Genomic DNA, 107,621 nt, shown 5'->3' with positions numbered 1-107,621 from the left:
GTTTGCTGGCTGGGACTCATAGTACAGAAAAGGTGTGCTTCTAGAGTCTAATAGGAGACATTGTTTAGTTGAAGGAATCTGGAATGCATCCACTCTGCCTAATCTTATGTGTAGGAAAAAATTATTGGAAATGGGAAGTCCCTCAAATAACAGGCCTTATGCCATCAAGGGCTTTGTAAGTGATAACCAAAACCTTGAAATGCACCTGGAAGCCAAATGGTAACTAGCTTATTTTACAAAACAGTGCTGGCTCATGGGCATATTGTGGCATGTCACTGATGTTTTGCTGTATTCCGAATCACTAATTTTCAAGGATTGCCCAATGTAGAGGCCATTGCAGAAATCTGGGTTTAAGTAACTAAAGATGCTCCTACTTTAAGAATGAGTGCAATTGGCATGTTAGATGGGTCTTTGCCAAGGCCTCTTGGCCACAACAGAGTTCAAAGTCCAGTATGGTCCTTGGATTTTCAAGTGATAAATGATTTGCTGGCAAATGAAGTCACCTTACCTCTGCCTTAATCATTCTTAGTTCAACAACAGACTTTTCTAAATCCTAATATTCCAAATTTATTTTCAAGTTTCATTCATGCATGACAAGCTACCTTGTCATTTTCAGTCATGTTCTCCTTGTCACTGCTACTAGGTTTTTTTAGATTTTGCTAGAAAAATAGAGTTCTAATATTTTATGTACCATTGTACAAATGTATAGGATTAATAGTTTGCTTTCCTAAACACCTGCCCAAAGAAATATGAGAGTTGAACAACTAATTTCAATATTTCAGACATGAATAATTCATAATGAAGTCTAAGCAAACTAATTTACATAGTGTTCTTTTGAAGTCATCTAATTTCGTTTTCAATTCTTAATCAGCTGATAGATACCGTGTTTCTCCAAAAGACGACCCACCTTGAAAAGCCCTATCAGGTTTTTGAGCGCATGCAATCAAATTAAGTCCCACCTACAAAATTAGCACTAATTAAGATCCCGCCCACCCGGGGGTGCGGCAAAGCACACAAGTAAAAAAATAAGCTAGGGTGGTGATGGGGGTGTGGAACTGCCCTACATACCAGGCCTCACACACCCCGACACCTGACTCGCCTTCTGTGGCCACTTGCCGCCATTCGCACGCATTGCCCTGCCCTCTGTTTCGCTTTCAGATCAGAGGTGGTATTCAGCAGGTTCTGACCAGTTCTGGAGAACCGGTAGTGGAAATTTTGAGTAGTTCGGAGAACTACTCAAATACCACCACTGACTGGTCCCACCCTCATCTATTTTCTGCCTCCCAAGTCCCAGCTGATTGGGAGGAAATGGGGATTTTGCAATAACCTTCCCCTGGAGTGGAGAGGGAATAGAGATTTTACAGTATCCTTCCCCTACCACGGCAACCTAGCCACACCACGCCCACCAAGCCACACCCACAGAACCGGTAGTAAAAAAATTTGAATCCCACCACTGCTTCAGATGCCTACTGGCATCCGTTATCTGCAGCCGATAACAGAACTCCGGATCAGTCTGGAGCTCGGTTGCAGAGGGCTTTCCGGAAGGCACCGGAAGGCAAAATGGAGGCTGGGGTGATGCGTGCGAGTGGCAGCAAGTGACCGCAGAAGTGGGCCAGCAGTGGGTTCCTGCTGGGCAAGGCTGTTGGTGCCACCGCCGTGAGGTGAGTCAATAATTAGAACTTTCCAAAAAGAAGACCTAACTGTTTTTTCGGGGGTCAAAAGAAAATAAGACCCGGCCGCCTTTTTGGAGAAACACGGTAGGTAGGTAGATAAGATACTGTAGATAGACAGATACTGTAGAAAGAGATATATAGATATAATATCTTAGAAATGGAAAAAAGAAAACTGCCTGGTATTACCTGACCAACATATTGCAGAACAGTATTCAAAGCTGAAGACATTTTTGTCTTCAAATATAAATCATCTGTTGCAAAACACTATAAAACAGATTCAGAATTATTATATAAAGCATGTATTAACTGTTCGCTACAACTGTCCACTTGTCACATAATTTCAATAGGAGAATTGTGAATTCTTTTATACCCACTCTTTGTTTAGTTATTATCTTGGTTAGTGACCACAAATTTAATGGTAATAAAAAAATTCTGACAATACACATTTAGAATCCAATTTTATATACCTGACAATACATGCTGTGGAGTAACACTGAAATGGCTATGCAAAAACATCTGAACGAAATGGCACGAAACAATAATTTTTGCAGGGTCTGTCTGTCTGTCTGTCTCTCTCTCTCTCACACACACACACACACACACAAATACACAAGCAATCATTTTGCATAACGATCTGATCAATGGAATGAAACTTGAACTCTAAACGAGTGAGTATATACCATCCTTTTCTAGTTTTATTTATTTATTTAAAAGATCCGTATGGCTGCCTTATTACAATACAACTCTGGGTGACTCACACCAGCAATACAACTAAAACAGCAAAACCATAAAAGCTAGAACCCAGTGCCTTTCCTATCCACAATTGACTTTTTCTGTTTTCTAATATGTCAGAAATTAAGAACTGCATGTTTCTAACTATGTATCCTTTTAAACAGAAAGCACTGGTAGCCTAAAATCCATGCTAAAAATATTAATATTCACCTTCAATATAGCATATTAGGATTATTTTCACAGGCAGCATTTACAGTTAAGGCTAAATTAGTGACACTAGACTAGACATTGGTAATAATGATGGATTTTTCAACTACATTTTCTGGGTGAACAAGAAATAAAATCGGAGATAGCCAGGATGGCCTTCTCCAAATTGCTGTCTTCTAAATGTTAATGAATATGCTGAATTGAGGATTATGGAAAATGAAATCCCAGACATCTGGAATGTGGTAGGCTGGGAAGTACTGATTTTAGTGATAAATGCTATCTTCATGAATGCTTATTTTGGATAATCATGTTTTCAGGAGGCTTTAAATCTTTTAACAATTACTGTACTTTTACTTTCTATATGTGCATGTGTGTGCTAATTAAACAAAATTCTTTCAGGACCACATTTAAATAATTAAAAATTCTCAGGTTCAAGGATAAAAAGAGTGTTAGTGGCGTCTGCTTAAAGGAAAACTAACTTTATAGAAACGTAACATGGAAATGTAATGGATGAATTAATTACTGTAATCTAAACAACTTTGCTAAAATAGTAGACTGCCTGCATAACTGAAAAGACATCGACATCTGTGGGCTTGTTATATGGGCCTCAAAAAAGAAACAATTATATGTAACTAGAAATTAAGTTTATATGGGGAAATTAATGTTTCTTCATCAATATCTGTATAAAAAATGTAACAAAATGTGTATATATGTTCTGGTACAACTCCATGAAGCTGCCCAGATATGCCAGTTTTTAAAATGTGCATCTGTTCATATTTTACCTATGTAAGTGTAATAGGAAATATTATTGTATTAAAGAAGACCATAAGAATTTCTTAAATGGAGTCACTTGTAGAGTGCTTATTAATTTTCACTTTCTCTTTATAATAGGGTCCTAAAATAGCAGCATTCTAGATGATACAAAAAACCATCCTGAAATTAAGACTGCTACATGCAACATACTTGCAAAAAAATGGAATACAGTGAATTAACTACTTAAATGAGAAATGTGATAACAAAGGAGGTACGGAAACTGCAAGAATGCATTCACTGAAGGCCAAAATACAGTAATGGATACAAATTAGATACAAATTTGGAAGGTTGACTAGTAATCTTGCCAGGAAGTAAAGCACAATCTTATGAACCAGTTTTTGCAATCTTTAGTTTTTCACATACCGATTGAAAGATATTAGCCATTTACCTTGAAAGCAATTATTTAAGTTTATCTAAACAAATCTTGATAGTTAGCAAATTAATAGTTGGCACTGAGCATAAGAAAGAGTTGAAATTATATTTGCTTCATGTATCTGGATTACAAAGAAAGCAAAAAATAAAGATGGACATCCCTATTGATATAACAGTTACACTCCAACTTCCACTCTGTAGTGGTTCCCAGGGTGAAAGCATTAATGTGTCTGGCTAGAGACTTATTTCAGGCAGAAAAGCAGAGATGCAAAGCTGAAGTAGATAAACAGCACCTGCTCCCTTATTAGAAAGACAGATGATGAAGTGGAGTCTGGTGTCTTCCCTTAATGCCACAGCAAGGGATTTCGGAAGCAGAGTAGGACAGTGGAGTGCACCTGTTTTCCTCGTCCTCCGTACAGTAAAATAGTTTGGTAATTATGAATGCATACTTTGGCAAATTCAGGATTAGTCTCTTCACCTTCAAATGAGAAGTTCCAACAATGTCTACCTCTCAAGAATTTTGTAAAATTCTTTTATGGACTATTAAAGTATTTAATAATTCTTATTTAGAGTGATGCCAAATTTCTTACAGCATACATTTCGTACATGTTCTTTTAAATCTCAAAATGAGAGGGTTAATTATATTTCTAGTATCTTTAATACTGCTAAAAATTCTCTAGCTACCAATCAATTTCAGTTTTAATTCAAAATACAGGTGTTTTAAACCCTATATAACTCAGGACTCAAGTTACTTGAATATTTTCTGCTACAGAAAATTGCATACTTACGGTAAATTATCATCCAGGTCTCCCTGCTATCCAAGGTTTGAAAGCTACAGTAACTTTAGATAATTTTGATTGTGATGTGACATGAATGGAATTTTCTGTCCAGAGAAATTACGAGACAAGATTATCTGAGAAATTAATCTGTGGAGAGTTGCCATCAACAGAAAATACTAGAGTCCTATGTCTACCCTGTTTCTTGTCAGATATGTTCCCTGCTATGCAAGTAATGTCTCTTTTCTAGAAAAAAATACTTTCAAGGGTTCCTAATATCAGGGAATGCATTAGTACTTAGTATCAGGGAGAAAATTATTCCAGGTGTATTTTTATGAACATTGATTCCTACTAGTCCTAATACTGTTTCTCTTAACTGTGAGGTTTTGTGGTAATCTCTGCTTTGTAATTTTCGTTTATAGATTAAGCTTCCCTTAATCTTCAGAGTTCATTCAATTCCTTTTAATCTCACTAATTGTAGAGTTCTCCTATTTTCTTAGTTTGCAACTTTTCCTGATCTTTTCTTGATCTCGATCCTATAAAAATAAGGTGTATGCATTTTCTCTCTTTGACTTTCTCATCAGTGAGGCCCACCTACATTAATTGCTATTTGGATCTTTGCTTCTTAGAACTGGGTTTTCTAATAACTATTGTACAAAGTAATTATGCAATCACTTATATTTCTCGCATAATTTTACTTTTTTAAAATTTACCTTTTTGAAATTATTTCAAACTGTAGAAATGTCAAGTGCTAAAAGAAAAAATTCTCTTGACTATGAACCAAATATTCTATCTAGTACATTATTCTCTTAATGGTTTGAGAAAGGATACTGCCAACAATTCTGATATATGTTTCAATGGTGCAAAGAATCAAAAATTGAAGAGGAAGAGCAAATGTAAAGGTGATAGTTCTATTCCATTCACCATCTCTGCTTTACATTTGCTGAGTTTGTATTCCATTGCAGGCTTCAGGCTTATAAAATCTAGAACCTTGATTTTAGCCTCTGCATGCGAGGTTTCTATTTAGATGTTTGCCCTATAGCGTATATCGGAGTACATATTGATGGAAAATGATATTTGGAAGGGGCAATGCTTGCCATTACATATGTTCCCCGTCTCTCCTCTATTATCATGTGAGCAAAAAATGTCCAAGTAGATGCTAATTTGTGTTTTCTTAGCAAAGGATAGATAGTTCCATCATAGTACTACTGTATGGGTTTTAAATAAACAGAGACATTTAACCAACATATGACTATAATCTCCTGTCATCTGCCATTTCTTTCTATGTACTATCTTAAATGTAGGTTGTTAATTGTTATGGAAATCTACACTAAATAGGATTCAAATATACTTTTAAAAAGGGCTTTTGAAGAACATTTAACATTTCATATATGGAATGCTATTTTTGATCAATAAATAATCCAGCTTTATAGATTTTACCTACATTTACATAAAATGTATGACCCAATGTAATATATTTTTTCAGATACATCAAGCAAACTAAAATGGCATTTTGTATAATTTGAAATGTGTGTAAATTACACTTTATCAAACAATGGAAAATTAGTAAAAGAGGTTTTAAAATATATTAGACATAGGGAGAAATCATCGACATGTGATAAAGTCTTATACTATGACAGGAGCATTTAATTTAATTTCTAATTTTCCCATGAACAATTTTTCAGTTTTCTTTTTTTCTTTTTTTTTCAGTTCTAGGACAATGTAAGTACTATTCATTCTTTTTCTTCTATTACAAAAGCTTTAAAGATTGGGCAATGAATCTCTTGTGTCTTAATTACCTAACTGCAAGATGGAGAATAAGAGCATCCTACATCAAAGAGATGCTGCAAAGAAATTCATTAGTGTTTGTATATCATAAACCTATTATGTTTTATTGTGATAAAAGCTAAAGAAGAAAATCAGTAGGGCTTTACTTTAAAAAACAATCACAAATTGTGTTATTATGTTTTACTGTATGAAAAGATTGAGCTGCATATTATTCAAAACCCGTTCAATGTTTTGGATCTTTGCAAAATGATAAGGACTAGGGAAAATCATTTTCATATAAACACATCTTCAAGCTTTTGATGTATAATATTGTATTTATCATGTATATCAACACATGGAATACTTTTATTATATTATATCATTTTTTTCTCCAGCAACATAAGCATAGAAGAGGAATTGAATCTCTTTTAAAACTAAGATTTGTAAAAGTAGCTAATCATTACTGTTAATATCATTTTTGCTAAATACTAAATAAAGACATTTGGATTGGATGATAATTACTTTATTGGTTGAAACATGCATATAACTCCAAACACTCCAACAGGTGCAGCAATAAAAATATTATGAAGAAAATTTTTCCAAACCCTCAGAAAGTAAAAGTACTCAAATTTCAGCCCAAAAGAAGAGAGAAATAACTAGATGCTTACAAGAGGCTAAAACAGTGTTAATATGAGTTAGAAAAAAACCCCCTATTTTAACATCATTACAAGTATAGACTCCTTCAAAGGTATTTTTTACATCATTGCTTCAGAAGACCACCCCAGTGTTTTAAATCTCCATTTTGATATAAAAAATTAAGTAAATGCAAAAAAGCAACAGAAAAATACTAAGGGTTAAGCTGAGACAAACTGCGAGGAGATACAAAAGTGAAATAACTTTTCTTTCAAGAAAGCATAAACTAATTTCCACTTACAATACTGTAGCATAAAACAGTGCTGAAAAAAATAATTTGTTACATAATCCATGGGCAATTTACATTTTTCTGTACAAAGTGTAAGGCTTTCAAGATGTGTGAACCATCCAGGTGTGTAAGATAGCTCATCAGAGCTCCTTAAAGACTGTAGTTTTGCATCCAGGCTTTGGGTGTTCTGGTATATTTGGCAAATAGCTCTGCAAAGGGGTGGCTGCCTCTTAAAGCTCTGCTAGTTTACTTAAAATGCATGAATTGTAAATATTATTCTTATCCGTTCCTAACCATAAAGTGAATCAATTTTTAGTATTATGTTGTAAGCTCCGCTGTTTTCTATGAACTATAATCTTGATTCTGAAATAACTGTTGTAACCAAATTTCTAAACAAGTGTGCTTAATATTTTTCTGACAAGCATTACAAGATGTACCTCTGATTTAGAAAGATACTGATAAACCACATTTGTTAGCACTGAGACTTATTTTTTTAAAATGAAAAGGATCCCATAATGGGCAGCAGGTAGCCAAATGTATACATGTTTAATTAAAAACACTTAATTCTTAATTACAAAAGCACCACAGATTATTGCTCTAGGGGGAAAATGGCAAAAAATCTCTAACACCCATAGTAAAATCATCACTATATGCACCAAGACATACACCTCTGAAAAAGCAAATATATGGAATGCTTGTTCAATTTTATAAATACTTTTGTTTTCCAAAAGTTGTGTTAATGATACTTTTTCCCCCTTAACTTGACAATGTTGGGAATTTCTAGAAGTACTGATACAGAAGGAAGAAGTGTTCATATATACTTTATCAACTTATTGTAAGTCCTAAAAAATTAGCATTTACAAAATCCTTGATAAAAATATCTTTTAAAAGTTGTCAAGAGGTACATAAAAACATCCTCAAATGTTCATGTCAGTTCATATGCACCTGTCATCTACTGATTCAATTCTGTGCCTGTAAAAGGGAAAAGGGAAAATGTTATGCCAGTCTGCCTTTTATAAAGAAAGACTAACCCTACTTCATCTTCTCTAAACAACTTTTCAGCACTCGCCATCTTTCCTTTTGCTACAAAAGTTTGAAGCAGACGAAACAGGTTATTTAACAACTATTGTATTATAGACAGGACAACTATAAATATTCTTACATTTACAGGTTCCTGGTTTGTAAAAGCCATAGAAACCTTACCTGCTAGCTTCCATTGTTCACAATGAAAAGCACCACACTACTATCTGCTCCTATTCACTGCATATGCAGAATGCTCTACTGTACCCTTAACTTTCACTGTTTCAATCTGCCCTTTTACTGACATGTGCTGGGTGGGACACTTCTGGATGTTGAAACACTAACAGTTGAGCGAGAGATGAGAATCTGTAATAACATTACGGGGGCAACAAAAAAAAGTATTATGAACATGCTTTCAACAGCTCAGAAACTGAATTGTAAAACACTGACTGAATCAGCAGGATATATAAAGTACCTCTTCAGCTTTACTTTCACCATTTTCAGATGGTGTAGTACCTTCCTTTGCAGCTTCCTGTTTTTCATTCTTCTTCCCTTTAGAACCTTTATTAGCCTTTGTTCCAGGTTCCTTCTGATAACAGATCAAATGTACAGAATGATTCATTATACACTGGAGAAAGCACCTAGGTAAAAGTCTCCAGAAATAATACAAGATACTTGCTTTTAACTCCATTTCTTTGAGAAGACATTAGTATGTTTCTGAAATTATGCAGAGCCATAATCAAAGTTACAGAGATGAGAAAATTTTGGTGAAAACCCACCCTACTTTGATGCACACCTTCAAGGATCTTTTGCTGTCATGTCACATTCGGAATGTGACTCTTATGTTATTTATAACATTATTATAGCTGTCATAGTGTAAACTTCAGTTGAATCAAGATTATGAAGGCTACAAGAAGAAACCAGCAAATAGCAACTCTTGTTACTATCTAATAACTAAATGAGAATCCCTCATCACATGAGAAATACAGAAATGATTGACAGGTGAGATAGTGAGGCTCCTTATCTTCGTAGAGGAAACACCTGGCAGAAGCAAGTAAATGGAATCAAAACTAGGCTGGCTGGCAAGAAATACTAAATGACATTTTACAGGAACAACAAATGACTAGCTTCTGAGCAGTAGTAATTGTGACCTCCCATATTTTTAGCAGGAGAATGAGATTGGTTGTATTTCCCAAGAGCTGAATATGGTAGCAGTATAATTATACCAATGTTGCAGAGAGTAGCATTAGGACAACTGGAGTTAGGTCTGACATGATATCCTGCATGACTGCAGTAAACCAGCAGTATCTCACAAAAATGCAGTTTATATTCTACTCTGTAATTTGAAAACCATTGATAGGGAATGGAATGATAGGGGTGCATGAAGAAATGAAGCCTTGCCAAAGTTTTCTCACATCTAGGATGTCCTGGACTGAGGCTCTGCCCATAGATATAGACAAAATTTATGACAAAGCACCATGTTACTTTTACAATTAAAAATAAGTGTTTAAAAACCACCAAATGTCTTTTAGATGGTTAAATTTTAGCATAGCAAATTATGTGATTTGACACTGCTATACATTTTCCTACCATTAAATCTGAAAGATATAAAAGTATACTATACTTTGCCCATGATCTTTTGTACTTTTCCCTTCTTTTGGCCCACTTTCAAGAAGAAAAGGAAAAGAGATATTTAACGAGTATTAGGCATGTTTGCTGCCTTGAGTTATTTATTAAAAGTAGTAAAAGTATTATAAATAAATAAACACGTTTCTATCGTGGGAATATGTTTCTCTCTTTTGTGTACAAGAAAGAAAATGAGATAACTCACCCTATTTTCTCCCATTTGTAAATATGAAATGTAAATATGTTATTACTGTTGTTAATATACCGATAAGTATCTAAAATATTATCCAATATTATTTTACCACATCAAATAATAAATTGGGAAGTGTTCATAGGTAGAGAAAGTAATTGAAAAGAACATGGAATATACTTTTGGATGAAATTTCAAGAAATAATCCAGAGCAACCTTCCCAGCCTGTAGGTTGTTTATATCTCAGATTAAACACACTAATACAGGATTGGATCTGGATCCTGCCTCAAACAGATGAGAGCTTTCAGACCAAAGAAAGAATTTTGCTGAAGAATGAAAAAATGTTTTTGTCAATTCCACTGCACTTTTATATCCTATTTCCTGGAGACCTTCTAAAAATAGAGAGAGAAAGTTTGACCAAAAGCTGGAAAATTGCTGAAAATCACACTAGATTATCCTTTCCATTCAGAATTATTTGTTAATGGAAAAGAAGCTGATTCCAACTGTTTGTAAATAGGGACTAAAAGAAAATGGGATTTATTGCCAGATCAGAGGGTAGAAGGTTACACCCTATCAGGGGTGAAATGCTCCCGGTTCGGCCAATCCGGTAGTGATGATGGCCAGTGGTTTGGAGAACCGGTAGCGATGGCAGCTCGAGGCTCCGCCCACCCGCCCAGTTGTCGTTACGTCCTGGTTTTACTTCTGGAGAACCGGTAGTAAAAAAATGCTTAAAAAGTTTTTAAAAAAAGTTCCAATAGTCAGCTGAGCAACGTGGGATCGTTGGAACTTTTTTTTTTTTCTTTTTTACTTTTTAAGCATTTTTTTACTACCGGTTCCGGAGAAACAAAGCGCTCAGCTGCTCCCCCTTTTCATTCACCTCGAGCTTCCTGCTGCAGATTTTCACACCTTGCTTCATGCGCCCAGGATTGTCGCTCTTCTTCTTCTTCCTCCTCCTCCTCTCCGTCTTCCAAGTGGAAAAACGCCAGGAGCAAGACAAAAAGAAGTGTGTGCTCGCTCCTGGCGTTTCTTCATTTGTAGGAAGCTTTTGTACCTGTGAAGACAAGTCTGGCTTCCTGTGCTGCTCGCTAAAAACCTCTGTGAGCGCGGCTTGTGTGCATGTGTATCTTTGCTCCTGGTCTTTTGCAGCAGCCCATGCCTGACGTCCCGTCCCCGGAGGGCTGAATCAAGTTGGGGAATTCATTCACCCCTTCTGGCCTTGCCCGGGCCAGGCTGGCCGAAACCGCCCCCAGATTGCCTTGGGGGTCGTGCGGAGTGACAGCTGATTTCCTCTGCTCTTAAAGGCCCTGGAGCGGATCCGGGCACTGCCATTCCGAGCCTGCCTGGGGCAACCACCGCCTCACCTGTTGCGCCTCCCAGGCAGGCCGGTCAGGGATCTCCGGAGCAGCCAAGGCGCCCGCTCCCCTTCCTCGGGCGGCGGGGGGCAGGGCGAGACGCCTTTAAGATCAGCGGCCGGGACGGGACGTCTGGCTTTTAACTATAAATATATTCCTTTTAAAACGTGAGGACAAAAGCAGAGTGGCGAGGGGGGGATGGTGAGTGTGAAATCGAGCCCTGTGCTGGGAGGGGTCAAACAGAAAGCCCTTCAGCCCCGGGTTTATGCGGCAAAGAAAAAGGAAGGCTGAGCATGTGCTCCCCCAAGTGCAAGGCCGTGCCCTCCCTTTCCCTACCTCAGCCCCGGATCATGTGTGCCAGGCTGATCCTGTATTCTGGGGGGCGGGAGGGGGGGCAGCGGCAGGAGAGAGGAAGAAGTGGCTATGAGCATAGGACAGAGCGGCAGGGAGAAAAAAGTGGGAGGGGGCACTTTGGTAGCCCGGGGAATTGTTCCCTCTATCAACTCGTTAATTATACATATAAACCAGTAATTGATCGCCTCTTTCCCTGTAACTAGGGCACGGTCGCTCACCTCCCATGCACACAAGTATCCCTCCTCAGAAGCTACCCACCACAATCTTCACTTTCCTTTCCTCTCACTCCCCCCATGGGTGAATTTCAGGTGATCAACTGTGGCTTTGACACATAAGCCTGCCGACAACAAACCTTGGGGCACAGCCAGGGAGGGGCCAAGCGAGGCTGCACTGAATGTTGGTGCAGAGACAGGGAGGGGGGAGAAATGACCCCTCCAATTCACCCCACCTTCATTCCTCTTTTCTTTGGAGGCCAACCAGAAGGAACCCCAAGTCGCTCTAAAGGTGTTTTAAAGCCTGTGTGTGTCTTTGCTCCTAGTCTTTCGCAGCAGCCCATGCCCGACATCCCGTCCCCGGCCACTCATCTTAAAGGCACCTCGCCCTGCCCCCACCACCCCGGGAAGGGGAGCGGGCACCTTGTCTGCTCCGACCACCCCGGGAGGCGCAACAGGTGAGGCGGTGGTTGCCCCCGGCAGGCTCAGAATGGCAGTGCCCGGATCCGCTCCTAGGCCTTTAAGAGCAACAGAAATCGGCTGTCACACCGCACGACCCTCAAAGCGATCTGGGGGCGGTTTTGGCCAGCCCGGCCTGGGCAAGGCCAGGAGTGGTGAATGAATTCCCCAACTCTGGTTCAGCCAGCCAGGGACGGGACGTCAGGCATGGGCTGCTGCGAAAGACCAGGAGCAAAGACACACACATACACATACCAGCCGTGCACACAGCGGTACTGGTAAGGTTTTTAGCAAGCAGCGCAGGAAGCCAGACTTGCCTTCATAGGATTGAAAGCTTCCTACAAATGGACTTGCACTTGCTCCTGGCGTTTTTCCACTTGGAAAACAGAGAGGAGGAGGAAGAAGAAGACGAGGGCGACAATCCTGGGCATGTGAAGCAAGGCATAAAAATCAGCAGGAATCTCGAGGTGAGTGAAAAGGGGGAGCAGCCAAGCACTTTGTTTGTCTCGCTCTCCCCCCCCGTCATCTCCCGGACTGGATGGCCGATGTGGAAAGACGGGCAAACTTTGGGGTTAGGAGGCGTTGGGTCTGGCTTGGCGAGGGGGGTCAGGCTGGTCAAGTGCTGATCATTGGAACCTTTTTTTTTTAACTTTTTAAAGCACTTTTTACTAGTTAAAAATGCTTTTAACAAGTAAAAAAAAAAAGTTGGCCACGCCCACCCAGTCACATGACCACTACCAAGCCACGCCCACCAAGCCACGCCCACAGAACCAGTGGCAAAAAAAAGTTAGATTTCACCACTGTACCCTATAGAATGTTGGAACTGTCTCACCCTGTGATACATATTTTACTGAGTTAAAAACAGGGAGACTTATTTGTTTATAAACATGCACAGGAATCCATTGTGAGTACTCTTACACCAAGAAGGCCATTCTAACCAACTGGTTAATTATATTTAACAAGTTAATTACTAATATTCCCCAATGGAAGACCTCATTAATCTATACTAGATTGGTGGATTAGAAGTCTCCTCCCTTCACTATTATTGGTGAATTGCTTCCTTTTCCATGATATTTGGATTGAAATGACTGCTATGGAGATAGTGTTCCAGGTGAACATATATCTAGAAAGAGCTTTGATGTAATATTTGAGAGAAAGGTGCAGAAGGTAGAGTAAGTGAGATGTGGGACTGAATTTAAAAAGCTGTAAGAACAAATTAGATATTGCAATAAATTATAGAGGGCAGACCTTGTAACTGTTTTATAAAATATGTGTTTCATTAATTGTAAGGTTTTTATCACCAAATTATCTCAAACCAATTACTTTGTCATGGCTGCACCCAAAACAAATGGCATTGTCAACTGTGATATTTATTATGTTTATATCCTGCCTTTGCTCCATGAGCAAAAAACTAAGTACACTTTTCTCTGTATTTTATCTCAAAAAGACCTTTTGATGATAGTAACTAGCTCATCAACACCCGATGGGCTTCCTTGGCATACTTCATATTAATACACATTGATTATCAATGTACGTGTCTTTCTAGTTGCTCAACACCTCATGAGAGCTGGCAAGCAGCTGGTTCCAACCAGTGGTGAATGCTTCCTTGCAAAAAGGAAGATTTCCACCTGCCCTAAAGGAAGTAATGGTCTGACACCTGCCCAAGAGGTCAGTTCTGCATCCAGCAGTACTGGATGATTTCTGTATAAGAATGAGGTGTGGTTGGGTTATTATAATAAAAAAAATTATAATTTGTACATTTACATCAGCAATAAAATATTATAACATCTTTACCTTGGAAAGAAAAAAATACAGCTAATCCACTTTCCATATAGTTCTCCAGACCATGTCCAATATATGTTCTACAGCTTCTTCAGTTATGATTTTATAAAACAGAATACATTTATTGCTCCACTTTTCACAATAATTACTCTTTTCTCCTTTGAGTACAGATACAAGTGGTCCTCATTTAACTACCACTTGTTCAGTGACTATTCAAACTGATGATGGTGCTGAATAAGTGGTACTATGACTGGTCCTTGTACTTACAACGGTTGCAGTGTGACAATGAATGCAAGCTGGTGGGGCTCGCAATAAGAACACAATTACAATGTCAGAACATTCCATGGTCACATAATCACCATTTTCTATCTTCTTTGCTGGCTTCCTAAACCAAAGTCAATGGGGAAGCCAGAGGAGGGTGCAAATGGTGACCACTTAATATTGTGCTTAACAAAGGCATGGGATTTCTTAATAAAGGCAACCGGAAATGCCAGAATCTCCATCACTAAGCATTGTTGTCACCTGACATCATGCTTTATGACTGCATCACTTTTTGACAGAAATTCGCTACCAATTACTCTTATTAAGTGAAGACCAGCTGTACAGTCTATGCTGATAATGGTTTCTTACAATAATTTCTGGCATAAAAACCTACAATTCACTATTATTATTTCTAGTGTTAACAATAATTGTGTTTTAAATATTGGTGGAGAAAAATCTGAAATAATGATCAGGTGACTGGAGAAATCTAATTTCTAGCCTGTATGAATGCAATGTTCACTGAGTGAATTTAGGCCAGTCTCTCTTTCTCTCCCCAAATTATCTCAGAAAATCCTTACTGTGAAAATGAAATGAGGGGTGTCCCCTACACACACCACTTTGAGCTCCTTACAGAAAGATAAAACTAGAGCAGACCAAAAAGGGTGATTAAGAAAATAAAAGTAAAAAATCATGAGTGTTTTACCTTAGTGCTTTTCCTTGGCTTGGACTCAGGTTTTGGTGGAGCAGGTTTCTAGAAAATATATTCAGAGAATGCAACCATTAGCACAGGTAATAACAAACATTAAGTTACTCCTTCTCCTTTCCTTCTTATTGTGATAAGGAACGAGCTGATGTCCATAAACACAGTTTGCCTTTGTAAAAATTAGTTCCTATACCTTCCTCAGAAACATTTCATGTTTCTTTTCCTATAAATTAGAAATATATTGCAAGAAACTCTTCCAGGTAATTGAACTAGATATATCACTTTTTCTTTCTTGTTTAAAAATACTATTCCCTGTAAAGAAAATGAAGAAAATAATCAACAAATATTTATCAGATTAGTCATCTTTGCTGTGAATTGATTGGTTATGAATGAGCCTGGACTTAAATCAAATTTAATGGGACCCAAATTTAATGGGACCATTCCATATATCCTGAAATTTGTTTCCAGTCAGATGACTTGTGGAAATGTTAATGTTCCGGTGTTATGCATATGGCCACATTATGTCCACAAGAACTCCTCATAGTACCCACAAGAGTCCTTCTTGAAGGAGATGGGTGGTCTAGAAACATGAATATATATGTCTGTGTGTCTCTTTCTGACAGTAAGAGGATTTTAATTTTTTTCTTATTTTAAACTTCTTTGAAAATTGAGCTAGCCTGTGCATTTTCTTTCTTTGGGACTATGGTATTTTCCCAATCATTTCCAGACTGGCTCAAGCACCCAGAAAAGCTTTACCTCATAAACTGGCTGCTTGCTCACTGGCTCTGTGATGTGGGGGTGAGAGCGCTTGAGCACGAGGGCTGGGAGACAGCAGTACTATAATTGAAAATAATTACTTTTATTTTTATTAAAAGGGGTGGAAGAGGAAAATAAAAATTGGTTTGGTTGATGCCACCATTTAAGGCCAAAAGACAAAGTAGGGAGCAGGAAGAAAAGAAGAAGAAAAGAAACAAGACAAAAGGAGTTTATTATGAATGGGTTTTTCATAAAATGCTGTAGCTAGCCAGACCTCTGAGGCAGTTAGATTGTGTTTTCTTATCCTGCAGCCATTGGACTGAGCTGGCCATCATATCTAAACAAACAACCAAGTGTTTCCCCAGAGCCAAAAGGGTAAGGGACCTCTGTTCTAGCCTTTGGGGAGCGATCATACATTCCATCAAAACAAAGGAAGAACACTAATTTGGAACTTAGGAAAAAAGAGGCAAAGATTTTAGTAAGAAATGCAACTTTTTGCAAATCTCAAGAAACAGTATTGATTAAATGTGCAGGAGAGTTTGTATTTGCCCAATCAGGTGTGCTCTGCATGTATATTTATAGATACAGTAAATGTTACAACAGTGTCCTAGATGTCCAGTGTTCTCAGTTTCAAAATAAACTTCAACTGTTCTAACCTGTTTTGGGACCTCCCAATATTCATGGAAGTGAAAAATGCAGCAATCCTTGGTTATTTCAGATAAGAGTTAATGTACTTTATCCTCTCTTGTGGGTAGTTAAAAAATTAATGATTTTCTTACATATGACATAACCAATGTTAACTTGTATGGATTGGATTAAGAGATATTGGGTTTTCATACTTACAAAAATAACTCTTACAAATACTTACAGCTGATAATCTTGCAGATCGTCTTGTTGGCTATAAAACAGAAATAAAATCTCTTTGTAGATTCATGGTACTAGGTAAAAGGGGATTGGGGGGGGGGGTTGTCATTCATTTGCCAATAAAATAAAATATACATCAAAAGCAGCAGAAGCCTTTCCTATCTTACGTTAAAGTATTTACAATTGTGGAATTATTTTAGAAACGTGATGTACTTAAGTAGGATAATTTAATTGTTATACTTGGAAATACTATCTTCTTTTTTTCTCTCCATTGTAATGGAAATATTTTGTGATAGAATCAGGCTAAAGATTTGATAGACTATACTCAAAAGTACACTGCAAATCAATAGTAGTTTCAATCATTATTTTGGTAGCCAAATAATATTTGCTAAGTGACTCCTGGAGCTTTCTAAAATTAAAAATGACATATTTTATTAATGTTCCAACACAAATTAATATACAGGTAAATATCTTGCATAAACCAATCTTCCCCTCCCAACCTGAAACACGCCAGATAAAATCAACCCCAGGCAGCACAGTTGTAGCTCAATGTATCTAGAAGGCATTAGATGGTGGAAGGATGAATCTAGATAGACACACAGAGACACAAATAGCTGAAATAGAATTTCTTTATATCATAGTCTAAGCCAGCCAGCCCGCTGCTCACGTGGTCCATTTCTGAACTGGTAATGGGCCATGGCCCAGGAGTTGGGGACCCCTGGTCTAAACAGCACTGGTTATTAATATTTGGTATTTGTGACAATAAACATTAATAATTTTGGTTTGATTTACTATTTCCTTTGGAGTACAGCCTATAAACTTGAAGAATTCTAACTGAATGGTATTACATGTAAACTTACATTGAAAATCTTGGGAAATCAAAATTCTCATTAAATGAAAAATGAGACAGGAGGATTTTAAAGATTTGCTTTAGGATATTGAGCTCCAAAAATAAAGGTTAAATACCATATTATAAATCTGAATCACTTGATTCTTTTTTTCTTCCATTTTAACTAAAAATATGGAGATGTACATTGGTAAAATAACACTTTTATAACATTGCTATACATGGGAGAGAAGACAAGCTCATATCCAATTGGGGAAAGTGTTACCATGTCCTGTTGCACTGTCTAAAAGACAGCTTGTTAGTGCAACAGTCAACACCTGTGCCAATGATATGGCTTACATGAAACACCAAAATGAAAACACCAAAATAATAAGATCCACAGTCTTCTACTATGCTTCTGGTTCCTGGTTGCGCTGATATTAGAAACAATATATTGCTGCAGAAGCCACTGGCCACATTTTGGAATATATTTTATGGTATACTTTTGGATATATTTTATGATATAAGAATTTGGAACTTTGGCTTTGTTGTTCCAACTTATTTGCAGCACTGAAATATTCACATGTGGAAAAATTTGCTTGTTAATATTGAAAAAGATCATTGGAGAGACCATTCTCCAGGATTTCAAATACTTTTTTTCTCAATTTGTCATTACAAAGCATTTACAGAGTAGGACTAAAAATGCAGATTGAAACTTGAAATTCAATTCTGCCAGCCATGGGTTTTAAACTTCCTTGTTATGTTAGTTGGGTGCCTTTCAGATTTGTGGGGAATTTTGAGAATTAATTTGTAGCCATCAAACAGGGATAGGCTGTTACAGATCTTACCATTAACAGTCTAAATTATGTTTCTTATTTCTAAAATTAGATTAAATGTCTTGCTGTATTGCTTGTGTATAGAGTCTTCTTTCTAGAATAGGATGTGATTTTAGTATAATTATCCTAAGTACATCATTGCAAGTATCTATTTAATACATTTTTCCTAAACATAATTACTAATTTTTATTTCCACCATTTTCATTCATTAACTGTAAAATAGACCACGGCCTTGGAAATGATTGCCTCTAACTTGCAGGAGAGACTATCTAAGGCCTACAGTGTGATGGAGGGGACTTCTATTCTTACAAACCTATTCCATTATATAGTGTTTCTAGGAAGGAGGCCTCTGCTTTTCATTCACATTAAACTAGCCCATTTTTTCCTAAGTCATTTTGGAAACTAGTTTCAAGTTTGAAGTGACAGTGTAAACAAACATTTTACAAAAGAAGGTAATCAGTTAAGTGTCCAATATGTTGTCACTTTGGCAGCTATTCCAGTACAATGTCTCAAAAATTGTACTTGTTACTCTTTCCCTTTTTGGGACTATGAGGCTGCCAGATGTGACAGCTGTTCTACCAGTGGACTGATGCTGTATCACTTTCCCCAGTTCTTAAAGTCATGCAAATGTAAAATTGCTTTGAAAATGTACTTTTCTTTCTAAATGTGCATTTAAAACTACCAGCATGCAGGGAAAAATTGTGTGCAAATTTCTCCACTGTAATGAAAGTAATTATTATAGTTAAATGGAGAGCCTATGTTTGTTTGTTTGTTTGTTTGTTTGTTTGTTTGTTTGTATGTATGTGTGTATGTATGTATATGTACGTGTGTGTGTGTGTGTGTGTGTGTGTGTGTGTGTGTGTGTGTGTGTGTGTTTACAGTGAGGATCCTTTATCAGAAAAAGGATTATTATTTAACTGCAGCAAATTAATAATTCAGCTTTTAAAAAAACAACAATTTGCTGGTTGTGGCTAACTCATAGACATTCCAAAAATAAAATAAAACCTTACATCCTTCTGGACATATTTCAAAATATATGCACATGAACAATCCAGCTTAATCCAGTTAGCATCACAAATTTTTACATTTCTAGTTTCCTAGAAGTAACAAGATTTTTTTTAAAAAAAATAATCCTTAGAGAACACTAGCTTGATTAAGAAGAGAGGCAATTCATGGGTAATTATTCAGGAAAGTTGCTTTGGTAAATTAAAATGTGCTTTCAAATTGTCAAAGTTTTAAAAAAATTAAAAGCATGCATTCAATTCAGCTGATCTGAAAACATTTTCTTAGTATATCCTGGTCAAATATGCCCAGTATCACTTTATTACTAAAGGCAACATCAATCAAATGTTCTTTAATGGAACATTAACTCAAAAATACAGTAAATCTGTTATAAAATCTACTTCTATGGAACTAAGGGAAAGTACAACCTAGAAATGAGCCCCAGTGAAACAAACAGGACCTGTACTGATTTGTTCTCAGAATGTAAGGTTATAGAAGATCTGATTAAAAAGAAAAACAATACCTAAGCAAATATTAATTAGGGCTCGTTTGATGTTCAGCCACTTGAATGGATTTCCTATAATTAGAAGTATTCTTCATGGTGAAGAAAATATTTATGTTCTGATGAAGTTCCTTGCTATCATATACAAGGTATATGAAACTTAGAAAACAATGCCAGGACTAATTTTGTTTTAACAGCTTCAGTAACAGAAGTCTTGCAAGTCTGAAAGGACTTTGTGTGAAATATTTTTTCAAGTTATTTTGAAGGCCAGGCTCAAGCCCTGCTTATCTAACTACTGCCTTTGTAAAAGTTCTTCCCCCTATCCTTCCGGGCCATACCCTATTCCCTCTATACATCTTATCTATAAGATCTTTCCCAAAATGAACTTTCTTAACTGCCAAAGCATAACATGCAATATGGGTATTTCAGGAAAAAAAGGGAACATCACACAGATGATCAAAATAGGCTGTTGTGTTACATACTATGTTGATAGCACATTCAAGCCTTTGTATTTTCCACAGAAAAGCTACTTCCAACAGATATTAGTGCAGAAGATTCTGTTTTAGAAGGTTCTAGTCAGTGTCGCCTCTTAACAGTATTGTACCCAACATCCCTGCTTGTCTTTTATTTATTTATTTGATTATTTATACGCTGCCTTTATTATTTCTACAAATAACTCAAGGTGGTAAATATATCCAACACACCTTCCTCCTAGGGGCAAGGCTAATCTTAGCTTATGTTGGCCCTGCTGCAAAGTAAATACAATTGTACTGTAATAGAAATACTTACTTCAAGACTGTCTTCTAATATTACCGCTGCTGCTATTTTTACTAAATGGAGCTTCTCTCTTATTTCCTTTAAAATCAATTGCATTTATAGTTGGAAACCATGCAAACAAATGCAGTAGATGTATTCTTGGTGGGGAGGAGGGGGGGGATTCTTTTTAAAAAAAGTGTGACAAGCAGTAAAAAACCTACTTCAAGCTATTTCCAAAAGATTCCAATATGAGGGACAATTCTAAGTCTGTGAAGCAGATTCCTCATTTCAGCTGCTTCAGTTCCCCAATGGAGTGAACTAACTTTGTACCAGATGGGAATGAGTTCCCTTGCAGAGCAGATACGTCCTTGGAGATAAGAGCATTCTATCTCTCACAGGTTTATTTGCTCATTCCTTCTGCTTTTAAAATAAGGAAGTTATAATTTCAAAGGGGAGTTTATAAATGGCAGCAGCTTACATTAAGACTTTGGAACTTGTATATTCCATGCAAATATTTAAAAAAAATGTGAACATTCAAATGATTTTTAAGTAGTTGGTATTTGATCCTGTCCACACTGACAGTTGTACTTGTATGCAAATAATCTCTATAGGAGAATATAAAGGGTTGTGGGGGTTTTTTGTTCTCACATCTCATGGTACACATGGGCATGAGGACATCCAGTCATGGTATATGAGGCTATGATTGCCCACTTCATTCAATTCCCATGGACTTAAAAAAGAAAAAATATACTCCGTCATTTCTTATACAAGTGAATATTCTTTGATATCCCACCAAACCATTTCAAAAGTGGGATAATGATACCAATCTGCTTTAGAGATAGTAAGAATGACTAAATTAATGTGTATGAAGTCCCTTGAACTCTCTGTGCATTCTCCCTGTACATCTAGAAGTGCGCAAGTTGGAGAAAACTGCTCTAAAGTTATATAATAGCACAAATATCTATATTTTGGGATTTGAGTGTAATACTCCCAAAATGCAATGAGCTAATTTGCATATGATGATTTTGGTTCATTACGAAGGAGCAAATATACCAAGACATAGCTGCTTGCTTGGTTTCCCTTGGCTCTTCCTGTTGGGAGATGTTATCTGTGAGTTCAGTATTGTCAGAAGGACAAGTCAGGAGCACCACAACCTTGCTTGATACCATTACTTTCAAACTGGGCTCATAAGTCTGCATTAAGGACTTATAACTCTGCTTCAAAATCTAACCAGAGAATACAATGTAGTATGCCCTTATAGTAATCATTACAGCAATTCTCACTTGAAACAAAATTCGGCATTGTTAGAATCTTAACACACACTCTGTCTCGCTCTCTAGTTTAAATCAAGCTTCTGACTCTTATGTGGGCAATCTTATTGAATTTCAGTCACTGGGGCAACATGGCTTGTGGAGGTTTGCACTGCCAAGGGTGTCTGCCCCAGCATGTGGAAATTATTGAAGAAGTTCTTCCTGCCTGGGAAAGAAATTACCTCTCAATGTGCCCATTAATATAGTGGAAGAACTTTAAAAGGCCACCTGGGAACAACTGTTGTAGCAACTGTAACTGACAGAACATTAAATTTATCCGTGGGCATCTACTCCTAACCAGAACGATGCCAAAATGACAAAACATGAACTTACAATGCCACATCTGACATTTCAAACTTCCCTCATAACATTGCACAGAAGTTTCTAAGGGGCATGTTTTGTCATTTGCTCACTCCTTTGCACCAGAAGACTGTCAATCATGCTTGGACAACAAACTGGTTGGCCAATTCCTGTTGCAACCAATGGATCAACATTTGTTGATCCTAAAAGAAACTGATCCTGCCCTTGCAGAATCCTGTGGGACTTCCTGATCCCCACAGACAGGCAGGTACTAGCCAATCAACCAGACATTGTGATAGTAAACAAGGACATTGTTTATCAAAATGTTACGTTTCAAGGAAGAGAATTTGCTTAAATATACAAAATATATGAAGTCTTAACCAGCTGTCACAAAAGCACCACTACACTTTATTAGATAGACTGACTATGGCCTGAGAGGAATGTAATTGTTTTTGTCTCTATTATCTTGCCATCAATAAAAGAAAGAATTGAAACAATCAGACTTGCCTCTTGTTTTGTTATTTTTGCTGCATCCTTGGCTTCAGCACCCTCTGGGGACTAAAAAGAAAATTATACAATTAAGTATATTGCATTCTCCTTAGTTAAAACAGACAATTAAAAATATAGAACCAAATGGAAATCGTATAGGTTATACTATTTCAATAAAACAGACAATCAGATTTAATTCCATCCTCATTTCTAATGAGTTAGAGATTACCTGAGCATTAGATTATTATAAACTGAAGTGATTTGAAGATGTAAACATACACCAGGAATGAGCAACTTTCTATTTTAAAGAATATTTATTTAAAAAGAGACTAAGTGGTGGTTTTAAGTAGAACCATTCAGTTACATATGTGCCAAATTTAGGTTTAGTTTTCAGGTCAAATGAAAATGAAAAGAAAATCTATAATCTAGTTTTGATGAAGATACAAAAACATAGAAGTGCAACTATTTATCTCCCATCCAGTGCTCAATAATGGAAACAGACATCATACCTTATTAGTAATACTACAAATTAAAATCTGTGGTAAGAAAATAAAATCTTATTTTTTTAAAGGAAAATTAAGTTTAATTTAGTAGGACTAACTTCAACTAGGTGTTTTTAAACCTAGATTCTTACTGGTAGAATTATGTTGCTTGGCTTGGATATTTTATAAGAAACTTTTGATGTTTAGGTGAACAATTCAAACTTCCAAAACTCTTATAAATAAATAAATATGCATAATATTGCATTAAAACCATTTCAAAGCAGCAAAAATATGAAACTAGTAAAGCCTCATCTGGACCTATGTCCCATATGTAGATGGTTCAGGAGCAAGGGTGAAATGCTACCGGTTCGCTCCGGTTCAGTTGAACCGGTAGTTTAAAAAAGCTATGATCCAACGATCACCTGTGCCACGCGGTTTAGCTTTGCTAGAAAGCAGGATTTCCTGCTTTCTAGCTAAGCTAAACCGCACGGCACAGCTGATACCCCCCTCGCGGTTCTACTTACCTTCCCAAGCCTCCTTTTGGTGTGTACTGCGCATGTGCAGGAAATCCTGCTTTCTAGCAAAGCGAAACTGCGCAGCACAGGTGATCGTCGGATCGTAGCTTTTTTAAACTACCAGTTCAACTGAAACAGTAGCTAACTACCGGTTCACCCGAACTGGTAGTTTTTAAAATGTGCAGTGCCTGCTTGGTGTGTAGTGTCATGCGCACACAGTGCATATTTTGTGTGTACTGTGCATGCAGCGCTCATTTGGTGCACCCTGCGCATGCAGCGCACGTTTGGTGTGCATGCGGGGCCAGTGAACCAGTAGCAAACCAGTTCAGGTTTCACCCCTGTACAGGAGGATCCACACAACAGTTTGGAATATAATTTCAACACAGTATCAGCTAGGCAGGAAAGGGCATCTGCAGCAATAGTAACTGGATTCCAAATGGGTGACATGGCAGGACACAGAATGTACAAGTAGTCCTCATTTAGCAATTACCATATTTAGTGACTATCCACAGTTACACAAATAACTGAAAAGTAACTTTGTGACCAGTCCTTGTATTTGTAACCTTTTCAGGTCTGTAAAGCAAAAAAGATTGTAAAATCATGAAGTTTCACTTAGTGACCACTAAATTGCCAATCCTAACTGAGGTTGTTAAATGAGGACTATCTGTATTGCACCTGCATAAAAGGGGCAGCCTATAATTACCTACTCATTTTGAAGCACTGACCATTGCTGTAGATACTTCTTGGGGCAGAAAAACATAGTTATAGGGCTTCCCGAGCAATGCCTTTATCACCTAAATATGTAATAATGTACGCAGAATTTTGTATGGAATAGAAATAAAGAAAAAAATGAAAGAAGATAATTGATTTCTACAGTTCATGTCTTAGTTGGCTTTTCCAAATTTCTTATAGTTGCTACAGACAGATTAAAACAGCCTTCAGCACATAATGCCACAGAATATATTGGAAATACAACTCCCAGAATTCAACAACTAGAGGATGTCTATAACTGCAGTACTATAATAAGGCCACACCTCATGAATTGTCCTGACCAGGACAGAGACTACTACACAAGCTGTATTCCAGCAATCTCCAACATTCCTGAAAGTAAATAATGGCAGGTATTACTCCAGTAGTTCACATAGCAACTAAATTTGTTATAAATGGAAGGCAAACTATTTGCCTGAAGACAGGTATTGCCTGTCATGCTATGGTCCATGGGGTTGCAGAGAATTGGACATGACTTAGTGACTGAACAACTAATATCCATTTCCATTTTTTAAAAAATTAAATCCCACATTGGCTGCTTGAAATCCTAAATCAACTAATGATCTGCAGAGTGAATTTTCCCCAAAATTTAGAGCAACCCACATTTTCTCCCCACAACAACCAATAAAAGATTTCTCATCCCTAATTTGTTACAAGTTGCTAATAATGAGTCTTCTGGTAGAAAATGGGTTTCAACTGGAAATGCTTTGATGACAATCCAATCTGACACTGCATTGATTAAGTTGGATCAAATCTGATGAATTCATCTACAGGTAGTCCTTGACTTAAGACTGGCCATTAGCAACTATTTGAAGTTCTAACGGACCCCCAAAAGTTCCAAAGTCCTGACAGACACGCACACCATGGTCCCATGACATTTGGGGCATTCAGAAATTCTGCCTTTACCACCGTTTGCAGCATCCTGTGGTCATGTGATTACAAGGTCATATAATCGGGTTGGTCTCATGAGTGCCATCTTACACTCAACACTATTCTCCCTGCTTTACACTTTTATCCAAAGTAAAAGTGCTAAAGAACAGAAGTTCCAGCTTTATGTCTCACTGGATGAATCATTTAGCTACAGGCAATAATGTACTCTTCAAGAAAAACCCTTCCTCTAATAAAAAATGTGCTGTGTATAATTATGCCTCTCTCTCGCTCTCTCTCTCTCTCTCTCCCCCTCTCCCTCTCTCTAAATTTTTTAAATTATCCAGTTTTAAATCATTTGTTTAAACTTTATTAAATTCATTAATCTTAATAACAATAATGGAAGAAACAGAATGTTTTAAATTAAACTCTATCAGCACATTACTGAAGCCTAAAAAATGTAAAGTCAAACAACTTTATACAAATTATAAAATAGGTGCTGAATCAATTAAGAAGCTTGCAGTACAATACACTGGGATGGCTTAGGATCTGCTATCCCTCCCCCCCCCCCCAAACAGAAGAGGCGGCCTTCTCACCACAGGAGGCATTTCAGATTCGATAAAAGAATGTCACTGTGGAATGCAAAGAGAGGGCATGGTCTTCCCATGCCTCCAACTAGTACTTGTGCTAAGTTTGGGGATTCTCTACCATCTGAGGTTCTTCCTGAGGTTTTTTTGTTTGTTTGTTTTTGTTTTGTTTTTTTGCAGGCAGCAACATCTGCAGATCAAAATCTATTCAGGGAATCCTTCAACCAGTGGAAAAGAAGCTGCAGAAGAGAATATCAAGTCCATGATAGACTGTTTTATGCAAGGATTAACAATTTAAAGCCTTGCATTGTTGCAAACGTTTGGTGCAAATGTCAAAGTTGAGGGCTGGGAACTGAAGGAGGTGAAGGGTGAAATTGGATTCTCCAAGACTATCTTATCTAATTGTAAATTATTCTTTTGTTGTATCTCCTGAATTTAAATGCAATGTTGCTATGGGCTGGTGATGAGGCAAAATGTATTGATAAGCCTTGCCTTATTAACTGCTTCAATTACCATTCCCGCTGACTGAAGAGAAAATATTCCCAAATCAGGCCAAGAGCTGAGCGAAATTGTATCTGTGAAAAAATGATTTTAAAAATGTAATTGTCATTCATCTGACCACCCTTTCATCCTCTTCAACCAGCAGGTCCAAGAGAATACTTTATTTTGTATCCCACAGTTAAAAAAAAAGTCTTAATTTATAGTTTTACTTTGTTCCTTTCATAATTGCAAAATTAAAATGGCTTGCAAGGTATCATCTGGCACAAGTATATTTTGTCAACTTGGTTTGACATATTACTTTTTCAAAAGCAGGCAGAACATCTAAAGGCAGTATAGATAACTAGGTTGTATGTGATCAAAAGATTTCCAAGGTATAGTAACTGCTTCAAAAACCTGCTCCTAACAAAGATTGTACTTTATATATATACTGTGTGTGTATGCGTATGTTACAGAACGCAGGACAAAACTGATATGATACCAATAATCTCATTCTGACATTAAAGAAAAAAAATGTTTGTTAACATGGCATGCTTGCATCATAGATGAGTGGAGTTCCGTGTAACCGAAACACCACAATTCATTCAGCATCTAAAGGATTTAGCTGAAATGACTCTAAGATATTCTGGGGTGAAACTATCCTTACTTAAGCAGCCAAGTCATACAAACTCTACAACAGGGGTGTCAAACTAAATTTTATTGAGGGCCGCATCAGGGTTGAGTTTAACCTCAGGGGCCAGGGTGCGCATGGCCAGCTTGACATCACTCATTTCGGGGACGTCTGTGATGGCCTGAGCGTTCTGCCAGCAAAAATGGGCTCCCAAGCTTCGTTTTCCTCCGCAATGGCCTCCTGCTGCCTTCTGCCAGGGAAAACAGAGCTCGGGGCTGCGCCTGTTTTCGCCAACAGAGGCACCATGGGCTGGTCTTTTGCTGTTTCTAGGGAGGCCTCACAGGACAGATTTAAGCACCCATGCGGGCCGGATCTGGCCCCTGGGCCTTGAGTTTGACACCCCTGCTCTACAAAGATTGGGACTGCCAGCCCCCAATTATCACAAGAAAAATGAATTAGAAGCATTTCAAGCACACTACAGCTCCATGATGGAAGGCTCAGAATCTGAGAATGCTCAGGATGAAAATGCTCAGAATGAAGAATGAAAATGGATGTTTCCAAAATACTGTGAAAGAACAGATAGACCTTTTTATGGTATCAAATAAGAAATTACCATACTCCCTATTAAACTAATGCTCAGTAAGAGTACCAAAGACAATATAGAAGCCATACTTTTTAGCATGTTCACTATAAAACTAAGGACTAAGATATGAATACCCCATCACCATTTTCCTTGAAATAAACGTACTGATCTGAATCTGTGAGAATCTTTTGTCAGATTTTGGCAAGTGTTATGATCAGTTCTCCTCGGGAATAGCCTGTCTGATACAATGCTATAAGTTTGGGAATTAGCTTAATGATAAAAGATTGTCAGTTGTTTGTAATAGCTACTGTTATGATCCACATTTAATTCTACAGATCTTGTGTGAGCTTCCTGGAAAGTTTAGCTAAATCATACCCACCAGAGGAAGACTTGGCACATGCCAAGGACCATGTTGTAATAAGCTTTCTGGGGAACTCAGGACTGAATTCTTCGGGTGCAAGGTTGCCAACATGGACCAATTCACTGCAGAAAACTTACATCCCAAAAGCTCTAGATGATTGCCCATTCATCCCAGCTTTAATAATACCTATTATGTAGTGCATTCAGCGCTTACACCATCTCAAAGATTTGATGGTGTGATTCACTCCTAATACACACAGTTCTATGAGAGGCATCTCAAATTTGTTAAGCCAGAATCAACCATCACTCCAATGACAAAATAGAGCATAGATTAACATCCCACTTAGCCTTGCATTCAAATGCAATATGGGCGTTGGCTTACCTGAATGCTTCATCTGGTTGCTCTGGGTCCAGTGGTCAGGAACGGGTTAATCTTACTCCAATATGCTCGATTGAGTCTACTAACTGAGAAGCTCCGCCCCTCTGCCTTGCTTCCCAGCTTTCTGAAGAAAGACGATACAGCAGACCGACACATAGAGCTGCAATAGATAGAAAGGTAGACCGACAAAGCCATCCAAACGACGAGGGCCGAAACAGGGAGGGACTGACCACTGGACCCAGAGCAACCAGATGAAGTGTTCAGGTAAGTCAACGCCCAATCTCGTTGCTTCTGGGTCCAGTGGTCAGGAACGGGACATGCCCAAGCAGAGACCCTGTCGGGAGGGACCTGCCCGAGGAGGAGAGGTCCGCCCCCCGTGAACCTGTTGCAGCACTCTGCGGCCAAAAGCCGCATCGGCTGAGGCAAAACGGTCAAGATGGTAATGCCTAATGAAAGGTGTGGGTGAAGCCCACGCAGCTGCCCTACAGACCTCCTTGATGGAAGCCTGGATGGCCCACGCAACCGAGGTCGCCGCACTGCGGGTGGAACGGGCCGTGATGTGGCGGGGAACAGGGAGAGACTGGACCTCATAGGCCCTGGCAATGGTAGCTCTGAGCCAGCGGCCCAGCGTGGCCGAGGAGGCCTTCCTCCCTAGGGTAGAAGGCTGGAAGGAAACTAGAAGTGATTCTGATTGTCTTATGGAGGAGGTTCTCCTAAGATAAATACGCAGGGCACGTCTGACATCTAGCGTGTGCCAGACTCGTTCCAAGGGATGAGAAGGATTGGGACAGAAATCAGGAAAGACAATCTCTAAGGACCGGTGGAAGGGAGAGTTGACCTTAGGTAGAAAGGTAGGGTCCAGTCTAAGAACCACTCTGTCCAGGTGGAAAATAACAGGTCAGCACGGGTAGAGATGGCAGCTAGTTCCGATACCCGTCTGGCCGAGGTGATGGCCAGAAGGAATGTCACCTTATAGGCGAGAAAACACAGTCCAACCTCCCTGAGGGGCTCAAATGGGGCTCTCGTGAGAGTGTCCAGGACCTTGGGGAGGTCCCATGTAGGGTATCGATGAATGGGTGCAGGACGGATGTTAGAAGCACCCCGTAGGAACTGCCTAACAAGAGGGCGACTGGAGAGGGAACCCCTGGACCCACAACAAAGGATGGACGAAAGGGCGGCTACTTGCCTGCGAAGCGTGTTTGGGGCCAAACCCGCATCCAGACGTTCCTGAAGGTACACTAGCACCTGCTCCGTGGAGAACTTCGTGGCTACGATGGAATTCCATTGGCACCAGGAAGAAAATGACCGCCATGTAGAGTCATAGATGCGAGTCGTCGAAGGGCGACGAGCTGCCTGGATGGTGGCGATGACCGAGGGGGGCAGCCTCCACTCACTCAGCAGTCGCCGCTCAATCTCCAGGCGGTTAGTTGTAGCCAGCCGGCGTCCGGATGCTGGAGAGAACCCTGACAAAAAACGAGCCTGTCTGGAGGTAGACGCCAAGGAGGACGGATGGAAAGGGCCTTCAGATCCGCGAACCACGGTCGGCGAGGCCAATGTGGTGAGATCAGGATCAGATCCGCCTTCTCCTGTAGCATTTTCTGAATGACTTTGGATACGAGGGGAAGCGGCGGAAAGGCATAAAGGAGACCGGGAGGCCAGTCGCTTTGCAGGGCGTCCACGCCTTCCGCTTCTGGATCTGGGAATCGGGAGAAGAATCTGCGCATCAGGCGGTTGTTCCGAGTGGCAAAGAGGTCCATGACTGGGGTCCCGAGGCGAGACGTGATCTCCAAGAACAGGTCCGGGTCCAGGGCCCATTCCCCAGGATCCACCGTGGACCGACTGAGCCAGTCCGCCTGGGTGTTCACTGTCCCTGAAATATGCAAGGCCCGTAGAGACCTTAGATGAGTCTCCGCCCAGGCTCCCAGCCTCTCGGCCTCCTCCATGAGTTGTCGAGACCAGGTCCCCCCCAGGCGGTTCACATGGGCCTTGGCAGCCACGTTGTCGGTCCTGACCAGTACGTGTCCGTCCTGAACCTTGTGGGCGAACACCCGCAGGGCCAGGTGGATGGCCCGGAGCTCTAGCCAATTTATGTTGTGTTCCAGATCGGTCCGGGTCCAACGGCCCTGGGCGAGGGATGAAGACAGATGTGCTCCCCAGCTGTGAAGGCTGGCGTCCGTGGTCAGGACCAGACAGTGAGGTTCCCTGAACTCCCTCCCCCGAAAAAGGGCTTCTGAACCCCACCATTTGAGGGACCTGAGGACCTTGGGAGGGAGACGAACCACCTGTTGAGATGTTCCAAGCTGCCATTTCTGATAGGGAAGGAGGAACCACTGCAGGTGTCTGCATTGGAGGCAGGCCCAGGGAACAATCCCGATGCAAGACACCATCCCCAGGAGTTGTGACAGTGACGCCAGGGAAGAGGTCCTCCCCGTCACCACTGACCTGACCAGAGACTGCAGGCTGAACAGGTGGTCCTGGGAAAGATAGACCCTGCTCTCCCTCGTGTCTATGATGGCCCCCAGGTGTTGTATACGGGTAGAAGGCACGAGGTGACTCTTGGCCAGGTTGACAGAAAACCCATGGTTCCTCAAGACCCTGAGAGTGGTGGACAGGTCCTGGTGCGCCAGCTGTTCTGAGGTGGACTGGATGAGGAGGTCGTCCAGATAGAACTGCATCCTTAGCGGTAGCGTTCTGATATGGCCCGCCAGGGCGGACATCAATTTTGTGAACACCCGGGGAGCCGAGGATAGACCAAAAGGAAGGGCCCTGTACTGGTAATAACTGGTTAAGAAACAGAACCTGAGGAAGCGACGGTATGCAGGATGGATGGGGGCGTGCAGGTAAGCTTCTGTCAGGTCGATGGAGGTGAGGATGTCTCCTACCCTGATCCCCTCCAAGATGGTCTGGAGGTATTGCATTTTGAATCGTTGATAGACGATCCGACGGTTCAGGGACTTGAGATCGAGAATTGCCCTCCATCCCCCTGACGATTTCTGAATGATGAATAGGCATGAATAGTAGCCTAGTCCGTGCTGCTCCTGAGGCACCGGTTCTATGGCCTGAATTTCGAGGAGATGTTGGATGGCCGATGCTAATAGGAGCTGGGATGCCCTGACCCGAGAAAGAGGGCATCTCAGAAATCGGTCTGGGGGGGTGGAGAGGAATTCCAGAGAGAGGCCATACCTGATAGTGTCTCTGACCCACACGTCTGACAAGGTAGCCTCCCATTGCTGGCGAAGGACGCCAGGCGGCTCCCAATGGGAAGCCCATCCAAGCCATCAGCGCGACCTGCGGAAGCCCCGCCCCCGGCCCCCTCGAAAGGGACATCTAGCCTGACCCCGGGAAGAAGGGGAAAACTGACGGTCCTGTGAATGGGACTGGCTAGGTGGAAAGGACCATTGTCTACGGGAACCCGTGAAACCTCCCTCTGGGTTACGAAAGGGCCGAAAGGACAACTGAGAACGAACTTCAGATCTACGGGACAAATTTGGAAGGATGCGGTGTTTATCCTTGGATTCCACTAGAAGTGGTTCCAGAGCCGCCCCAAAAAGTTTGGGTCCGCTAAAGGAAGATGTAGCCAGGCGCCATTTAGATTTGGCGTCACCTTGCCACTGGCGGAGCCAGAGCAAGCGACGGGCAGCCACTGAAGACCCGATGGCTTTGGCAGCGAAGCAAGATGAATTTAATGTGGCATCCGCTGAATATTCTAGGGCCACAATGACCTTGCTAATGTCCTGTTGGGACCGGACATCCGATATAGGAAGTCTAGCCTGTAGCTGACGCAACCAAAGAATGGAAGCTTGATTGAAAAAGGAAGTGGCCATGGTAGATTTAATTGACCAGGCCGTAGCTTGATGAGATCTAACCAAGGAATTGTCTAAATGCCTATCCTCTGGACGGAGGCTATCCTCCGGGGGTGCAGCCAAGTTAGAATTAGCCGACAATTCCGCTACCGGCTGGTCTACAGTAGGAACCTGTAAAAGAGATGTCAATTCAGGAGCTAAATTATAAATGCGCTTGTCCACTGCATTGGGGCTGGGACCTGAAGCAGGGGATGACCATTGGCGTTGTAAAACATCCCTAAAAAGCTTAGGCCTTGGTATTTCCTCTGTCTCAACTGCCGGTTCTTCAAAGAGAGGAACCGCTGTAGCAACACCCCTCCCCCGGGGTAGCTTCCATTGGGCTAGGGGTCCCCAACCCCGTGGTGGCCTTGGCCTTGTGGAGAAGTGAACGAAACAATTGAGGTTTGAAAAGACCAACAAATGCAGGTTGGTCAGGAGCTAAATCCTCATCCTCCGACATTTCCTGATCTAAAAGGTCTGCACCAGCTAGGGAACCCTGTTCAGATTGACAGGATGAGGGGGCTCTGACCTGTCCCGAACCAAGTTCAACCCCGCTCTGGATGATGGCACAGTCAGCGGAGGCAATAGAACCCTCAACAACCACCTGGGAACAGGCCTGGTCAGATACCCATGAGGATGTTCTTTGTAGCAATTCCTGTCTAACCCCCTCCCGGATAGCGTCTCAGATATACAATGCCAGGATAGGGGTAATGAGGGCCTAAGGAGCCACAGGGGCCGGATCTGAAGAAGTCCCAGGTACATCAGGGGAAACCAAACCCTCTGAAGAAGTCGGATTGGGAGGAGCCTCCGATTGAACCCCAAACAATGAGACATTGACCTCCTGTTGTACATCAGCCAAAGCTTGATCCCCATCAGGGGATAAAACTGGGATCGTGGTCTGGGGTAAAGGAGAGGTCTCCCTGGGGTGAGGGGAGGCTGCAGGAAGAACATTCACTTGAGGACTAAGTATGACCTTTTCCGGTAAGGAAGCTGCCTTGGTGGCCTTCTGAATGGCTTTCTCTATAGCCTTGTGGAGCTTCAGTTCCTCCTTAGCTAAGGCTGCTGATGATTGTGCAGTCTTAGAGGTTCCAGCAGAATGGTGTGATTTCCTGCTCCTTTTTGCAGGAACGGAGGTAGATCCCTGGGGCTCTTCGCCTTGAAGGCGTTGTTTATTAGCCCTGGAAGGCCTCTGAGAAGCCATCGTGGGTCTGGGGAATAAAGGGCAGCAATTAATAACCCCCAACGATTTAACGAAAACTATAACTGCCCAATCCAAAACCTAGCCACACTTAGCCTTGTATCTGGGGACGAAAACTGGCTGCAAGGGGTATCCAAACTAGCGGCCTGAAAAGGTAAGGCCTCAAATGGCCATGAGGTCGATTCAAAATGGCCACCGGAATGCAGGCAGAAGGACACCAACATGGCGCGCCCCAAAAAAAAACAACCCTTTCAGTACCTTAGTCAGGAAAGGTTGCAGCAAGGGAGAAGACCAGCCAAACTGGTCCACCCATTGAGTCCGAAACGAAGCCAGAAGCCGCAAGCATCGATAGAGAGCAGCCCGATAAACCGCGGCTGCAAAGGAAGCCTCTGGCGCCGCTAGCGCCACGAGGAAGCCGCCGAACGCTCCAGTGGCGAAATCTCCTGCGCAGGAAGAAGCGGCTTGCAAGTCAGGCAGAGAGGCTCGAAAGGACTCCTTCGGGAAACCCCAGCCTGGGTTTCCTCGCAACGTTAAGTTGCCAGCGGATTCGAGTGTTAGACCTTCGTGCTGATGTGAAGGCTAGGCTCAACCTACAGGGAACCTCCAGCCCCCACCAAGCCAAAAAAATGGCCCTCAGCGGATTCAGGTACAAAGCCCTTCTCGCTGGAATGCTCACCTAGAATATCTGTAAGTCAGTAGAATGGAAATTTAATTGCAAAAGAAAGCTTTTGCCAGGAGCACAGCTCAAACGTGTCTTTCTCAATCGGATTGAGTCAGAAAGCTGGGAAGCAAGGCAGGGGGCGGAGCTTCTCAGTTAGCAGACTCAATCGAGCATATTGGAGTAAGATTAACCCGTTCCTGACCACTGGACCCAGAAGCAACGAGATCTCTCTCTTCCCACATTTTCCTTCCTATAATGATAAAACTGACTTTTGGGCATATGTAAATGAGCATTCCTGCCTTAGGAAAACCTAAGCTGATAATGGGATCCATCTCATAAAGTGACTGATGGAAGGATGGTCTTTATTTGATGGATCAGTGGTGGCTGATGACTCTCTAACAGTTCCTTGTCAAGATTATCTCAAGTTATAGTAAAAATAAATGGGATACTTGAGAAGATAGATTACAGTCCTTCTATAACTTCTTCAAAAATATGTAATAGTCTCATATGACACAGTTACGTCTTGTATACTTCATAACATCTATGAAAGCCATTAAGATATGTTGCAGATCAGCCACTTGATTGATGGTCTTTAAGAGGATAGTTCTCTAAGAAGCAAACTAATACAGACTATGGTGGTGATGTGTGTGTTATTTTTGGTTCCTCTTAGTCCCCATCCCAATTTGTGCTAGATCCAAATGCAGCTTTCTTGCTGCTGATTCTCTTTCTTGTTAAAAAAATGTTTTTGGTTAAGATTGCAGAAAAAACTTCTAATAATTCTGTTTTAGGAATACTGGCTGGACAGTTTGTGTGACCGACGAATGGATAGAAAGTGTATCTTTACTGTGTTGGGCAGTTTGTCTTTTGCCCTTTATGACCATAAAGGAGGGGATAGATCCCTCAGGATTGGGGATAAGGTTATTGAAATTGAAGGCATTATAAAGTAGGCAACCTGAGGATGGTAAGGTGTCACTTGGAAGGTCAGTTCTTCCATGACTTCCTATTTTCCCCATTTTTCTTGCTCTTCTATGCCTATGGCATTGACCCATTGGGAAGGGATTGGTGATATCACAAAGCTAATACTCTCATTGTGGGATTTTATATTCCTGCAATGGCAATGGTAATTCAAAGTGGACAGAGAGCTGAAGTAACAAGCTGAAGTCAGTTGTTTGAAGGTGACTAGCAGAACATATTGCCCCTTGTTGGGGCAATCAAATTATTGACTTAAGTTCCAAGTAATGGTTCATCTTTAAATATTTCCATTGTGATAAAAAGAAAGTGTTTACATTCTATAATTCTTTCAGAATTCTCCAATCTGTCTCATATTATTCTGAGGGAGCCCTAACCCTCAGATCCAGTTTGATGGGTGGTGTAGAGGAGCTGCAAATGAAGACTTGGAATGCCTCCTTTTATGTGGAATACCACATGAGGCTCCCAAGATAAAAGCCAATGACTGCATTCACAGATAATGCTACACACCAAGACATTTTAACTATGTTTTATTTTTTAATGAATCAGACTTCATCTTATAGATGAGTAAATAGTCATGACTTATTGGGCAAACTCATATAATATTAGCTAAATGAGAACAGTCCAAAAACAATATACAACCACATTGCGAAACAACCATTGGTGGGTTGCTCCCTGTTCGGCCAGGTTCTATAGAACCATTAGTAAAACCGGTGGGAGGTTCCGCCCACCCACCACGACGTCATCATGGGTGAGTGCGGTCCCGTTGTAAATTGGTAGTAAAGGTAAGTAGAACCCTCCCCTGGAAACAACTATATATTAAATGTTCATTTTAGTCTAACTGACTGTGCAATCAACCCTAACTATAATAATAAGCAAAGGTAGTACCAATAGTAATGGGCACCTTGGATGCAATTCCAAAACAATTGGAACACTACTTGAACATCTCTGGCCTTGACAGAATCACAATTGGTCAACTGTAAAAGCAGCTTTACTTGGAACAGCTTACATCCTGCAACAATACCTTTAACACCATCAAACACCGATGCCTATCCCAGGTCTTTAGGAAAGAATCAATAAGTGGATAACAATGCCAAATCCAGTCTGAACACATAGCTGATTGTATGATGAACTATAATAATAGTTTATTGATTAGGTATCACATTTATTGAGTATGTCAAGTTAAAATGCTATCTCATATCCCGAACTGATTTAAGACATTCCAAAATTTTCCAGAAAAACAATTCTGATGCAAGATATTCCCAGAAAGTCTCCATAATAGGTATAGGGATCAGTTCCAATCAAAGGCAATAATAAATAACTATTGCCTCTACTGTGCCAAAAATTCCCATTTCTATTCCATTGCCATGTTTTACGCTATTTTCTTTTGTGGCACAAATCATGAAAAGGCCTGGTTTCAGACAAGAGCTCTTATTTTATGCAGTAATAAATCTATATTGTTCTCATTCATTTTATAACACATTATTGACATACTCATAAAAGACTTGGCAATCCACATGTCTGGCATGATACAAGAGAGATTAGCCACAATCAAAATAAATTTGAACCCTGAATAAAATCATCGGGATTATATAATTTTTTATTATGTTTTATTAACTAGTTTTAATACATTTGGAGGATATTTTTTAAAAAACACTTGAACCAAATTTGTAGGCATCAACCTGAGCTTGGCAGATTGAAAATTATACAGTTTCAGTAAACAGATTAAATATTTTTCAAAACAGACAAAACAGTGTTAGAATGGCTATGTTAGAACAGAATACTACTGTATATATTTCTAAAGCTAACAGGGTCATACCCAGTTAATTGCTCTCTTTGTTGCCTTAAATGCATTTTTCTTCAAATATGAACCCCAAAGACGAGAGTGTGTTTACAAAGTAAACAGAAGCTTTATATTTAGCACATATAGCAGTCCTGAAATATGCAGCCCATATCCTATAAGTCATATAAAACAGATAATGCTACGGTAGCATTTTTATCTGTTGGCCTTCCCCCATCTGATACCACCTCCAGATGTACACTACTGCAATCCTGACCATAACTGACCAATGCAGTATTGTATCACTGTGTTAATTTGGGATGGTAAGAGTTATAATCAAACAGTTCTGAATGGCATTAGATTAAGACATGATAATCACACATTCTGAAATATCTCTATATATCTAACAGTATCTATTTGTTAAATATCTAACAAATATATAGATACTGTTTTAGGTATAGAGAAATATTTCAGGTATTTATATGGGAAGATTCTTATGTATTAATATACATACACACATATATATATTATTTGTCTATCCATCCACCCACTTACCTACCTACCAATTTACCTATCTATAGTACCTACCTACGAGTCCTGCAGAATCGGACCATTGGCCCATCTTGTCTAACTGACTATCAAGCAAAAGTCAACTGGATTCATTTCGGAAGTTCAGAATCCTGGACAAAGAAATGGTCACCTTCCTGTGTTGCTTCCCAGCAACGAGCAGCTAAGGCATTCAGGACGTAATAATAATCAAGCCAGCATCATTAGTAGCTACTGATAGCCTGGTACTCCATGAATCTGTTGTCCAGTTCCCTTCCAAAACAATCCAAAGTGGCTTCCGCTAATATAACTGGTGGCAATGAATTCCAGTTTAAGTGAATCTGTCTTTCTATCCATCCTGAATCTCTCCATGGACCCTTCTGTTACCTAGCAGTAATCATCTTGCATCAGTTCCATAATTTTTAAAAATTACTCTTTCTCTATGTGTAACAGTAAACAATAAAAGAAAATTTGAACTAATCATTATGAACTTTTTCCAATTGTGTTTCAAAAATCCATAGGGTGTACTGCTGTGGCTTAATTTGGGGCACTCTTTTGTTTTATTTTGTTTTGTTGTTAAGAAAATCAAGTTAAAAGCCTGAAGAAAACAGAGACTAGGACAAGTAGCTCTCTAGCTATCGTGACCTACAAGAGGCAATGCACAACCAATGGTCACGGCTTACTTCTTTATGCTAACTTTGTATGCTGTGTTATTTTTCCACTCCAGAATAAGGTTATTATTAAATATTTAACGAACTATAAAGCAAAAAAAATATAAATGCATTTATGCTCTAAGAATAAATGCTGGATGAAGAATCATTGTTTTTTACTTTCAAAGACGGTAATGTCAACATCATACAATAAGACTTTCTTGAAATGAAATTAAACAAGCACTACAGTCTGGGTTGATATTAAATATTAAGAATTTAAAAATAATGCCTGTATGTATAATTAATTCACAGCTAACAGAGAATAAATTAAGTCTTCATTGTTTTCTTGGGTTCACAAGTAAAGATGGATTGTTTGCAGGAGAAATAAAAAAAAGATTAACTCTAGGAAGGAAAGCAATGACAACCTTAGACAAGATCAGGAAGGATGATGGTATTTCTGTGCAGTGCTTTATACTAAAAGCAGAAAAATGCTTCAAGGCATGCAGGGATAGGAATGTGGCTATTATTGTCTGCCATTCCTTAACCAAATGTGTCTTTTACCAGGAAAGGGCATGGCTACACAGCCCTAATCTCTATGCCAAGAAATATCAGAATAATTAAAGCAATGGTCTGGGGTGAACTGAAGATTTGCAAAACTGTGGCCAGATTTCAAGCTTCAGGATTGCTTCATCAAACAATTTCACTGCAACTACAACACAATCCGTGGAAAAGTGGAGTGTATAGGGTTACAGATAAGCTATATTAATGCTACTGCATCCCCCAACCTTTTTTTTTCCAAATCAAATCCAAACTATTTCACACACACCTCCATAAAATGTATGCACTTGGGACTAATCTCTGAACAGCAACAGTCATGGTGTCTATTTAATATCCAGAGACCACAAGGTCCAAATTCCTTCCAAGCCTATTCTCAGGATCAAGAACAGCTTTATATGACCTGACAATCTCAAAATATGGTTGCAACTGCAACTCCTAAAATTTTCATCTGACCACACGTTGGCTTGAAATTCTGAGACCTGCAGTTCCGACATAATGGGAATGAATCAAGATAGAGAAAAGTACTGTTCATGGCAAATCAGGTAGACAGTTGGAATGAGGGCAACCCTCTAGTGGTAGCTTTTAATTATACTTAATCATCAGTCAGAGTGATTGCTGCTATATGATTTTTTATTCTTGTCTTGGGCATTATACAAATTCCAATCCAATAGAACTGGAAGTGAAAACTTAAGGAAATGAATTCTAAATGATGACCAAAATAAGACTTTATTTTTTAAAAAATGCATTGATGTTACTAATGTAGATTGTATCAGGAAAGTAATACGTTTCAATTAAGGTTGCAACCCATTAAATCAGTACTGCAACACAATTAAACAAATTGTTAATCGATCACACAAAGGATGAATTATTATTCTATTAAACAAATGTGCATACAAATAAACGTAATTTGGGATTCCTTTCTATGAATGTCAAGCCTTTTCAATAGATTGAAAAGCCTTTCCTGACTTAATACAGGATACCTGTCCAGGTGGGGGAAACTAAAATACAAAACTATGTTCTGTCTCTGAAAAAATATTGCCTGGTGGTTCGTGATGTAAATTATTACAAGAATACTGCAATCTCGTATATGAACTTTTGTTTCATCTTATAATGTGCCTTTTGTTACTATTTTTATATTATTTTATGGAATAGTGCCACCATCGAATTGTTAGGATCTCAAAAAGAATTTTTTATAAAATATTGTATCAGTACATGATGGCACAGAAATCTTCAAGAATGTATAAAGACAATTCAAATGCATGTTGAGAGATTTCCAGGGATGAATGGCACACTAAGGTCAGCTTCTTGGGAATATGAGACAAAAAAAAACCTGGAAGAGGTATTAAAAATTAAAAAGGAAATAAAATGACAATCCCAGAGAGCAATTGGAATAATTTTTTGCTGGATTTGCAAAAGAAGCTGTTTAAAGTTTTAAAGAAATTTGAAACAACAATCAACAATCATCTGAATGGATTAAATATCAAGTTTTATGTAAAAAGAAGGGACACAGTGTCAATTTATTTTATCAAGATTAAAATGTTATTTTGGGTGATTCTTTTTTGGATTTTGGAGATGTGGACTGGAAAAATGTACAGTATTAGATTTGCTAACAGTTTGCATGCTGTTCAAATTCCCCCCCCTACAGTTTATGTATTCTAACGTGATAGTGTTTAAACAGATTTTGTACTTAAGTGTCTTTCCACTTAAAACATGAAATTTTGTGAGCACATTTTCTTTAAAGGAGAAATAATGCTGTGTCATGTTAAAATTTTGCTCTTTTATTTATTTATTTATTTATTATTATTATTATTATTATTATTATTATTATTATTATTATTATTATTATTATTATTATTGAGATTTATATGCCACCCTATCTCCAACCGGACTCAGGGTGGCTCACAACAGTAAAAAACATCTAATGAAAAAGTTAAAAAGAAATTAAATCCAAATCTCATAATTTAACAGTTAAAAGTGCAATTAAGACTAACAAGTTAAAAATTAAAACCCCATCAGTCCAGGCCAGCCAAACGAAACAGCCATGTTTTCAGGTCGCGACGGAAAGAGCGGAGGTCAGGGGCCACCTGGAGCTCCAGGAGCAGTTGATTCCAAAGGGTAGGTGCGTCCACAGAGAAAGCTCTCCCACTGCGGGTCGCCAGCCAACACTGTCTGGCCGACGGCACCCTGAGGAGGCCCTCTCTGTGGGAACGCACCAGGCGATGGGCAGCTGTTGCTGGCTGCAGATGGCCCCCCAAATATCCTGGGCCTAAGCCATATAGGGCCTCATAGGTAATCACCAGCACCTTGAATCTCACTCAGAGGGCAATTGGCAACCAATGCAAGTCTCGTAGGAGAGGTGTAACATGGGAGTATCGAGATACTCCCATCACAACCCGCGCAGCCGCATTCTGCACCAGCTGAAGCCTCCGAGTGGTCTTCAAGGGCAGCCCCATGTAGAGGGCATTGCAGTAATCAATACAGGAGGTGACAAGCACATGAGTAACCGTGCGTAGGGCAACTAGGTCCAAATAGGGGCACAACTGGTGCACCAGGCGAACCTGGGCGAATGCCCCCCTGGTTACGGCAGTTACATGATCTTCCAAGTTTAGCCGCGAGTCCAGGAGGACACCCAAGTTGCGCGCCCTGTCTACAGGGGGCAACACCTCATCCCCTATGACCAAAGATGTAATCTCATGATCGGACCGAGACGCCAGTACCCACAGCCACTCAGTCTTAGCAGGGTTGAACCGAAGCCTGTTCCTCCCCAATTTATATTAGGACAGTAGGATTCTTTTATGCCTCTTAAATTTTGATCTGCTCATAGTTAAGAGTTGAGATATGGAATGTTTAATTGAATGGAACATGTTATTTGGGATGGTTCTCTTTGGATTTGCTGACATCTGGAATAGGAAAATGATGTGCAGTGGGTTTGATTACAGTTACCATGTTTAAGCTTTTCTCCCTGCAGTTATTTTAAGTATTGTGATCTGATAGCATTTAAATTGGCTTTGTATGTAGTTGTCTTTCTACTTAAAGGAAGGGATATCTGTGAGCTTGTTTTCTTTAAAAGATAAATCCTCCCCAAACTTTAATCTTTTGTTTACACTAGAATATTGTGATATCCTAGGATATCTAATGCCTTTTAAATGTGGATTTGCCCACTGTTAAGAGCTGTTATCTGGAATGTTTTAGATATATATTAATTGATGTTATCATTTTAGGGCTCTGTTTGGATTTTTTGCTGACACCTAGACTGGAGAATACATTACTCACTGGATTTGCCTATAGTTAGGAGTTATGGGATGAAGAGTTTTATATTTGTTAATTACAGAGAGGTGAAAAGATAGTGAAATTGTTTATACCTGCGGATGAAGATGCTTTTTAATGGTCCCCCTCTTTTTTTCTTTTTTAGTCTGTATTATGTTTTTTTATTAGAATCAAAACTTTTAATAAAATTGTTAGTGCTAAGAAAGGATTTTTCTAAATGACCAACAGAGCATTAATATTTCCTATATTATTATAACACACTCTGATGCTAATTAGTTAGACGTTATACTCCCCCTCCCAACTTGAAAATAACTCTGGAGAGAATGGGATAGCATAGGACAGGCTTCTATGGGGCAAGCCTCATGGAGAGATGGGGCTAGAAACCCTGAGGGAGAGAAGGGGATAGGAGAGGATCTATGGTGCAAGCATGAGGGAGAGAAGAGGACAGGAGAGGCTTCTGTGGGGCCAGCCTGTGGAACAGAAGTGGAGAGGAGAGGATCTATGGGGCAAGCCTGAGGAAGAGAACGGGGTAGAGAGGAGAGACTTCTGTGGGGCTACCCTGAGGGAGAAAAGAGGCCAATCGTAACTATTCTTCTGGGTGCGATTCAAGGTGTTGGTTACCACCTTTAAAGCGCTCCATGGCATAGGACCCGGGTACCTTCGAGACCAACTTCTGCCACCAACAGCCTCCCACCGGCCAGTTCGCTCCCACAGAGGGTCTCCTCAGGGTGCCATCAGCCAAGTTATGTCAGCTGGCGACACCCAGGGGGAGGGCCTTCTCTGTGGGAGCACCTGCCCTGTGGAATGAACTGCCCCTAGAAATGCGTAAGATCTCTGACCTCCGTGTATTTCGCTGTGCCCTCAAGACCCTGCTGTTCTGCCAAGCCGGGCTATCAATGTAATGATTTTTAAATTGGGTTTTAAATTTTGGGGTTTTAAATCTGAGCCGAAATTATGTAATAATTTTAATTATTTTTTAACTGATGTTTGTCTTTGGGTTTTTAATAGGCTGTACACCACCCTGAGTCCTTCGGGAGAAGGGCGGTATAGAAATAAATTTTATTTATTTATTTAAATTATTTATTTACTCATTAATTTTCAAACTCTTAAGTGTCAATTTATCAAGCCCGATGACATAGTTTCATAACGGAGCATGGGTATTCAGCTAATATATATGATATGATATGTGATATATGATAGGATATAGGATATAATATTATATAATATTATATTATATAATATTATATTATTATATTATATTATTATATTATATTATATTAATTATATTATATATTAATATTATATTATATATTATATTAATTATATCATATCATATCATATATATTATATTATATTATATTATATTATATTATATTATATTATATTATATTAATTATATTATATTATATTATATTATAATTACATTATATTATAGCAATCATAAGACTTTGACTTTGAGAAAGATAATTCTGCTTTTTCCCTGTAAAGCTCCCCAAATCTCCCTCCCCCCAAAGATTTGGGGAGCCTCCAGAATAGTACAGAAGGTAGTCTATGAAGCTGTAGTGTAGAAAAAAAATATTGTATTTCCATTAATGGAAGTTAAAACTAGATTCAAAGTTTTTCAAATAAAATGAAGGACACCTTTACATTTCTGATAGCAGGCAATCTCTGCTAACATTTCCCTTGTGTGCAAAAAAATTGAAAGTCCCTTTTTTAAAATACAGCTTGCTGTGGCATCTAAAGAACCATTTTACCTTTGAGAGCAAACAGAAGATCAAACAGCTCAGTGAGCTACTGTCATCCAGCTCCCATAAAGGGTTCCTTTTCTACCACGGTCACCAGAAAGGTTTCTGATGGTCACCAGAAGAGTTTCTGAGGAACCATGTCATGTTAAGAGATGAAAAGAAGATGATTACGGTAAGCTTGATTTCAAGAACAGAAAGAAGAAAAGCAGAAAAATTAGAAGAGGAATAAACAGAGAACATTGGTAGATGCAAAAGAAACATGGGAAGGTGCATTTATCAACTAAAACAGCATTAAGTAAATTAGTATTATTTTGTAATAATTTTTTCTATTGTATTTTCTGTACATTGTTTTCATATAATTTTAAGCCACCCAGAGTCACAAGACTCAGCAGTATACAAATGTCAGCAATAACAAATTACAGTACCACCTTTTTATTTTATACTCCTCCTTTCTCAATGCATTTGCTTTGTTTTCATTTATTTCAGAGTGAGAACACACTAATTAGAGGAAAAGGAACTGTATATTCTGATCAAATAGAGCAGCGGAAAAGATGGAGATCAGCTAAAGACTGCATACAAGGGTTGGCTACTATCTGATATGCCTTTACTTCTTCATGCTGTATTAACTTTATGCTCATTCTCGTCTAGCAAATATCAGTATTTTTATAATAACAAGATAAACACGACAGAAGAGAAAATATAACACATAATGCTCTAATTTTCTCTAATTTTTCTGAAAATATTTAATTCCTAGCACAAGAGCAACAATTGTGCTCCATGAATAATTCTAACAATGTGATGTATAGAATTGTAGAAATATAATCCAACAAAAGAAATAGTTATTGCTTCCATATTTTTCTTGTTGGTTTATTGGAAGCATTCAGCTAAAAACAGAACAATAGTTTGATGGAATAATTTAATCCAGCAAGGCTGTTTTTCTATATTTCAATTGTAACCCATTCTAAATTCAGTTATTGAAATTGAGGTCCCTTGGAAGATTCCACAAATTCCTAATTCCTGGACTTCACCATTAAATAGAACATATGACAGAACTTTATGAGAGAAAAAATGCTATCATAATTTAAGATTAAAAAATTGCTACCATTTAGAAGTGTTTTTTTTTAATAGCAACCTTTCCTTACTTCATCTATGAGTGAAAGATTTCTGCTTACAAACATTCACGGTTAAAGACTTCCCCTGAGTTTTCCCAATTGTGATCTGAGCAATGTGATCACCATATCAGATTTCTTCATAAATTGTCCTTTTTCTCCCAACCCCCGTTTGAAAATTATTAGTGATCTCATGGCATTTTCTCTTCTCCCAGTTTGCCTTTCATTGGGTATTTGGTATGAAATACATGTTTGCTCTGTTCCTTTCATGATCATCTTGCAACTGCAGTAACTAACTGAAGTAAGAAATAGGGAATAGTTATTTTGTTCATGAGATTCTGTGGAAAGCAACTGCTTTCAATTTAAGGGCACACTCATGGATCCAGGATTAATATTTAAACTTGAAACAGGTAGATATGTAAATCTAAACAAGAGTATATAAGAAGTATGCTAAATGTATTATATCAGATCCTTTCAATAAATCAAAATGAATTTTACTTACCGTATTTTATGCAGGGAGATTTAAGCCACACATAGGGACATTGCAAAAACCTTAAGATTCAGCCAAACATTTTGCTTGGAAGCTATTTTGAATGTCATATGCTTCTTCAAAAGCCATACTAAAAGGCATTAAATGACATGTTTTCTGTATTACTTCCAGAGCCGACACTTTTATTACACACCAATCAATATCCAATCATACTAAAGCATTTACAATTGTTAATGAGAACTTAACAGCCTAAAGTTGTAATATTCTACCAGGGTGGATTTGATTTAAATCACGATTTAAATCACTAGTCAGTAAGGCTTGATTTAAATCATAGTTTTCTACATAAAGACTAATTCTTGCTGGTATAACTTTAATATGCAAGTAAATGAAGATTTTTAGAATAACAACTTTTCATATTAGTTTTTTTAATCCCCCGTTTAATAGGTTAATCATTCATATTTGGACAACTTTTCTGTTGTATTTAGGAAGGAGAAAAAATCATTACCTTAATAATAACAAGTTAAATAGATTTATTCAACTGAAACAATAACATTACAGCATATGTTATTTGCTTAAACAAACATCCATGTTTGTTAACTAATTTGGCTAAACAATATATATATATTTTAAGAAACTCAGACTGTCAGCCTAGCTTACACATGAAAAATTTAAATACTGTCCTCTATAGCTCACTCATCTTCATCTTCTTCTTTGTTCATAATCTGGAAAAGAAAAACAAGCTTTCCTGCTTTATCGGGCCCTAAACAATTTCTCAATTTAGAATGAATGAGTCCAAAGGAAGAGAATATTCTTTCAACGCCTGCAGAAGAAGCTATTGCTGTTAAAAGTGAAATCATTACTTGAACAGTCTCTAAATCCAAGTGTTAAGTGACTTCCACCAGTTCACTGGTGTGACTTTCTTTAAAATATCTTCAGCAAACATATATTTCTTGACTGGTTCCCCCTTAGCTTTGAAGTTTATTATAGTTGGCATTACAGATGGATGATTGCTGGATACCCATGTCATAGCTAACTCCTCTTCCTCAGCACTTAAGTTTTGACCCTGATACTGGATATTGACAATATTTGCCAAAAAATGAGCTGGAGACAGTACTTGTCCCATTCGTTTTTTTAATGCTTGTAATTTAATTCTGTCCATGTGTAGTTCTGTTTTTAAGTGTTCACTCAGTTCCTTCCAAATTTCAATAGCATCAGCAATAAAACAGCTATTTTTCTGTATTTTGTTTAAAGCTTCAGAGATGGGTTTCAGGATGCTCAGCATATGTTCAACATTTCTCTTAAGCCCAATGTTGAGGATTTTAGCCTTGACAGTGCCATCTATTTTATCTCGATTTTCTTTACAAACTGTCATCAGAACAGGGCAGTTCTTGATATACTGCTCAAAACAGTCCACCAGAGTTCCATCTAACATCTTGTGGGAGCGTTAGCTTGGTTCCACCCATCCTTTTCAGAGCTGCTGCAGCAAAATGATTGTTACAGAAGTATTTAGCAATTTCAGCAACATTAGTCTTTATTTCTGGAACACTTAAGTCTTTGGCTAAGAGGTGCAGCAAATGAGCACTGCAACCATATATTATTAGCGTTGTATTCCCTTCCTGCTCTTCTAAATTTCTTCTCATCTTGGATACATTTGCAGCATTGTCTGTGACCAAACTGCGTACTAGACATTTGAATTTTTGTTCACATGTTGTTATAGCTTTTACTGCCACTTCTTGTAAGTATTCTGCTGTGTGTGCATTTCCTGACGTATCAATTGTTTGTGCAAGGAAGACTTTCCCTTCTGTTGTTATACAAGCACATACAATAGGATCATTGTGGACATTACTCCACCCATCAATACTTAGGTTAACAATTCTACCCTCCAGAGCTGTTGCACATTGCTCCATTTCTCTGTCACACACTTTATCCAGCAGTTTCCCTGCAACATCTGCTCTGCTGGGTGGACTGTATCCTGGTCTCAGTGACTGAACCATATTAATTAAATGTGGGTTCTCAGTCAGACGGAAAGAAGAGTTCGTTGCATAAACAAACTGGGCAATTTTTTCATCAATTAACTCTTTTTCTAATCTGCTAGTTTTTATCACAAACTTATCTATGGTGGTTCCAGGAGGGAAGGGTGTTTTCTTTCTTTTAGGTGATAGTAATATGTGGCTGTGGGTGTCTGATGATGATGATGCTAATGAAGCACTATCCTGGATGGATAACTCTGAAACTGTAGAACAGGAGGATGGTGATCTTGAAGGTGAACTGTTTCCAGAATCCATGAATTCCCCTGAACAAAAAAGTCAATGCTGGTATTTTATTGTTTATACAATTTCTGCTTATTGTACACAGCACTGCCCCAAAAGGAATATTTGCTTTTCTTCATAACTGTAGCAAATGACAGTAACATGCAGTAATAATAAGAAGTATAATTTTACTCAAACATGACAGTTCAAGGCAGTCTTTAGAAGTATGATTCAATAAAAATGTTTACCAGCCTGTTCAAATGTGTTTCTCTGGTCATCTTCATCACAGCACTTCTCATGATGTTGCCTCATTCGGACCACCAGGCCTTGCATTTCTTTGTTGCAGTGTTTGCAGTTTGCACACATGCCTGCCTTACCGATAGGTAAAGGAACTTCATTAAAATATTGCCAAATTGGGTCTCTTTTATGGCCTGCTGCCATTATAGGTTTTTCCTCCAAGGAAAGAATGTGATAAACCTCAGGTCATACACACAAAAAGATCCAAAGACTTGTCTGTCTGTGGTTGTGCAGTATTGTGCTCAGGAAGTTTCACTTTCATTTTATACCGCTTGTCTGCTTGCCCCTTCCTCCTCACACTTAGTTTCACTTTCTTCTTGTGCAGATCTATTCCACTCCAAACAATCAGAAAAATATTGTTTCTATTCTATTCACTGAACTTCTTGAAACTTAGCACTGAAGGGGTTGATTCTGTATTCATAGGTTTGTACAACAAAAGGATTAAGGTCTTTCTCAACTCTGTTCATGTTATAACATTTTTGCTGTGAAGAAGAGGCATGTGATCTCTGCTGAGTCAAATTCAGTTTTGAGAACTGCAAAAGAAACCAAGCATCTGTGATAATATCTTGTAGGCAGAGAAACTGCCCAATAATCTTACAAAAACCTCTGGAAGAACATGACATTGTGAATGGATTAATGGAATTTATTTACCAAAAAAATTAAACATATACACCCTTATTCTACATAATTAAAAAGCTAATCTTTATTTCATGATGGAATAACCTTTGGATGGTAATATATTTTTCTCAAAAAGCATTTTATTTAAAAAAATCCGATTTAAATAAAAAAAATCTGATTTAAATAAAAAAAATCTGATTTTTTTGATTTTTTAAAAAAAATCATTGATTTTTATCCACCCTGAAATGTACACATTACCACACTTCTAGCAAAGCAGCACATCAATCCAATGTACATTAGACTCTCTACATGGGAAGGAAAATGCACAGTGGATAATTGAGAAAGCCAAAGAATGTAAGTGTATTGACAATATCAAACAGCGTATTTCCAAAAAACAGGAATCTCACAGCAATGCATTGTCCTCATACAAAACCCCATATAGATGTGTGGAAGCCACAATATAGATAAAACAGATTGGTTCCAGGAAAAAGATGTGTGATTTTAAAATTGGAGGAAGAAACATCAACAACCTGCCTTATGCTAATGATATTACTCTGCTAGCTGAAAATACAAACGATCTGCAAGCTTTGGTAATGAAAGTCAAGGAGCAAAGGGAAAAAATGGGACACTAAGGTTAAATATAAAGAGGAAACTAAAGACAATAGATACATACAGCAACCACTGTGCAATTGACACTGAAGTGGTGGATAGCCTCTGCCTTTTAGGATCAACTATCAACAGTAAAGGAACCACAAATCAGGAATCATAAAGATCAAAACGATCAGAATCAAGCTGCAATGTTCTTTCCTCTGAAGTTCTATGGAAGCTGAACTTAGAAATAGAATAAAAAGAATATTGATACTTAACTTCTTTCTTTCTCTTTCTCTTTCTCTTTCTCTTTCTCTCCCTTCCTTCCTCCCTCATTTCTTAACTACCCATCTCCCTCGGATCCTGAAATCCAACTTCTAGAATCAGAAGTAAATTGATCATGTCGAAGTTCAGCTTAAATGTATTTTTCCACACCCTGTCCTTTATAATTTGGAAATCTGCACAAGTTCTTAAAACATCCAGTAAGTAGTACATCTTAGTATCATCAATACCTTGCTGAAAATTAGCCTCAAGCCAATGTCTGACTCTGTCCAGTGGCTTAACTTACATATAGACACATGAAACAAGGCGAAATTTTGCAAAAATTCTAAGGAATCAAGTATGTGTCTCTCAGTTATCTCTTCCAATATCACCACCATCATAAAGTGGTATATTTAGGCCCCAGCTTCTTCAAGTACGGTACATCAATTTTTTGGTGATTAATGAGTTCAACACAAATGAGAAATCCAAGAATATCAATAAGGTTGCCATCCCCCTTCCCACTCTTCCAGGAGGAAGAGATAGTCAGGGGTATTTGTGTGCCAAATCTAAATCTCAATTCAGAATATAATGAATCAAGATTTCTTCTAAGAATTCTAATGCAATAAATCCATTGATCAATCCTTGAGCTATTCATATCCAATGTGTTCTAACAATGACCTGTTTCTAGTTTTCTATGGTATGATATCTCATCTATGATATCTGAGGCATTATACACATTTGCAGAATGAATGAGATTCTGGCACAGGAGAGCAGCAAACAAGGTTATCAGGGATAAAAATAAATCTAAGACAAGAATGATAATCCAAAAAAAAATCCACTAAATCCAAGTAACTCTCTGATAAATGTGTACAGTTTAGTGTAAGATTATATCTTAACGAAAGCCAAATCTTTACTCAGATCTACTCAAAAGTAAGTTTCCATTTAATTTTGAAGAAATACGTAATAGTAACAGTAGAGTTGGAAGGGACCTTGGAGGTCATCTAGTCCAACCCCATGCTCTCGCAGGAGACCTATACTAGGGATTCGAATCGCCGAACTGCCGACCTTTCTGATTAACAAGCTCAGTGTCTTAGCCACTGAGCCACCTAGTCAGACTGACATGTCACATAGTTGTAGGCCTTAAAATATTTAAATATTTCAACTTGAACTTTCAACCAGTAATAAATCAAAATTGCAACTCATTCCCCAGAGGGAAAAACAATAATAATTATGAAGGAACATGCAGTAACCATCTACATTATTTTCAGACAAAAGATAAAATTCCTTCTACAACTGTTTTTTTTTATTTGATTTATATGCCGCCCTTCTCCGGAGACTCAGGGCGGCTTACAATGTGCTCAGCAATAGCCTTCATCCTTTTGTATATTTATACAAAATCAGCTTATTCCCCCCACAACTGGGTCCTCTGTTTAAAGTCCAATAAGCACCTTACATTTTTAAAAGTAGTATTTATTTAAAGGAAGCTTAAAATACTGGATTATTAATCAAAATGACACTTATTTCACTTTTATTCCCAGTGTGGCACACAAATATATTTCCATAAGAATCATGCAGAAATGAAATACTTTTGCTGTTTCTTCAGTGACATTAGTCTGACAACATTTTTGTGTTGTATTAATTACTGTAGTAGAGAATATGTAAATATAAAACTAAAGGAAAAGCATTATGTAGATAAAATAATTAGTAGTACAAAAATTAGGTATTTTTTGACAGCTCAGCTCCTTAAAAGGCCTAAAAATCCATTAATAAGTAGCTGTACAAATTTATTTTTATTCTTTCTCTGAAGAGGCAAAACAAAGGCAGCCTCTTTCCATTATAGTCAGTTATGGTGCAATTTTGTTGCTTACTTTTTTGTTAGCGTTCTACAGAACCATCAGTGCACACACTACAGTACATTTCAGAGAGGACACCAAGAACAGCTAAGCACCTCAAGGTTTTGCATAAGGTTTGAAGGATGACTCCCACAAAGCCTTGTCTTTGGCCATGTTGGCTGGGACTGATGGGAATTAAAATCCCAAAGCTTTGGAAGACACTATATCCCTGATTACAAGCCCATCTAATCCTTACCCTTAGGAATTTATAATCTCAGTTGCAGCACATGGGATTATGGAAGCACGTCTAAATTTGAACTGAATAAACCACATCTTCAGTTACAGTCCCTGGTTTTTTTAGATGCATATCCTGCCTTTTCTCCAGGAACTCTTGTAGCATACACACAATTTCCTCCTCAGTTTTTTTCTGGCAACAAAAACTCCATGGGGCAGGTTGGACTTTGCAGGAGTGACTGATCCATCCAGTGGACTTAATTACGACCTTGTACACTTCACCCCACATTCCCAACTGCTCCCAGCACATTTGTGGGAGTCACTTAACTGCACAAAACACCTCTGATTCTTTTCAGAATCTAACACGACTCGAGGTTGAATAATCTCGGACGACTTTCAATTTCGGGTGGTAGTTAAAACTAACGTCCATATTGCCTCTCAATTTACACACCCGGAGCCAGAAAAAAAGCCATTTTTTTATCCCACTCAAATGTGACCAAGAGAGTAGAAATCCCTATCTTCGGAGCCGAGAGGAGAGACAAGAGTGCAGAAGTCGCTGAAAAATCCAGCAGCCGTTCCGCAGAGGAAGAAAAAGGCAAAAAGAAACGGTGAGGAGGAAGAGAGACGCCTCGGCTTCATGCAACTCTCTCTCTCTCTCTCTGTGTGTGTGTGTGGAGTAACCGTTGCAGCGGCTCCTTCGCGTCTCGAAAGGTGCAAAGCTCCTCCCCAATGCCTTCCTCGGGCGACCTCGGGGTTCTTTAGAAACTCTTTCCCGCCGCCTTGGCATCAGATTCCGCCTCAGCTGCGACGGTCGAAGGCCCAGCCTAATCAGCCGCCGGTCCCGAGCGACCCGGAGAGTTGGCACAGATGGGTCTGCCACACGGAAAGCAGGGAGCGGGGTAGTTAAATATGGCTCTTTACTGCCTTTACTTTCCGCCTCCTCGCGCTCTCAGGTTACCTTAGTAGCCCCCCCAACACACACACACACACAAACACAGAGTCCCCAGGGAGGCTCGAGAGGCGTGCGCGAGCCCGAGCAAAGAGTTCTTTTCCCCCCCCATCCCAAGGGGGGGTGGAGAGCAAACTCTCGGAGCGTTCCATTTGTAAATACGCGCGCAAGCACACACACAGACATACACATAACATACACAAACACTCCCCCAGCCGCGCACTTCGCCCAGAGCTTCTCGCGGGGAGGGTTTTTTTTGTTTTGTTTTTTGCAAACCCTTCGTTTCTCCTCCGGGACATAAGAAGGGCGAGCAGTCTCTGCCCTGCCCCGGGTGTGTGTGGTGTGGTGTGGTGTGTATGTATGTGTGTGGGGAGGGGGGGAAATGGAGGGGTGGCAGAGGGGGGGAGAGCCAAGCGCGCTTGACGTTCCTGGGAACGAGAAGGGCCCTGCGGAGACTGACACCGACCCGAGTGACGGGTCTCCTCCGCGCGCGCCCCGAAGCCGTGCGCACCGCTGCAATCGCATAAGAGTACGAATGGAAATGTGGCCGCGTTAAATTGCTAAAACGCGAGAACCTGGGGCCCTATTATTGCAACAGGCTGTTCAAGGGGAGGGGGGGGTTTAAAGACAGACCTAGCCGCGGCCTCCCAAAGTGAAATCAAGCCCGTGACTTGGAAAGCAGTCAGCGGGTGGCGAAAGGCTGGCGGGTGGTGGTGGTGGTGGTGGTGGTGTTTACCTTTTTTTTATTATTATTATTATTATTTTTATTATTATTTTCCTCCCCTTCCCCGAGCCTGCATCTGAAAGGGCAAACGAGGGTCTGGCGTTACCTTTCTCTTCGGCATGGTTGGTGTTCCCTCCTGCGGGCGGCTGAAAGCCCAAGCAAAGAAGAAGCCACGGGTTGTGCTCGTCGCCGCACCAGCAGCCCCCGATCGTTCTTGGCAGCGTTCGGGAAATTGCCCGCCGCCCGCGATCACCAGAGCTGGCAGGGCAGCCTTGCCGCTGGGTTGACCCCTCCCCGGGCGACAGCTGAAGCAAGGGCGGCCTCCGCCTGGCGACGCCGCTCAGCGCCCACCGCTTCGATGGGCGAGCAGGAAAGGCGAGCCGGTGGGTGGGTGGGTGGGTATGGAGAGGCGCAGCTCTCGCTTGCGATTGGCTCCCCAATTCGGTTTCTCCCCTCCCCGCCCCCGATTTGGGAATAGAACCGAAGGAGGGGAAGTCCTTGCGGTTCAGAGGCAGGACCCGCTGGGGCGAGGCGGGATCCCGTGATTGGCCAGCGGGCAGCTCTCGGATGCTGCCCAAAGGAACGCGCCGAGGTTGCAAGCGGGAGAGCTGCAGCGCGCCGGGTAGGTAGGTGGCTGGATCGATCCGAGTGCCTCCGCTCCGAGTGGCTGCGAACCTCGAGGGCTTTGCGTAAAGTTGCATTTCCCCAACCGCAGACGGAGACTACCTAGGGCCGAGTAGGCTACGATGTCGCAATCTTCCGTGTTTTGCTAAGAAGATAACCTGTTTTGTTCATTTATTTCCAAAGCCAAGATTGTGTCGTCATAGATTTGGATCTGTACAAATTTATATTTATATAAATTTCAATTGTATGAACAAATATTGGTTTTAAAACGTGGCTGGGGTGAATAACCTGTACTGTGTTCTATGAAATGAGTTTCTCAGTAAATAGGTCGGATGGATTTATTCCTTGCAGACATCTAATTCAATGTGCATTGGATTGGTTCTGTATTAAAAAAGATTGGACCACCATTTGTCCGAAATAGGGCCTCCTGCTTGAGAAAGGGGTTTGACTAGAGAACCTCCAAGGTCCCTTCTAACTCTGTTATTCTCTTAAGAGGAAGCATCGGTGTCTTTGGTATATATCCTGTCCTATTACAGATGATAGCATGTAGTTGTAAGCACAATGGTCAACCCAGGTATCTTTGCTGTCATTAACAAAATAATCTTGTTCAAGATTTAAATACTTTTGTTTAAATGTAAGTCATTAAATTCATATGTCTTTTGTCAGGCCCAGATCTGTTTATATCTTTTTGGTTCAACCACTAACAAATAAAACGAATAGTTTTATAAATATACTAGAATTTTTTGGTATACAACATCCAGCATGCTACATGACTTATTGAGAAAAAGGGGCGGAATTATTAATATTGGTTTAAAAATATCCCATTAACTTCAGGATCTCAAGTAACCATTCGCAGATTATTATTTTTTTCTAGGCAACCAAGCAACAATTACTTTTTCTTTTTTGGTAAATGCAGATTCTATAGTAACTGGCAAGAGTATAATATTGAGGTAACATCTCTCTTTGGAATTTGTCTCCAAATTTTGACTTCAGCTAACCTCAATATCTAGTATATACACATAATAGATTCCCAGTGTAATAGCCTCCAAACATGTCAAGCTACAAATTCCATTCTGGTTGGTACTGATGGGAACTGGAGACAAGCAGACTTTTTCTAGACCAATAGCATACTTGGGAGGAAGATGAAAGTTGATGTTCATCACACCTGAACAGCAAACAGGTGGAAAAAGTCTAATGTATAAATTACTATTTAAATGAAGACACTTTTAAAATATACAGCTGATGATTTTTCCCTCCCTCCAATCAAGTAGAATTAATTGAATTTTCTGAGAAACTGCAGGCAGGACTTAGTTTGGCACAAGCTGTGTAAATTGCTAAATAGAGACAGGAAGTTTGTAGGCTTTTATTAAATGATTCTTCTTTGGGGACTACCCAGCCCTGTCTATTTTTTTAATTTTATTTCCTTAATCCCTTCTCATCCTCATCCTTGAAAAAAAAATAGATTCTTGCCAAGATATTCTGTGTATTTTCAGTACTATCTGATCCAAAATAAACTTTGAAAGCTTACCCATTGAAAATCAAAAAGGAGAAACAGTATTCTGCAGAATTGCTCTGAAAAGAGAAGTAGTGCTAGATATGCAAAATCACACCTGTTTTTACCATTCTAGCAGCCTGGGAACAGCATAATTCAAGGAATTCATCCTATGCCGGAATAAACATTTGCACTTGAGATGTATCAGATATTTTAACTGCTATAATGCAGTAACAAAAAAGTTTGAAGCCCAATGAAAATGGGAAATGCCTTTGCTGTATTCAAAATTGTTTTTTCAGTTTCCAGTTCCCAAAATGGCCAATGTTGGAGATTTCTAGAAGTTGTAGTTGCAGTAAATATTGAGGTCACCAGGTTTTGAAAAGGCTGACATAAACCAAAAAATGCTGGAAATTATATGCAATAGATGCAGTAGAATGCCTATTAAAATTCCTATGTAGTTTGGCCAGAAAGGGCTTTCTTGGGAACTGTATGAGAATTTTTTAAAAGGCAGATATTTCAGTAGTTAATTATCAGCTATTAAGAACTTATATACATTGGGTAGTGTAATAATTGGATGGCGGAACTGCCAATCAGAGCATAGGATTACAAGAATCTTCCTCCTGTGCTATACTCTAAGAGTAGTAAGGAGACTGAGGAAAAATGAGTTGGTGGAATCCTTGGTGTTCCCTGAGCTTGGTTGTTTTCTTGCAGATGTTTCATTACTCAACTAGGCAACATCATCAGTGCTAGAAGGAAGTGATGTTTCCTCTCTTTTTCCATGGGAGTATTCTTGGTGGTTCCTTGATTAGGCTGTTGTTTACTGTTAGCTTGTTTGTCTGAGTTGGCAGGGCTTTAGTTGGTTTGTATGCTGTTGTGAAGCCATGTGGTAATAATAATCAGTTGGTGGTTTCTGAGATGTTTTTAATATACCAACAGCTCAACCCTGAGCTACAAATATTCTCTTCCCTCAGAGAGGGATTTAGAAGGTATGGGTTAGAGTGGAGGTTCAGAGGTCTAGCCAGGGGTGAAATGCTCCCGGTTTGGACTGGCTCGGGCAGGTAGGTAGCGATGGCGGTGGGCAGTTCGGAGAACCGGTAGCAAAAGTCTCTTTCCCCGCCCCCCCCCCCGCCTCCAGCTTTCTTACCTTCGCATGCCTGCCTTGCTTCGTTTGCTGTAATCCCTGTAATCCATTGCATCAGGAAGCAACTGAATCTCCCTGCCTGCAATCAAGCTTATTGGTGAGCAGCTCTTTCTGCCTGCCTGCCTGCCTGCCTTGGCAACTTTATGACTTGTGGACTTCAACTCCCAGCAAAGCTGGCTGAGGAATTCTGGGAGTTGAAGTCCACAAGTCTTAAAAGTTGCCAAGGTTGGAGACCCTTGTTCTATTAGGTACGTTTTTTCCCCCTTTGGGAGCTTTAAAAAAAAAAGTTAATTGGGGTTCTTTTTTTAGACCTAGCCATTTAAAGTTTAGGAAGTTTTAAATTTAGCTGCTTTATATAAAAATAAAATAATATTTGTGCAGCTTTCTGAGATTTTGTGTGTTTCTGTAGTGTTTCACTCTAACTACACAAACACACAAAATCTCACAAAGCTGTATGTGGAATTTTGTGTGTGTAAAGTGTGAAAGTTGGTTTTTTGGACTTTTTGTGGCTGTGTGAGGTTCCTGCTTGTTGCAGGGGCCATTTTGCCCCTGCTTTTAAATTGTGGGTGAGCCAGTTGTGTTGTGTGTGTGTAAAGTGTGAAAGTTGGTTTTTTGGGCTTTTTGTGCCTGTGTGAGGTTCCTGTTTGTTGCAGGGGCCATTTTGGGTCTAACACAGCCTCTTTTACATTGGGTGAGCCAGTTGTGTTGTGTTGTGTTGTGTTGTGTGTGTGTAAAGTGTGAAAGTTGGTTTTTTGGGCTTTTTGTGCCTGTGTGAGGTTCCTGCTTGTTGCAGGGGCCATTTTGGGTCTAGCACAGCTGCTTTTACATTGTGGGTGAGCCAGTTGTGTTGTGTTGTGTTTTGTAGGTTAAAAAAGGGCAAAGAAGTGACGTTGACTTGGCCACACCCATCTGACCAACAAGCCACACCCACCCAGTCACCTGACCACCAAGCCACACCCACTAATTAAGCCATGCCCACAGAACTGGTAGCGAAAATTTTTAGATTTCACCCCTGGGTCTAGCCTAGAAAGACTTTAATCTGAAAACAGGATTAGGAACCAATTTACTGTAGGCACAGACAGGTATTGACTGCCTATAGGTATATTGTAGGGTTAAGTGAACCTATTCATAAATAGTTGAGAGATATTTTTAAAAAGTCATTTTAAAAAATTTTCCAAGTGACTGCCGACATATTTCCCTCACATTCTACTTAGTCATGTTTCCTAAGAGGTAATAAAGAAATAAAGGAAAAGAATGGATGAATTTCTAAACCAAAGGGGTGGCGTAGAGATAACAACAAAGACAAATAGATTCTGTAGATATTTTCCATTGGTTATAGGATTTCATGTTATTTTAAAGAATAAAATGGTAACAAGAAAAGGACATCCACAGCCAGGAAGGTATATAGCAGTATTAATTTACATTTTATTCCAGAGTGAAATATTTTTTTAATCTTTACAGACAGTATCTTCACATTGTATTGTGTTTCTATAGTTGAACTTAAGGGTTTCAAAAATCCTTAAGCCTCATTCAGTTAGTGTCCTGTTCCAGCACAAACAACAGAAAGCAGCACAGCTAGGAAGCAAGATATAGATTATAAAATAAAATTGTTGAGCAAACTGAAGAATAAACTTTGTTGACAAAGCAGCATATCTTCTGCGAAGTTATGTCCTGTTATTTACTTGAAGACTTCTTTTTAGAGGTGAAAGAACATTCAGTAGAAGTTTTCCAATAAATATTGTGCATGTGAATTTTTAAAATGACTGTGACAAAAATCCTGACCCAAAAAATCCTGTTAAAAAAAGTTTTAACAATTGTGGAATAAATGACAGCTCTCTTACAGATGAGCAACTACTTAAAAAGAAAAAGCAGAAATCAAGAATAAACAGTAAAATGACTTTTTAAAATAGTAGAAGGAAAGTTTCCTTGAAAATTGCACAAAGAGCAATATTGCTCAAGAGAGAGGTAAACCATACGTGAAGTGGATAGAAAAAATTATTCTCCCCCTCTCACACTATAAGATTTTGTGGCCGCCCACTGACACAAAACACAGAGGTATTCAAAACCAAGAAGAGGAAATGTTTTTTCTACGTAGTACATAATTAAACTTTGGAATTTGCTGTAACATTGCAGCCAATTTGAGCATTATGAAAGAAAGAAAAACTGGTCCATGGACAAACAGGCTATCGGTGGCTGCTAATATTCCTAACTGTCTAGTCCAGAACCCTACCCTCACACCTTAAAAACTGGCTGCTGAAAAATAGAAATAGTAGAAGAGGTGCTCTGATCAAGGCATTGATTACTAGGATGTTTTCTGTAGCACTATAACCACATGTGGCCCTGGATTCCTCTCTTTACTATAATACCCAAACATTCAGAGCACGATTGTCCATTATTTCTAGTTGAAAGCTGCACAAAATCTGTACCAGAGGTAACAGAGAAACAAAAAGCAAAGACAACTCTAAATCATGGGAAAGCTCGGCTTTGATACTTCCTTGTTCTTTTCCTATCTGCTTCTCTAACTACAGTCCTTACGTAGGGGTATTCACAGCCACCTTTTATTTAGACTAGTTTTTCTCTATCTTAGCAATTTTAAGATACATGGACTTTGACTCCCATAATTCCCCAACCAGTATGCTGGCTGTGGAATTCTGAGAGCTGAAGTCCACAGATCTTAAAGTTGATAAAGTTGATAAACACTGATTTTGACACTGCAGAAAATTTTAGGATAATTTAAGCCTTAGGATAATGTGTCTCATAGCCGTGTCTAGGCTAATATAGTCAATGTCCAACCACATTCAGATTCCAGTGGATTGATGTCAGTGATAAGTATAGCACTTTATCTTTATAGATTGAAATCAGCCAGAAATGTGTTTTGAACTTTTTGTTACTTGCTAACAAGAAAGGAAAGCAGGTGTCAATCAAGATATTTTAATTTACTAGATATTTTTCTGGATTTTTATTCTGTCTTCTACATACCATACGTGCAAAAATATGCATTTCTAGGCCCTTTCCCTTCAATAACAGGAGTGTCTATATCTGAACTGGGTGAAATGACTAGCATTCTCGAGCTTTCCATTACTCATAATTTCTTTAGAGCTTCCAAGTACCATCGCTTCATTGCCAGCGTTCTTTCTAAATTCTTGATTTTGATGACTCATTTTCCTCCCAGCATCTCAAAGTTTAAACACAAAAGACGAAATTGTACATTAATTAAAATCCCTCCGTAGCAACCTACTTGTAAAGATCATTTCTACTATTCTTAGGCAGTATAAGAACCGTTTTTTCTTTTTGGTGACAGTATTGCCAAATGTGCAAGATCAACCACCCCAAAAAAATGCCCTTTTGACATCCAGTTGAAATCTTGGCTTCTACTCTTCTGGAGGACAGGAGATAGAAGCTCCTAGTAGTCCTTTGGTCTCCTTTCAGGTGGCAAAGGCCACTAATTTGCAGAACCTTCTGCCTGCCTGCCTCTCACCGTCCTGTTCGCTCACATAGGCCGCTCTCCTCAGGGTTCCGATTGCAAGCCAATGTCGTCTTGCTATGCTCAGGGGTAGGGCGTTCTCTGTGGGTGCTCCCACCCTCTGGAATGAATTACCTACAGAGCTCCGGACAGCTCCTGATCTCCATTTCTTCCGTCGGGACCTGAAGACTTGGCTATTCAAACAAATAGGCTGACTCTGATTCTGGGCTTTATTATTTACTATTAATTAGTTATTTGGTTTAAAATGGGATTTTATTGTACTTGTTTCTTAACTTGTGTTTGCCGCCCTGAGTCCTTCGGGAGAATGGCGGCATATAAATACATGTAATAAATAAATAAATAAGTGCCTTCCTTTAGCAACTGGTATTAGCAGTTTCTAGCAAGAAATAGAAAGCAGTTTCTCTAGAGCAGGGGTGGGGGACTATGGCCCTTTTATGACCTGTGGACTTCAACTTCCAGAATTCTTGAGCCAGTATAGCTGGCTCAGGAATTCTGGGAGTTGAAGTCCACAAGTCATAAAAGGGCCTTAGTTTTCTACTTCTGCTCTAGAGGAAGCAGTTCAATCATTATCTGAGGCCAGGCTAATCTTCCTTGTGTCTTGTTGATTTTTCCAAGAAGCAGGGGGCCTTACTTTTCTATGAAACCCAAAGCTGCCTTCTTTACACCAGATCTTCAGTACTATTAGAGGGAGGGAAGATGATAGCTCACTGGTACTTCATCATCTTTTAGAGTTTTAATATTACTAAGCTTATCTTTGGTTCAAGGCCTTTATTTCTGTATTCTGCTTGAGTTTTGACTTTGGGACAGCTTTTTTTCAAGATTTCAGTACCGTAATTAAAACATGTGGAAACTTCCAGGCTGAAAAAACACACACACAAGAGACAGAAGAGTAAAAGGACAATAGCCTGATCTTTATTCTGTAAATAGAGCAAATCTTCTTTTGTGGAAATCTCTACACTTGAAGTTTTTTGTTTCAGTGCTCCCTCATCGTCCTTCTCAACATTAGCTTGAGAAGCAATTCCTATTCAAAACAAAAGGGAGAAAATTATTTTTCTCAAGAGAGGAAAAGCAGCTCCAAATTATAAAATGGAATTTCTAAAAACTCACCAACTTACCAGTGGACTCCCTATGTATACTGCTAGAAAGGTTTCTAGAAGGTACATATCTGCCTTCAGTATATTGACTTTGATGAGCTAAATAAAATGGTTTATGCAGACAGTGGACAATTCTTTGCTTACTATCATATTCTGCCATAAATTGAGTTCAGAAAACAGAGTCCTAGTATGAATAGGCAGAGATTTAAAAGAAATCAACGTACATATTAATCTTTTGAATTGGATCTAGAGAAGTCTAGTTATAGAGCTAGTGTGATTAAAACATAGGAAGCTCCATGCCTGAATGTTCATTTGGCTGGTCAATTAGCACTCTAATCCAGTGAAGCTAAATCACAATTATTTGTAATAGTTTGAAGAAAATTAAAATAGTTACCTCATAAAAAGGGAGAAGTTTAGAGTTAGTGAATAAGGCAGGAGTGAAATCCAGCAGGTTCTGGAGAACCAGTAGTGGAAATTTTGAGCAGTTTGGAGAACCGGCAAATACCACCTCTGGCTGGCCCCCAGAGTGGGATAGGAATGGGGATTTTGTAGTATCCTTCCCCTGCCACGCCCACCAAGCCACACCATGCCCACCAAGCCACGCCCACAGAACCAGTAATAAAAAAAAATGGATTTCACCACTGGTATTAGGATATTAAATTTAGTAGGATAATTAAATTTAGTAGCTAGCAAAGTGTACAGGGGGCCAGAATACACAGTTGTAGTTTGAAGTTTGAGGTTTATTAGATTTCTATACCGCCCTTCTCCTGAAGGACTCAGGGCGGTGTACAGCCATATTAAAACACATAGATTTATAAAATTTAAAACCAATTAAAATCGAATATATAAAATTTGGCCCGCAAATTAAAACACACATACACCCATTATAAAATTCGTACTGGGCCAGTCTGGCTTGCTGGAACAAAAAGGTCTTAAGGGCGTGGCGAAAAGTATGCAGGTTGGGGCTAAGACGAAGCTCTAGGGGCAGCTCATTCCAGAGGGCTGGTGCCCCCACAGAGAAGGCTTTCTCCCTGGGTGTCGCCAGTCGGCATTGTTTGGGCGACAGCACCCTGAGGAGCCCCTCTCTGTGGGAGCGTATTCGCCGGTGGGAGGTTGTTGATGGCAGAAGGCGGTCTCATTTATAACCCGGTCCTAAGCCATGGAGCGCTTTAAAGATAGTAACCAACACCTTGAATCGCACCCGGAAGACCACCAGGAGCAGCTCGCGCAGGACGGGTATTACGTGGGTGCGCTGAGTCATACCCATAACCACCCGCGCAGCCACATTCTGGACCAGTTGGGGCCTCCGAGTGCTCTTCAAGGGGAGCCCCATGTAGAGAGCGTTGCAGTAGTCCAGACGTGGCGTGATGAGGGCATGAGTGACCGTGCGCAGGGCATCCCGGTCCAGAAAGGGACACAACTGGTGCATCAGGCGAACCCGATAGAAAGCTCCCCTGGCCACGGCTGTCATGTGATCTTCCAAAGACAGCCATGCATCCAGGAGAACACCCAAGTTGCGAGCCCTCTCTGAGGGGGCCAGGATCTCGCCCCCAATGGTCAGCGATGGAACCAGCTGACTATACCGGGACGCCGGAAGCCACAGCCACTTGGTCTTGGAGGGGTTGAGTTTAAGCTTGTTTCTCCCCATCCAGATCCGCACGGTCTCCAGGCACTGGGACATCACGTCAAGGGCATCCTTGGGATGGTCCGGGGTGGAGATGTACCCTGGTTGATTGATTGGAGAGTGCTGGCTCCTGCCTAAGGCAATCTAGGCTATGATTGGTTGCTGTGGGTATAAAGGAGGAGTTTCCTTTTTTCCCCTGCTTTGTTTCTTCTGTGTGCTCAGTATGATGTATGATTTATCTTATGATTTTCTTGTGTTCCTGACTACCTCATCTGCTATAAATATAAATGTAAAATATATTTATTTATACAAAACTACAAATTTGTGTCTACAGTTGCAAGAAAAAGTATGTGAACCCCTTGGGATTATGTGGAGTTTTGCATGAATTAGTCATAAAATGTGCTCTGAACTTCATCTAAGTCACAACAATAGAAAAACACAGTCTGCTTAAAATAATACTACACAAACATTAGATGTTGCCATGGTTTAATTGAACATAACATGTAAACATTCACAGTGCAGGGAGGAAAAAGTATGTGAACCTTTGGACTTAATAACTGGTTGACCCTCCTTTGGCAGCAATAACCTCAACCAAACATTTCCTGTAGTTGCAGATCAGACCTGGACAACGATCTGGAGTAATTTTGGGCCACTCCTCTTCACAAAACTGTTTCAGTGTAGCAATATTCTTGGGATGTCTGGTGTGAATCGCTCTCTTAAAGTCATGCCACAGCATTTCAATCGGGTTGAGGTCAGGACTCTGACTGGGCCACTCCAGAAGGCGTATTCTGTGCTGTTGAAGCCATTTTTTTGTTGAATTACTTGTATGCTTTGGGTCATTGTCCTGTTGCATCACCCATCCTCTGTGGAGCTTCAGTTAGCAGACAGATGGTTGTACGTTTTCCTGCAAAATGTCTTAATAAACTCTGGAATTCATTTTCCCATCAATGACAACAATCTGTCCAGGCCCTGAGGCAGCAAAGCAGCCCCAAACCATGATGCTCCCTCCACCATGTTTTACAGTGGGGATGAGGTTTTGATGTTGGTGTGCTGTGCCTTTTTCCTCCACACATAGTGTTGTGTGTTCTTCCCAAACAACTCAATTTTGGTTTCATCTGTCCACAGTATATTTTGCCAGTAGTGCTGTGGAACATCCAGGTGCTCTTTTGCAAGCTTCAAACGTGCTGCAATATTTTTTTTGGACAGAAATGGCTTCCTCCGTGGTATCCTCCCATGTACTCCATTCTTGTTTAATGTTTTTCTTATTGTAGATGTGTCAACAAAAATGTTAGCATGTGCCAGAGATTTCTGTAGATCTTTAGTTGACACTCTAGGATTCTTCTTTACCTCATGAAGCATTCTGCGCTGTGCTCTTGCAGTCATTTTTACAGGATGACCACACCTAGTGAGAGTAGCAACAGTGCTAAACTTTCTCCATTTGTAGACAGTCTGTCTTACCGTGGACACATGAACATCAAGGCTTTTGGAGATACTTTTGTAACCCTTTCCAGGTTCATGCAAGTCAACAATTCTTGATCGTAGGTCTTCTGAGAGCTCTTTTCTACGAGGCATGGTTCACATCAGACAGTGCTTCTTGAAACCAGTAAACCCAAAACAGGTGTGTGTTTTTAAAGGGCAGGATAGCTGTCAGCAACACATCCAATATCATCACACTGATTGGAGTCAAGGTTGGCTCACTCCTGGCTCCAATTAGCTCTTGGAGTAGTCATTAGGCTAGGGGCTCACATACTTTTTCCTCCCTGCACTGTGGATGTTTACATGTTATGTTCAATTAAACCATGGCAACATCTAATGTTTGTGTAGTATTATTTTAAGCAGACTGTGTTTTTCTATTGTTGTGACTTAGATGAAGTTCAGAGCACATTTTATGACCAATTCATGCAAAACTCCACATAATCCCCAGGGGTTCACATACTTTTTCTTGTAACTCTATGTCCCTGACACCATTTGGACACTTGCTGCACAATTCCTTGATATAGTGGTGCCTGTTCTATGGAAGAAATGTTTAAATACATTATAAGCAATTTGCACATAGATAGTCAAAGAGATTTTACTTGAGTGGAACAGCAAGTTGATGTCTCATCTTTCTTTCCATGAATAGAGAGTTGCTGGAATTTACAGATGACTCTACCTTCAATACCATTGGTGGGAAGATATCTTTCACAATTGCTCAGTGCAGCGGGGCATTTCCGATGATTTTGTCTAAATGTATAATACGCAGGTCTTTGTCTTCCAACGTTTTACCTTGATTTCTTGCCCACTAGCATCTGCTGCTTGAACACATCATGTGATACCTAAAATTATATGAAAATAAGCATAATGAAACCTCATTTTAAGGGACTTATTGAAGAGAGGAAAGAATGCATCATGGCAATTTTACATCACTTGAATGAATTATGTAATTATGTAAATGACATAATTCACCATAGAATTAAGTCTCTTGAATGCAAATTTTTTGTATCCATGTCTTATAAATTGAGATTCCACTGTGTAAAGTGAAATGAAAAAGATAAACTAGGATATTTTTAAACATGATTTATAGTAATTTTATATTGAGAAGCAGATCAAATGTTTACAGAGCTGCACAAAACAAAGATTAATACTGTAATAGCAATAGCAATAACACTTAGATTTATATATCACTTCACAGTGCTTTACAGCGCTCTCTAAGTGGTTTACACTACAGAGTCAGCTATAATATCACCTATAGTTTATATCTGTATTTTTTTGAGAATAAGATTTATTATGATTATTCTGCTTGTTGGACCTATTGGAAAGCATGGATTTAACACCTTTGAAATGTAGCCTAAATCTGGATCTAAATCTAAATCACCTTCCATGGTTCCTGAAATCTTAGCTTCTTTAAAAGAGGTATTAAAATGAGAAACGTAAGTCAGTTTTAGTTATATATTTGAATTGAGGAATGACAAATTGGAATATCCTGTTTTGGAAAAACAGTGGCTTGAAGTGTTTAAAAAATTAAATATACCTCTTAGCAGTAGGTATGAATTAATGGAATTAATTCGTCAGAAAATATTTTTTTGGGTTTACTGGAATCCCCCCCCCCAAAAAAAAAGAGATGGACACTAGGATAATTTTATGTAATTGGAAAGAAAATTGTTCTCTTGATTTTAAGAAATGGACCAGGAATATGAATGTATTACCTATTTTTGAAAAGTATCAGCGGTCTAGACTGAGTCTAGGCTTGAGGAGATAGCAGGTTGCTAAGTGGTTTACATATCACCTTAATTATTGAATTAACTATGTAGTTATTTTCCTGTTAATTTGAGATTTCTTGTTATGTTTTCTTTTATTCACTATAATTATATTTCTTGGTAGTATAATCACTGTCCTTTTTATTGTTGATGGTAGTGACTTAAAGCTTTGTTGTATGTCATTATTTTAAAATAAATAATATTTTTTTAAAAAATGAATTATTTTTTAAAAAAACCTACATGCTGTACAGGATGTATCATCATTACATATACAAAATGCTCCTGGATCTGCAGTTGCAGCTGGTAATTTATCAGTTAAATGGTTAGTTAATTTCCTATTAGCAGATGGCTTGCAAGTCTTAACTCCCCCAAATCATTAAACAACACCACTGATGTTTCTGCATATTTTTTTGTTGGCACTATATTATTTTGTTAAACACTAGAATTTGATTCCCAAATAATTATATTGATTTGTGACATGAGTCACAGATTTTATTTCAAAGATTCCCCTGAAAGGAATCTGAGGCATCACTTCCAGCAGCAACAACAGTGTCAAATCTGAAAAAAGATATTTCCTATGATATAATTCATAATCTTGAGCATGTAATACACTGTCAGTATGTGTGTCTGTCTCTATGTGGTTTCTCTGTATATCTGTTTTATTTTGCAAACTATGGCATGTCTGTTCTTGTTGAATTTACCACAGAAAATCATTAACTTACATTAACTTGATTTTGATCAGGTTTTAATTTCAGATGTCTATACTTACGTGGAAACTAGTGGCTGGAAAATGAAGATAGATGCAATTTCTACACCATTCTTGTTGTCAATATATTGTTCTTCAGTATTGGAAAGATAAATGTATGATCCCAATTACTCAATGAACTGAAGACCTGATATTAGTTGTTGCTTACTAATTAACAATAGTAGACTTTTGAATGAACAATTATAATGAAATGTTGTCATCCTCTGTTGAAACAATTGTTTAAAACTCTATAAACAAACAAGAGATGTGCACATATACCACACATATATACCAGTATGTACAATTTTGTGTGTGTGTGTGTGTGTGTGTGTGTGTGTGTGTGTTCTGTTCAATAAACACAATTTTTAAAGAAATGCTGGCAGCATTCATTTAAGCCTTGCTGGGTTAATATTATGTGGGGATTTAATTGATCAATGGCAATTATTTTTAGAGGGATGGAGATGGCCTGTGAACCTTTATGAACTAGAAATAATTTAATTTTATTTATTTATTTATTTATTTATTTATTTATTGGTTTGATTTATATGCCGCCCTTCTCCGGAGACTCAGGGCGGCTTACAATGCGTTAAGCAATAGCCTTCATACTTTTGTATATACCTGCTTAGTAGGGCTTTCGCTGCCCCCCCCCCAAAGCGGTGTTCTTTTTTATACAAAGTCATCTTATTGCCCCCACAATCCGGGTCCTCAATTTACCCACCTCGAAAGGATGGAAGGCTGAGTCAACCTTGAGCCTGGTGAGATTTGAACTTGCAGTAATTGCATGCAGCTGGTGCTACTTAATAGCACTTTAGTCTGCTGCGCCACCCAGGCTCTTAATCCTAGAGTTGTCTAATATTGTAAGAAATTTGAATTTGCAAAAAAACCTTTCAGACTGTAAGTAAGTTGCTGCTGAAAACCCAAACAGAATATCAACTGTGGAGAAATGACTTTATCTAGGATACAAAGTTAGCATACATTTCCTACTTCTAACATGGTTTATTTGTTCCATTCCTCTCCATTCACATTCTATAAAAATTTAAGAAGGATTTAAGCAGTATGAATGCAGCTGGAATTTAACAGATCTTCCCTTGATAATGGCTGTATTTGTAAAACACATTGATCCACAAATTAGCCAACTATATTTTAATTCAGTTAGTTGTATAGACCCAACTTTTAGTTTTTGCTTATTAATATATGAAGTTAATTTTTTTAAAAAAACTGCTACATTAAAATATGGATATTGCACAAACAAAAGAGTTGGAGTTAATAAACAGAGGATGTATAGTTAAAACATTAAGATGTTTCAGCCAAAGTTTTGGGTGAATGTTAAAATGTTCCAGAAGAAGCTTCATCATGCAAGTGACGGAACTGATTTTTTTCTCCTTGCAAAGACCAACAGCAGAGTTGGAACTAAATGAGCTGTAGCCTTTGTGGAAGTGGATGACTGAAACACAGTACAATAAAAAGACTGACAACTCTTCTTGGAATGAGTTTTCATTAGTACCTTGGCAGCTTGCCCATGTGTTTCCAAAAAACTCACATTTGGTTCACACTTTTTTTCAGCAATGCAAAGAGTTGATGATTGCAGAAACATGCCTGCTTCTCCAGCATGCAAGCTGGAGTACAGAATGGCAGATGAACTTCACAGTTTCTCCACTGAGGCAGAGAATTATTTGAAATGTTAATGTAGTTAAAATCATTATACCGGAGCCTCCATTCCTCCTAAACTATTTTGTACTCATAATATTTTGAACAATAATGCAAAATCCCTTGTTTTGAGATAACTGTGTTTCGGAGTGAACACTGAATCCAGCAGGCTCCACAGAAGCCTAGAACAAGAGTTTGACAATTAGACAACTAGATTAAAACTCTGTATGTGCCATAAATTTTAATTTCCAAGTATTAGACTAGTGGCTTTTGGGGGATATAAAACATTATTTTCCCTTTAATTTTCAAATTAAATTCCTATTTATGGATATGTATATATATATGCAAATGGAAGAATTCTTCCCTTGTCTGGAAAGTACCATGTTGGCCATGATGACACAACAAAAATGGGAGCCAATTCAGTGTAGTGATTCAGCTGTTGGACAAAAACTTGAGACACCCAGATTCAGATCTACCTTTAGCCATGGAAAGTGATTTAGGACTAAACACATGCTGTAGTCTCCCAGTCTAACCCACTCATAAGATTGTTACAGGGAAAATTGGAAAAGGCAAGTGCTATATACATCACCTTGAGCTCCTGGGGATAAGGCAGGACACAAATCTTAGGAAATAAATATGCAACATTTGATGACAAAGGGATGCGATGTGCTCAAGATACAGCGAGTCAACAGAAACCTTTAGAAAGTACAAATTGTTTACATTCATTGATTGAGACATCTCCCAGTTGATCGTCCTCCTACAGTCCAAGAAACTCATTGACTAAAAGTTTATTTGCACCTTCCCTGTATAGATCAGTTTATTCAGTGGTTTCCGGTTTGAAATTGCCCATTCCAACAAAGTATTCCCTGTGTTGGGATGCAAAGTAGGCTCATTCTTTTCCAGAACGCTGCTACTACACTCCAGCATAGGGTTAAACCCTCATTTCTGCCAGCAACTGAGAGAACCTTTATTAATTTAACTTCCTACTCTGTGCTCTCACCACGCCCCTTTTGCACTCAGCTCCCCAGTCTTTCTCTCAGTTGCTGCCAGACTGAGAGGGTTTTTCTCTGTGCTCTGAGGTAAGCGTTAGGCCTTTGTTTATTTTTGATTAGCCCCTTCTTTATTTTCGGTTTGGATTAGGTTCCCCTTTTTCCCTTTTTTCCTATTTCTTTGGAATTCTGTTGATCTCCCTGCCTGTCTGCTGTTGGTCGGGTTCGTGCCTGGGAAAACAGGTCGTCCTGACCGGGGCGTTTTCGCGCCCACAGCTGCCGGTTTCTGTCCCTGCGGGGCGGATCTGGCCAAATAGCGATCCTCAAAGCGTGTGGGGCTGAAGGCTTCGCTTCCCGCCAGCCGGATTCTTGAGGAAAGGACGGGGCGGCAGAGCGATTTGGAGCAGGCGGATAGCGGGCGCGCTACCGCCGAGGAGCCTCACCGACGACCGTCCCGTCAGGTTCCTGCAGGCGGCGTCGCGGCGATCCTCCCGATCGCCCCTCAGGCAGCCTTCTGACGCGTGAGACCGCTGGAGGAGGGTGCGGCGTGACGGATGGTCACTCGCCACCCTCAGGCTGCGGGGACATCGGTTGAAGACCCCTTCCACGTGGCGACCTAGGGAGAGGGGCCAAGGGGGTAAGGAGAAGGACAGTAGAAAGCGCGGGGGACACGCTAGCCCTCCCTGCGGCGTCATCGCACAGCCGCCATTTTGGTTCTCGGGCAGCCGCCATTTTGTCTGGCCTTGTGGAGCGCCCTACCTCAAAGGGCTGCTCAGCTATTTGGGGCCCATTTTTTTTTGACGACTCAAGAGAAGCGCGACTCGAGCATTATTAGATTCCCGCCAGCTATTCACACCCTGCTGGCTGGGGGGGGGGGGCGAGTCACCTGGCTATCCCCTCTGCAAACCTGCTTTCACTTCAGACCTAGTCCAGTGCCTTGAGGTTTCAGGCTGCCCTGTTTGATTCAGCTTGAGAATTGGCTAGTGCGTTTCCTTTCCTGAGGGGAAGACCGCCACGGCCCCAAATATTTCAACCAATATAAATATTGTAAGATTATAAATAAATAAGTATATTTAAAAAACAAAACAAAAAAAAGCCGCGCCTCCTAGTTACAAAGGTTGGGCATCAGGCTTATATGATGGCGGATTCCTCGTTCTCCTCTGCAGTCGGATAAACAATCTGCTACGGGAGGCCACAAGTCCCGGCCCTCTAAGTCCTCCACTGCGGCCAACAAGGACGAACTCCGTCATCACAAGGCCTTGGAGAAACAATGCGAGAAGGCCAGGCAGGCTTCGGCTTCCTCGTCTGGCCGGGACGCGGGACCCGCCCATCAGTCCTCTCTTGCTTCCTCGGATCCGGAGCGGAGGGTGGTCCAGCCCATTCCGTTGGCCTTGCAGAAGGGTGTGTCCCTATCGATGCCGGATGTCTCGTTAGCGGGTCAGGGACCCTCTCCACCTCCTCGATGCCAACCCTCTGCCACTTTCACCCCCACGGCAGCGGGGCACCAAGCTGTGGATCATCCCCCGCCTCCTTCACAGTATGACTTCCAGTCGATGCTTTCCACCACGTTGGCATCTATTATGGCGGTTGGCGCTCAAACTGCGGCCATGACTTCATCTGTGGGGACTTCCTCAGGAGGGTTGGGGGCTGCGGGTTCTCGCAGGACTCGCTCCCCCTCCCGTCTAGAATCTGATTCGTCTGAGGCGTCCGACCAGGAGGAGGAGGTGCCAGAGGACCTGGAGTTTTCAGAGGATGAAGGCCTCCCTCCTGACTCTCCAGCTTTCACCGGTTTGTTCCACCCTGCATTATTCAAGTCTCTACTACACAAAACTAGGCTGACAACGAATTTGGGTTCGGTGGGGGCTCAACCCCTGGTGACCCAACCCGAGTCCGGCCCGCACTATGCCTTGTTCAAACAAGTCAAGCAGGAAAAGGACTTTATTCCGTGTCCTCAGCTGTTCACGGATGTGTTGCAGGCGCCTTGGGGTCAACCGGGGTCATCTACTGCGCCCAGTAACCTGGACAAGAAGTTATTCTGTTCGGCACCTGAGTTGGAGGCGATGTTGGAATTGCCCACAGTGGATGCTCCGGTGGCTAGCCTCACTTCTCAATCGATGGTTTCATCCGATCCTCTTGAAGGGCTGAAATCTGAGGACAGGCGTACCGAACTGGCTTTCCGGAGGTCTCACCAGGCCGTGGCTTGGACGGTCAGAACAGCCACGGCCACTTTGTTCTTTAATCGAGCATCTATGATATGGCTGCGCCAACTCCAAGAACGTCTTCCGCCGGAGGAACGGCGCATGCATCATGATATCAATAAGATCATTGCGGCCACGGAATATTCAGCGGATGCCTCGCTGAACTCAGTCAAGTTTGCATCTCGGGCTCTGGCGGCTTCCATCACGTCACGACGCCTGTTCTGGCTCCGTCCGTGGAAGGCTGATGTCAAGGCCAAATGGAAGTTGGCGGCTCCGTATAATGCCTCCAACCTGTTTGGCGCTGCATTGGATCCGGTCCTTGTCGAGGACAAAGACAAACGAAAGATTATGCCTTCTTCTTCTCGCAAGCAAGACAGGCACTATACCCCTTACTCGCGTCAGCCCTTTTGTGCCTATTCAGGGCAGGGAGGCCCTTCTACCTACCGACAACTGTTCCAGCAGTCCGACCGCTTCGCTGATAGACGTTTCAGAGACCGTGGCAGACCACAACATGTGTCGAAGCGTCCCTACTGCGGGGCCAATTCTAAGCCCTTTCGCAGGGGCAAATGACTCACCGACTCCTGGTCCCATGGGCGGGCAACTCCAGGCCTTTCGTCGCCAGTGGGACCGTTCCATGTCGGACGAGTGTGTCCGGCGCACGATTTCCAAAGGCCTCTCAATAGAATTTTTGGACCGCCCTCCTCGACGCTTCCTCAGATGTCCTGTGCCCCTGTCTACAGACTGTCGCAAACAGATGACGGAGGAAATATCTCACCTCCTGGAGATAAAGGCGATAGAACTGGTTCCGTCGGATCAACAAGGAACCGGGTTCTATTCGGTCCTATTCTTGGTTCCGAAATCTTCGGGAGGCATCCGGGGGATTCTCAACCTCAAAGATTTGAATCGTACGGTGCGTTACCGGCGGTTCAAGATGCACTCGCTTTGCTCAATCCTGGCATCAATTCGTCCGGGGGACCTGATGCAGTCGGTGGATTTACGAGAGGCCTACCTGCATGTTCCAGTGCTTCCTTCGCATCATAAATTTCTGCGCTTCGAGTATGCGGGCAGTCATTACCAGTATTGTGCGATGCCGTTCGGTCTCTATTCGGCTCCCAGGATTTTCACCAAGTTGGTGGCGGTGGTGGCGGCGACGCTCAGTGCCGTGCCGGTCAGAACTCTTTGTTATCTGGATGATGTGCTGGTCCTTTCTTCGTCCAGACAGAGGGCAGTGCGAGACATGGAGCGGGTGCTCTTGGCCTTCAGGGAGCACGGTTTCACTATCAACCTGGACAAGAGCCATCTCGTCCCCTCAACCTCGATTTTACATCTCGGAACAGTAATAGACTCTGGGAGGGGGCAGGTTTTCCTGTCAGAGGACAGAGTGAGGAGCATCTCATCACTCCTGGACTTGGTCTTAGCCCGGAGGTCGGTGTCCCTGTTGACATTGTCCCAGTTATTAGGGAAGATGGTGTCGTGCTTCCGCATAGTCCCGTGGGCACGCAGACACTCTCGCCCGTTACAGTGGCTTCTGCTCCCCTTCCAATGGAAAGGCTGTTCCAATTCGGCGAAGAAGGTGCGGGTCTCTCCGCAAGTTCGACTGTCACTGCGTTGGTGGAAGTCGACTGCCATTCGGAAGGGCTGCAACTTTCTGGAACCAGACCGGGTAGTGATCACCACCGATGCCAGTCTCCACGGGTGGGGAGCCCACCTGGGTGCACAAGTGGCCCAGGGACAGTGGACTCCGACGGAGCGCGATCACAGTATCAATCTGTTGGAGCTGAGAGCAATTCGCCTCGCCCTTCTACACTTCCGGCCGCTGATTCACCGCCGTCATGTTCTGATACTCACGGACAACACGTCCGCCAAGGCGCACGTAAACCGCGAAGGGGGGACGAGGTCACGGAGTCTGATGTTTGAGTCGGAGCGTCTGTTCAGCTGGGGGTAGCGACACCTGGCGTCGATCCGTGCAGACCACATCTCTGGGACAGCCAACACGCGGGCGGACTGGCTCAGCAGGGAGGTGATCGACCAGGCCGAATGGCAGCTTCTTCCCAGTCTGTTTCGAGAGGCCTCGCTTCGTTTCGGACGGCCGGTGGTGGACCTCTTCACCAGCCCGGCCAACGCCCAACTTCCCAGGTTCATCTCTCGCTTTCCAACGCCACTCGCAGAGGACACAGACACTCTGCAATGCAGTTGGCCAGCCGGCCTTCTGTACGCCTTTCCTCCCGTGCCGTTGATTCAACAGGTGGTCTGGAAGCTGCTTGCAGAGAGGGCGGAGGTGTTGCTGGTGGCGCCTTACTGGCCGCGCAGGCCGTGGTTCGCAGACCTCGTGGAGCTTTCAGCATCGGATCCTTGGCTGATTCCTCCCCACCGGATTGTGCTGCGCCAGGGGGCCATACAACACCCCGAGCCCCAGTGGCTCCAGTTGGCCGTCTGGCATTTGAACGCGTTATCCTAAGGAAGGGCCGCTTGCCAGACGAGGTGATAGGGACGATCCAGGCGGCCCGTAGACCATCTACAACGAGAATTTACGAAGCCTCGTGGAGGGCCTTTTGTCGCTGGTGCGCAGTGGTCCATGTGGATCCAACTTCCGCAACTATACAGGATGTCCTGCGCTTTCTCCAATCGGGGTTGGACAAAGGCTTGGCTCCGGCGACCCTACGACGTCAGGTGGCGGCCCTGGCCACGATGTTGTCATTTCCCCCGTACACGTCTCTGTTGCATCACCCATGGGTGAGGGGGTTTCTACATGGCGCTACGAACCTGAGGCCGCCCACAGTTCACCGTTATCCATCTTGGGATTTGTCGCTGGTGTTACAAGCTCTTACAGTTTCACCGTTTGAGCCGCTGGGCTCTATTTCTTTGAAGTTTTTGTCATTCAAAGTTGCCTTTCTGATAGCGATCACTTCGGCTTGGCCCATATCTGAGCTCTTGGCTTTGTCCGTCCGGAAGGATTTGTGTATCTTCCACGCTAACACGGTTGTTCTTCGACTTGACCCTGCGTTTACCCCCAAGGTTAATTCTTGGTTTCACCGGTCCCAGGAACTGGTTCTCCCGGATTTCTGTCCATCACCCAGACATCACCGCGAGGTTCTTTGGCACACTCTAGATGTTCGCAGAGCTCTGCGGCGTTACATACGCCGGACGGAGTCGTTTCGCAAGATGGAGGCGCTGTTTGTATCGTTTCATCCGGCTTCTATGGGTCAGAAGGTGTCGCCGGCCACGATTGGACGTTGGATTAAGGCCTGCATTTCTTCGGCGTATGAGAGGCAGGCACGCCCTGTTCCAGCGAGAATCCAGTCTCATTCTACTCGGAGTGCGGCTACTTCGGCTGCCTGGGCGACCCAGGCGTCGGTGTTGGACATCTGCAGGGCAGCCACTTGGACTTCCTTGTCGCCGTTCATTAGACACTATCGCATTGATGCTTACGCATCTGCGGAGGCGTCATTTGGACGGAGAGTTTTGCAGACTGTGGTTTCTGGTCCCTCTGATGGGAGCTGTGTGTTGCCCGACCCTGGAATTTAGGCTTGGGTATGTCCCTATGCTGGAGTGTAGTAGCAGCGTTCTGGAAAATGGATGTTGTCTTACCTGAACGTCCTTTTTCAGAACGCTGCGTATACACTCCATTCCCCTCCCATTTGTTTTGACGTTTGTCAGTTGTTTGTTTTTTCTGGTTGGTTTTAATAAAGTTGGTTCTGGTTCACCTGCTGTGTCTTCGTTCAAGACTGGTGAGCTGAGTGCAAAAGGGGCGTGGTGAGAGCACAGAGTAGGAAGTTAAATTAATAAAGGTTCTCTCAGTTGCTGGCAGAAATGAGGGTTTAACCCTATGCTGGAGTGTATACGCAGCGTTCCGAAAAAGGACGTTCAGGTAAGACAACGTCCATTCCGGCACAAGTAAGATGGGTTTGTCCTAGCTAGCAGGATGAGACAGTTATGGACAGAATCTTGCCAAACCAAAGCTGTAATCCTGTAAACTACTAGATATATTCTGAGAGATGGTAAGTGCGGGTACCCTGAATCTCTTCACCTCTACCCATCCTATTTGCGATGATGCAGTCTTTTAATCAGAGCCTCTCTCTGGGAAAGCTCTGTGTTGCCAAAACACCCCTCACAACTGCTTCTCTAGCTACACATTATGGAGAAGGTACTTTTGGTAGGCGTTCGAGATTCTGTTACAATTCTCTAGTGGCATTAAAGTGTATTCCAAGACTTCTAGTGATTATTGTTTCCTGACCTCATCTATTTTGAAGGGGTGACAATACATTGTATTATGCCAAGATTGTTGAATAAGCCGTAATGGCTGGGTTTGCAGATAATTCATACTGAACAATAATCACACTGAACAAAGGAAAAGGAGAGAGACTTTGTGACTTAGAGCTGTCTCATGAGTATTTAAGCAGTATGGAAGTTGCAAAGAGCCATTTCACCTTATTTACCCAACAGGTTGCTATTGGTTCCATGTGCAAAATGGAATTAAAAAAAATATTCAAGGTAAAAATGTTCCAAAGCACATTAACATCACCTGGACTACAGTGATGTAAATATATGGATGGATTTGTTACTTTCATAAACACAATTGTCATGAGATCAAAGCTAGTCTGTTCCCCATTTCATATCCTTGGAATTAAGTACAGAAATATGTTAGCAAAAAATAGCAAAGTACTTGTGCTTGTTCGTGTCAGAAATACAAATACTTTAATAAAAAATCAAGCATATTTCCAGAAGTAACTTGTACATAAAATATAAATATATAAAAAACAATTAACATTTACATATCTTCAACCAGTACAGACAAAATGCTAGAGTAATTTGTGTATATAATGCAGAACTTGTAATTTCTTCTCAGTGAAAATATTTTTTAAAAAAAGAAAAAAACCCAAATCTTTATTTGTGCATTAAAAATGTAAGGATATTTAGTTATTTCCAAAGATGTACTAATAACCAAAACATAATCCTACCATCTCGGTTCTAATTGAAAGCTGGAAAATATCGATGATAAACTAAACCTCGTGTGTGTGAATTCTGGATGATTATAGAGTAGAATACTAAAACTCAGGGTGCACAAAAGCCTTTTGTTTTGCCAATGTGTCACAGGAGAATGTTTCCCTAGAGTCCACTGCACTTTTTCTCCAAATGCTCAAGTAGCCTGGAGGCTAAACTAGTAGTTTGGGAAACTTAACAAAACCTAAATGTTACTTTGATATTGGCCTGAACCCACAATTTCTGCCGGTAAACAATATTGCCTTAACATTAAGATTAACCAATAGTAATGAAAATGGGAAACATTACTATTTTCCTCTTACTTTTCAACTTAGTTCTGTGGTAACCAAGAGCCTTCCTCTTTATATTTCCATAGCTTTGAACCTTACTCTACACATGAATGTTTTTCTTGCCTTTAGCTGCAATTACTTGGGATCTTGTGCCTTAAGAGATAATCAGCATATAATAAGAACATCTGTTTAAATGGCTAGGCTATAAGCCTTAGGTTAAAGAATTCTGTACATTCATAGTAATGCATCAGCATCCTTCTCGTTCGTTCATTTTCTGTGTTCATATGGAGCCTAGAAATGATGTTTCTTAGGATAAAGCAATTGTCCGTAGCCAAAATGAAAAACAAAACAAAGTGTAGATCTAATTATGGGCTTTAGGTCTTCAGGCTCAGGCTAGCCAATCCCTTTGTTCATCTTTTTAAATGTTTTTTAATTGAATGTTTTATATTGATATAGACATTTGGTGCAGCCCTCTAGGAACATTAGCATAATCACCAAACTTACATTGCACAAATACTTCACTTTGCTAAACAGATTATAGTCATGTCAGTAATTCACAACCCAGTTATTCTATTGTAGTTTTTTAATAGAGCTGGCCAGGTACAATTAAACTAGAGGTAAATTTAATGGGCATATATTTTTTGTTTCCCAATTAAATATTATCATAGGTTTTCCAACAGAAGATATATGATAACGAATTACAACATTCTCTATATTGCCATCAATCTTTAGTCAATTTTATTCTATGACAGAGGCTGATAAACATCTATTACATTTAAAGCAAACATTTAGGTGTATTATGCAAAACTAAAACATAAACTAAGGTTACAGGGACAATCCAACTTTTTCTGCAGTGATTGTTTTGCCTGCACCCTCAATTTCAATACGTAAAATTCTTCATAAAAGAAGCACTCTCTACAAGAGATATTTAACAAAATGGTGGTGGAAAGAGGCCTTAAATGAGAAAGAATTCAAATTCAAAAAACACCCTCCTTTATTTGGATGTGCTAGTGAAATGTCAATTTGAAGTGACTGATGACAAATATGTAGAGAACACTATTTCCTTCTAAGAAGAGGGCCAAGTGATTCTATTAATAGAATTAAAATAAGAAAATAATTATTGAGTACAATCTTGTTTTATCTGTTAATTGTCATCATTTTTGCTTAGGGCATTAAATAAAAAGTTGCATTCTTGATCATTCTCAAAGCTATATAACTTAACTTCAATCACTTTGAATTTATAAACTATAAACATACTAAATATAACTATTTACATATTTTACAGAATAAAATCACTGTAATAATACTTCCTCAATATCATCTTCTAAAGAATCAAGTGCCTTAACTGCTGGTCTATTTGCTGTGTGTTGCAATCGTTGTCTTTGGGATATAAAGTTCTTTCCTTCACTAAAAAAAAGATCAGTGTCATTTTTAATGTTGAGCATGGTTCCTTTAGCCTGAAAACCATTGTTTGTATTACCATCTTGTTGAAAATCATTTCTCTTAGGTGGAGTGATTGTATTGACATTGCTACCAAACAGCTGCTCCATTAAATTAGGCTTTCTCTCTTTCTTAGTATCAAGACCTACATTTTCCTTAGTGAGTTCATCTAAGAAGTCAATTTTTTGATTAAGCAAGGTTGGCCTCCCTGACCCTTTCCCAAAGGAAGGTACATAACTACCAAATATCAAGTCGTTGCTTGTACGTGTGACATCTGTAGACTGCGGTTTCTGGGTTTCTTCTTTGACAACTGTACTAAAGCGATCTGGTTCTGGCAAACCATTAGACACTTTCTCTACTGTCTCTGACAATTGCTGCTGACAATTTTTTTCCAATGTATAAGGTACAGTGACAGTATCTGTGGTAAGTTCTTGGGAAGCTGTATTTATAATGTTTTGCATTTCCCTGTCGATTTCACGCATCTTGGCAAGCAGAATTTTTTTCCGTCTTTCCTCCTCTGTTCTGTCATGATTCTGTGTTCCTTTTTCTAAAATATATACTCCTGTCTCCATCTTCACTTTTTCATTTTCAAACAAATGACTGTTTTCTTTCTTTCTGTCTGATTCTTCTTTCTCCCATTCTGAAGGTTAAAATACAACAAATTTAGATCTACATATTGATTGTATTGACATTCACACATGATGCTAAACTATAGTTTAGTATGACATACCGGTACATAAGTTGAAGCAAGCCTATTTTTTATCCTCCAATAAGGCTGAGAAGAAATACAGAACTTTATGCTTTCCCACAATTGTATCTTGTCATCTAGGTCAAACAAATGCTACTAATACTATACAGTGGTTCTTAAAACCCTGTTGAAATTTGAAAATGTCTGTATAAATATGACCTAAACATGACCTATTCTTCATACCACTCCTAAAACTAGATAAAGAAAATGCAATTAAATAAATCAAAAATATTATCCTTGTTCATTTATTCATTGAGCCAAGGCTACATCTTCATGTGTGACAAAAGTTCATTGGAAGGAAAATTATTAAGTAACAATTAAGTGCAATTGCATAATTCAACATGTTAGTTATTATTTACAATTAGGATATACTTGATTTTTAAATAATGCAAAGAGTAGTGTTTACATATTTCTTTTAAAGACAAGCAAATATACAAAGCTGGTTTTTTAAAAAGGCTTTCTATAATTATCCCCATGCATGTGTATGAGGAGAATGGACTTGGATGTTAATATTTCTATTGACTATATAAAAGTACCGTATTGAAAGGGCAAAATCACCAATTTCCATGGAAAGGTAAATAAACACACATCTACGAAGAGGATGATATACAAAGATTACTCAGTTCTTCAATTTGTATAGTTCAGATATGTAGCAAAATATTTAAGTGAAAGTTCATGGAGTCATAGATATCTAGTTCATCTCCTACATAGTCCAAAAAACCACCACTACAGCACCCCCAACAGATGACGATCCAGACTTTGTACAGATACCTCCAGCAAAGGAGAGTCCACCATCTCCCATAATAATTCCATCTCTTGTTGAACAATTACATTAGAAAATTTGCCCAGAATTTATTCTCTTGTACTTTAAACTCTTTGTGACTTGTCTCATTTTCAGAAATATCACAGAACAATTCTGCTCCATTTTCTACATCAGAAGAGTCAAAAATATGTGGCCCACAAAAATCCTGAGTGCAGCCCGAACCAGATTAAAATAAAGTTCAGAAATATTTAACAAAATAAAATTAAAATACAATAAATCACAGAGTTCATGCTTTTTAAAATGAAATAATAATAAATTACATCACCAAGCACCATAAAACACTGGCCTTGCGAGATCCTGCACAAGTTTAACACACACACACAAACAGAATTCTTTATTGGCTAAGTGTGATCGGATGCACAAAGAATGTGTCTCCGGTGCATAAAGCTCACAGTGTACATATAAACAGTAAGTAATGTGTATGTGTATGGGTGTGTGTGTGTGTGTATATGTATATATATATTCATACAAAGACAAACACACTGTATATGTATACACACACACACACACATTTATACTATACACACAGAGATATATATTTCTTATTTCCTTAAGAATTCCACAGGCTTATACAAAAACCAAACAATGAAACGGTCTCAGTAAACTTAGTACAGTAAAACAAATTATCAAAGAAAAAACCCATTAAAATGTAGCATGTAGCAATGCAGTTAAAAAAGTAGTCTGCTTCTGAATTGCCGTCTTGAAAATGTCCAGAGAACAAGCACTTATCTTTTAATTTGAGACTAGATAACATGGGAATGGTCTGTATTTTTTCCAAGTGAGAGTACCACTTGGATTCTACAAGTGTGACATAACCTTCTTATTCCTATTTACTACACTGCCAAATCTACAGGTAGAACCATAACCAGTACCTCTACTGCTGTTCTTGACATATGAGTTGGGGTGTATTGGGGAGGCAGGTTTATCTAGTTTCTGTGGTCCTGAGCCATTTAGGTCTATGGAGACCGCCATGATTACTGCACTGAGACAGGCACTCAGAGGAGATAGCAGCATCTAACAATCATTCATTTTAAAAACAGCTAGGGAAGTCAGTCTTCATTAGTACTTGGTTAGGCAGCCACAAAAAAATCCTAGAGCTGAAGGTTTGATAAGCGAAAAACAACCAGAAGAAGGTACTGGTAAGCCATTTCCATACAGTTACCAAGGACACATCCCAGTAGTTAACCAAGAATTGTACTCAAGAGAGTTCTTATCTTTTGCCTAGAGGCCCTCAATGCAATGTCAGTGGTTTTTTAAATTGTTTCATCCAATTACGTCTTTTGCCTGTCTCTAATAATGTTATTACACCACTGTAACGACATTCACATCTATTGTTTCCACAAGTGTCTTGGCACCGGGCAGTTCCAAACTAGATCCTCAACTCACAAACAAGCAATTACAAATTGCTCCATTATCCCCAGGACATGTCCAACCTATCCCACTGGGGTAATTACCTCCAGTTTAAGAACCACCAATCTATGTGATAGGATTTCGTTTCGCTGTCCCACAACAATCACAGATATACTGTACAAAAAAAAAAATCTTGTCCATAATATTTACTTATTGCAGTGTAAAAATAAAAAGTGTTCTGTTTATCATCCGAGAAGAAATAACCATTATATAAGAAATATAGCTGATAATAATTGGAGGAAATTGTACATATATATTACATAATGACATGTTCATAGATAAATCCTGCAAATGTAAACATTTCTACTTTACCTTCTCTTAGTTTATTGGCTCTTTCTTCCAGTGCTTGGAGTTCTTGTTCATTTTTTAGTTTCTCTTCTCTTTCTCTTTCTTGGTTCTGTTCCTGCTTGAAATCCTCTCTTTGTTCATCCCAATCTTTAACTGGCTGTTCCTAAAAATATAAATGTAGAATGAAAAGTTCTTCAAAAACCATTTGGATGAAATTAGAATGAATATTGTCATTTCAGTTCATTTGCAATAAGTTCCATTAACTAAAAGTATCAGCAAATTATGATCAAAATACTCTTAGTAGAAAAAGTAGTGTATACTCCTTTCCTGCTTAAGGAAGATGCTACTACCTGATATTCAAGATCCCTTTTAGCTCAGCCACCATCTATTCCATTCACGAAGGATTTTCAATTCTTAAGAAAGGCTTTTCAGGGATATGAGAAAGACGCTCACTCAAAGAAGCAGATAAAAAGATGCTGCCTGATTCCTCTACATGACTTTTATCTGGATTCAACTCACAAAATTTTCAGATTTTAGCTATCTAAAACCTGGGCATTCCTATATTTTATCATACTAAAACTTAGATTTTCAATTTGCAATTACAGGTAGTCCTTGACTTAAAACCAAATTGGAACCAAAATTTCCATCATAAATCCTTGTGGTCGTAAATTGAGTCGGATCAATTACATGATAGTTTTACAGTGATCGTTAAGTGAATCACATGGTCACTAAGCAAACAACGCAGTCATTAAGCAAATCTAGTTTCCCCAATCAGTGGTTTTTTTCCCTTAAAAAAAGTGACAAAAAGGTCACAAATTGCAATTGTGACTGCAGGATGCTACAACTGGTTATAAATGCACAACAGTTAAATGAATGGTTGTAAGTCGAGGACTATCTACTTTCACTTCAATACAAACTTTTCCAATGACATGGAGAGAAGCTGGTGAGTAAACAGAAGACAGCAAAAATGGAAATTACAGTTTCAACTCACCAATTGGAGATGCCCATCGTCTTCCTTTTTCTCCACTATTTCATCAGAAATGAAGTCTGGTGGCAATGGAAATTCTAACGGGGAAAAGTATCCAGTAGTCTGTACTCCTTTTGTGTTCTGTACTTCTCTTACAGTGTTTTTCTCAATAACTATAATAAAATTTGTGCCACATTTTAAATAGTTTTATTTAAATAAACAGTTTCAGGAACTTCATACCTATTGGTTTTATCAGTAATATGAATGACTTAAATGCATATCAAAAGAGAGTTCCTTAGAACATCAGTAATGGAATATGGAGCTATAAGAAGTCTGGAATGTTGACAGCAATAAAGATTTAAAAACCTCTTATTAATCCAATTGCCAATCTTCACACATAACAATACCATTACATAATAATTTATTCTTTTTTAATCGAGCTAAGAGTTGCTTTGCTTTAGTTTTCAAATGCAAAAATTAGAATAAAAATAGTTTACTTTTCAAATGATTAAACTAAAAAGTACAGGCAATGGATTCAATGTGCTAGAAATACGAAAATATTGAGAAATCGCTTATCATTGAGTGATATATTATTTAAAGTAAACCTTCACTATTTTGTATATAACAGTTAATATAGTACCGGTATTTACCTTTTTTTCTTGGTGTGATATCATCATGTTTTTTGGGTGAGTGTTTTAACATACGATTAGAATATATATTTTTTGCATCTAATTCTCTCTCTTTTTCCTAATAAAAATAGAAACATACACATTGTCAGAAAACTATTATAGATCTGCAGGCTAAGGAAGACTTCTTTTGAATAACTTTATGTCTATGTTGCAGCCCTAAATATGACTAATAAGCCTAACAATTTAGACAAAGCTGGAACACAATTTTATATCACAGGGATTCTCAAACATCATAATACCTTAACTGCCTAAATCAGTAACACAAATTTGTGTAACTCTACCCAAAAATAAATTTTAATTATTTCATTATGGTTAGGGTGGATATATGTCTATTTACTTTTAATAATTACATTTTGATCTTTATATAAAATAAAACTGTGAATCTTACACATTAGTAAAATAAGTTTAGATAAAATAAAATTGGGATTTAGTTTTGCTTAATTCCAAAATTTAACGTCATGTTTTTAACAAAGATGATTCTTCTTACTTTTGCATAATTTCTGAAATCGATTATGAAAGCAGCCACTGTCAATCATTAGGTTGAATGGTGGTGGTGGGGGGAAGTACAGGTAGTCCTAAATCCTCAATTTACGACCACAAATGGGACTGGAATTTCTGTTGCTAAGCAATGCTGTCATAAAGCATGATTTCATGTGACCATATCACTTGGTGACAGCAGTCCATCATTAACCAAATTCCATGATTGTTGGCCATGGACCCAGCTTAGTCCAACCATTTTGGACATCTCCCAGCCCCAAGCCTCGATAAGGAAAAGGATTAACTCTCTCTATCCATCTGTTTCCCCACCACCATCATTTCTGCTCTTTTGGTCACCCTTTACCCTAACTTGCAGGGCAGCAAGGAGTCCCAGAATGCATGGCTCAGGGGCTGTTTGTCATTCTGCAGCTCAGGGTTTTTTAGTGCACTGCAATTCCGCAGCTGCAAGAAGCCACAGACAATTCTGAAACCTAAACCACCCAACAGTGTGGAGCAAAGCTGCCATACCCTGAGAAATCCCAGCTGCCCTTGGAGTACAGTGCAAAGCCGCAGGTAACTCAATTTGCCCTAGCAGCATGGAAAAAGCGACAGCCGTCTCAGGAAACCTAAGTAGCCTCAGCCAGTTGCCCTCACCACCCTGCACTCCAGCGTTTCCAGCTGACCTTCACCATCCTCTTGCTCCTACTGCTTAAGCAGTAGGCCCAGCCTGGCCCTTTGCAAGGTGGCTGCTAACCACATGAAACCATCTTCCCCAGATCTCATGGCTAAATCACTGTACATGACCTTAGGAAGGAAGCCTGATGTGGCCAGAAGCTACCTTGCAAAAGGCTAGGCTGGACATACTTGGTTAGCAACAGGAACAAGAAACGGCAATGGTCAGTTAGGGTGTCAGAGGCTGTGAAGGGCAAGGAGCCAAAAGGGCATAAATTGGGAGAGGAGATAGGCAGATGAGGGAAGCTGAAGTGCCCCTGTAGTTATAAGCAGGCTGCCAGGTGCCGAAATTTTATGCACCTGATTGGGGGCACTGCAACAGCTGTAACTTCTGGGACCAGTCATAAGTTTCTTCATTCAGTGCCACTGTAACTTTGAATGATTATTGAACAATTGGTTGTAAGTGGAGGACTACTTGTACATTCCCTTGCCTTAAATCAGCTTCTCTTAAAATGCTGCAGCTTGCAAAATACTGGTAGATTATACATTGCTTTTGGTGCTCACTCAGAACACAGCCATACTGAAATAACGACCATAGTATTTGCCCCTTCTTCCTTCTCTTTTGTTTTAATTCCATCTGCAGAGATAACATCAGTTCAGTGAGGACTTTTGTATAAAAACTTTTATCATTCAGGTATGCTTATTCCTCCTTTCAAAGGCAAAAAGTGGTGTCTTTAAAAAAACAAATAACATTTAGGCTTCATGCAGGATTCTGAGCCTTCATACACTTTTTACACTAAACTGGTAATCCTGCTTGGAAATAAAGCACAAGGAATGGACTCTCTAGAAACACCCTGCAACCTACATTCAATAAATGCTGTTGTATCAAAAACTGTAATTCAATTTCCCATTAATACCATGTTTTCTCAAAAATAAGACAGGGTCTTTTTTCTTTTGACACCCCCCCCCCAAAGAAGGGCTTGGCCTAATTATCGGGGGTCTTATTATTTTGGGGATGCAGGAGGCAGCGAGTATGGGACAGGATGTCCCGTCGCTGCCGTTGCCTCCCCTCCCTGTTCTTCGTCCTGGCTGAGCGGCCCAACACATCCCACCCCACCCCAATGGCAACAGCTGCTTCCCTTCTCCGCCGTCTCTTTATCGAGAGGGGTGGCAGGTGGGACGGGAGAGAAGCGAGATGTGTCAATCAAACTTCTTGAACTCGTGAGAAGGCTTTCTTTTACAGTGTGTTTCCCTAGACACAAAGGTAAGGAAAGTGACGGAGCTTGAAAGGTAAAATCTGCGTCCCGCTTCTCGCCTGTCCCACCTGCCACCCCCCAAATTGGAGGTGGGTGTCTAAGCGAGGGGCAGGAGCCCTGTCATGCCCGGCGAGGGGAGGGAAGAGAAGAGACAGCAAGGGGAGCCACGTCTCGCTCCACGTGTCTCGCTTCTCCCCTGCCCCACCTGCCACCCCTCTTGATAAAGAGACGGCGGGGAAGGGAAGCAGCTGTTGCCATTGGGGTGGGGTGGGACGTGTTGGGCCACAACACACGCGCCTTACCTTTCAAGTTCCGTCACTTTCCTCGCCGTTGTGTTCAGGGAAACACGCTGTAAAAGAAAACCTTATCGCGAGTTCGAGGTTTGATTGAACTCACGAGAAGGCTTTCTTTTAGAGCGTTTTTCCCTGGGCACAACGGCGAGGAAAGCGACAGAGCTTGAAAGGTAAGACCTGCATCCTGCTTCTCGCCCATCCCACCTGCCACCCCCCAAATTGCATCCTAAAGGGGGCAGGTGGCTGAGCAAGGGGCAAGAGCCCTGCCACTCCCAGCAAAGGGTGGGGGGGGGAGAAGAGACAGCAAGGGCAGCCACATCTCGCTCCATGTGTCTTGCTTTTCCCCGCCCCACCTGCCACCCCTCTCGATAAAGAGATGGCGGGAAAGGGAAGCAGCCAGGCTGCTGTTGCCATTGGGGTGGAGTGGGACGTGTTGGGCCGCTTGGCCGGCATGAAGAACAGGGAGGGGAGGGCATGTCCCCCCTTTTCCCCCCTCCGGCCTCACTTCCTCAACTCATTTTGGTTGCGCGGCAAGGAACCAGAGGAAATGGCAGGACCAGCTGCACATTCTTGTAAGTAGTTGGTGGTGGTGGGCTTATTTTGCAGGGGTGGCTTATATTATCGCATGCGCTGAAAAGCCCAATTGGGCTTATTATCCGGACATGTCTTATTTTCAGGGAAACATGGTAGTTATATTTAACTATGTGAGATATAAAAAAAATATTTTAGGTTAGAAAATATGTTATAAAGATATTCTATGCTAGACAATACCAATTTTTACCTTTAGTTTTTGTTTCAATCCTTGGGCTTCCTCTTGGATAATCTTTTTTTCTTCTTGGGCTTCATACAATTTCTTTTTCAGAGAGTGCAGTTGTCTTTGGAAACTATTATTGCTAAGATCAAGCTTCTTCTCAAACTCCTACAATGCAGTATAATAGTAAAATTATCATGTTTTGGTAAAAATATTTTTAAAGGGACAAAACTGAGGGTTTGTATATAATTGTTTGTATAAGAGCTGCTGTGGCACAGTGGTTAGAATGCAGTACTGCAGGCCAATGGTGAAATCCAATTTTTTTTACTACTGGTTCTGTGGGCGTGGCTTGGTGGGCATGGTGTGGCTTGGTGGGCGTGGCAAAGGAAGGATACTGCAAAATCTCCATTCCCATCCCACTCTGGGGCCAGCCAGATGTGGTATTTGCGGATTCTCCGAACTACTCAACATTTCCGCTAACAGTTCTCCAAACTGCTCAAAATTTCCGCTACCAGTTCTCCATAACCTGTCAGAACCTGCTGGATTTCACCCCTGTTGCAGGCTACTTCTGCTGACTGCCAGCTGCCTGCAATTTAGCAGTTCGAATCTCACCAAGCTCAAGGTTGACTCATCCTTCCAAGGAGGATAAAATGAGGACCCAGATTGTTGGGGGAATATGCTGACTCTGTAAACCGCTTAGAGAGGGCTGTAAAGCACCGTGAAGCAGTATATAAGTCTAAGTGCTATTGCTGTTGCTATTCAAATACTTTTCTAAAACGAAATATTTCATTTCATTTCATGGCCCTTCTCAACCCTATCAAAATAAAGCTCACGATCCTGAAGATCAGAAGTGACCAGGAATGCTTTGAAATATCTCGTTCAAGTTAAGACCGAGCCGAAACTGGGGCAGGAAAGTGAAGGCAGGAGGTGTGGCTAAAAGAAACAGACAGCTCGGTGTCAACAGGATTCAACCCATTCTTGGCCACTCCTGGGACCTTGCAAGAGAATATAAAGATGTATAAACTCATCAATGTCTCTTATAGAAAGTCTGAACTTCAACTACTCAAGAGGTACCAAAACAGATCAAAACAAAGTGCCTACTGTTTATCATAGGATTTGAACAGAGTTTCATGTTTTGTTCTACCTGGACAAATGCTCCAAGTAAAAAGGCAAAAAAAAAGTTCTATCTGCTCTCTTTTCCAGCTCTGAATTACTGAATGCTCACTTTTTTTCCCACAGTGTAAATTTCCCCTAACTTTCCATTGCAATTTAGAGAGACAGCATATGTATGACCTTAAAGAAGAAATAACTTGATGACAAGTTCTAGATGCTACATTAGCAAACGGTATTAAAAATTAATTCCTAGTCAAGTAAAGGTTTTATCATGGTGATAAGAAGGAGGCTAGAAGTAGTTGGAGACTTCTTGCCAGTTTTATTCAGTTTTATTCAGCTTTAATAAAGTTTCATGTTATCATTAAACATTCATATTATTCTACTTCTTTTTTCATTCGTTTAGACTCCTATGCTACAATTTTCAACTCATGGAGGATGGCAAAAAATAAGATCCCCACTCCCATGTTGCCTGTTCTCTTGATATTTACTTTATTTAATCTTTTTAATTTAAGTGTTTTTATTACCTTTTTAAACTTTTATATTATTCTGTAAGCCTTCCAGAGTCGCTTGAGCAGTGCAATAGGAGGCACAAATGTAATAATAAGTCAAGCAAAATTAAATCAATTTTAACAATAGCGCAAAAATATTATGTGCATAGTCCCATAAACTTAACCCTAAAACTGCATTATTAACTTGCAAACACAGAGTGACAAAGTAACCTTAGAAATTTTATCCTTGTGAGTTTGATGAATGAAGGGCCTTAAATAATGGAGGGATTACTAAGAGAAGTTTGGGGACTATTCTCACCAATAATCTGTCTCTGCATCACCTCTATATAATTCCAGAAAATTCCCATTCTCTAGGTTTTCTTAGAACATAGGAAAGCTAGTGAAAGCTACTTCATCCTTTTCTATTAGCAGGTACACAAAGCAGGCCTTCTATGAACTCAGCTCCCCTTTTACAATCTTAAGGATCCAATTAAGGATTCTAATGAATTAGTATGTCAAAAGAAAAGGTGAAGTTAAGAATTTAATTTACAGTGAAATTTTATATATATTTATTTAGAAGTATAAGGTCTGTTTAGAAGTAACACCCCCACTGTTTACTGGCTACGATTTTACATCTGTTAATTATAATGGCAATGTTAGTAAATAACATGTGATACTGGTTCTTTGTCAGATTCAAAGAATTCACACAACTAAATTGGCCTGTTACAGTTTAATTTTGTTTTTTTCTAAGTATGAGTGGCCAGTAAGTGTATAAATATGGTATGCACCATAAAATGTACAAAATAAAATGTATCTTTTAAAATGCTTTATAAAATGGCTCTTACCTTATTTTTCTTCTCACTATCTTCCAATCTATTTTCTGCAATTGCCAACTTCTTAGCCAGCTCATCACGTTCAGGGAGGTTCTTATCTTCTGCAAGTTTTTTCAGTTTTTGCAAACTATTTTTAACTTTGAATAGCTCTTCCTCTGAAGCCTTGAGTTTCTTCTCAGCTGTTTGTTCTCTTTCTTGGGTTTTTCTTAAGCGCTCCTTTAGTATTCTCATCTCATCATTATGCCGCGCCAGAAATTGAGAGATTACATTTTCTGTGTCTTCAAACTTATGAAGGGCTTTCTCATGTCTGTACTGAAGCTGCTTTAGTACCCTATTTTCTTTCTGCAACTCATCAAATTTGACATGCAGCCCAGTCAGTTCATTACGAAGCTCGTTAATTTTCAGCAGCCTAGCAGAAAGCACTCTCTTTGTAACAAGACTAATATCTTTGGCAGGAGACTCCCTGGTGAGGCTCTGGGAGTAAAAACCCCAGCGGGTTCTCTTGCTGGGTGCGTATTTAGAGTAAAATTGCATTGTGGCTGCAAAGAAATACAACAAGGTTAAGATTACAATGAAAATGTGTAAAATCATACAAGGACTGAAATTTCTTAGATGTACAATTTCTCATAGCTTGCAAACGTATTACAACAATCTCTCAAATATTCACTTTGAAATCAGCAAATATTAACTCCTGAACCATTTATTTTTTTTAATCCTGATTTTCTAAAAGTCTTTTAAAAAGAAGATACCAGTCTAACAGAGTTCAATATTTCGGCACAATAAAGGAGAACCTGAATTCTTCAATTCTACTGTTAAGTTTAAAAGCACTTATGGGTTAGGGTAGGAGAAGAGAGGCAATAGAGTTGGACAAAAGTAAACAAGGAGAAAAACTAAAAATAGATGACTCATCTCTCTAAAATAAAACTAAAATGAAACTAATACTGTATCTGGTGTGCAAAAAATCTGAATCATTTAATGGCAGTCTATCTAGTATCATCTGAGTTTTTGCAGCCCAAATACTACGGTAAACACTTTGTGACTAATGAAATATTCAGTCTGTAATTAAAAATAGACAAGAGCTTTGTCAATCTTTTAAAAGAAAAGTGAGTTATATTTTGTATTGTCTGTTCACGCAACATTATTGCTAAATGAATGTTTAAATGGTCATGATCAATTGATTTGTTAACTAAGTAAGAGACTTAATACCTACTCCCTCTACTGTCTTGTATCTAAGATGCTATATTTTGAGGTGAAGAAAGGAGATATTTATAACTGACTAAATTCGATCAATACATATAATTACAAGAATAAAAGTGTGTTCCAATTTAATTACAAAGAAAAAGCAAGCCAGGGTACTTTCTGTTGAGTAAATTGTACTTTTTTATTTTAAAACCTAAATGTTAATTTTTCTTACAAATGTCAGCTCAGCTTTGAAATATGGCATATTTCAAAGGAAATAATCTTATTTTCATATAATTCATTTAACACCATGATACACACAGACACACACATAATAAACTGTGTTTTGCCAACTACTTACCATGATAATCTGCATGGCTTTTCAAGTTCTGTATTTTATTGCTTCTATTTACAGTTTGTATAGACTGAGTGCTGATGGTTGGAGACTGATCAGAAGCATGAGTTGAATCATCATCCGAGTAATATGAATGACTGCTTTTATCACTGTCTGATTTTCTGCTATGCTCAGAATCCACACTCTTTCCTCCTTCCTCCATTACAAGAAACTTTTCCTCAAATAGTCATTTTCCAGATGAAGGCTCATTACACGGTCACTACTGGCTTCTTGTCAATTCATTACCTAAGTTTAGAAGAGTTGCTGACATCATTTTGGCAATCAATATTTCTCATGTATCTTTCAATTCGAATTCAAAGAAGAAAATGGAAGCTGATTATAATAACCATTTCAAAATGAATGTTAGTGGCCAATAATTCTTCCATTTAATGTTTAATTAAGTCTTACTTATGTACATTTGTGAAATGAACTTCTGCAGATTAGAGTTTGTTAATTATAACTGATGTTACACATTACCATTTTATCATTACTGGTAACACAACAGAGGAATTTCTTCAAAGAAAAATATTAAAAAGCGTATGCAGAAGGGCAGCACATCACTTGAAAAAAATACTTAATAATAAATAATTCCAAAGAAATAGATATATGAATAAATCATGTTCAATATGAGAAAATTCATAATTTTATCAATTATTAATTTCTAAATACATGAAAGTCCTTTGATTTGAACATAGCCAACCATTTTTAAAGTTAAGCAAATATTTAAGATGGTCTCAACTAGTTGTTTTGTTCAGTATTTTTAAGCATCATCACAGTACAGACAAATCTAATAAAAATGTGTTCTTACTAAATCAGACCAAGCTTAATCTACACGAAATATTCTTTCAAAATGACTAATTATATGACATGCTGCTGCTGCTGAATCCTTCATATTTTCAGTGATTCTAACTTTTATTTTATCTAGAACATAGACTTCATACTTTTTATCATTGGTAGACTTGTTTTCCCCAAATTTGTCTACTCAAAATCTTTAAAAAATAAATCTAATTATGAACAGGACTATTTTTATAGTAGTATATTATATAAAATAGATCATGTAAACATCTGGTACTCAGTGGAGAAAATACTGAACAATGAACCAATATTTTGATTTCCTGTATGGCAACATACAGTCTTTCATGTTCTTTCATTCTAATGAGAAAGAAGACTCTCCATATTGTTTAGCATATGGAAGTTTGCTATATTATATTTTAGTCACCAAAACTAAATGTCTCAGAGCATAAACTGTCCACCTATGGCATTTTATCTCCATCCTTTGCCGCTAATTCTAAATATCATTTGTTCATTTCATTAGTATAATGTGCAATTTCCTATCTTTAAGTGAACGGATGTGCATCTTCTCAGTTTAATGTTCCTTCTCAAGTCAGATGTAAATTTAACCATGAAATTATGAAATTAAAGTCACCTTTATAGAATCCACCATTTTTGCTATAATTCTGATCTCATTTAATCTAAAACAACTTCAATAAATCTCCACAGATGCCTTTTGGAACAAAAAAATAAATAAAAAAATAAAAAAAGGGCATGCCTACCGTCCCTGTCCTAATGTTCCCTTTAATTGTATTCTTTTTATGTATTCAATTCATGCTTATATATATTATCTAATATGTACTCAACAAAATAAATAAATAAATTCCTGCCTGTGGCATGATTATTTCAACTTTAATGTTCATTTGACAAAATAAGAAAATGGAAGCTGTAATTAAAGAGAAATTGAGTAGAATTAACAGGACTGCCTTCCACAGTAAGTATATCATATAGAGATGAAAAACAGAGACCTGAATTTTAACACATCACTGTAGATTGCAATGGAAAAAAGTGTTTTCAAATTGAGGAATTCATAGTAATTTGGAGTAGTCACAAACTGATTCATATGTATATGTCTCATTTCAATTTACAAATGCAGTTTAAGAAAAATTGCAGAGTTCTAGTAAGTATCTCTTAACAAAATTTTATGTAGGAATGTATTTTTTCCACATTTACATTTACTGAACAAACTCAGAAATAATGTTTTAACATTACTGTTGTAATTCTAGGCCAATTTTTTTTTCTGATAAGTTCTACTGAATTTAATGGGATGTACTTTTGATTATACCAACATAAAGTATCAACCACAAAGCAAAAGCCATAATTTACTAATAACTGAGGAAAGCTTTCATAAATAAAGGTAATGAGGCAAATGTTCTCAGAGAAAGGTTTTAAAAGTATAATGTTGTCCTATCTACATTTCCTTATAAAATTTAATTTGCTTTGAAGGTTGTGCTATGGATGTGTTTTCATAAGAGAGATTTTTAGCATTAACATTTTCCAGTAGAACGAAACGATCACATTATGGAAATATAGCATTAAATGTAATTAGTTGCTGTAAAAATGCCCTCAATTTGAGTTTGATTCCTAGGGACCACAGCCATGCAGTTTTCTGGGCAGTATTATAGAAGTGGTTTGTCATTATGTTCTTCCAGATATTTTTTTTCAATGTTCCAATGTAGCCTGCAACCCTAGAATTGCTAGGCAGTTTCTCATCCAATTACTTGCCAGGGCTGATCCTGCTTAGCTTCTGATATCAGCAAGGGCTGGGTAAGTGGGTAGGTGCTGCCACCTGCTGAGGCAACTATTATAAACAGAAAAAAATAATACTTATTTGAGAAAAAATCCTTAAATATGTCTAAATTCAACAATAAATTCCTAAACCAGAGATATCATGCTCTTCTGCATGTTTTGGTGGCTTGTGACTAAGGTATGCAATTATTTAAAAAGTTACTTCGTTAGTTCTTTTAAAATCATTTTATATTGCATTGAGAAATTCTTAAACAATAAGCACATATTTAGGAAAATATATTTTTCTATTCTTAATATTCCCTTCCTGTTTACTAGCGAAATTGAAATTTACTAAGAAAATGCAAATAAATATTATCAAGATGAATCTCAAAAGAAGCTTCTGGTAACTTTTTAAAAAACGAATACTAATTGTAGCCTGACTATTATTAGTCAAAGTATCCTTCTAGAACAGGGGTCTCCAAACTTGGCAACTTGAAGACTTGTGGACTTCAACTCCCAGAATTCTTCAGCCAGCCATGTTTCTATGCTGGCTAGAGAATTCGAGGAGTTGAAATCCACAGGTCTTAAATTACAGAGATTGGAGACCCCTATTCTAGAATTACTATCTTTCTACAGTTTTGAAAATTAGTTAAAGTTACAAGATAATAAATATTTAAGAGCACAGCAGGCCACCCTCAGAAGAACCTTACCACAAACTGTGATTGGCCTGCGTTCAGTAATAGTTTCTTGCTGGTTCTGCACATATCCATGTGGACACCCAAACAAAATAGTTTTTTTATTTGTTTTTCCAATAGGGAGCTGAGCACAAATATTACTCTAAACCCCCAAAGACATAGGTCTCATGGGAAAGAAAGGGAAGCAGATGTGCTGGTTTCAATATCAAATGCACATTGATATCAAAAGTTTTTAAAACACTAGCAAGGACAACTCTGGGAAGGACAAGCAGAGAAATGAAGGGAATGGCTGTCATCTGCAAAGGCTAAAATGGGCCGAGACAGCTCTAATGGCTGGTGAAGATGTGCTGCTGGTTTCAGTTCAGAAAAAAGTGTGGCTTTGGGGCCTAAAATAGATTAGGCAGGAGTTGTACTGCTGAAGGCTTATTAATACAAGTGTGATATAAAGTCCACAAAATGTTTGAGAATACAAGTGGGGAAAGACTGCTGGAGAAGAAAAGGTCTGGCATGGAAATGATATGCTTGTGACATTCAGTGCATTTGAAGATGGGGGGGGAAAGAAAACGAAAGGTCTTACTTGCAAAAGAATAATTAGCTAGATGAAGGCTGGTTGCTCCTTTGTCTGACTGAGATAAAGGGAGCGGGATAAGGATAGATAGAGGGAGAGGGAAAAGATTGCAGCTAATACTTGTGCTTCTTCAACACTTCAGGAAGTTAGGAAAAGTATTAGAATCAAGTACATATTTATTAAGCTTGTATGCTAAAATACACATATTTACATGGTTAAGAGTTGATCAGGGCTAACAACTGGAGTTCAGGAGAAAAAAATTCTCTCACATTTAATTTTGAAAAGACTGTCTTATTTACTGTAAAGGGTAAGGATAAACTGTTGACAGTAGAATGTGGAGTAAGTTAATTGAATACAAATTGTATTTGCAAATCTGGATAAAGAATTGAAACTGTTTTTGCTTTTATTGGTAGTCTGACTAAAGAAGAAAATCAAAATACTGTTTTGCACTGTCTCTTTTCAACCAGGTTCATTGAACCCGCAAATATACCCTTTAACACGAACCATATTATTACTGTGGCATTAAGAGTTTTGATCTATTTATTTAAATTTTCAAATAGTCTAAGAGCTTTCAACAATAATATTTATTGCCTAAATAATTTTTTACATTTTACATGAAATTAAGCATAGTCTATCAGGCTCTGCCCAGATTAATACTCTGCCAACTTTTAAAGTAATTTCATCAGGCTAAAGAAATGTTAGTTTTAGAGACTATTGGTTTGAAATTTGTGCTACTTCAGCAATTATAAGAACTTTTACAATTAAAAAACTTCTTTAGCTATCATGAAACACTTTCATTTAATGGTACTATCCTTTTAATTTCAACACACACACACATATATAATTCATATCATCCTGAAGGTTATCTACATTTTCTTGAGTACTGTGAGAACATTATACATACTTTCAAATAAGCTAAGAATTTTAGCTGCCAAAATAGCTTCCCCCCCCACCCCAATTGGGTTGAGATTATTCACTGATAGGTTTATTTGAGAGTATATACAAGTAGTCCTCAATTTACAAAAGTTCATTCAGTGACCGTCTGTTACAACAGTTACAACAGCACTGAAAAAAGAGACTTATGACTGTTTTTCACACTTATGACTGTTGTAGCATCCCCATGGTCACGGGATCAAAATTCAGATGCTTGGCAATTGGCCTTATATTTATGACAGTTGCAGTGTCCCGGGGTCATGTGATCACCTTTTGTGACCTTCTGACAAGCAAAGTCAATGGGGAAGCCAGATTCACTTAACAACCTTGTTACTAATTTAACAACTTCAGTGATTCATTTAACAGCAGTAGCAAAAAGAATTGTAAAATGGGGTAAAACTCACTTAACAATTGTCTCACTTAACAACAGAAATTTTGGGCTCAATAGTGGTCATAAATTGAGACCTACTTACACTTTATCTGTAAGTACGGTATATATAGTAGTCATGTTTCCCATATAAACTTGTGAATAAGCCCATTTCTGGATAAATTGACCAAAATACCATGAAAAATTTATAATATGTTGATTATCCATAGGTAAGCCAACTGTGAAAATTAAAACATACAAATATTTTAATGGTTAGCTTATCTGCGGCTGTGGATTTTTTCATGGTACTTGGATTAAAAATTTGAGGATCAGTTTATCTATGAATATATCTGTTAGTTTAAAATTCAGATAGATTTTGGCTAGATGGAGAAACTAGTAAAACAACACAGAAGAAGAAAATGGCAAATCACTCTGTATGAAAAGCTGCCAGTTGAGTTTGACTGATTGAAATTTTAATGTGCCTGGAATAAAATTAAATTTATAACAGCTACAACAGTGTAGTAGAATTTAAAACCATGAAAACCTATGTCTAACCTTTCAGAATCATAATATAATTTTTCCCTCATGGGTTTTATTTTCAATGATGTTCACAGTTATATAGAACATGATGTACTTCAATGTTTGTTTCTTCAGGAAATTGAATAATAAATATAAAAAGGGATTAAAAAAGACATGCAGCTTCACTTGTTTACTTTGATGCAATTTTCTTCCTACTTTACCATTCTGGCTATAACATTGAATTCTCAGGCTTCAGTTCAAGTACAAACTTGATTAAATTCAATGCAGTTTCAGTTTGATTTAACAGCTTGTGTACTGGACAAATAATACAACAATACATCAGTCCTCACAATGCAGCACAGAATTATTTTGCTCTCCCTAATGCTGATATAATGACTTTGAGAGTACATGATTGTCATAACAAATGCAGTGTTTATGTTTTTCATATGCATACCTATCCATGAAGAAAATATAAAAGCCTAGTAAATAACAAGAAGCAAGTTAGAAAATATATTCTTTCTTTTTAAGATGTTACTTAATTGAGCAATAATTTAGCTATTTAGCCAGCTATTTTAATATATTTATAATGTATAAATATAGTAAGTGAAGAAGGAATGTCTCTCAGCGTTGCATATTCTGTGATATTTTTAGAGAAATTTACTTGATAATAATCTTGGAAACTGATTTTAAAAATATCACTATCCCAACATTCTTATTTTAAATCCAAAATAAAAAGTAATCACCTAAATAAATAAGGATAAAAGCAAATTTAATTCAGTCCACGTTTTCCACCATGTTGCAATCTCAAAGGAATCCTTTGGGGATATTTTACCCCATGAGATATCATAATGAAAGCAAGGCCCATTTTCCTCTTCCTGCTAATGTAAAACCGAAGTACTTCATACTAAATAATATGGAATAATCCAAATCATTTATGTATTTTCTGAAGTAAATCCCAGTGCTCAGTGAAATTTATTTCCTAGAAAGTCTGCTTATGACGATAGCATTTATATTATAAATGTAATACTTTAATGATTATGTATCTGATTTCCCACCACCAATTTCAAATAGTTACATTAATCAAATAGCAACCATAAAGAAAAAAAATTGCCAATAAAAGCATAAAGCTGTTAAGAATTGTATATTCATTTGAGTGTACCTACCCAATCTGAACACACCTAGTAAAAAAAAAAAATACACCAGTATTTAGATTTTCCCCATATTATAGAAGACATTATATGTATTTTCTCATCAACCAGTTTTTGAAATATTACAGGAAGAAGAAAGGACCATCAGATAATTAGGGTAAAAAGACAATATTTTGTTCTCGTATTAACTTTCCATAGTGACCACTCCACTCCACTCCACTCCACTCATCAAGAGACTTATGTTTGGTACTTTTGAAATATTAACATATTTTGGTTGCAAATTCTGGTCTCATTAACCTCCACTGAACTCAGTTGAGATTTGACTGCACAACTAGGACTGCATTCCTTTGCAAATATTTCAGTTCCTTGAACTATTATCTTTTAATTATCCTGGGCATAGGTAAACATAAGTTATAGAAAGAAAGGGGGGGGGGGACTGAACAGCAGCTTTGACATGTAAGAAATTCCGTTTATGCCATTTCTACTCCAACTTCACTTGTAATATAAATCGTGGTATTATATTTCTATTCCATTTTCCCTCCAAGATATCCTTTCTTCCAACTTTTACTCCACAACAACCCTCCTGGGTAGGTTCGGCTGGGAGAGAAATGATTATCCCAGGATTACCCAGCGAATTAAGGGGGTAAAAAATGCATTAAGTCAGCTGGATCGGGGAGGCAACTGACCCTTTCTAGGTGCCAGCCACAACGTCCCCCCCCCCCGTTTATTACTGGCACCCCAATAAAGCTTCCAGGCTTTGGGGAGCCACCAGTCGCTTTACAGTGTATGAAAAGGAGGGCTACCAGCGAGACACCGAGACAACGCGACCGCCAAGAAACCTCGCCCCGTAATGCCAGCTCGCCCGCCCGCCACCCCGGGTTTCCGGCTTCTTCCCAGCGAGCCCCTCACCCTACCTGACTCCGGGGGCTCTACTTCCTCCCCCCCCCGACGGAGCCGGACGGTTACCGGGGCTCCCTTAATAAAGGCGTCACCGCGTCACCAAGGCGCCCCAGAATATTTACAGCAGGTTCCAAGGTAACGCGGGTGAAGAAGAAAGCAAAGGGGCGGGGATAAAAGGGGGGGAGGAGGAGAAGAAGGAGCCTCTCAAAGTCTGTCCTATTGGCTGGCCGCTTTGTCAAAAATCCTCACCTGAAAAGCCAATCCCCGCAGTCTGATTAGTCCGGAAAGGGCGGGCAAGAGAGGAAGCGTGACGTTCTTCTTCGTGTTGTTTTTTGTTTTTTTTTTTGATGGTGGGAGGCGGGGAGGCTATGCAGGGAAGCGGCTTTATTGGTTCGTGCAGCGGATGATTCTGAGAGAAAAGGAATCCGCTGGTTCCGGTTATGCAGGCGGAGTTTTTTTTATTCCAGCTGCGAAGGGCGAGTTGTCAGTCTGGCGGAGGCGTCGGTCTAGTGTTGCGTTCGCTCTCCGGTTACCTGTCTGCAACCTTGAACGCTGAAAGACCCATTTGGACCCCTTTCCCACAGAAAAGAAAACACCGGGAGCCACAAAACCCTTCTCGTGCCTGACTATTTCTTGAGCGGCCATGAAACTAGCATATATATAGTCGAATTAAACGTTCTGTTTTCTTCTGAAAGTTTTCTTTTCTTGGATTTATCCATGGTTGGCGTACCTGGGGTTGAACAGCTCAATAAATCGTGTGCCAGCGGGTGTTGCACATTGGCGGTTGTGATGCATATTTTGAGTGACAGAGCCAGAGCAGAGGGGCGAAAGAGCCACATGCGGCTTCAGAGCCGCAGGTTGCTGACCCCTGTACTAGGGTATCAATTCAAACTCCCTAAAACGCTGGAGCATGGCTAGCCTCACTTTCTTCGTAAACTTTTCAGGTGTGCTTTTCCTAAGCAAACTTAAGAAAATAAGGTATAATTGATCAATATTTATCTTAAGATAAATATTTATTAAGAGATATATTGATCAAATATTATCAATATTTTTCTTATTAAGATAAATAAATACAAGATTCTTTTTAACAATCTTTCCTGTACTCTAAAAAGGAACGACACCAAAGAGCCGTACGTTTAGTAGAGGTCCGTGGTACAGAATTTGGCGTGAAATTTTCGGGGCCAGTCATTTACAAATAACATAATGTCATCTTTGTGCAAATGACACAAATCGGTGCAGTGCTTTCTTTATATTTAATGGATATTTGTGAATAATGGAAAGCCTTTTGCCAATTAGTACATTAGAAATGAGCACAGTGTGAATATCAGTGGGCATATTAATTTAACACAGCTTAAAAATGCCATTTTTTGTTATTTTTGCTTTATATTCATTCAGTGATTCAAATGCTATACACTCCAAACTGCTTTTTATTATGAATGAAATCCCTATTCTTATTTTATCTGCATTTTTTTTGTGTATGTTTTCACCTGAAGTGGCTCATAGAAGATTTTTTGTTTTAATGTGGAATGCAGAGTTGAATTGAATTGAATTTCATTCCAAACAGTATAGGTTCTTTATTTTAAAAATACAGGTAGTTCTCGACTTACACTTTGTGACTGTTCGAAGTTACAACAGCACTGAAATTATTTATGATAATTTTTCAGACTTATGACCACAGCATCCCCATGGTATGTGATTTACATTCAGATGCTTGACAGCTGACTCACATTTATGATAGTTGTAGTGTCTCAGGGTCGTGAACATCCTTTGCCACCTTCTGAGAAGTAAAGTCAGTGGGGAAACCAGATTCACTTAATAACCAGGTTATTAATTTAACAACTGCAGTGATTCATTTAAGAAATGTGGCAAGAAAAGTCGTAAAATGTGGCAAAACTCACTTAACAAATTTCTCACTTAGCAACATAATTTTGGACTTGATTGTGGTTGTAAATCAAGGACTATCTGTATAAAGATATGCAAGACCAAATAATGTGTCCTTTCTATCTAATGATATGCTATCATTTCTCAAACTTGATTAGGAAACAACATAATTTTATAAAATCGTGAAAAGCCAAAATTTAAATTAAAAAAAATCTCCAGCTTGTAGAAAGCAAATAATAGATTGCACCTCATTTCCTAGGAGGCATTCAGCAATTTAATCCATTCTGATTTGAATAAATTATTTATAATTTCCACATCACACTGTTTCTTCCTCTTTCTTCTGTGTTTTTTATTTGTTTACTTATCTATTGTATGATTTGCTCATCCTCAAGTTAGGCTAAAAGTCAAATTATACATCATAACCGTATCTAGAAACTTAAAGCACTTATGAAATATATAAAGCTAATTAATATTTCCTTCAGATTAATTCCCACTAATTTAACCGGGCTTACTAATATCAATGAATATTAGCTTCACTGAGTTAGTTGTAACTTCCATCTAGTTAGTTTATAAGAGTACAACTTCATTTCAATGATGCATAATGTTTTTATTTGGATAACAAATTGATACATTTCACATTATGTCATTGCTGAATGTATCATTTCTGAATTGTGGATTATATAGGTAGTTCATGGTCTTGAGTTATTAATAAAGATAATAAAGGCAGGATATAAATAAATAAGTAAATAAATGCATCTAAAAATAAATTTGTTGGCTGAAAGGCATAAATTGTTCACAGAATATTCTGACTCATACATGCCTATCACATTATTTACTATGCAAAATAGAGGAAATGTGTAAGGAATAGTGGACTAAATAAAATAAGGCACACATTAAAAAAAATGAAAGGATATATAATTCATCTAGTTTAAACCAACATCATCCACCATATCTCTCTTTATACTTTTTTATCCTTGCATGCTATTTTTGCTTCTATCATGCCCATGCAAACCTTTACACTTGCTTATTCTTTAAACTTCTACAGGTAATCCCTGGGTTATGAGTGTTCCCTTAGTGAACGTTTGAGGTTATGTGAAAAGTGCCCCCTAGTGTTTGCGAACAAGGCCTGAAACTACAAATCTTGCAGCATCACAGCAGTTGTTCGCCTTTATGAACAACCACAGAGGCTCTGCAACATTCATCTGGGCCAAAATGGAGCTTCTGAGGGGTGGTTCTGCTCCTCAGAAGCCCCGTTCAGCACTCCGCAGGCCACTCCTGACCCATTGCAGGCCGAAATGGAGCGTTGGAAGGCCGGATTCGGCCTTTGGAGGCTCCATTTCAGCCTGCAATGGGCCAGGGGTGGTCTGCGGAGGCCCACATGGAACTGCAGAGGGGTACATGAGGCTGCAAAGGAGATTGCTTGCTAGATCTTCGCAAGGTAAGTGACCCGGCATGGCAGGTTGGAGGGGAAAGAAATTTGGGGAGCATGAGATATTTCAGTGGGTCGGGTGGTGACTTGAGTGGTCTTAGGCAGGTGGCCTGTTTCATCAGTAGGCCCCCCATGGCCTTCCCTACCCTGAAATACCTCATGTGCACATAACGAACCTCACATTCGATTAGTGAATGGGTGGGCAAAAGGAGGCAGTGATCTCATTCAAGGTATGAGATTCACTCCCACGAATCATCAGGTTACAAATGGAATGGGCAGGCTCCATTACATTCGTAACTCGAGGACTACCTGTATTCTCTTTTTTTTAAGGTCTCCTCAACACTGTCCTAGAATAACAAATTCGGTCTTCCCCTGCTACCCACATTTATCCTTTCATATATTAGTGGTTTGTTTTTTTGTTATTGTATTCTTATTCTCCTTGCGTGAATGAATTCCTTCAATGTACTTCTTTCATGCAATGTATTCTCGCTTATTAACTTTAATGAAGGTCAGGAACTCTGTAAGTGTAACTCTGCAAGGCATGATGTCATATGATCATATTGAGTTATGACAGCAGTTCTGGCAATTCTAGGTGCCATCAGTAAGTGAATCCAACCTTGTTGCATGTCTTATAGACAAATGATCCCCATTTGTTACTTACTGGCCTCCCCACTGACTTTGCTTGTCAGAAGCTGGCAGCAAAGCTTGTAAATGGTGTTAACATGGTCACAGGACGTTGCAACATCAGAACTGCAAACTGGTTGCCAAGTGCCCACATTGCAATCACGTGACCATGAGGACACTGTGACAGCTACATCTTAAATCCGCTGGTTCAATGCCTTCAAACAGAGGACATGAAACAAGGATTATCTGTACTACTGATTATTCTATTTTGTGTTCAGCCCATGTTCATCTATCCTCCTTTTTTGAACATATTTTTTTATTATTTCACATATATTTTTAAGTACTTCATTCTGACTGCATTCTATTTTTATGTTTCTTTTGACATATCCAGTTTTCACTTCCATATAACAAAGTATAAATATATAGAAGCAGTCTTATGCATAGCCATTTTTGTTTGTTTCAATGTTCATTTTTTACCACTGGCTAAATACTACCTGCCATTCTTCTACCCACTCTTACAGGTTTTAAAATTTCTCAATCTATCTTCCTATCATTAGTAAACATTCATCCACAGTACTTGCTCTATTTTTGTCATATATAATTTGCAATTGTTCACTTCATTTTCCCTGTGAGATCAAAGTCAGTGGTGGGATTCTGCCAGTTCTAGGCAGCTCGGCTGAACCGTTTGTTAAATTGCTGGCTCGCCCCTCCCTTAACCCCGCCCCTCCACATCACTATTTATTGCCAATAAATAGTGATGGGCGAGGGGCCGGCAAGCCAGCAATTTAACAAACCGTTCGGTGTTTTTTTGTAATTTTATTGGCCCGAGGAGCTTCAGCATAGGCTAATTAGCCCTTTGATTAGATCGGCCTCCCGACTCTCAGCTGATTTGCTCTCAGCTGTTTTGCTCAGGGCTCTGCTGCTTGCTTGCAAAGAGTACTGCAGCAGACTTTTTCCCCCTAGCTATGCTGAAAAACGAAACTGAAAGTAAAAAAAGGCTGTTGGCTTTGTTGTTTGCTGCAACGTTGGAAAATTAGGCAGGCAGATTTCTTTTTTCTCACCAAAAGAGGTAGGTGCAAACAATGGGAAATTTAGGGGAAAAGAGGAGAGTTCAAGATTTTAAAACACAAAAGAAAAAAAGCTCTATTTAACTAGGGAATTGTAATAATTGAGATACTATTAATTGTATATTGTGTTGAAAGCAGAAATGGTTAAGTTGTGGTTTGGAGGAATATATGGGGGAAATTATTTGGTTTATTATTATTGGTAAATATAATTAATTGATTTGTAAGAAATTGGATTGCATGGAAATAATTGGAATATTCATGTTCATATTGATTAATATACAAAAAAGATAGTTATATAACTAATTGATTTATATTAAAATGTTGAATTTATATTAAACAACTGTAATATTACATAATTAACTAATGTGAGGATGGATATAAAAATAGATGACAATGGGAAGGAGTATAATATAGAATAGAAGGGAAAAATTGAATTTGATTAAAATTAGAGATGAGGATAAAAGGTAATATTGGTTTTTTTAAAAAATAGATAAGGAATAAATATGGCAAAAAGGAAATATAGAAATTGTAAATTTAATTGAAATGACTAAACACTGTTTAAATTTGTGAACCGGCCAAATACTCTGTTCAAAGAAAATAAATTGTATGTTTGTATGTGTGTTTCTAATTATTGCTATTTATTCATATTTGTTCTCTTTTATTCTTTAAAGTTTAACAATTCATTCTTTATCTTAATATCTTTATATTTGTTTGGGGTTGCCTTTCTTCCATTTCATCTTTTTTACTGTACAGCAATCTTTCTCCTCAAACCTACCACCTCTCTCTTTTCTTTCCTTCTTACTTTCTTTCCCCCCCTTATTCTCCTCCCTACTTCCTCTTCCTTTCTCCTTCTCCTCCTCTCTTCCTCCCTCTCTTACCCTCACTCCTACTCCAATTTCCCTTCCCTTCATTCCTCCCTTCTCTTCCTTCCCTCTCTCTCCTTCTTTCTTCCATCTCTCTTCTCCTTTCTTTATCCCTCTCTATTGCTGTATCCTTTTGTGCATATGTGCATACGGATTACTCAGAGGGCTGAAAAAGTTATTTTTGACTAGTCCTCACACTTTTGACCACTCCTTGAACTTATGACTGTCCTCACATTTTACGTTTTTCGCCCTATCTTGTCACCATGGTGAAGAGAAGCAGTTGTGAAATGAGTGACACAGTTGTTAAGAATGCTACAATGGGCATAAATGATGACCAGTCATAAGGGTGAGGACCGGTCAAAAGTGCGAAGACCTGTCAGAAATCACTTTTTTCAGCCCTCTGGGTAGTCCTTTTGTGCATATGGACTACTCAGGGGGCTGAAAAAGTTATTTTTGACTGGTCCTCGCACTTTTGACCAGACCTCGAACTTACGACTGTCCTCACATTTTACGTTTTGCGCCCTATCTTGTCACCGTGGTGAAGACAAGTAGTGGTGAAATGATTGACACAGTTGTTAAGAATGCCGCAGCGGGCATAAATGTGAGGATGGTCATAAGTGCGAGGACCAGTCAAAAATGTGAGGACCAGTCAGAAATGACTTTTTTCAGCCTTCTGAATAGTCCCTATGTGCATATGGACTAGTCAGAAGGCTGAAAAAGTTATTTTTGACTGGTCCTCGCACTTTTGACCAGTCCTTGAACTTACGACTGTCCTCACATTTTACGTTTTGCGCCCTATCTTGTCACCGTGGTGAAGAGAAGTAGTGGTGAAATGACTGACACGGTTGTTAAGAATGCCGCAACGGGCATAAATGTGAGGATGGTCATAAGTGCGAGGACCAGTCAGAAATGATTTTTTACAGCCCTCTGAGTAGTCCCTATAGCCACACCCACCCGGTCACATGACCAGCTAGCCATGCCCACCCGGTCACATGACCGCCAAGCCACACCCCCAACTAAGCCACGCCCACAGAACCAGTTGTTAAAAAAAATTGAATCCCACCACTGATCAAAGCTATCTTCAGTTTTATATATTAATTTTCACATTGATCTTCTTTGTTCTGACACTATTAGAATTCTTCCTGTCATTACTTCTGCTTTGTACTTTTTGATCAGTAAATGAGGATTCATCCTTTGGTATCGACAGAATCCATCAGTTTTCATTAGAAAATAAGTGTCACGTGATAAGCTCTGTCCCTAACAGAACATTACAACATATGTAGAAAAGAGGCAGAGTTTGCATAATGATGCTCACTTTGCAAATTTATCTGGGTTCCTAACGCATATTAATGTATTTGAGTTTTCACTGAATTCAATTGTTTATTTCCTCCAAATGTGATTTATAATTATATTCAGTCTCAAGGGGACAGAACATTCTAATGCCTAGATACAGGTGATCTTCAACTTAAAACCAGAGTTCCAACTAGAATTTGGTTGTTAAGCAATGTGATCATTAAGAGAGTCATCACATGACCAGGCCTGATTTTACAACCATTTTTACCATGGTTGTTAAGTAAATCATGGGGTCATTAAGCCAATCATTTGGTTGTTAAGCAATTCACCTCCACAGTTGACTTTGCTTATCTGAAACTGATTGGGAAAGTAGCATACTGCAATCGTGACTGCAGTTGTAGCCACTGTAAACGTGAGCCAGTTGCCAAGTGTCCAAATTGTGATCAAGTGACTATGGGAATGGTACGACAGTTGTAACTTCAAGGATAGGTCTTAAGTCACTTTTTCAGAGGCCATCATAATTTTGATCCGTCATTATATGAACTGTTGTAAATTGAGGACTACCAGTAGTTCAATGTCTCCTGAATTAATTTTAATTAAGTTGCATTTGCCCTAACTCCTCTTTCAGCCCAAGTTGTTTTTTGCTATAGATTCGCAGTAACAAATATCTCAAAGTAGTAGGTTGCTCCCATTAACGCCTCTCTCATTTCTGTCTAAATTTGCCAGTTAAATAACTGCATGGGATTGGGACATCAGTCTTTCAATTTATTTAACGTTATTATATTCATACCCCATTTTTTCTCCAAGAAAATTAGAGCATAGTATCTTACCCAAACAATGTATTGTAGAATTTTTTTTAATTGTCACAAAGGTTTTAATTGACCCAAAAACTTCCAGGGAGACTTTTGTATCTTTTGCTAATAAGAGTGGACTAACTTGTTTTATCTACTTTCTTGAATCTTTCTTTCCTTCCTACTTACTGTCAGGATTCAGTCACTCTGTGTTGTTTGCTTGTTTTTGCCTTAGCCATTGTGGTTTATAAATAGTATTATTAAGGTTTAATGTATCTGAACTCATCCAATTGTGGCTAATTGGACATGCTGTCATTTAGCATATGGTATCAACCACCCACCAGGGTCATAATTGCAATTAGTGGTACATTTGCTGCTTTGTGAGAAATTCTGAACGGATGTGAATATCCTTGCAGTTGTCTATGAATCCTCTGAGTGGAGCTTCAACACTACTTCAGACAATTGTGATAAAATTCAGCTTTGCTCTTACAGCAATAAGCAACAAACTGTTACATACCAGTATCTTGTAGATTACTAACCCTGTAATACTGATTTTAAGCGGGAGGGGATGACACTTCCAGTTGCCAGTTTTGTCCCAATTTATTTATTTACTAACTTTATTCTATCTATATGGCCACCCATCTCAACAAATGATTCCTGTTGTTTTTGTTGTTTTGCAGCATTTCATGAGTGTCTTTGCAGCTGAAATTTCAATAGGCGGAGGAGGAGGAGTATAAAAGAAAGTGAAAGAGGAAATTAGAAAATTGCCATTCTCTATTTGTTTTCTTGGTACATTTTCTTGTGCAGCAAGGAAGAGAAAAATGGTGAGAGGAGAAGCAAAGCCATTCCTCTTTAACATTCCCCTATATGGGGGCAGAGGGGGGGGGGGCTGGAAACTTTGCATAGAAATATCTGCTGGAAGGAGGAAATCTCAGGAGGCAGGTTTCTAATAGGGGACCAGTTGTTCCCAGGTGCATAAAATTTGTTGTAAAATTACCCTGCTAGAAGATTGAGCTGAAAGTTAATCAGCTCAGCTTCCCCATGCCCTCAGAAATCTGATCATGGGGATGCAGGAGGAAACACTGGCCCTGTCTGTTGGAGAGATCCTAGATCAGTATATTTTGACCTTGTAGGAAAATCTTTCAACTTGAATCCCTGCTCTTCAAAAAAATAGATAACAAATACAGGTAGTCCTCGACTTACAACCACAAGGGAGCCCAACATTTCCTTGCTAAGAAAGGAAGTTGCCAAATGAGTTGCAGCTCATTTTGTGACTTTTTTTTTTTTTTTTTTTGCCACAGTTGTGAAGCAAATCACTTGTTACGTGATTCATGTGGTCATTAAGCAAATCTGGCTTCCTCATTGACTTTGCTTGTCGGAAACAAGGTTAAAAATAGTGATCACACATGACAATGCAACTGTCATAAATATATGCCAGTTTCAAGCACCTGAAATTTGAACACGCGACCATGGGGATATCGCAACGGTCGTAAGTGTGAAAACCAGTGCCGTTGTAAGTTCAAACAGTCACTAAATGAATG

General features: G+C 39.4%; 2 protein-coding genes across 2 annotated transcripts; both read right to left on the bottom strand.

Annotated features, from left to right (window-relative positions):
* Positions 1–8,240: 8,240 nt before the first annotated feature.
* On the bottom strand, positions 8,241–53,437 carry HMGN3 (high mobility group nucleosomal binding domain 3). Its single transcript, XM_070932890.1, is given in 7 exon segments — positions 8,241–8,588; positions 8,591–8,648; positions 8,758–8,871; positions 15,222–15,269; positions 16,846–16,875; positions 22,881–22,931; positions 53,185–53,437. Coding segments are annotated over 7 exon segments (399 nt in total). The 5' UTR covers positions 53,200–53,437; the 3' UTR covers positions 8,241–8,505.
* Positions 53,438–76,021: 22,584 nt separating this feature from the next.
* LCA5 (lebercilin LCA5) lies at positions 76,022–90,653 on the bottom strand. The gene is given in 8 exon segments (XM_070932886.1): positions 76,022–78,702; positions 81,356–81,494; positions 82,323–82,471; positions 82,949–83,045; positions 86,467–86,604; positions 88,883–89,409; positions 90,411–90,632; positions 90,635–90,653. Coding segments are annotated over 8 exon segments (2,079 nt in total). The 3' UTR covers positions 76,022–77,914.
* Positions 90,654–107,621: the final 16,968 nt, after the last annotated feature.

Source organism: Pituophis catenifer, unplaced genomic scaffold (genome assembly GCF_029215685.1).
Source record: "Pituophis catenifer annectens isolate HBS135680 unplaced genomic scaffold, rPitCat1.0.hap2 SCAF_1, whole genome shotgun sequence".
In the NCBI taxonomy this organism is placed as follows: Eukaryota; Metazoa; Chordata; class Lepidosauria; order Squamata; family Colubridae; genus Pituophis; species Pituophis catenifer.
Note: the sequence above shows the minus strand (reverse complement) of the source record. Positions and strands in the feature narration are given on the sequence as shown.